The sequence below is a fragment of the Spea bombifrons genome, chromosome 1 (genome assembly GCF_027358695.1).
Source record: "Spea bombifrons isolate aSpeBom1 chromosome 1, aSpeBom1.2.pri, whole genome shotgun sequence".
NCBI lineage: Eukaryota > Metazoa > Chordata > Amphibia > Anura > Pelobatidae > Spea > Spea bombifrons.
The window spans coordinates 7,233,124-7,353,139 of record NC_071087.1 but is presented as its reverse complement, the minus strand read 5'-3'; the positions used below and the strand labels follow the sequence as shown (position 1 = coordinate 7,353,139).

General features: G+C 41.0%; 1 protein-coding gene across 1 annotated transcript; it reads left to right on the top strand.

Annotated features, from left to right (window-relative positions):
* The first annotated feature begins 6,285 nt into the window (after window positions 1-6,285).
* On the top strand, window positions 6,286-78,163 carry ADRA1D (adrenoceptor alpha 1D). The gene is made up of 2 exons (XM_053458128.1): window positions 6,286-7,660; window positions 77,355-78,163. Exons 1-2 carry the CDS (start codon window positions 6,709-6,711, stop codon window positions 77,912-77,914), a joined length of 1,512 nt encoding a protein of 503 aa, XP_053314103.1. The 5' UTR covers window positions 6,286-6,708; the 3' UTR covers window positions 77,915-78,163.
* The last annotated feature ends 41,853 nt before the right edge of the window (window positions 78,164-120,016 follow it).

Below are 120,016 nucleotides of genomic sequence, written 5' to 3'. Positions count from 1 at the left end.
ATGTAGAAAATGTTATTTTTTATTATTTTTATGCACTATTGCACTTCTCGGCCGTAGCCTTCTTCTGATATTTATGAGCCACGGTTGAGAAGTTTTACGTCCGACCTTCCCATGGTCCAAGACACGGACTGTAAAATGGACCATTTCATGTTAAGCCGCACGATACAATTCATTAATATCACATGAAGGTTCTTGTTTGTTTAATAATTAGGTCGTGATTGATAAGGATGAGATGCATTCTTCCATTCACACATCCGTTACAATTAATCTGTATTTGCAGGGTCATTAGCATATTAAACTGTGTGTGACACCACTTTATGGCGCACATATTTTACCCAAACATGTCGAAAGGGTTGTTTAACCTGAAACCTAACAGTCCTAGTCTGTACGTACTGATGGGATGATAAAAGACTTTAAATATAATGTGAGAATAGTTTATTGGATTCCCCTCTTCTTTACAGCTCCTGCTTTAAATTTGTGGGAGCCAGAAGGGCAATTGTTTCAATACATTGGACAATGGGCCGGCTACAAGAGAGATCTCTGACCTGGAAGATGCCCCTCCGCCAGTAAATAACATACCCACTGGCACACATATTTATAAAAACACTCTCACACTTACATACTCACGCTAACACACATACTTACACTAACACATACTCACTCTCACATTAACACACGCTCTAACACACACACGCATACGTACAGACCTATGCTAACACACACTCACATATACACATTCACGCTAACACACACACACTCATGCTAACATGCACACAATTACATATACACACTTATGCTAACACATACATATTGATTTTATTTTGTGGGAGCAAGAGGGGCAAATATTTCCATACGTTACTTGCACCCTGGCACAAACAGATGCGCCCATGTTCGGCAATGTATTGGGAGGGGGCAGTTCTAGCAGGGAGGATGATAGTCCTTTTGGGCAATTAGCCCCGCCCCCCCCCCCCCCCACTGTCGTTGCCCAATGGTCTGGTTAAAAGGGAGATCTCTGATGTTGAAGATGCAACACTAGAACTCATCAACTATGTGCTGATATTGGCCAAACCCCACTCCTGCAAGAAGGTCTGAGGCTGTGCCCTGTCTAATGCATAGTTAAATCAGGATATATTCAGTATGCACAATCACAATGCAAGGTCAATTCGGCCCTCCTTGCAGGAAAGATATGGTAAAGCTGGTCCTTCATAATCTAAGTGCATGAGCTGGTGATCTCACCCAAATCATCAACAAAATTTAATCGCACGTGCATGAAACAATATTGTCCTTTGGCCTCCTGGCCTTGGGACATTATGGAGCAAGGAGCGGTGGGATTGTTCTTCTGCCGCTGATCTGAGGTCTGTGACCGGGGAAATTAGATCCTGTCGTGGACCTGTTATATCACAGCCCTGCAAATGTTCAGTTAAAGCAGCTGCCGCATTGTTCAGCATTCAACTTGAATGGAGTTCCAGATGCCCCCGTTAACTTGCACCTTTATAAGAGATGCATCACGCAGGGCAGGGACAGTTTTTAATTTATAATTCTGGCGTGTTCCGTAAATGTTCCAATTTGAAAGGAAAATCAGATAATACCAAGGCAAAGCTCTCTTAAAGCTGCTTGTAATGAAAAACTCTGCTAGGAAAATAAATTCACGCCCAGACTGGCCATCTGGCACACAGGACAGGTGCCCGGTGCGCCTTCTGACCAAGAGTGCTCCATAATCATCCGATCTGTGTGCTGGAACCACAGCCGCAAGCTACGCGACTATAAAGACATCACATACGCCTGGCATGTCCAGCCGGCGGCCACACTGTCATTTGGCAGCTGCTGGCCTTAAATCGCCAGGATCCCCCTCATCACCCCCAGTCCAGCCCTAAATGCGTTAAAAGATAAAATGGTATTTTATGGTTTGATCCTTTTATGATATTGTGTTATTTTCGGTTGTAAAATAATTCAAATGACTACCTTGTCTTAAACATTAGAATGGCTCAGTCTTAACCACCTCGAGGGACCTTATGACTCATGAATGAATACATGGGAAAGGTTTTCCTCAGATAAACAGTACTTCATTAGTACTGCCATAAAGAATCAGCTCAGTGTGGTGTTGCCACGTTACTGTCTACAATGGTGACCTTCAGGTCTTCGGATAATGGACGTTTGTTATAACAAAATGTAAAAGATCGCTTTTCTTCAAAGCTAAGCTACATTACACAGCACTGTAGCCGATGCACAAAGAAAAATATTTAATCTTACATTTGTCGCCCCTTTGAAACTAAGTTTGGATCTAGGCATTAAAGCCCCTTGGTGCCGCCATTGTTCTAAAAAAAAAAAATAACAATAAAAAAGGCTTTGATGGCCAGACTCAGGCAGACAACTCAACAAAAGAAATAGTGAATGAATGAAAAAAATCAGGAAGCCGAGATGAGGTGCACCAGCAAGCTCCTCTTTATCTTATATTACACACCCATCACCAAACAAATGGCACGTGCTGCCGTATGGCACTTCCAGCCCTAGCTAAGGTGAGAGCGCTTTTTATTGATAATTAAATATGTGACATTATCGATCTGGCTCGCCACTTCTTGTGTCGCCTCGCCATCAGGCAGGGTATGGCATTAGAACAGCCATGTAATTCTCACAGTGACCACAAGAGGCAGTAAGTAGCTGCAAAAAAAACATTTAGATGGCACAGGATCATTACCAGACCCTCAGGACACATAAGAGTTAAAATCCGCTTTTTAAATGCATGGTTTATTTGCTGATTTAAAAGTCAGATTTATTTTTCTGTAGTTGCTAATACTGGCCATCTCACCCTATTGTAACATCGCTACGGAATCTGCTGGCGCTATATCAATAAATGTAATGTAATTCCGGAGTTGAGAGGGACAGAGGAATATGGTAGTTATTTTTCCTCCATGATTTGCACCATTTGTCCATGGAGGGATGTCACCTTCAGGCCTGGGGGGGGGGGGCAGATAAAGCCAAGTGGCCCCATCAGTCCCTCCACCTCAGTAACATAGGTACTGGCACACATATACAGTCTCATGCTTATACACACACACGCTAACACACATACACTAACACACACTTATACACTCAGGCTAACACAAACATTTTCAGACCCATGGTGATACACACTCATACATACACATTCATGCTAACACACACTAATGCTAATATGCAAACACACACACTTACATATACACATTTGTACTAACACATACACAATCTGTCCAATCTACACAAACATATATGTCCCCCTTCAACCGGCCCACTCACAGAGGCCCTATTTGAAAAACTTGGCCCAAGGTCAATTGGCCAAGGTTAACCTGCCCCATCCTTTGATAACATTTCCCCTACATTTTGCTAGCTATAATTTTTATAATTTATTTTATATCATATTCTGCAGCGCTGTACAATGGGGCTAGTGACAACAACTGATTTCCAGATGATTACTCAAACGGACAACTTCATACTCTTTACACGTACTTTTGTTTTTAAAGATCCTATCAGCTTAATGTAGCATTAATAGCTGTTATAACAACCAATTACGGTACAAGAAACACAGAATCAATAATAATTATGCATTATGACAAATGCGTTTCATTTGGCGGCTCAGTTTTTCATATGAATGCCACTGTATTTGGCAACCACTATAAAATTAATAAATATTGAAAGATTGGCGCTTGCAGAACGCTGCCATTATAGATGTTTTGGTCGTTTTCTATCTTTTCTCTTAGTTTAATGTTGCAGAAAACCCTACTAGCGTTTATACTTTTCTTTTATCGCATTGGGGTCTTACGGGCCGATTTAAGGGCGATGTTTGCCGGAATCAAAATCAATTTCCCCCAAAATCATAAGTACGTGCCGACCAAATATTTTCATATATGCATATAGGAATTATAGAATGTGACGGCAGATAAGAACCATTTATCCCATCTAGTCTATGTTCCTGGACTTGGTCATTAATCTGTTTTTGGTCTCTAGATTCAGGAGCTATATGCCTATCCCATGCATGTTTCAACTCCCTCCCTGTATTAACCTCTACCACTTCTGCTGGGAGCATGTCCCCTTTATCTACCACCCTCTCAGTAAATTAAAAACTCCCTTACTTTACATCTAATGCTCTGACTCTCTGGCCTTAGGAGTCTTTTTGGCATGAATTCCAATATTTTTGTTGCATTCTGAGTTTGTAATTCTTTTTGAATGCTAATGAAACCTGTAACCTGCATACATCATCCAGCCCTGGGTAAAACTCTTCTTGTGGCTCCTCAACAGCTTCTGGCATCTGGTATAATAAAAACAATGCATTCCACTTTAGGATAAAAAGCTGGACGTTATCAGCTATAAACCCTTAATTGCTGTTCATTCTACTCTCTATTGTTCTGAATCACCCTAAACCAGGACATTAAGAGTTACTGGAGAGATAAGAATTGTAAACAGGAGCACATGGTAAGGTAAACAATGGGTTAACCCCGGAATTTATAGAAATAACCACTTATAAGAGACAGAAGGGTTAAATTGCACATCAAATTATGAATTTACATATTTCATGTTCTTTTTATTCTATGAAAAAATCTATTTAAAGACTGTAATGTTATAATGTGCGTGCTGTACCCCAAATCGCCTCTAGATTGTAAGCTCCTTTGAGCAAGGGCCCTCCATACCTTCTGTAAGTCCAACTCAATATATGACGCACTACTTGTTATGCCCTGCACAGCGCCATGGAACATGATTATGCTATATAAATCAATACATTTTAATAATTGTATCTACTGGGGTCACGCTCAATAATATGAATTATTACACGAGTTTAGTTATTAGGATTCTCCCAGCTGGGGTTAATTGGCGGCTTTGTGGTGCAGTGAATGTGTTAATGCTATCATGTCACATTTTTGGGAGATTTAGGTCTGTTTAAAAGGATTAACATTGGAAGGTGAACTCCGATGGCCGCAGCAAATGCTATAAGCAGACCTCAAGGTTTTAAGGGTCAAAGGTGAAAACTGGGATTCTGTTTGCTGTGATCAGGCTGAAGCTCCAGCTTCTTCTCTCCATCTGTCATTCCTCCTCTCTGCTCATGTCAGCTCAAAGCCTAAGCAAACACAGGATCCGGCTAATTTACTGCCTCTGGATTGCATGGGAATTTCACACCTAATGGGGAAAACAAGGGGGTCCAAGATGTAAAAAAAAATACTTAAAAAAGAGAGATTTGGGGTCAGGCTTGGCTGTGGTCTGTGTCCCCAGACTGATGTGGTTTCAATCAAAATAGCACATATGGAAGATGGCTTGCACTGCTTGTATTAAAGGGGGGCAATAGATTTATACCCCACCATGCTAATATTTGCATATGTTTTTTGGGGGCTAAGCTGCTGCATAACCTCTTTATAAGTGTAGATTATTGTTATGCCCAAGGAGCTAGTTTTTAACCTATACATTTTTGTACAGTTTGTTATTGTGTGTCACTTTCAATTATCCCACTCATTGTAACAGCGCTATGGAATCTGTTGGCGCTATATAAAAACATGTAAATAATAATAATAAATGTTAATAAATAATAATAAATACATGTAAATAAATAATAATAATAAATACCCTAAATGTAATGCACTTTGCTTGTCTTCTGAGACACACCTGTCAATCATTACACTACTCCATGCAGATTTGCAGCACAAGGGATTCCCCAACATCTGGTACCCGAACTCATCAGCTTCTTTCTGATAATTGGTCATCAGCATCCAAAGAGGTTCTGCAGCAGTTGATCTTTCTCATTCAGTTCCTAGCCCAATGCCGACATAGAACACTGATTATTTTATACTAAACCCCTAGTCAATTCATGTCAGGAAACTGGAGATAAGATACCATCTTAGCATTCTGGTTGCACAGTATATCTGGAGAGAACTAGAAAATCTAGGTCTAATTAACCCCTGGAAAACATATGTTTAAAGGTTAATATTAATTTGAACATTTGTTGTCACAATGAGAAAATGAACAAGTAGAATGGGATCAGATTGTTAACTCCCTTTCCCTTAAAAAGTAAGATCTGAAAACAGGGGGAAAAAGCTTTAAAAATAAATATATTTTTTTCTCAAATGCATAGCACTAGAAAAGTTCAGCCTCCTGCTGCCCCCTAGTGGTAGCAGTGATAAATGCAATAGTTATTCAAGGCACATAGCAGAGAGGAGCAATGAACAGAGAGGGGAGGGATCCTGCCAAAGTGAATGAATTACTGTGAGATAAAGCTCCTCTGTCCATTCATGTACAGATTCACCGAATCAACCCGGGCTGATTGAAACATAAAGATAAACTTGGGGGTTGAGACAAAAGGACACCAGCTGGACCTACATACCAGGTTTTGTTTTACCTTGAAGGCTATGGATGTCCTTAGCAGCAGTCAAGTCTGGTTAAAGCATCATTAGGAAGACTCTGGGGAGGAGCTGCTTCTGTATGGAAGCGAGTAGCACCAGTTTACAGCGTCACTCATGGTGAGTGCAATCATCTGAAAAGTTCCTCCTGAGTTCTTCTGGTTCTCCTGGGAGTCCTCCTCATAATCTGAAGCTGGTGACCTGTAGAATGTTGCACCCAGGATTGCTCGCAGCCCTGGAACTTTGAGGAGCCGACGAAGCGAAGGAGATAGGAAGGAGAGGATGTCTGAACCTTCTGATGGAATGTGTCTGAGATCTGGATCCACGTACATGGGGAGAACACTGTGCTAACATGACTTTTTCAGACCTGGCAAATGTCAGCTTCGGGAACCACACGGAGAAACAGGGTGACCCCACCGCACTGGGTTACAATGACACCGAGGACTCTGTCAATGGCACCTCTTTGGCTCTGCCCCTGGACCTGCAAGCTCTGACCGTCGGGGTCATCCTGGCAGTCTTCATCCTCTTTGCCATTGTTGGGAACATTATGGTCATTCTCTCGGTGGCATGCAACAGGCAGCTCCAGACAGTCACGAATTACTTTATCATTAATCTCGCTATAGCCGACCTCTTGCTCAGCACCACTGTACTCCCTTTTTCTGCTACCCTGGAGGTCCTAGGGTTTTGGGCTTTTGGAAGGATCTTCTGTGACATATGGGCTGCTGTAGATGTCCTCTGCTGCACTGCTTCTATCCTGAGCTTATGTATCATATCCATTGACAGGTATGTCGGTGTGAAATATTCCCTCAAGTACCCAACTATCATGACCGAGAAGAAAGCTGTGCTTATCCTCATACTGCTTTGGTTATCCTCCATGGTCATCTCCATTGGACCCCTGTTGGGATGGAAGGAGCCTCCACCTCCAGACGACAGCAAGTGCAGCATCACAGAGGAACCTGGATATGCCCTCTTTTCTTCCCTGTTCTCTTTCTACTTGCCCTTGTTGGTCATCCTGGTCATGTATTTTAGAGTCTACATTGTGGCCAGGAGGACAACAAAAAGCCTGGAAGCTGGCGTGAAGAAGGAAAGAAACAAGTCCATGGAAGTTGTGCTCAGGATTCACTGCAGAAGTGTCTTGGAGGAATCTACCTCTAGTTCCAGGAATAAAGGACATACCTTCAGGAGCTCCCTTTCTGTGAGGCTTCTCAAGTTCTCCAGGGAGAAGAAAGCTGCAAAGACACTTGCCATCGTGGTTGGGGTATTTATACTCTGCTGGCTACCCTTCTTTGTCGTGTTGCCTATAGGTAAGTGGACATTGTTGTTGTAATGTTGTGTTGAGGGCCTCCTAAGCTCATGGTGAACCTCAATATCTTGTGAAGAAAGAGTGTCTTGGCTTATAAAAGCCACCGTATCTGCAGTGTAGTCTTCTAATCATAGTTATTACCAATAAATAAACTTAAATCCCATCATATCCCACTCTATTGTCCAGCTAGAACAAAGTGTAAGAGATGTTAAAGGGGGCTACAACATATGAGAAGCTACCATCATCCTGGAACCAAGTTCTTATGTATTCATTCACCTGACCCACATCACAATAACCAAGTGTTTAGTTCTCTCCAAAAACTGAAATCATGTTACTATCCAATTTTTACTTTTTTTTATCCCTAAAAATAAATTTAGAACAATTAGAATGTCACGTGTCCAACCAAAAATACATACTCTTGGCTCCAAGGCTATTTTTTGTGGTAGTAGGACAAGCAAATCCTGTAGATTTTATTGTTTCCCAAATATTTCTTCATCTGCAACAAATTCCTTAACAAAAAAAACAGACAAACGAGTAAATATTTGCACTTTGGGAAAAGTACTCTAAACGACAACACTTTGCTAACAACCAGTGTTACAAATCCAGAGTTTAAAAGGCCACAAGGTTGCAGATAGAGAAGAAATTCCTTGACTCTATCTCCTGAGCCTCTTGGGAGAGATATCAAAGTCTTTGACCTAAAGAGTTTCTTCTGCTTAAGTGAAGTATTTGCGCTGTTTAGATTGGAGGAGGTTCATGGAAACTCACAGCCTCACTTGAGTTAAAAAAATAACAATCATTCCTATTTAATTTAAAGTTTTTTGGTTTTTTTTTTGGTACACAAGATGTCAAAGAACCTTGAAGTCGGCTGTAACAATTGGAACAGTGTATAGAACAAATGGAGTACAGAAGGAGAAATGTTAGAACTGGAGGTCCTAGTCTAAAACTGGAGGGTCGGAGGTTTAGATGCATTGTTTTTTTTTTACCAAAAGGGCGATAAATAGAACAGACTCCCAGCTGAGGTGGTAGAGGTTAATACAGTAGGAGAATTAAGGTCTGGGTCCGAACGGGTCTTAGCTGCCGTAGAATACTATGTGTCTATGCTACTGTTACAATAGAACTATTAATCCCAGAATAAAATGCCACCCGTGTAGGCTATTGTTACCCTCAGCATATCAGATGTATTTGGCCGTTACCATTGTTTTTAGTTAACCCCTTGGGTTCCAGAACGTCTGGGTGTGATACAAAGAACAATAAGTACAAACAGCGGGTGCTGGGATCCGAATCAGAGGTGGATTTTTGCCATCTATAGAGGCTGGGCGCGTTGTATTGGCGATGAGCGGTTCTTTCGTCACATGTCTGACAGCGTCCTATTTAGTATACCCGCGCCAAATCATTTCGTACCCATAACATAAGCACAGTGTGCAGGGCACTGCCCTCGGGAATCAGCTTTGCTGCATAACTGCTAGTGTTGCTCAGTGTATGGAAACACTGGCAAATGGGTGGTAGATAAATGGAACAGCCTCCCAGCAGAAGTGGTAGAGGTAAATATAGTGGGAAAAATTTAATATGTATGGAATAATAGAGATATGGCTCTTGAATCTAAGACGAGACCAACGACTGATTAAGGATTGAGTCTGGAAAAACTGGGCTAAGTAGACGGGGGCCAAATGGGGCCGATCTGCCGGCAGATTCTTTGTTTCAAATAACTGGCACAATTATGCAAAATGTCTAAAAGGCCGGGTATTTTACTATTCACACTGGAATATTACTGCATCGAATGCACACACTGGGGTGGTTCTGGTACTTTGTTGCCCCGGGCACACACTGGGGTAGTTCTGGTACTTTGTTGCCCCGGGCACACACACTGGGGTGGTTCTGGTACTTTGTTGCCCTGGGCACACACACTGGGGTAGTTCTGCATGTGCCCCCGCTGTTCTTGTATGTAGTTGTATAGTTTTATTTCGCATTAGTGCTGCCGAGTGTCCTGACAGTCCCTGCCTCTGATTTATTCCTGAAATAACCTTTTGCTATAAAGGTGAGCAGAGAAACCGAAACAGATAAATCCCATCGTTCTTTTTTAATTTCTGATTCAAAATACACAAAAATATTGTCCCGTTTTCTGTTTTGAACCAGTTCTAGTTTTTGCCCCGAAATATAATGTTTTTGTGAAGCTGCATATTAAACATTTGTATGAATTCTCCCTCATCTGACCCCAATCTACTGGACAACCCCCCCCCCCCGACTCCTTATCATACTGCCTGTGGAAACAATAGAATTACATAATTTGGGTTATATTACTGTATACAGCGCTGGGGGGTATATTACTGTATACAGCACTGGGGGTTATATTACTGTATACAGCGCTGGGGTTTATATTACTGTATTCAGCGCTAGGGGTTATATTACTGTATACAGTGCTGGGGGTTATATTACTGTATACAGTGCTGGGGGTTATATTACTGTATACAGCGCTGGGGGGTTATATTACTGTATACAGCGCTGTGGGTTATATTACTGTATACAGCGCTGGGGGGTTATATTACTGTATACAGCGCTGGGGGTTATATTACTGTATACAGCGCTGGGGGGTTATATTACTGTATACAGCGCTGGGGGTTATATTACTGTATACAGCGCTGGGGGTTATATTACTGTATACAGCGCTGGGGGTTATTACTGTATACAGCGCTGGGGGGTTATATTACTGTATACAGCGCTGGGGGTTATATTACTGTATACAGTGCGGGGGGTTATATTACTGTATACAGCGCTGGGGGTTATATTACTGTATACAGCGCTGGGGGGTTATATTACTGTATACAGCGCTGGGGGATTATTACTGTATACAGTGCTGGGGGATTATTACTGTATACAGCGCTGGGGGTTATATTACTGTATACAGCGCTGGGGGTTATATTACTGTATACAGCGCTGGGGGTTATTACTGTATACAGCGCGGGGGGTTATATTACTGTATACAGCGCTGGGGGTTATATTACTGTATACAGCGCTGGGGGGTTATATTACTGTATACAGCGCTGGGGGATTATTACTGTATACAGTGCTGGGGGATTATTACTGTATACAGCGCTGGGGGTTATATTACTGTATACAGCGCTGGGGGTTATATTACTGTATACAGCGCTGGGGGATTATTACTGTATACAGCGCTGGGGGTTATATTACTGTATACAGTGCTGGGGGGTTATATTACTGTATACAGCGCTGGGGGTTATATTACTGTATACAGCGCTGGGGGTTATATTACTGTATACAGCGCGGGGGATTATATTACTGTATACAGCGCTGGGGGTTATATTACTGTATACAGCGCTGGGGGGTATTACTGTATACAGCGCTGGGGGTTATATTACTGTATACAGCGCTGGGGGTTATATTACTGTATACAGCGCTGGGGGTTATATTACTGTATACAGCGCTGGGGGTTATATTACTGTATACAGCGCTGGGGGGTTATATTACTGTATACAGTGCTGGGGGTTATATTACTGTATACAGCGCTGGGGTTTATATTACTGTATACAGCGCTGGGGGTTATATTACTGTATACAGCGCTGGGGGGTTATATTACTGTATACAGCGCTGGGGGTTATATTATTTATACAGCGCTGGGGGTTATATTACTGTATACAGCGCTGGGGGGTTATATTACTGTATACAGCGCTGGGGGTTATATTACTGTATACAGCGCTGGAGGTTATATTACTGTATACAGCGCTGGGGGTTATATTACTGTATACAGCGCTGGGGTTATATTACTGTATACAGCACTGGGGGGTTATATTACTGTATACAGTGCTGGGGGTTATATTACTGTATATAGCACTGGGGGTTATATTACTGTATACAGCGCTGGGGGTTATATTACTGTATACAGCGCTGGGGGGTTATATTACTGTATACAGCGCTTGGGGGTTATATTTCTGTATACAGCGCGGGGGATTATATTACTGTATACAGGGCTGGGGGGTTATATTACTGTATACAGCGCTGAGGGTTATTATTGTATACAGTGCTGGGGGGGTTATTGTAAGTTCTGTACAGCGGGGGTAACGTCTTTATACAGGGTGATTAAGTTCTGTATCTGGCGCAGAGACGGTTTTAGTGCAGACATCGCAGGCAGCTGTTTCGGGAGTCTGAATGAGGAGGGGGGCGCTAGGCAGTGGTGTGTTTTTGATGGAGGGCACAGCCCCCGGGTCACTGTACTCGGTACAGATTGCCCCTCTACCCTCCCCTGCATAGACAATTAAAGCGTCCTTTTTGCTGTTATTATGATTTATTGGTTTATAGAGCGCCATCATATACTGCAGCTCAAAAGAGCTTACAATCTAGAAGATTTCTGCTTGTGCAACGCCACGGAATAGGAAGGCACTATAGAAATCAATCAATAATTATAGCAATTGCAGATGGTGCAGAGCGTGTAATAGAGAAGCTCTGTATACAGCACCAACTTTCCCGCAGTGCTTCTTACAGTCCCTACAATCAAAGGGTCTGACAGACTTCATGGATTGGAAGCGGAAACGGACAAATCTGGTTGTTTGAATTGCAAGTAAAATACATAAAAAAAAATACATACTGACCCCAAATCCTTCAAGTAGGGCAAATAAGGGGACAAATACCCCCTTCCCCACCCCCATACCAGCCTCCCTGGTTAACTTTGACCCAGGCTTATATTAACCCCTTAATGACAAAGCCCGTACATATACTCAAAGTGCATTGTTTTCAATGGGTTTAGGGACCGCCCATTGTCCTTAAGGGGTTAAATGCCGGGTGTTAATAATCTGTATGAATAAAGGTAAGTGTAAAAGGAACATAATAAGAGGAATAATTCTTCTGATGCAGGGCAGTAACCTATTGGACACAGAAGACACGTTAGCCGCGCATGACTTCTCTATTTAGCAGATGCAGCCCTGCTAATATTTGTTTAGTTTACTCCTCATTAGACACTCTCCACCCCCCCCACTCATTACCACTCGCCCAATAATGTGGAAGATAATTGGTAATCCGACGCTGTGAGAATTAACCCTTACAGTGCCTGGGAGGTGTGCGCTAATGTGATTGATTGATTTATATAGCGCCATCATAGTCCGCAGCGCTGTACATTTGGACTTACTGGAAGGAGCTTACGATTAAATTGTCTTCTGCCACAGACACGTGATGACTAGACGTGGTTAAAAAGTAGGGGGTTTTAACCGTTTGACCACCGAGGTAAATGCAAGGCATTGCACAGCGTCAGGCTGCTGTTGAGGACGGCGAAAGGGTTAATGTAAGTAGAAAGATGATTTTGTCATTTTTTAGCATTAAAGATTATTCATCTTTATCCAGAAAAAAAAAAACAAAAAACACCATGACTCACAGCCGGCAGCGTTGCTTATTTTGTCAGGGCTGTAAGAATTCTGTAAATTGAGGATGATTTGTACTTTTTGTACAAATCATCAGATTATTGCGCATGGATAACACATTCTGTATCTCTCAAGTTAGGAGAAAAAAGAAGTCTGATCCATTCCCGCCGTAAAGACCTTAACCAGTCGTTGGTCTCGTCTTAGGAGCCGTAGGTCTGTCCCATGCGTGTTTAACCCCTCTAATGTTACAAGGTGCCAAAAAAACAATTATTATTGGATCCAGGAGAAGTTTGTGGATAAATATAAGTAGCAACCACCCGATACGTGCCGCACCTACACCCCGGGGCGGGAAAGGCTGTACGTCTCATAAAGTCATTTTCATTAACACGTTAACATGAGCGTTCTTGCCACGTATGATATCAGAATTGGCAGAACTTGGGATTGCTTGCCAGACAAGCGCTTGTGTTTCTGTTGTCAGTTTTGCTGAGCAGCAGCTGGTGAGGTCTTAATAGGGAAGTAAATTTAATATAGAAGAGACCTCAAGAAGCCCCAATAACGCTACTAAATAGAGAAGGGCGTTCTCCACAGTGAGGGCTGCAAAACTCTGGAGTGCACTGCCTATGGGTTTCTTATGTTAAATTTTGTCATCGCACACTATTAAGTAGACATGGTCCAAAAACTATTCAGACAAATTTTTAGTTTAGGTTTTTGGCCCATTTGGTTTCGGGCAACGAATTACGTTCCCTGCTCATTCGGTTTGGCCTATAATTGGGGGGGGGCAATTTTAATTCGGGAACCAAATTCATTGCCCACATTTACTCTCTCACACGCTCATTCGTGTTAACCCTCTCTGCCGGCCAATTTCACTTCCGCCGACCACTTCCGCTTCCACATCTTTTATCTTCTCCTCTCTTCTCTCTTCTATCTTCGTCCGCATCTCCGCCGACATAACCCGGCAGGAACTTCTGCCACAATGGCGGTGCTTGTGGTGACGTCCCCCCCCTACTGAACGACCGGGGAGAGGACGTCACCGAAAGCGCCATCATATTGCCTTGAGTCCAAGGGAGAAATCTGAATGGGAAACATTTAGAGAGAGTGAACGAGAACAAGAGTGAGTGCGAGTGAATGTGGACCCACATGTTGCACGAGTCGCCGAATTTACCAAAATTTGGTAAATTCGCAATTCAACAAATTCAAAGGCGCCAGTCTACTATTTATTGTCTCTGTTTAACAAAATGAAAACAGACATTTGAGACGCCACAATCACACATGTCTCCATCACTAAACACAAACCGCTGTCCAACCCTCCTCCACGCTTTCTCTCAAGTAAGTCTTTAACCTTTAAAACACAGATGGTATCAGGACATCAATTCAGTGACTTGGGAATTTTTGTACTACATGATTTAAAGATAACGGCATTCCACCAACACAAAGCAGCCGAAGGGAACAGATGAAAATTAAGGCTATTAAATAGTTCTTATTTTTTCGCATTGGCGTCACATGCTTTTTTTTATTTTAATATTTAAGGCAGAGTGGTAGATAAATGGAACAGCCTCCCAGCAGAAGTCTTGACGTTATTACAGTCAGCGAATCTAAGGCGAGACCAAGGACTCAATAAGGTCTGAGACTTTACATTAGGAAAATGGGCAGACTAGACGGGGGCCAAATCGGGGCCGATCTGCCGTCAAATTCTCTTTCTATATTGTCTTGTTTTGACCTAAAATGGCAAATTAGTTTTACTTATGATTTTAAGACATACAATTTACCGTTTTAAGCATATTGCCCTTTTAAAGGCGCTGTTCCACTTAGACAAAACATGAAATGTTTAAGAAGAGTTATTGGTTTCCATGGCAACCATTGAGTGCCTGCTTTTGTGTCACACGACAATTAAGCGTTCCAAGCAAAAAAAAAAAAAATACGGGTAGGGGAAAATTTGTGCTGTGTTTAGTTACATAGGCGTTAAATTCAGCATAGTAATGGGAACTGCACCTTTAAACACACGCAGAATTGCAGGTATAAATTACATTATCTGGTCAAAATTAAAAAAAATGCATTTGCCCTTTTATAAGGAACATCTGGTCTCAATGATGTGACTATCCCATGAAAAAGCCGGACAAAAATAAACTGAACGGATTTTTTAAAGCAAATTATATAAATTAACTAAATATAGTTATTTTGTGAGGCTGTGCGCGGAATATATATATATATAAATATATAACCCAATCAGATAATTATTCACTATGCTTAAATATGTAATTTTTTCTCAAAATTCCACATGGCTGAAAACTCCAGATGAGGATTTATATCCCGACCTTAACCATGGTAGATAATTGTATGGCTTTTAAAAGTGGGGAGACGTGGTTGCCGACAGCGAAATATGTTACTTTCTCACAAAGAACTTAAAGAGAGGTGTCTGATATTAAGGGAAATTCCCCCAAACGTATTTATTTATTCCCACGCCGTTGATTATGTAGCCGTATTAAAAGCCTTCACCCCATAGGGTATTTAGATGACAGCTCCGACACTACGAGACACTCTAACACCATTCAGACCTATTTCCCTTGCAGACATCAAGTGCTTTGGTCATAAAAGATGTCCTTTCCTCATGACAAGCGCATAGTTGAGTTTGTGCCCCAGGAAGACCGTACCCCATACCCAAATAATGACTCAGACACTTTATTTGGGTGCAAAATATTTTGTCCACAGCTTTATTAACATATATACAATATTTAGAGGTCATTGTCAACCCAGCCACCCCGGTTAACATTATTAACAGTTTACATCTTATTAACACTGACAATGACCTCACATAACCAATAAATTAACCATATAACAATGGCACCAACACATACCAGGTGCCTCCACATTAACATATTAACATATTGACCACAATAGGGATGTACCGAGACACCCCTACCAGACCGTTTAACCAAATTATAACTATGTAGGGGCATACCGAGACACCCCTACACCACCGATTTAACCAAACTACCACTGCAGGGGCATACCGAGACACCCCCACACCACCAATTTAACCACACACCAATGCAGGGGCATACCGAGACACCCCTACACCACCCCAGGTTCTGAGCCACAGGCCAGCTCGAAACCTACACCAATAACTTGAACCAAGTCAAATTATTAACCAAAAAGCATAACAAAACACTGTATTAGGCAATAATCCCCAACTATCCCCGCCGCTGTGACAAAACGGGGTAGTCACCCCCCACAACCCACCTTAAAGGAAGGGAGGGTGGGACAACCAGGATTTGGATAAGCAGTTAAGTGACAGTTTACAAAATGGTTGCCACTTATATACCTTATTAATAACCCCACTCATAACAACTCTGAACCAATTAAATTAAATCCTTCCTTTTTGCACACCACCTAGCTCTGTCAAGGCCCACTCCGCCTAAGCTGCGCTGCTCCATGGGCTTCATCTTGGCTGATCAGGGGCGTCGGGGGCAGCTAACGATCGCTCTAAGTGCAGTTTACATAACATCTGGATGCAATCATGTTCTAAAATTCCCATTACAGCAATTAAAACGCACCTTCTAAGAGGATCGTAGACAGTAAGAAGTAACTTGTCGTGAGGCCAGTAAATTTACAACCTGACTATATCGTTTTGGAGTCTTTGTTAGTCTGCTCTCCCCTTTCAAGGTAAAATAATTGAAGAATGGCATTACTTAGCATTGGGGCTTATTCACTAAAAGGAGAGTTATTAGGGCAGGTTTGTGGTTTCAACAGAGAGCTTTTTCTCCATGAAGACCATGGGTGGCCCTGTATAATGTATAGCTTAATCAGGGAGATTTCCTCAAAGTCTGCATACATGCAGACTTATACATCATACAGGGTCAGCCTTGTTGGCCCTTAATGAACAGAGAAGTGACCACCAGCTCTCCTTTCTTCACTGAATAGACCTCATTGTCGCTTGCGGCACACAGACACACAGTTCAGGGTCACAATTAGAGAACTGTTTTCCCGTAAGACGTGGCTGTCTGGGAAATGCCATCCCTGGGTGCAGTCGGAAGACGATTCTCTTCGAATTTTTAAAGAGCAAGGGCAGAGAAGTCACTACAGTCTCCCATGGAGTGGCCTCCTGGGCTTGGTTGTGGTTCTGGCTCCTGCTGCTCCCAAAACATATAGCCAAGGCCACAGCTGGCATGTCTACAACTTAATTCTGCACCAACCTTCCCAGTCCTACTTGGTAGTGCAATTAAACGATGCGTAACTCATTAGCATACAATGCAGCTACCTGGAGCCCTCCCTTTTCAGGATGTGGGTGGGCGGGCCTACTGACATCAGTGGGCGGTCCGCTGACAGTGGGCGGACTGCTGATGTTGCGTGCTGGGCTTGCCTCACATGTTGAAAACCATAAAGTAATAGTAGTGGGCGGGATTGGGGCGTGTCTCAACGCCGCTACCGCCACCCGGAGATTGTCAGCGATGACCCGGAGACCCGGAGAAGCAGAGGTCCACCCGGAGTCTCCAGAGACTTCCCAGGTATGCTCATTAGGTATTAAAACCTGATGTTCCTCCCGACGATACGATTAACAGCACGTGAAATATTAGGCTCATTCTCTGACCGTTTGTTGGATGTTTTCAGTTTTCTAGATGCTAAACAGATGTAACGATCATCAGCATCTTTATTCCATTTCTTTCCATATGCTGTATTTCAAAACAATCCACCATATATATATCAATAACTACCCCATATCTCCCCTCAACATCGTCTCCCCCCCTTATAATCACTAGTTCACACGCTTGGTTAGGGTACCATTGATCTTTTCCATGTGGACTGGCCGGGAAAAACGGGCAGCCGTAGAAAATTAAACAGAAGCCGCTACCCAGCCGTGAAAATATGGATTACGGGAGGGCAGTCCATATGCTACCCGGGGTAGTTACTGTGGAGAAGAGTATTCAGGCCTAAGGGCCGGAAGGGGTTCAGATCCCCCCTTGGGCGATGAAGCCGCAGAAGTCCCCCTGCACAATGGGCCGGTAACAGGAGAGATCAGGATGCCGTCTGTAGAGTGGTCGGCTGGGGGTGCTGCCCTAGGTCGGGCTTAGGGCAACACCAAAGTTAACTACTCCACTGCACAGTAGGCCTATAGTCAAGGGTGAGGCTAGCCCCAGTTAGGCTTTGTAGATCCAGGTAGTTGGCAAAACCAAACCCTTCTTTCCTGCCCAGAGATTAAATATATCTAGGCCGGAGCCTCTGGGAAGCCACGTGTCACCCGGAGACTCCAGGTTCAACCAGGCAAGGTCCCAGGTATGCTGATAAAACCAGATCCTCTTTAGTAGCCTAAATTACCAGATGGCCGATCCATTTCCATGAAAAAACTTAAAATCTCCTTATTTAAGGAACACAAAAGAAGCTAAAAACATAGCATTCTTATTAGAAATGCTGGTTCCAGCTTCAACAGAAGATACTTACATGGAACCCGACCTTATATCTACATAATTGTCTCATTTTTTTCAGACCATTCATTTTTTTCCCCCTGAAATTATTTTTTTCTTAGGCGACCGTGCTGCTGGTAACTCGCTCGGCGATATCCGTCTTGTTTTTATGACTCCTTTTTATGAAGGCCTTTAACAGCATTCAGCCCAATAAAACACAGCCTCGGCTTTCTGTGCTACTTTCAGACTTCCATAACTCAGCATTTTGTTTGGAGTGTAGCCCGGTCTGCAGTATGGAAAAAACTTTATATGATTTGTGATCTGGTTGTGTCGCAGGGTCAGGTATATTGTTCATTTATTCTAACCTTAAAAAATTACTTATTTTATGGTGTTTTTTTTTGCGAAAACAAATATTTTTATCATTAAATCAATCAATGACAAGGGAGCTTGGTGGCACGGACGTCATCTGAGTCAATAAAAAAACTGAGCCTATAATACACTCCCTGCCTATCACTATGCCCTTCGGCCAATGACTACCTGCCCGCGTTTACATTCCTCTTTCTGATTGGTCGGTTATTTTATTTTTAAATTTATCCTATGTGTTTTATAATAAGTCTACAAAAGATGAGATTTTTCAAGACGGATATCATAAATATTTGGCTACTGTGCTAACCGGTCACTGGATTTAAGGATTTTCAATAATTTTTTTTTTTATTAGTATATTAAAAATAATAAAAAAATATAAAATTTAAAATAAAAATATAAAAATAAATAAAAATAAAAAAAAATAAAAAAATAAAGAAATAAAAAATATTAAAGACAGAAAAATGACTGTTTCACTATAGAGTGAGATTTGCCCCCTCTCCAGAGGAAGCCCCTTGTAATTGGAATGCATCTTGGACCTGAAGAAGTTAGGAGTGGACCTGAAGGTTTGTAGGCTCGTTGTGGACAACGACACACAGAAAAATAATTTGGACGCACCTTGTTTACAGGGATTATAAATACTTTTAATCTAAAAACAGCGCACGCAAATTAACCCCTCGCGCCAGAATCGGTCCGGGGCGAGGCTGTTTTTAAGGGAGGTATTCATTATGCGTGTTGTGGCTACAGATCATCGAGTTCATCCAGGGGCATTAATTAATTTAAGCAATTATACAACAATGTGGAGACATAGATATTTTTGTGCCGCACTCTGTCCCAATTACTTAAAATTACAGCCCGGCCCTAAGGGGCCATGGTTGTGATTAAGAGAGGAGCGGCCCCTTTCTTTTGGCAGGCCCTATCCTGGCTTATCCAACTCCCTGTTTGCATTTAGTCCTTTATTTTCCCCCTTAAAACCAATTTCTTATGGAAAGCCTATCAACTGACAGGCTAACTCCTATCACCCCCACAACACCCTCTCACTCTTCAGTCAGTCCATACATATATCTAGTGAAAACATCCAGAGCCTTATTCAGTTTCAACCGCGGTGCTTGTTTTTTTTGTGTCACATGACAATTAAGTGTTCCCGGCAAAAATGAAAAACTATGCAAAAATTTATAGGATTAAAGACTTATTTCGGGGTAAGATTTGGGTATTCAGCAGTATTAGGGAAGACGTTTCTAATTCTGCATTCACTGACTGCATTCAGTTTTTTTTTGTGTTTGTTAACCTTAATCCAAGAAATCTAGCAGTTGTATTTACGTAGGAAAAAAATGCCAAAAATTCCGGGGTAATATGCTAACTTCTGACCAGGCGCTATAAAAACAAAAAAGTTGTTTCTTTTAAGATGAAGCTTTTTTCCATTTTTTATATTATTTTTTGTATTTTTTATTGATAAGTATGGTACATTTGTATCCATATTTCAAGTAATGTATTATTTATATTATTTATATTAATTATTAATAATAATAATAATTATTATTATATATATTTCTTTTGGGCTAATGCACAAGCTGTTTCTTATATACATGAAAGGTATAGAGTTTTTCAGGCATGGCCCCCTGCAGCTTTTCTAATGACCAAATCCAGACGTTGGTGGCGAGAAAGCTGATCTATTTTACCGATACTCCTTCGTGTTAAAGGACGCCTATCGTTCGCAGCCACATTCCCGATTAGAAAAGGTTGCGAGGTGTTTTTGTTTCACGTGTTATCGTTGAGTTGGTTATTTCTATGACAGCAAATTACAGGGATTAAGCCGACCTGCTTATGTAAGTGGTCACATACTAGTTTCTCTTGGTCAATGAACACTATAACTATTATTGAATCCCAGAGGGCTTTCCCGTGGAAAAGAAAACAGCATTAACCCGTTGGATGTATGGCGCATGTACGTATTTTCTTCGATGAGGACAGGGAGGGAGCCATTGCTGTGTTGTTGTGGTTTTAAGTGATCAGTCGTCTCTCCTTAACATGAACCAGATGGTAGTCCAAAGCCGTGTTTGTTTACCGCGAAGGACCAAAGCGAAGTGAATGGTACACGGGTCACTAAAGCATGGTTCCCATGTAGCGTTGGCTTTGTGATAGGACAGCCGGCTTCATGGCACTAGGGTTTGATTGGTAAATGGTAAGGGTGAACGTGCGCGGGACGTGTTATCTTCTTCTCGAAACAACGAGAAATAAGGTTCCTGGTGTTCGGGAAAGCTAGGAATTAAGAGGAAACCTATGTTTTGGCGATGTGGTTGGGGGTGTTAAAGGTGCTGTTCCAAGTAGACCCAAACCTGGGACCGTCCACCTCCAGCTACCCGGAGCCCTTTCTCTCCGGGATGCGGGTAGGAGGTATCACTGATGTTGGTCGGCGATCCAGATGGCCGCGGTAAGAAAGGAAATCGTCGGGAAGTGGGCCGTGCCGCAACGCCGCTGCGGTGACTTAGAGCTTCTCCATGGTGACCCAGAGAAGAAGAGCTTCACCTGTAGTCCTGCTGAAACCTGGAGACTTCCCAGGTATGAGGAGATTTAAGCAGGAGGAGGTCTTCTTAGGCAGCAGCGCCACTTGGATAATATGGATAATGACTCCCTGACACCTTCAAATAGCTTGTTCAGCTGATCACAGATGGCCAACCGGTAGATGGTGAGGGATGATGTTTTCTTTTTTATTATCCCTGATGACATTACTAGATAACAAAGAACATGACCAAATGTTCTAGTCTTTCCTTAGCAAAAAGACCTATATATATAGGCCTCAATAATCATAATTTGCTTTGTGCTGAGGCCTAGAGGTTGATAGGATAGAGCGCCACAATGGTGTCCCTGGGGCAAATGGCTCCCATTCTGACTCCTGTTGTACATGGTGTTCTTCTGGTGGTTCACAATAATTGATATTTAACTGGGTGAACTGGTCATTCACAGAAACACATGGCGTTGACCCGTGTCTTATCTTCAGGCGAAGGATAGTTGTTTGTTTCTACTACCTGCCATGTCTTTCCCTTTCCCCACCTAGATCAAGCCCCTGGCGTGCCATTTTTATACATCTATCTATGGCTAGCCATTTACCCTTAATTTGGCCACACCTCCATCCTGCCTCCTACAAGGAGCAAGATGGGAAAAGCTCCGCGGGGGCCGGCCCCAGGAATGTCCAAGGTATGGAAAAAACACATGAACCAACGTACCAGACACCTCACCTCACCTCGCATTTTCAACTTAGGAAATCACCCATCTTCCATTGCAGTAAATGGTTAATTTTGAGTTGGTAAGCAGTGCTAACCAATTTCATGCTTTAGCAGTCCTAATATATTCCGCTTAAATTTTTTGTATATGCTAACTTGCATGGAATTTGGTAAAACTTCACATTTTCGCCGTCTCATTGATTTTTATTGTCATGGTAATGCGTCAGCTGTTTATTGAAGCATATTTTTAACACTTTGGAATAAGTAGCGAAATTGATTTGGGTTTAACTGTCCCCAAAGTCTGTGATGACTGAGAATACTGATTGTTAATTGAAATATAATAATTCTGACCAAGTTAAGTTAGTAAGCCCTGGTTACTGCTGTGTGCCATAGGCCGACTAGGTCTAGTCCCTATGCCACAAAACAAGGGGGCAGATGGCCCCCTTGGACGATTAGGCCCCCAGTGCACTGACGCTTTATGGGCCGGTGGGATCCCTGATCTCCCCAGTTGTCCCATTAACACGCTTGGCCCATGTTTTACAACCTTCTTCAGTATAAAAGGCTTATGGTTCAATATTTAGACCCGTTTATGTTTCCTGTACATTCAAATGACAAGAAGTAACAGATGAACTTAGAGAGCGCCTCTCACTATTTTTTATTACTATACTAATAATAAATTAAAAATTTCCAAAATATTGAGCTATTTTCCTTTTAAATATCTTCATCACCCAGCTGGACTCTCTGACTGATGAAACTCTATGGAGGAACGGACTTCATTAGCATTGCCATAAAGCATCAGCTCAGTGCGCTGTTTGAGCCGGGGAAGTCACCCAAAATATCACATGACCGACAGCAAAAAAGAGAGTTTATTGAAACAAAATGAGATAAAACCAGGTTTTTGTTAATGCCAACCTATATTACTGTATACTGCACTGGGGGTATATTACTGTATACAGCGCTGGGGTTATATTACTGTATACAGCACTGGGGGTTATATTACTGTATACAGCGCTGGGGGTTATATTACTGTATACAGCGCTGGGGGTTATTACTGTATACGGCGCTGGGGGTTATATTACTGTATACAGCGCTGGGGGTTATATTACTGTATACAGCACTGGGGTTATATTACTGTATACAGCGCTGGGGGGTTATATTACTGTATACAGCGCTGGGGGTTATATTACTGTATACTGCACTGGGGGTATATTACTGTATACAGCGCTGGGGGTTATATTACTGTATACAGTGCTGGGGGGTAATATTACTGTATACAGTGCTGGGGGTTATATTACTGTATACAGCGCTGGGGGGTTATATTACTGTATACAGTGCTGGGGGTTATATTACTGTATACAGCGCTGGGGGTATATTACTGTATACAGCGCTGGGGGTTATATTACTGTATACAGCACTGGGGGATTATTACTGTATACAGCGCTGGGGGTTATATTACTGTATACAGTGCTGGGGGTTATATTACTGTATACAGCGCTGGGGGTTATATTACTGTATACAGCGCTGGGGGTTATATTACTGTATACAGCGCTGGGGGATAATTACTGTATGCAGTGCTGGGGGTTATTACAGTTTACAGCACTGGGGGGTTATTACTGTATACAGCACTGGGGGGTTATTGCTGTATACAGTGCTGGGGGGTTATATTACTGTATACAGCACTGGGGGTTATTACTGTATACAGCACTGGGGGGTTATTACTGTATACAGTGCTAGGGGGTTATATTACTGTATACAGCGCTGGGGGAAACTTCTCTTTTATAGGAAATTTCTTTGCTCAGACAAAGCTTTTTTAATTCTTAGTCAACACGGATGAAATAGTTTCAGTCTTCTGAACTAGGTATCTGACTTACAGTGGCATTATACACAAGCAGGCTATACATTTCTTTAGCACTTAAGGGGTTAATTATGGAAAGGGGTTGATTACAAGAAACGTGTTAATGTGCGTGTGAGTCATTGTTTTAGCTGGCTAATGCGATTGTCAATTCACTTTGCGAGCGCAGGGCCTTGGGGTATTGATCCTGTGTATTGGCGGTCCGCTGCGCCAATTGAGGGGGCGTCTCATTACCCGAATCTGCATTGCAGCGAGAAAAACACCTTAAACAAATTCTCCATCAAACAAAAGTGCGTGCACGAAGGCGTGGGAATAAAATCTCGCCCGAGCCGTATCATTTCACCACGCTGCTGTAGAGAAAAAACAAAAATTAAATATTATTTCATTAATATCATTCTTTGTTTATCAGACTCCACCCAAAAATGAGTGAAACCCAGACAGTGGAGACTTAAATTGCTTATAAGACTTAACCTCCATTCCTTATGGGCTAATAAAACCTCCTATAGGTGGCTCTACCACCTCTAGATTGTAAGCTCATTGGACCAGGGCCATCCTCACCTGTTGTTTCTATAAGTCAAATTGTTATGTTATATACTTGTTTTGTCCGTCTACCCATTGTACAGCGCTACGGAGTATAATGGCGCTATATAAAACAATAAATAATATTAATAATAATAATTTAGGGCTTCCACAGAAAGAAACACGCAAACGATTAGTAATTTAGCAAATGCCAGAAGTTAGGCCAGGACTGGACAACAAACATTTCTTCACCTGCTGCTGAACTACAGCTCCCATGATGCTCTGCAATTCATATTCGCAGGAACTTCCCAGGGTAGGCTATCCAGAGCTCTCCCTTTTCTGTGGGTGGGGCTAGCAAGTGGGTGAGGCTAGCCCCAGGTAGCCCTATGTGGCCAGGTAGTACGAGGGGAAGTGGGCGGGGAGTGGATGCTCGGAGAAAGGGGAAACTGTCAGCAGAGCATCATGGGAGGTCTGGTTATGCTACAGCTGGAAGGAGGCATGTCCAGAGGGCCGCTAGCCGACAGCGCCACACACTCTAGTGGCAGATCGGGGCTGCAGCGTGCCGCCAGTGTCTGGATACGCCCGGGCGCATGTTATCTGAGCATAAAAACCAGTGGTCAGGTGTACTTATGTCATCAGGTGGCCGCTGGCCTTAAAGTGCCAAGTTGTCCCATCAACGCCAGCCCGGACCTGGTGGGCATGAGCAATATTAGTTACGCTCCATCCATAAATACAGCAAGAAAAGGTGAATAAGCCATAATTCAGTGAACAGAGCGAGATACGGGGAGAAGAATGGAAAATAACTCTAACCTGATCAAGGTGGATGCTGAGCGAAAATATTAAGTGATAAATATCAACAAGGTGACCGATACACGTCGAGGTATCTGGCCCCTTACAATCTTTTCCATGGCTTTACATACTTACTGCATATCACAGGGTTTGCTTTTATTTTGTATACATTAGTTTCGGTGTTTAATATCAACACGCAAGGATTCTTGTTCAAGTGCCTACTAACGTATAGACACGGTTACCTGCCAAGGTTATAAACAGATCGTTTCATAAAAATAGAAACAGGACAGAGTGTCTATGTGTTCGAAAAACAAGCCAATCAGCAACTTAACGCGTCAGCAGTTGGAATCATTTGGTAAAGTCAGAGCTCAAAAAGTATCATCAGAGCTCCAGAAAAAGCCCTCCTAGTACCCCTTTCCTGTTCTTCCAAGGTAGTGCTCCAAAATACGGCACCATGTCCTGACACGCGGCAAAGACAATGTGCAGCTTGAAAAGACCCTAGGCCATTTAGGTCATTGAGGGGTGGCTGGGGGTGATGTCTGGGCTCTAAGCTGATAAAGACCTCATTGTGAGGTTGAAACGTTGTTGCTATCTTCCTTTAATAAATCTGCCTGAGCTGGAACCCTTGAGTGCCTGGAGCCTTTATTTATTTTGATCTACTGGGGAGCTGGCCCTTCCTGGCACAGTTAAGCGCCTGAGTTCCTTTGGTGTGTGTGCAGATTCCTCATTCTGGTGACTGGGCTCTAAGCTGGGGCAGCAAACGCCATAAAACCACCGCTGGTAACAAATGGGTGGGCAAAAAAAAGGGGCAGGAGAGTCTTCCCTCCTCTGGGTGAACACATTAGGCGCTGGACTTCTTCAACATAACATGTGTCCTGATGATCACTCTGGGTCACACCTTAGAGAGTTGACTCCTGTTCGGAGCGGGCCATGTGTTTAATTGTCTTCAAAACAAAATATCACATGTTATTCGATAAAATTAGGCCACACTTAAGTCTTAAGACAGAAACCGAAAAAAAGTATGACACAATAGAACCTCAATACGAGTAAAGTGGAGGATTATGGTTACACGCCCAACAACACTTTGGCCAGATCAGTAGCTTTGATCGCATCGTACTATTTGTCTTACTAATGATAGTGTTTCATGCCATGTGATTACATAATGAAATAATAATACTCTATATATATAAACATCACATATTTAATTAAGTGACAGTGACAAATATCAACACTCTTGGACCGGCCTGCCTCGATTTACTAATCTTCATTTAAATTCTGGATTTAGATGGTCACAATGTCTTTAATATTGTGTTCAGAGATATGAACATTCTGGAAGTCCAGCTGCTTTGGCCTGAGAGTAATGTTTGGGTAATTAGTAATTACCGCAAAGCATTATGGGAGACACATCAGCTGGAATGACGCAGAAGCTCCATAACAGAAGCATACCTCCCAAATATCCTCGTTTAGAAGGAACAGTCCCGGTTTGAGACCCCCAGTCTCTTATCCCTGCCCTATGTCTGTCTTTTCTAGAAGCTCAGAATGTCTCTTGGCCAGAAGTGACTTGACCATGAGTACTGGAACTTGTAGGCCATCTGCCTGGTTGAGTGGCACAAGCCAAGCCTGGGCAAGCCGGTCATATAAGTCACATTCCAAAATAAGTAGTTTCCAAGTTAAGTAGTTTAAACCTCCACGGCTCCGGCTTGGGCTCATTTACTCTTGATAAGACGGGCCAAGCCTGACATTGATGTCCAAAGGAGAACCAAAACCCCTTAGGTTTTCGCTCTTCCGCGTGCAACTTGTTTCTTCTCGTAATGTGCAGTATTTGGAAATTCACGGCTTGTCTGTGGCTTTTTAAAGCGGCACGTAGCTTATCTCAGCTACCAGACATTCAGCAATCGCTCACGGGCTGAATACCTGTTTGTCACCAGATCGGTGTCTAAGCCTGGGTGGAGGCTCCTGCTTGCCTGGAGGCACTACAGCGCTTGCCCTTATCTATAGCAATGTTTAATAAGCATAAATAGGATTGTGTACAGCTTCAATAGGAATGCTAATAAAGCACCGTGTTTTAAGGGGTACAACCGGAGGTATTATGGTAACCAACTGAAAAAAATTCTTCTTGTACTGTAAATAGTAATAACCCCCCCAGCACTGTATACAGTAATAACCCCCCAGCGCTGTATACAGTAATAACCCCCCAGGCACTGTATACAGTAATAACCGTCAGCGCTGTATACAGTAATAACCCCCAGTGCTGTACACGGTAACCCCCCCCAGCGCGGTATACAGCAATGACCCCCCAGGTAATGTAGGTTGGCATTGAGAAAAACCCTGGTTTTATCTCATTTTATTCCAATAAAATCTCTTTATCTGCAGACATGGAGGCCATTATTGTTGTCAGTCATGTGATATTTTGGGTGACACCACACTGAGCTGATGCTTTATGGCAATGCTGACGAAGTCCGTTCTTCATTAGACTTTCATGAGTCATACTGTAAGGGTCTGGGTGATTAAGACGGAGATATTCTATTATTTACCACAAGGCAGTATGATAAGGAGTCGGGTGTTTGTCTAGTAGATTGGGGTTCAGATAACAGAGCGAGAACTCTTTTTAATGGTACTAGTACTAAAATAATTTGGTGCTAATGCCCCTGTAACATAATCTGCAATTCGCTACAGCAAAGTTATTATTTTCTTTAATGACTACTAACCACACATTAATCCTAACATTCTTTCTGAACTGAAACAATAAATTTGTCTTCTATTGTCTTTAAACAGACATCATGCCAAATAAATGCAAGCCCCCGGGGCAGTTATGCAGTCTCCGTATTGTATGTTCCCCTCAAACCTTTCAATCCTTCTGTTCTAATTCCATGTTTCTCTCCCCCTTCTGAAATGCAATCTTTCAATTATTCTGCCGCTATACCTTCTAAACTCATACTAGGAAATAACTGAGAAATTATTTTATATGTCGGCCAAAAAAAAAAGACTTCCAAATTATTTCAACGGAATCTATTGCGAAGGGCCAAGACGGACTGGCCATCTGGCCCACCAGGCTAATGGCCATTGGGCTGCTGGCTGACAGAGCCCCATACTCACCCGATCTGCCGCATGTGAGCATAAAAACATAATGTTTGGGCGCACTTGTATCATCAGGAGGCCGCCAGGGTGGCCCTGGGCAGCTTTCCTTCATAATGTTTGTATTCTCCCTCATAAAAAAGAACATAACCCAAAACCCCAGCGCCCATCCTTCTGTTAGTAGTCTAACGTCAGTCCAATGTGTCCAAAAGCCGAGTAGCATAGGCGTAGGCGTCTGTGCAACAACATACCCATGTCATAGGAATGAGTCAATAGGTCAATGAAGAGTACTTCTAAATAATTGCAAGGTTTTGTAGAATTTTCCCCGTAGCTTCTGGTGGGGACCTCTTGACCAAATCATACGGAATAGAAAAAACAAAACAGTTTCTCCTTAAAGAGGGCCAGTGGGGGGTATCTTTCCTTTTACTTGGACTTGATTTCTATCCATCTGGAGGAATGCATAGGTGACACATTTCTGGGACTTGGACAAGGTGCGTTTATTGACATAGAGTATGGTGGATGTGTTCCATGAAACTTGGAGGTCTTTGCTGTCATCCACTAGACCATGGTGTATACAAAACCTCAAATTCCAGTGGCCTTCCACTCATGTCTAGTGTCTTACACAACTGGCCTCTGCGTATGGGTTTATCTCCTAGAGATCATACAATACATTCTTGTTCCCAATGATGGGTTTTACCATAGGCAATGGTGGTTCAGTATCTTAAACAAGGACAATTTGCTTATATCTCTAAAAGGACAAGGGTTAACAGATGTGGAATACAGCGTTTCTGTTTGCAAATCACGTAGAATGACCTGCTCTAAAGCAGGAACCCATCTGTTGCAGAAGACTATTACGTGCCAACTGGATTGCGCCATCTTAGTGAAAGACAACTGCTGGAGAAACACGGGATGATCTGTTTCAAGATCGGAACGCTCTGAACGACATTATTGAAATATCTGTATAATATCTTCTCAGAATGTACCGTCATAGCAAATAACGTGCTCCAGGCCTCTCCAAAGGGACAATCGTTTCTTTTCATTACGTTATACGTTTGTAATAAAGATAAAGCAGTGAGAACTAAACAAGAAAACAGATAAACAGAGGGGGAAATCGAACAAATATAACAAAAATCATTTCCATAACATAACATAGGTCCTTGGTCAATTATTATTATTATTATTTTTATTACTGCATTTTATTTATAGGAGGCAAAAAGATTCCCTAAGCTATTCATCTATTCTTTAATCAATTAATTCTTAATTAATTATTAAATAATTAATAATTATTTAATAATTAATTAATTAATAATTCTTTAAATTAATTTTATATAGCTGATAATAAGCACTATATTATAAATGTGTGTCCAACAGAAATATGCTCATACACCCACAATATTTATGCTTGAAAATTCCTCAACATTAACTAATTACTGTCAATTATTTCTTCTTTTTTTGCAACATTTCTGGACTAAGTAAAAAAAAACAACAATGGAATTTGTTATATTTTTGTGAAAAATGAGTAAGCCCTACATACATAAGTATGTATATGTTAGCATGAGTGTGTATGTGCGAGTGTGTGTTAGGGTGAGTGAGTGCTTATGTATAAGTGTGTGTTAGCATGATTGTGTGTGTAAATATGTGTGCCAGCGCATATGTTAATTGCCGGGGAGGCAAGAGGCACTTGGCTTTATCTACCCTCCCTGGCCAGAAGTTACAAATTCACAAAATCAAATAATAATTCCACTTTTGATTATTTACAGGACCTTAAACGGCTCAGATTATTAGACCGCCGGGTTTAAGTGATACACAAGTTCCCCGTCACCCACGTTTTCACACTTGTGGTAATTTTTAGAAATATTTTGTTTAACGTTTTGATTTCAGCCTATTTGGCCAAATTTGTAAAAAAAATGTTGCTCAGAACGTTCCAGAAAACGACAACGTCCATTTTTCATAAAATCTTCAGCCTGCCTGTTTGTTTTAAACTCGATGTTTATTTGTATTCTTGGCTTTGTGGGATAATTTAACATAATACGGTCTCCCTCGTAAAGCAAAGATAAGAATTTGCATAAACATTGGTATAATCGTGCCTTGCTCTCCATCCTCTTACTACCGGCCAATTAAATACTAACATTAACCGTTAACCCTTTTTTCTGCTGAGGGGAAACGATGTTACAGGCAATCTGGCCGCAGGAATACAACCATAATATTTTGCCTTTGGAAGGAGGTTTCATGGTTTATATCAGGATTGTGTTTGTTTGATTCTGTTTGTTTTCAATTTTTATGGGGTTTTTTTTTTTTTTTTTTTATTATTTGACAAAAAGCAGTTGTTAAGTATTTTGAAATCTGGTGTTTTCCGCTGTCAAGCAGCGTGGGGGAGGGAGAGGCAGAAGAAATGGAAGGAGCAACATAGGCTTATTGCCAGTTTATGGCAAGATTATTCATGGAGCATAGAAATAATCCAGTGAGGAAACAAATTTTGGAACATCTCCCCCAGTGGTCACACGCGGTATTACAAGCAATAAAAAAAGATTCTTAGATTCAAAGGCTTAATTGACCGCGTCTAGACCAGCTAACAGGTAGCTCTACTGCTCCCATGAAGCTTAGCCAATATTCTGCTGCAAAATAATTGTGCCTATAACTGCCTAAGCGCCATGGGAACTGCTCTTAAACAACAGCCGCCAACTGGCTACCCCAAGTACAGCTGCACCCTGGCATCCCTGCATATAATTATCTATTTATATTTGAATATCAAATATAAAATTAATAGCTATGAGTACATGGCAGGGTATGCAGTGTCTAGGGAGGGGCGGACAGCGTAGCCTAATAAAACATGTAGAAATAATTTGTAGGTGATGTGGAGTTTGATGCCAGGTTTAAGGAGGAAATGAGCAATTCTTAAAAAAAAAAAAGAACTAATCTGACATGTAGAATTCTCGGCGCAATAGATCTTCTGTTTCATGTGTTAATAACACAATCACAGATAAACGGCACATGCCGGGAGTGCGATGAAAGGGAAATAACAAATCCGAGCCTGTGCCCTGATATAAGAGTTCGAAAATCATTTAAAGGGGCGCCATCACCTAAACAGCGCTTAAAGTCAGGGTAGTGCATATTGAAGGTGATCCGTACGCACTAGACCGCCCCTTTAAGGGGGAAAGTGACAATTAAACACACACTTGTCGAATTTAACCAAAGCTCTTTAAAGTAAACAGTAATTTACTTTTTTTATGAGACACGAGGCTGTTTCTTCAAAAAACCCAACCCTATTTTTTTTTTGTCCATCCCTGTTTAATATACAAATAAACGATTAAAATACTTAAATGCTTAAGTAGAGCCGTAAGAAAGAAGAATGCTGTTTTTCCCCTAAAAATCAGAACCCCCCCCCACTGTACGCTGCCAGTGATTGAAACGGCACGCTGGATTCAATGTATTGTTACACGAAGCTCCTGTTAAATACTAATGAACGTCTCCGCCGCGTCTCCGTACCACATTGTGTGCTCTGCATTCACGGGCTGTCTCCGCGTTATGTGGGTCAATAACTAATTGCAATTTCTAATGATTCCAAAAAAGCACAAAACAGCGTGTACTTTAGTCTGCGTGACCCGCCGCCCGTAGGCAACGGAGCGGTATCCCAAAAACGATTACAGCGGGCTTTAACGCGATGCAAGAATAAATCTGTCGTGAAAAATATACAGAAAAAAAAGTAAGTTTGTAGCAGCAACTGCCATGAAAGGAGAATGGAGTCATCGCCCATTGGTTCAAGGGCAGAGCGATGAGTAATGTGTCTGGCACTCGAAAGGTTAATGAATTCTAGGCAGGCTGATGGCGCGCGGGGTATCGGTGGGCAAATTATTAAGAAACAAGCTTTTATTCAAAGATTCCGTCTTGTGCCAGCAAGGGGCTTCCAGGGGGCGCAGGACACTTCTTAAAATTCCACGGACATCCTCGTTAATCCGTGACATGAGGCCACCGTAAAGGGGACTCCGGACCTTCACACCATGGATGCTGGGAACGCCGATTGGGTTTTTAAAGCCTGGAGAGAAGACAGGGAAGTCCTATAGCTTGTGCTGTTCATCAGTTAGAGCAATTGTGTTAGAGGTATTTCGTTGAATTGCCATTGTAGACTTCCTGCAAAAGTTGTAGACAGTCCCGAATTTACTGGGGCGGTCCCGACGACCATGTCTATGTCCTGGCAGATGTCCTTGCCAGCAGCTTAGCGTGTACAGCGGCTAAAAGAGAAGGGGCTCTCGTTAGATCCCCTGAAATTCTCATAGAACCAGCACCGGAGCTGCCCGGGGGTAAATCCCGAGGACGAACGCCGATGAGCAGGAGATGCATTGGGCGAAACCCATCTCCTGTAAGCCAACCGGCAAGGGAATGGAGAAAAGTGTCAGATGTGTGAAGAGGATTTTGCGTTTGGATGCATTCAACTATAGAGGCAAAAGGTGATCATTGTTGAGCTTATTTGCATGAGCCTACCCAGAATCCCTTGTGGTTGTGGCAGCGCCATAAGATTTCTGAGGTAAAAACAAGCCACACCCGAGTATAGGCCGCTCTGCCCCCAAGATGTGCGCCTCCCAACTAGACTTACCAAAGCAGACTCCCAGGTGTCTTGCGGGGCCGGCGGGGGACATCTGCGCAATACGCGTAGACAAAGAAGATTGTTAACGTACATCGCACAGACGCGCTGGCAGCGTAGGTTGTTTACGTGCATCACCGCAGCCGGTGAACCTGCTGCCTGCCCGGCGCCCAGAACTGCATGTCCCAGGTGTCGGGCGATACGAATTGCGCATTCCTGCGCTACACCTGGAATATAGGCCGCACCCCCACTTTAAAGACTTAAAGTGTGGGGGGGGAGTGCGGGCCAATACGGTACTTGAATAAGACATTATATTAAACTCCGTGACTGAATACAAATTTGATTTAGGAGATTCAGTTATCCTGAATAAATGGAAGATAATCTGCGTCTCAGTTACAGAGAGCAGCGTTTTAATGTAAGGAACGGCAGATAAATATCTCTTCTGTGTTTCCATTCATAGTTTTAAAATATGATCAAAATAGAGTTTTCTACGGAGCTCATCGGTGACATAAAGATGTATTCTTGGGGGAAATCTTCCTTTTCACTCAATAGAGGAAAATTACGGTATTGCTGACTAACTTTTGCCAATGTAAATAGACCCTCGTGTGTCTGTTTCATGTCTTTTTTTTTTTTATACAGTAATATAACCCCCAGCGCTGTATACAGTAATATAACCCCCCAGCGCTGTATACAGTAATATAACCCCCCAGCGCTATATATAGTAATATAACCCCCTGCGCTGTATACAGTGATATAACCCCCCAGAGCTATATATAGTAATATAACCCCCCGGCGCTGTATACAGTAATATAACCCCAGCGCTGTATACAGTAATATAACCCCCAGCGCTGTATACAGTAATATAACCCCCAGTGCTGTATACAGTAATATAACCCCCAGCGCTGTATACAGTAATATAACCCCCAGCGCTGTATACAGTAATATAACCCCCAGCGCTGTATACAGTAATATAACCCCCCTCAGCACTGTATACAGTAATATAACCCCCCAGCGCTGTATACAGTAATATAACCCCCAGCGCTGTATACAGTAATATAACCCCCAGCGCTGTATACAGTAATATAACCCCCAGCGCTGTATACAGTAATATAACCCCCAGCACTGTATACAGTAATATAACCCCCAGCGCTGTATACAGTAATATATCCCCCAGCGCTATATACAGTAATATAACCCCCAGTGCTGTATACAGTAATATAACCCCCCAGCGCTGTATACAGTAATATAACCCCCAGCACTGTATACAGTAATATAACCCCCACTGCTGTATACAGTAATATAACCCCAGCGCTGTATACAGTAATGTCAGTCGGTGACAAAAACCTGGTTTTATCTAATTTTGTTCCAATAAACGCCCTCTATCTGCAGATCTGGAGCCGCCATTGTTGTCAGCCATGTGATATTTTGCTTTATGGCAATGCTAATGAAGTCCATTCCCCTCCATTTGATTAATAACAGTGTCCAGCTGGTCGTTTAAGACTGAGTAATTCTATTGTTCCCCGCAGGCAGTATAACACAGAGAGAATTCAGTACAAATGGCTGATATGCAGCTGCCTGGAATCATTAGATTAAGAACAATATGTTTGAAAATCCATTTCTGCCATAAAAACTCAAACCTCAATCATGTCTATCCCATGCATGTCTAAATACCATCACTGAATTAGCCTTTACCACTTCTGCTGGGAGGCTTCTCTACATATCTACCATCCTCTTAGTAAATTAAAACTTCCTTACACGTTTCTGCGACTCTAGTTTTAGATTCTGATCTCCTGTTCAACATTTTGCCTCATTTGAAACACACCATCCAATAAGTGACAAAAAGCAAGACATCGGAGATGTTTATTGGAACTACTAGATACGCGGACACATTTTGCGACTTTGCGGCGTTCCGTTGTCGCAGTCGGCACGTGTGATGGGGTGACTTCCTCGTTAGCGTAATACATTTATCTATTTCTATTCACAACTGTGGACATGAACCGACACGCGTCTCTGGTACGATGGCGCTTCGGCTCCTCCGCTGATTTCCTGGCGGCTAAATTGCCGCTTGGGAAGCTGATCGTAATTCACACTCCGAATAAGATTTCACACTTATGAAAAACAGCGAAGCTGGCGAGAGGACCGTGAATATCCACGGAATTTCCTTCCCTTTAACAGAGAGCCAGGGAGGGAACTAAAAAAGGGTATTACCAGCTTTGTCCGGAATTGTAAATATCTGTATTTTTCTAATTGTCCACCGTTTCAGGACTTGCTCTCCCCCATTAGCATATTTTGCACAATGAATCTCTCCTTATTCGCCTTTATTCTACATTATGTGACAATTGTATCAAAGATTTGAAACTAAAAGTAAAATAATGGGTATAGAAACAGCTGAAAATGAGTTTATAAATTAAATTATTTAAATGTAAATGCTTTACTAGGCTAGATAAATAGCTATTTTATTCATTCATTCATTCGCTCATTCATTTATTCATTCAAAATACATTATTGCTGACACAGGTCTTGATTTTTGATGTGCTGAAAAGGCCACAATCTCTCCTTTCTCCTTATCTCTCCTCCTATTTTTTTCCTGGATCTCTCCCCTTTTTCATCTCTCACTTTTCCACCTTTGCTTTTTTTCTTCTTCTTAACACGGTGGTTCCATGGTGGGAGCGCAAGGTCTATTTCAGTGCTGCGGCTTCATTGCAGAGCGTGGGATATGACATCCATTCCTGACGCTCGGCATTGATCGCCAGAATGCAGTGCAGGGGAGCACAGAAGCAAAGGTCTGTAAGAGCAGAACTCGCGCTCCCTTTATTTTGAGCTGGCTAGAAGGAGATCCATGATTTCCTCAACCGGCCCTGCTCCTACAGTAATGGGCACTCCACCTGCTACTAAGACTGGCCCTGGGCTCCTGCCACCCCGTCCAATGGAGGACCAAGAAGATTCAGCACTCCTGCAGGTCTTTTGGTCAAGGAGTGCAGCTCAGAAGATCTGAGATCAAGTAATTCATTGTGGTATCTACTGGAGTTTTGTTCTTTGTTTCACCTGCATGTCAGAGGTCAATAAAAAAAAAAATCTGAAGCAACTAAATATACGAATCACAGAAAATGTAAAATCATAGAAAATAGATATAATCAGCAAGTGAAAATGTATTTTGTAAAAAAAAAAGTAACTATTTTTGATAACTGTACGTAAATAATATTGAGAATAAAATAAGAAATGATTGCCTTTGCGTTGTATTACTATCTAAAAACCTCGCGTAACCTTAAGGTTAGGGATAGTAAGAATGTCTGTATGTTATGTAATGACACTTTACCCCCCCTTCAGGAATAATTTACACAAAAAGCCAGACTAGCTTTAAACCCAAACCAGATGCAAAAAGATCATCCGGCAGATGGGACCATCCTGTAAAAATACAAAAAAAACATTCGCCCAATTAATCTTAATGAAGTATGAATTCTGCAAAGTGTCAACAGTGCCCAGGTATAGATCAAAAGAGACTTCCCGTAGATCCACGATTCACAAAAAGTAGTTTAAATTCTAGATTTCCTAAAGTCAAATAGTCCCATGGCCATTTTACGGTTGGCAAAGTGGACCAGAAGAGCCAACCATGGATCTCCTACGTGTTGGCACTGAAGGATGCCCCTCTGTGATCGCTAAAAGCGAAGAACGGCTCCATCTTAACTCCGCCATATAAAAGTCTTGCCCGTTTAACACACAAGGCTTATGTGAAAAAGGAAAGCGGCTCGTTTACTTCTAAAAATACTGAAATGATCTACATTTAGAGTAGAAATGTGAATTTGATAAACTCCCGAGCACTTTATGAAAGTATAAAAATGAACACTTATTAGGAACAAGTTGAACAACTTGAAAGTAACGATTATGATAATAATTACAGAGTTTTAGATGTTCTTTTACTCCCTGTGACATTCAAAGCACTTTACAAAATGGTTGATTTGGTTAAATCAAGAAAAAGATCAAAGGCAGCGGTAAGTAAAAGTCAAGCAGTAAGTCCTCGTCAGCCAGATGTGCCAGAGCTATAAAAAAACAATAAAATAGATGACCCTCTTTTAGGTCTTTGACCAGGAATTCTTGACTCCCTGTGGGGGGAGGCATTGATTTATGGACAGAAGCCTGCCGTCCTGTGCACTTTGGGAACTCTGCTATAGGTTGGGTAGACAGAAAATCCCGGGGTCCCATGAAAGCCGTGTTTAGGGCCCCTCCACATGTATGTATCCTGTTTTAGAGCTAAATATTATGTAGAAAATAAATGCAATTTAGCTCAAAATACGAACCAGTGGAATGTTAACAAAAACAACTTAAGAATGCTCAGTAATAAAAAAATAATAAAAAAGCAGACAGTAGGGCAACTTTTAAAGGGCCCAGTTCTGCACCAAGAAGTATTGAAGGCCCCCTAAGACCTGAGGGCCACCTGCACCACAAGGGCTACATGGCCCTGTGTTATACCCCCTGGAGCCGGGGCACAACGCAGACTGTCAGGAGCTCGTTCATAACGCTTGCCTTTGTTATTCTGTATCTGTATGAAATGTTTTTCCCGGGAAGGCCAGATATTTTAAATGACATTAAAGACTAAGGATAAAACAAATCTGTCAGTAAAAGTAAAACAAATCTGTACGGTGATACACAACATGTATGGGTATTTTATCGAGGAAACAAAAAAATACAAAAAAACATGAAATTAAGTTTTCGTTAAAATCCAGTACCAGAAATCCTGAGCCAAAGCTGCTTGCCATTGGTTTCCATGACCACCGGAAAATGTAAGTGCTGTTTATGTATCTATAGCTAGGAATATTTGGCCAACAGCAAATGCTGTTATTAAAATTTGACACAATAACATTTTATAAAATCAATTGCCATTTTTTTTTCATTGTTTTTGGCTCTCTTGTCTTAAAATGCTATTGAAGGTCTTTTAATGGTTAATGCCAAAATGGAAACAGATAATGGTAAAAATAGCGCGCTTTTTAAAATTATCTTTCTTCTATGCATGGTTTCTATATAATTATGGGGAAAATGTTCATATATTTTATCGTCTAGTCTTGTTCCCTAGATTTAAGTTGTTTTTTTTCTCCTGGCCAAGAAATTGGGACAATGAGTCACAATCCGTTGGCTTTTTCTGTTCTTGGATGGCTTTTTGTAAAAAAAATCTATTCTTAGAATTCTCTTGATAGCAATAAGAGTATTTCTGGTAGCTGGAGACGGTGTTTTTTTTCTCCCAGAAAAAGACTCTTTTGAGGATGTTGCTGTGGAGTCTCTATGTCCTTCCTGCTGCGTCTATTCAGACACGGAGTGCAGTCATCCTGTGAAACCGACTATATGCTTGAGGTTTGAGAACTTGCTGAGTTGACTCCATGGCTCAAGTAGCATTTGCGTTGTGGACGAAGTCCTATGAGAAATATATATTTTACTTCAAGCATGAAATGCAGTGGAAGTGACCATTGTAGGCAGTCATGTGATTATCCAGAGGTCCTTCCCTCCTCATGGAAGACGTTCTTCATCCCAGTGCTTACATTGTCCTTTTTAGTCATTTCTGCTTCCTCGATAGGCTTTCGTTGTTTAGATGGTCCCTCTGAGTGATTAAGACTGAGTCATTCTATTTGTTACCATATTAGGCTAGGACAGGGGTAGGCAATTTTCGGCTCTCCTGATGTTGTGGACTACATCTCCCATAATGCTCTTACAGTCATAATGCTGGCAAAGCATCAAGGGAAATGTAGTTCACAACATCTGGAGAGCCGAAGCTTGCCTACCCCTGGGCTAGGATAACAGAACACATACAAATAGCTGAAAGGCAACTGTCTAAAAAACATTTTATTACCTAAACGTAATGTTTTGTTTTTTTAAAAAAAGTATTTTTGAAAAAGCATTATTAACTTCAAACTAATATTAAAAAATGGTGGTATTTCTTCGCCACACAGATTTGTTTTAGAGGAGAATGAGGACACCATTCCAATATCCAAAAAAGACTCTTGTTCTTGGAAGTATGGATGGTATGGTGGGTAAGGAATGGGGCTGTATGGGACATTTTACCCCATTTTACAGTAAATTAAGCGATTTGGAGCAGGGTGAAAGTATTTTATTTACATACACATTACTAATGTACAGACTGAAGCTATCGGTGGGGGATAATATACATTTGTAAACACAATGATAGCCCATGTCTAAAGCTAATCATTAGCCATGTGTCAGAAGTCACGTTTTCACAGACATGGATGGAAATCATCAGAGCGTTGAGTAAAAAGGTGCATGCTGGCGAGTATTCCGTTACTATGAGTTCTAACGCCATCGGCGACAGGCCGTCTTAACAAACAACGTCCCATCGACCGTTGATCCGGGACCAGGACAGCATCGCAGCTGCTTGCCGTGTTTGTAACAACGTAACGCAAACAACAAAACCAGAAGAAGAAGAATAACGTCTGACAATGAGCTTCGTTTGCGGTTTGTACGGCCGGGTCCTCGCCGAACGCGCCATCCGTTCCGGTTTCCCCAGAGTAGTAGCCGCAGGAACATGCGCGTTATTGACATCTGCTGTAATTGATGAATAAAGGGCAAACCACCGTGAGATCCGATTGCATCTTTCACCAGCTGCAGGACGCTTTGATCTCGGGACTCGGCTTCTCCGTGGCCATGTGCCTGCTCTTACGGCCTCTTAAGTACCAGATAGTAAATCCCGTCCTGTCTGCATGCCACAAATCCTCAACGTTTAGAGGCATATCCGTGGCCAGAAAAGTATGGGTCGGCCGGCGTGTTGACTGGAGGCATGCGGCTTCAAATCAAAGATGCGTAAAAGTGCCAGAGAACTGTTTTACCCCGGCTGTGCTAACAACAGGAGCAATTATAACATTATACCTTATAAAAACAACGCATGCTTCATTCTGTCTAGGTTAGTCGTACTGGCATTAAAGCTGCTGTTCCACTTAGACAAAATGATAAAGGGACAGTTTAGTGCCCCTGATGCCTCCACGAAAGAATTGATAGTACTCTCCCTCTGTGTGCTCATTAATATGCATTCGTCAAAAAATGGGGGGAAAAACATGTAAGGTAGAAGCTGCAGCCCTGCAGCTGCACTCCTCCTGCTTGAATCAGCCAATCAGCTGCGGGAAAGTGCCCCCATTGAAATCAATGGGAGTGTTTTCCGCTCATGGGCATGGGGGTTTGCTGGGCAAGTGCTGGTGGCGACTGACGGTAAATAGGGATGGGGTGGGAAAAGGGGCAAGAGCCTATCAGGGCATTCTGCAAACCCCCTCTTGCATCTGCATAGGATGGGTGGAGTGTCCCTTTTTTGTACTCGTTACACAGATAACCCCTGATAGGTCTATTGTTTTATTGTTTCCTCTGATGGGTTAATCATATCAAAACAACACGGAAACTTTTAGTTTCTTCAGCAACAACCTATCAGTTCCTGATTTTATGTCACATGACATTTAAGCATTCCCTGGAAATTATTACCCCAGTTCAGAGGAGGCAGTGGTGGCAGAGCTCAGGGCAGTGTGAAAGATAAATATGGCTCTGGCATATGAGAGGGGGGGCTCTTAGTACTCTCCTAAAAGAACATTAATGTCATTTAAAAAATGGCAAAGCTGTTCCTTTGAAATTATTTTGTTTGTGGTTAGTTTTGGTATAAATGAAAAATTATATTTTCTTTTTTTTTTGCCTCCACCTCAAACCACCTGAAAAAATATCCTTTTATTTATATACTAGGAAAATCAACATGCTGGCTATTATTCAATTATTCATTAACACAGATTAATAGACAGCATGAACACAAACATGCCCTTTAAAGAATTGAAATATATATTTTGGAGTGAAACGGATTAAAATAAATCAATATGCTTTCTTTATATTACAAAAATTAGCAAGCGGGCTGATGTTACTCATCTAAGAAAAGTATTTGTCATTGACTGAATTGTAGTTTATAGAAGACTTCAGATAGACCAAAAACGATTTGGATACATTTTTCATTTCGTTTTTGGCCCATTTGTTTTTGGACAACAAATTTATTTTCCTCCCCTTTAAGTTCAGATGAAATTCAGAGGTTTTTTCAATTCAGAAACAAAATTTGGTCACTGACCCTCATTCGCTCTCTCACTCCCTCACACTCTTACACACACTCTCATTCTCGTACACACTCTCTCACACACCCTTTCACACTTTCTCTTAATGTCTCCGCCAACCAACCACTTCCATGCCTCCGTCCTTTTCCGCAGCTCTACTTTTTGTCTTGTCTCTTCTTGTTCTTCCCATCTTCTGTCTTCTTTCATCTTTCTTGATCCGCTTCTCCCCGCCAAGCGCTGTATTATCAAGGCCCTTGAGAGCCCTTCTTGCAATATGGACAGAGCCTCCCCCGTTTGGAGGAATAAGGGAGAGGCTGCCCCCTTTTGCGGAAGTTCTCCAAGTGGCCTGAGTAATACAGATGGATTCGTGGAGAAAGAGAAAAGCTCCCCACACAAATAAGTGTTCAGATTTTGTTTCAAATCAAAAACACCCTTTGAATTTTGTCCGAACCAAAGGAGCAGGAAATTAAATTAATTGTCTAAAAAAAAATGAATGGCCCAAAACAAAACAAAAAAAAAGTCCAAATCTGGTCCATTTCTGGTCCATTTGTACGAGTCTAATGAGCACCGTTCAGTCCTGTGCAAAATACATTTACAGAACACATAGGAAAAGCACATAGGAGCACACAAAGGATCCAGTACTGTAAATGCTGCCTAACCTCCTGGCTGCTTTAAATCCCCTGGTGGCTGTATGTGGGATTGCAAGTAAGACACCACAAAAGCTATTGGCAATGGCACAAAGAGGCATGTTTTAAAAGATCTTAGCAAATAATACATCGATAGAGGGACAGAGCTGGACCAGGACTAAGTGACCTTGTCACTTTAAGGCCAACGGCCACCAAATGACCTACAAGCGGCACACCTCGGGACTCAACCAGCAGCTGGAGGCAGTATCGGTAACCGCCACGGTGGCGTTTAGTTAATATTAAAGGGACTTCAGCGGCCTGAGCTGCACCACCAACCATGAATCCCTTGAAAGTATTTTGTAAGTACTTCATTATGCATTCTTTAGCCGAAAGATGTTTTTCATGTTAAACTATACTGATAATTATAAATATTTATATCTTCCCCTTGCCGATGGCGGAGCAATAGATCTACGTTAATAGTAATAATGTCAAAAGATTCTTACATTCATAATTCCTCCTGTAATTGTGTGCTTATTCTGGCGTTATCCAATACTTTACTTCTTTAGGCAGATCTGTCACTTTTCCCCCATTTTTTTCAACACTAAAGAATGAAATGTGATGTTTACACCGTGGGAGTAAAACCCCTTTGTTTTCCAGGTCTGCACGACTATTCCTCCCCATTAAATTTTCATTCTTCTATAAGCTGCGGATTGTTGTTGGTTGGTTCAGGCAGCCTTTGTAAGGGTGCTGGTGTAAGAAATTCATATTTTCGGCGAAACAAGAGTCCTATGAACATATGGGACGTGGAACGTTCTGGAATGCTTCCACGGACAAGGAATGGTCCAAAGAGAATGTGGATACATTTAGGTGACAGCAACCTGATTATAAAGACTATTTTGAAGATGACTGCACAACGAGAGTGTAAAGGATCATACTACAAACATCCGGGTTATCCCTATAAAGACAAAATCTCAGGGTCTCGGGCGAAGGGGCAAAATCTCAGGGTGAAGGGGCAAAATCTCAGGGTCTCAGGAGAAGGGGCAAAATCTCAAGGTGAAGGGGCAAAATCTCAGGGTCTCGGGTGAAGGGGCAAAATCTCAGGCTCTCTGGGTGTAGGAGCAAAATCTCAGGGTTTCAGGAGAAGGGGCGAAATCTCAAAGTGAAGGGGCAAAATCTCAGGGTCTGGGGTGAAGGGGCAAAATCTCAGGGTCATGCAGTCTGGAGCCGACTCCTTCATACTCTACACTAATCTGATAATACTTAAGACACCTAATGTCATGGTTGATATCCCTGCTTGAATACTCAATGTTAAAATGTTACTCAATTAAGTGTATCTTTAAATAATCCCAAATCAAGGTATTAGGGGCTAAAACATTTTGACGAGACGCTACACAGAAGATTCTCGATCGGCTATTAAAGTGTTAACATTTAAAGAGTCTCAGGGATAGTTCATTTAGAAAGTTCCCAGGTACGGTGATGGAAGTCCCGGAGAAGAAGGTATCGGACGTCCCTTTATCAGAGTAGAATGTTTCTGTGGTAGGGATAACCCCGATGTCCGTAGTACCATCCTTCACACTCTCATTCTTTCACCCCCATTGTGCAGTCATCTTCAAAATAGTCTTTATAATCCGAGTCTGGTTGCCATTCTTTGATTTTTAAACAGAGGAAATTGTATTTGACACCCGAAGTATTATTTATTTGAACAACTAAGTATGGTAACAGCAGGCCATAAAAAAGATGTCAAAATCACGGGAAATTCTACTTAGAGATTTAATTTGGCAAAAAAAATATAGTAAGTTTAAGAATCACAGTTAACAGGGAAACAGAAGATGTCCTTGACTTTTATTAAGATGGTGGAAGCCAAGTAAAGTGAACAATCCTTCCAAAATGTTTTGCAATGTTACATTCTTTCATAGTTGTATATTTCAGATACATATTTTAATTAAGCTCTTCTATAAACGGACAAATCGTCGTTCCAGCCTGAAAAATGGCGTGCTATGTTTTGGCCAATATTGTCTTTCCCTTACTCAAGATGTTCCTTCTGATGAAGACCCCACGATGGTCAAAAACGTTGATCTTCTGTTGGGGAAGCGGGAAATCATGTTGGAGGATATGTATGGAGCTGCTTTTTTAATATATTTTTGGTCATTATAAACCAAACCAACATCTACCACCCTCCACCAACCCAAAACTCACCCAACAGTGGCTAGAAGGCACCACAGGACACCATACTTTTGCCCAGGAACCCTGGATGGTTCTAGGACCCGGATAGGTTTCCCTAAAAACATAGTGGTCCCAGGAACGTTACTGATCTACTTAATGGAGAATCAGGGTGTGACTTCTATCATACTACATTAGACGTCCAATGTTTAGTACAAAACAAGGTCTACCGGCCATTTGGAATCGCACGTAGGGTTGGTCAACGTTCTTAGGTGGCCACGAGAGACATTGAAGGACGTTTCTCTAGACAATTCTATTTCTTTATGCACCGTGTGTGACTTTCCTCGCCGCTGTCCAGCCCTTACAGCTACTGAGCAGTCAGCCGGCTCTTGACTTTAATAAGAACGCCACTGAAGCTTGTTATATGTTCCGTTCACATATTTATCTCGTAATAATTGGAACAGCATGGTTCCTTAATCTCCCCAGCCCCGTCTTGAAGTAAGAGAACATTAATCTCATCATACACTCGTGTGTCACTCCCGTGGCGCCAAATACTGTAATAAGGTTACATAAGCGTATAAAAATAATGTATTATTTAATAACTACATTACATTACATGTAACAACTAACACGCAACACGCAACTAACACGCAATATGGGATAGGGGTGCAAGGGTTAAGGATTATACGGCATGAAGGTTTTTGTTATACTGTAGGGATGTGCGATGGGCGTAATGGAGAATAACTTTGGGTAAAGGGAATTTTTCAATTTTATTTTTATGTTATATTGTATTGGAGATTCTAGAAGTTTATTTTGAGAACCCAAAGGGGGGGAAGACTCTTTATAACCAAGTTGTGCCAGCATATAGGGAGTGAGCGGTTTTATTTCCCAAATCTTACTTTTTCAGATTAATTTACTTCAAATTTTACAATATAGAGCGGGTTCAGTTCATCACACGCCCCCCCCCTCGTGAAACAGTTTTGTCTTTTCACGTACGATTCATTTTTTTGTCACAAAGATTGCAAGATTTATACGAAGCACATTCTGCGACCATAGTAAGCCTTTTTTTATTTTATAAAAATTGCTATTTTTTAAATTTTTTTAACCAAGAGTCCCTATGGTAGAGAGAGTAGAGTACGTACGCTAAAAAAAGAATACTCCACAACAATGAATGTTAGGTGCAGCGTCCTGAAAGAATAAGCAAAATATATGAGACACAGTCCTTAACATCCTAAAAATACAATTATAATAATAATATAATTAATAATATAATATAATATTAATATATATTATTTATTAATCATACATTGCTAACCTTTCAACCCATCTGAGCTCTTCATGAGGAAGGAAAGATCATATCTGCCACTTGGACATGTTTTCCAAAATTTAGCTTCAGTAGAACAATGTCTTCATTAGTGCAAATTTTTAATATTATCAACTTTGTAATTATTTTGTCTGTTTTTTTTATTTTGTTTGGAAATAGCTTTTCAAATTTCAAATCCCATTAAGTCAGAATTTTTGCAAACCTAATAGCGGAGGACATATTAATTTCCAGCTTCTGTGTATCGAATGCCGTGTGATTAAAAACCGCGCGGTTTAAATATTACATTTCACATCAATAGAAGACATGTGGATGAGGTCTAGGATTTTTAGTGTCGCGGGGACGCCTCCCGGGAATTCTTTTCTTTTATTTTTTTCTTTAATACGAGCCGCTATTATCGCATTCTGCAAAACAATAATCTTGTTACGGCTTTCTTTTATTTATTTTAAAACAAAAGCATGTTCAGTGATAACATTCCACCCCGGCGGGTATAATGCCGCCATGACCATACCTGGGAACTCTCCGGGTTTGACCCAGAGATCTCCGGGTGATGCACCGCTTCTCCGGTTCAAGACCCAAATCCTGGAGCGATGGTCTTGACACGCCCAGTTCCTCACCCATTTTCCCTTAAAATGGGGGTGTTTCCTGCTGACATCACCAGGAACGCCCACCGACATCACCAGGAACACGCATCAGCGGGCAGTCCTGGCCACGCCCCACAAGGAGAGGCTCCGGGTAGCCGGAGTGAAGAAGTTCCTAGGTACGGCCATTACTTGTGCCAGACTTTGGGGTATGAAATAAAACTCCAACCTCAATCTTGCGAGTGTTTTGTAGCCGTGATTCCTGGTGTTTTTTTTTTTTTAAAACTTCGTGTTTTTTCCCATTTTAGAAATTTCGGTGCTTGAATTTGTAACATTCCAGGCCGGACCTCTTGTCCCCTGTCTGGGAAACAGATTGATATGTTTTAGGCGGTACGAAAAAGACAAAACTGAAATACGGCCGGTACTCCGGCTGCCAATGAACACAAAGTAATTAAAGACGCAGCTGTAAAGAGAGACTCGAGCTTCGACATGCCAAACATGCCAATCCCGTGCATTTCTGGCCAACGCCACACACGGCATCGCAGCAAGATCCAAGTCGATCTCTCTTTTATGGATGCTCAGCGACCAATATTAAACCAGCATATAATGTAAGAAAGTTTAACTTTACTGAGGGGGTGGTAGATAAGGGGAACAGCCTCCCAGCAGAAGTAGAAGAAGCGAATACAGTGAGGGTATTTAAACACGCATGGGATGGGCATATGGCTCCTGAATCTAAGACAAGACAGATTAAGGTTTGAATGGTTAAGGAATGAGTAGAATTATATGAATGATTATATAGTCACCATTGAGACACTAGTATGTACTAGACGGAGTATGGGTAATAAACCCACTAAATGATGAGTAATGCTGGCATATGAATAATTGGGTAATCGGCATTGGGAAATTATTATATACTAGACCGAGCAGTGGTAGTAAACCCACTAAGCGATGAATAATACGGGCGCATGAATAATCGGATAATCGTCATATGATGTACTAGACCGAGCATGAATTCTAGTAGCAGGAAAGTGGTAGGAAGCCGATGAACAATGCTGGCCGTGCATCGTCACCTAGAAACGGACTGTGTTGTAATAAAGGTATTTATCCCGCTGTAAGGTTACAAGGAACCGGTCTACGGAATCCCCTTTTAAGCCATTGAACGTCTGAAACTCTCTTATAGGAAAACAATAGACAAAGCAGAGGAGACACGAACACAAACAACGTATCAAATGAACTATTCAGTAAGTTGTCTGCCAACTCCGTAACGTCAGGGCTCAGATACCAGGATCCGCATAGGACAATAGATATTGGGGTCACCAGAAAAAAATATATTGTATTCATTTCTGTTGTAGAACAGTTCTAGTTTTCAGCTAAGATGATGTTTTTAGGCAGCTATTAGTATGTGTCATATTAGCTTTATGTACTAGATCAGACCTGGGCAAAGCACGGCCCGCGGGCCACATCCGGCCCGCTGAATAGCTCGGACCGGCCCGCAAAGAGTGTCCTGGTGACTCACCAATGAGTCCGGTGTCAGCAACGGGAAGCAGCGAAACTATGCACTCCGAAGCCTTGTTCATTTTGTTCACTTCTGTGCTGTGCTAATAGTTATTCAGGCCTTACTTATTCAAGCACCTCTACCAATGACGTAGGCTTGAATAACTTTATTAAACAGCACATAAGTTAACAAAATGGACAAGGCTTCGGAGTTTGTAGTTTCACTGCTTCCCGATGCTGAGTAAGTGATGCCACTGTAACTTCTGAGTGCCAGGATGCTCGTTGCGGACCTTGGGGAGTGCCAGGACAATCGTTCCACGCTCGTCATTGGTAAGTGTCAGGACTTTTCCCTTTGCATTGTAATTACAATAATAATAATGCTAATAATATTCACTTTTTAAGCTCTCTTCTTGGGGCAGCTCTCTGTGCCCTCTCCTAGGAGCATACTACTGTGTATTAAAAAAATCTATTTTCCGAGGTTAGCTGTTAACCCTTAAATATGGCGGCTAACATTAAAAAAAGAAAAATTGATGCAGAATGCCCCATTACGGCAATGTGCATGGAGCCTTCGTATGTTGGTCTGGCCCTCTAAAACCATTCCAATTTCTCATGTGGCCCCATGGGAAAATTAATTGCCCACCCCTGTACTAGATAAATACCTTGACTGCAATTATACTGTGGCAAACAGTAGAATGGCTCAGTCTTAATCGCCCAAAGGGACCTTCAGATTAATGGAAGTAAATGGTGGGAAGGACTTCATTAGTTAAAGAGGACTTCATCAGCATTGCTAACAGCTCAGTGTGGTGTGTATGCAGAGAAAGTCTCCTGAAATATCACGTCTGGCTTCACTGCTGACCTACAAAGTAAACATAGTATCCCGTCTGGGTGAAAAAACCCTTTGGGGTCCTTGGTGTAAACTACAAAGCTCATACAGTTGCCTTTGTATCAATTGGATCGTCCAACGCATAGGGTATTGCAATTGAACAGCACAAGCAGCATGCGTCCGGTTTTTGTGCCAGGCAGTGGGTATTGGGACTCAGCTTGAGTAAGAGGGCATTTATTAACAGAGTGTTATATACATCATGGTCTGGACGCTGCATTCTGGGTTTTAATGTGAGATTTAAATGTAAATTCCCCCTAGTAATGCCTATGGGTGTGACATCGCAGTGTTAAGGTGTGACATCGCAGTGGTAAGGTGTGACATCGCAATGGCAAGGTGTGACATCGCAGTGGCAAGGTGTGACATCGCAGTGGCAAGGTGTGCCTGGATTGTCTCCGGTCAATGTTGTTTCTAAGCTGATCAGCCCTGGACTGAAAAAAAAACTAAGAAAAAAAATCACAATTCCTATTTTTTTAAAGAGAAAAAAAATCTCCAGACTGTAAAGGAACACGATGTATTCCGCGCAGCCCAGCTGCACGCAGCGTCTTCATAACCTGGTTTACCCGTGTAACCGTTTCCGAGCTACCAGAAACCACACGGCCGTCCAGCCCCGTGTATCAAACGGAAGCTTTGACGTCCCGGAGCCCAGGGGGTTAAAAGTGAGGCATTTTCTTACAATAACGCAGAATGAAAAGCTTCACATTTTTAGCGAACTTCCATTTCTCACGGTTTAGTGGAAATATGATTTATTGAAGAAAGGAAACGCCAAACAAAGTTCAGCCCCTGAGCCTCAGAGTGACCTCAATGAAATACCCAAGTGCTCAGTTTGCATTGAAACCCCATGAAAGAAGCACAGAAAGGATCAAAGTTAGAAGTGCTGCTAATATACTTTGTACCCTGGTGGCTATATGTGGAATTGCAGTTTACATTATTATTATTATTATTATTATTATTGATTTATATAGCGCCATCACATCACATAGTGCTGGATTTAAAGTTGAGAAAGCACCTGAGGTTCAATCCTTATCATATGGGGTAAATAAGGTTTTAAGAGCTTCTTCTGAAAATTATAATACTATAAGATACATAAGATACATAAGGATATACATAAGACTGTACACATATATATATATATATATATATATATATATATATAAAAATAAATATAAATATATATAAATATATACATGACTGTATATATATATATATATATATATATATATAAAAAAATAAAAATAAAACTATAAATATAAATATATATAAATATATATAAAAATAAATATAAATATATATAAATATATACATGACTGTATATATATATATATATATATAAAAATAAATAAAACTATATATAAAAATATATATAAATATAAATATATATAAAAATAAATATAAATATATATGAATATATATAAATATATACAAATATATACATAAGACTGTTATATAAAACTTCTTCCGATAGCTTGAAACAGTTATATTATTATTATCATTATTATTTATTGAGTTAAGAAGCGCCGTCATATTCCATAGCGCTGTACAATGGGGTACAATTCAAATAATCAGCTCTGAACGTTACATTTTGTTTACTTTTTAAGCAACTACCCTGATTGTTATGGCCGTTTTTTCATAGCCGCAGTGACTGTTTGAAATCATTTTTGGAAAAACAAAATACTTCAGTATGAGTAATGTGCGTTGTTTGGTCTAGCTGTACGAATGCGCTCCTTTGCCCGATGAATTTTTGTTAAATCACTGTTTTTGCAAGAGATAGATTGGAAGCGGATTTGATGATTTGTAAGTAGAAAGCCAACGAACACAATGAGATTCCAGAGAAAACAAACACAAAATCTAATTTAAGGGATTGCTGTTGTGTCATTAGAACTCGCCGGATCGCCGGGGTTCTGTGCATCTTGTTTCCATTCATTACGTTTCATAGCCGCTTACAAAATATTCCCTTCTAAATGAGTATAAAATGGATAAAACTGTGAAAATCCTAATCTGTTTTACGGCTAAAACAATCCCAGATTTTTACATGAAATGGTTAACCGGATCACCCATTAAATGGGCGGCTGAGATCGACTGGTATATGGGAATGTTCTGGAGGCTTATTATAAAAAGTACAATGTATAGAGGATGTGTTAATGGTAACTTCACACGTAAAAGGGCCGTATAGACTATTAAAGCTGGAGCGGAGGAGAGCCAAACGGAATGCTGACTTCCAATGATGAGAAAACAGATAATAAACTATTAAAGTTGAAAAGGCAGCAAAAAGAGTAATAATGTATTCGGGTTCCCAAGCGGGAATCAAGCAGACGGTGTTGTAACGTAGATCAGGGCTGCGCGGCTCGTCGAGGACCACGAGAGTCCTCATGTTTTGGCCGTTCCAGCTTGAGTGCCGGCATCCCAGTCAAACTGCTTGTCGTCAGGCCGGGCCGAGTAGTTGGAGGCATTAGACGCAGGTAGGGTGGAGGTGCTTCTGCCATCTTTCTGTATTGGGTACAGTGTTGGAGATCTCCAAAGAGAGTATTAAGGTTTTTGGAGAGAGTTCAGAGAAGGGGCGGCTGAAATGACGAATGGTTTGCAGGATAAACATTGAGGTAAGGACTAAAGGATTTCTATACGTATGGCATGGAGGAGAGAAGAGCGAGCGGAGATGGGATAGAAACATTTAAATACTTACAGGGGTTTGGCAAAGTACAGGAGGGTTTTTTTTTAAGAAGAAATGTTTATTTTAAAGAGGTAATGTTAGGAAGTTGTACTTTACTGAGAGGGTAGTGGATAAGTGGAACAGCCTCACAGCCAGGGGCGGGCTGCCCAGCAATCGCCCTCAGGGCCGGTCCAAAATTCTTCAAATAGGGCAGCTCTGACTTTGATCTTCTCACTGGTGGAGCGTAGTGGGGTCATTTACGTCACCAACAGTAAGAAATCCCTGGGCGATGTAAGGATGCCAGGTGGGAAGCGTGCTAGGAGTGAAGTGCAATAGGTGTGATGTGAGTCATGTGTGATTGATAGGTGTGATAGATGTGATGGGGGTTAGTTGTGATGTGCGGTGGGAGTGAGCTGTTATAGGGGTGATGAGAGTGATATGTGGTAGGTAGGACTGATTGAAGGTTTGAGTCTTTACGGCAGGAGAAATGGCAGACTAGAAGACCACATGCTTTGTATCTGCTGTCAAATTGGGGCCCTTGATGACTGGAGTTGTGTAGCTATTTATCATAGTCCAAGTCTTACAAAAAATAATCATCGCCAAATCACCAAACCTGTATGGCAGTAGCCTTTCATTTTAAAAAAACGATGAAAATCCTGGTCGTCTCTCATCGTGGGATGCACCGTGGCTTCTCCACGTGAATCAGCTGGATAATTATCATGGGAACACATAAAAATGGAGATAAAAGCCATACGAGCTCTCCACTCTACCTGTTCTCCTTATTGTAACCAGTGAACAGAATTACAGATTTTTTATCTAGACCTCTAAAATGCAAAAAAACACGTCTTCTGTAAAGTGTATTAGTGCCGCAGGTCACATGACCCTGAACGTCTCCTTGTTCCTCACCGTACGTTAAAAGAGGCACTTTCTGTACACTTGACCTTTCTTGTTTATACTACAAGCAGCCTTCCGCTCTGCAGAACCCGAGGCCAGCGTAAATGACCTAATCTGGAGATCTCTAACAAGGTATATTTATACTTTCCTTTGCGCTTAACTCAACGGGAATTCCAAGAATGGATAGCTTTATAACATTTTCTGCAAAAAAAAAGAACCTTAAAACAACTTTTACTTAAGAAAATAATGTCCTTCGGAGCTCCGGATTTCTTGTTGTTCTTCTTCACTCGATTTTACTTTCTTTGATAAAATGAAGTCGCTGTTTAATGAATTCCGATAGCTATTTTTGCAACGCTAGACTTGTTTATTCAGTAAACTGAGGGATCCGTTTTTGTTTACCTAGAGGAACGTTGAAGACCCTACGCCCAAGCACGTCAAAGGACCCTTAGATGACTCAAGTACATTCTATAAATTCAATTATGACATGAGGGGCTCTCGTGTTGGAAGGAGGCTTCGATATTTATTTTTAACCCCTTAATGACAAAGCCCGTAAATGTACGGGTTCAAAATGCATTGTTTTCAATGGGTTTAGGGACCGCCCATTGTCCTTAAGGGGTTAAATAAAGGGGGCTTTTGTCACAACATCACCGAATTGAACTTATTAAAACCACCTGTAGCTTGTGGCTTTTTTTTCTTCTTGTCAATCAATTTAATTTAATGAAATTTTGGAGATATTTGATTTAAAATTAAAGGACTTTTAACGACACGAAGGCTGTGATCTGAAGAAAATAGGTGGAAATTCTACAAACAAATGTTTCTATCCTGATTCCCTTCTCTGCACTCCATCCTTACAAAGGCTGCCTGAACCAATCAACAACAATCAGCGACATAACATAAAGGGAGAGAGAACTAGAATCATCCCGAGAAAAGGAATTAAACGGCGTTTCTCCTTGAGTTGGTGTTTGAAGCTCTAAAGAAAAATATAAGTAAATCAATGATTCGTAATGTAAGCCGGAAAAAACACCGATATTAGATTAGTTCAAGGTTCATACCGGGATCTGAAATAATGGGCCAAACATCGTGTAACGCTTCCGCTCCTTGGCTTCTACACGGGCGGCTGGGAAAGAATGTTTAACGGCGGAAGCAGAAATCAGAAACAGGTGAAATAGGTTTATGATCCAGATGCGGGCGATCGCTCGACCGGCAGCCACTGGAAACCTTCGGAGAAACGGCAGGCGAGATCGTTTCGGGGAGGTTTCACCGATTCAAGGCGCTTGGAATAATATTTGTCTGAGTCTTGAAAGGTAAGCATCGTCGCGGTGATTGCTAGATAAACACCGCTCAATTTTCTCAAGGAAAATCAAGAAAGTGACTGGATGTTACCGAGACATCGAAATAACAGCAAGCCGTTCGTTTAAATCGGAGCACATTGGACGTTGGGTGAGGATGAATGTTCCACCGAAATGTAGGATTAATAGAGGAGTCATATGGTACAGAGAGATGATAGATAGATAGATGGATGGATGGATGGATAGATGGATAGATAGATAGATAGATAGATAGATAGATAGATAGATAGATAGATAGATAGATGGATAGATAGATAGAGATAGATAGATGGATGGATGGATGGATGGATAGATAGATAGATAGATAGATAGATAGATAGATAGATAGATAGATAGATAGATAATACAGTATGCTGGCCCAAGCGCGGTTCATGGGCTCCATGTCAGTGTAGCGGACAGCAGACCAATACTGCCCATTGTACACCATGCCTCGAGGGCACTATGTTACACTTATGTCCGTCTTACGCATTTCGCCACGCACCATCAGGACAGGGTATATATGTCAGTGCAGATAGCAGGCATCAGAGAATGTTATACTTACCAACATCCTGGCTTCTGATGCCATGTGCCCTATGTACATGCGCTATATTGTGTGGGTCTGTCCATAGGCTGCCGGTGGCTTACCATCGTGGAATATTGATGTCTGGATCTCTTCTGGATGCTCATTGCACCATTATGTGTCCTGATGTTTGTGAATGGCTGAGAGAACCCGACAACCAGGGTTTCAGGACTGCTCTATCAGGTTTGGGACTGGTGGCTGCTATTGCAATTGTGCAGTAGGATACAACTCAAAAGAATCACTATGAAGCTATCGGAAAGGGGATCTGGAATGAAATCGCGTGTTCTGCTAAAAAGAAAGAGAGAGAAGTTTTGCTTTGTTGCACGCCTGAGATAGGCAGCCCTCCGAATCTCCGAAAACTGCAGGAAATCTGGGGAAAGTCTGCAAGATAATAATCTCCCGATATGAAGAAAACAATCAAAATCCATCCCAATGCTATTGTTTTTTTAAAAAAAAAACAAAGAAAAAACATGCTATTAGATCTTAAAATTGTTATTCTTAACACTTCTACCTTGAAACCCTACAGATATTAACCCTTTCCTTTAAACATAGCATGGGTCTTAAGGGTTAAGCAAGTCTCACACTTTAGGACTAAGTAATTTTAACCCATTGGGTTATGAAAAGGACGGTGGAGAAGGGGGTGCAGAGATATGGCGGAGAGAGAAGAATGAAGGATCAAATGACCCCCCGCCGGCTCGGAGCGGCATCCGCACGCAAACAGGGGCACGGAGAATGTGTGATGAACCACCCAGAAACGGTGAAAAAAACAGTGAAATATGTCTGGTATTGGAAAATATTTCGTATTTCACACCTTCTCGTGTTTTGACAATAATTACCAATAATAGCGGTGCTTAGCAGGCACTTTACCTGCTGACTGATGTTCCTGATAGATTACACAGAAGAGAAAATAACAGAAATGCCACGAAATCGACCAAAACAGGATCCGTGTTTATCTTATAACAAACATTTGTCAGTGGAAAATGACTGTGATAAGTGATTTCCACGTCATTATTCAGACAGAGTTGTATACACGGTTTGCCCCCTAAATCTCTCTGTTCCTTTTTTTTCCTCCCCTGATGCCCCTCTTTTCTAGGAGGTCAGAATGTTTGCGGGGTATGAGGCTATCACAGGGTTCTACGGCCCTAAAAGCCCCGATAATGTGCGAAATGGGTTTATAAATTCCATCGCGTCAATAAAATATTTCAAAATTGCATGCAGAGCCTCTGTAAAGCCCCATCCCTAGCCACTCCTCTAACCACACCCCTAAGGTAAAAAGGTCTCTGATTGGGAATTTCAAATGATGGGCGGTATCGCCTAACTCTTTTGGTGACAAGTACTCAAGAGACCTGAGACGATCCTGAGATATCGTTTACATTCACACTGGATCCTTTCTGTGCTCCGTTTAAGGCTTTTTCTACCACCCCTTTCTGTGGATGTGTTTTGGAAAGGGTAGATCATGGGATCTGAGCCAGTTCTTGGCCAGGGCCTGGAGCCAAGTGGCCCCCGGTGTTACAGAATATTCACAACGTGTTGAAATGCTAATTATTACCAAAAAAGGATATAATTAGCCGTCTATTCTCGATGCTTTCTTTGCACGACTAATGATTTTCTGTCAAATAAGACCAAAAAAAGCAAAAAATAAAAAATAAAATAACATAAATTGTTCATCACCTAATTAGCAAGAGATAAGGTTTTTACATCATTTTTCCCAAAGTCTGGGCAACAAAGCGTCGAGGCAGCGCATCATTAACCCTTTGAGTCCCAGCGAGGGCATAACTGGTATTGGAATATATTTTATTTTGTTATTAAGGGCTCGTATTTTTTGTACATTTTTCTTTCGGGAGACATTACATTCCGTACTTGGCGTATATTTTTTTCTGCAATTCTCTGGAATAGGATATGCTCTTCTAATTTTTTCTGGGGGGACTGAATCTGAAAAATCTATATTTTAAAGAATTTAAAGGATTTCTAAAAAAAAAATTGGCTTTCTTTTTTTAACAAATCGATTGGACTTTCTTTTTTAAAGTTCCGTGGAACTCTCCAGAAGTACGTTGGGGGAATCGTTTATGTGTGACGCAGTTGTGGCACTTTTATCGAGCTTGAATGAGCTCCTGCAATACATAAGGGCCTCGATTCATTGACCCATCTGTACCTTAATTGGTTTTAACGGGGGTGAATAATGCATCAATTGACTTGTCTACAACCAAAGTACCGAAACTAGAAAACAACCGCTGAAAATGCTTCAATTAAAGCTAATGGGAATATCTGCAATTACGTGATTCGGCGGGAGACTGTAGAAAAATACTGCATGTCAAAACTGATACATTTTAGGCGGAAATGTTCTAAATGAGAACGTCTAGAAATATATAGACAGGTCGTAAAGCAGAACTCCGTCGTAGTACTAGTATCACATTAAATATGAGCTTTCAAAAATATTGCACTGTTTCTTTTTTTATACACAGTTCTAGTTTTTTGCCCCAAATGTTAAGATAACAATCATGTGACAAGGTTCTTCCGAGACCTGAATACAAGTATTTTAGCTCCTCTCTACACTATACAGAGAGTTTTAATCTAAGAGTACAGAAGGCGATATGTTGACAAAATCTACAACCGGCTTTTCTTCTTTTGAGAAGTTAAGCCATGAACATGGGGTATATTCTGGCCCACGTAGACAACCCTTGAGGCGGGAGGTCCAGTGGCGTGAGGTCTAGCGGCGGGAGGTCCAGTGGTGGCAGCTCCTGTGTCTTGTTACCTGAGGATGATCGTCATGTTGGGCAATAATCATGCCTGGTGCTCCGCTGCTCAATCGACTGGTTGGGGCCGACCAAGATCTGTTTTTTTAAGCATCCCATTTACTCTATGGGAGGTTGGCTCGTACCCAACACAACTACCCTATGATATCATGTTCTGCTACTTCCATTGGGGATGTGGCAAGAAACCCTACTCTAGGTAGGAGAATAGAAGTAGGTTCTGGTTAAGCCCAAGGTCATCAACACCCAAAAATACAATGGAAGACTTATCTCAAGGACGGCCAAGTGTCCATACAAGATTACCAAGGCATGTAGAATTTATTGATACATATAGTAGAATCAAAAACTGCTTGATATAAAAGATGCGTGGCTCCTGTTGTAGTGTTTCCTTCACCAGTCCTTGGGGAAAAAAGACCACCTCAAGCTTGTATGACCCCACAACCTTACTGCTGTAATAGAACATTCTCATCCCAAAATTCTACCCTCATTTCTCAATGCATGAGCATTACTGGACCAGCATGGCGGTATTCTTGAGTACTCTACCGCGGCCAGCAGGTACGAGTTTTCTTAGCTTTAATATATATTCTTAAGACAGACATTTTTGTTTCAATGTGTGCTTTCGGAAAGCAGTGATTATCTAGCAAAATATGCCATTTCTGCCAACCTGACGTTCACATTTTCACTAATGGACCAATTTTCTTGTTCCATCTAAAGCACTTTTTATTTTAATCTTGAATATTTTACATGCGTTTAAAATTTTTGGCTTTAATATTCTGTATTTTTTTATTTTTTTTAGCTTTAATATTGGGAAATGGACAATGTCCTCCAATTATGTTATTACGAAATGAGAAATGATTCGGAAATCATGCTTATCTTCATTTTATGGCTTTCAAAATGTCCAGAAAATAAGGCAAGGGGGAGCGATATGGGTGGGCTCAGGGTTAATGCAGATGAAGACCAACGTGGTATTCGTTGCATAGAACACAAAACTTTTGCTTTAATTGTTTGAATTAATCTAAAATGATGGGGTGATGTGACCTCGTTATTCTGTGTTCTATAACATTAAGGAAAGGCTGTCCCAAACAACTATGCAGCAAAAGAGAAGAAGACATAAGATGATGTTTAATAATAATAAAAATAATAATAATTGACTTTTATTTTCTGTAATTTTTGACAAATATATTTTGATATATATCAGTGAAAAAGTGATTTTTTGGCACCTGCTATTTTTAATATCGGGAAGCCATCGTATTGTGCACAGCAATGTCGGGCTTTATTCAGCATCCCGTGCAATATCCGTGGAACAGGTGCTCAATTGCAACAAGGTATTCGGTGATTCAGCTACCAGGGCGCATGGTCAAGCGTGTTCGTATACAACAAACAATTCGAATTCAAATAATTTTAAGGTGAAATCACTGCGTTTCTAGACTCATTAAAGCAAATGTCCGGGAACCCAACTGAGGTCAAAGATAATTAGACATTTAGCTAAGTAAACCACCATAAGTGTCGAGATTCCCTTGATATAATGAATGGGTTAATTTGTGTATGTATTTCTGTGCATGTGCTAGTTTAACCTTGGAGGTAAAGGTGAATTAAAACTATTCAAGCGCTTTTATTTGAATAATAAATACAGTACAGCATTACGTAGCATTGACAAAAAAAAAACAGTTTTTTTATCTCATTTTGTTCCAATAAACCCCCTTTATCTGCAGACCTGGAGCGGCCGTTGCTGTCAGTCATGTGATATTTTGGGTGACTTTCCCGGCTCAAACACCACACTGAGCTGACACTTTACGGCAATGCTAATGAAGTCCGTTCCTCCATAGACTTTCCTTAGTCAGTGTCTGACTGGGTGATTAAGACTGAGCCACTCTACAGGCAGTATGATAAGAAGTTGGGATGCTTGTCTAGTAGACTGGGGCTGGTGAGAACTCCGTTGTAGGTAAAATATTTTCATCCTGGCTGGAAAGAACCTTCGTGTATCAATTTTCGGAACATGTGTCTTTGATAATTCAGATGGTGGAGATAATGGTTGCTTTTTGATTTGAAACACCTGCTGAGTTGCGTTTGGTCCGAGACCCCAGCATGACCCGCAGAAGTCACAGAAGCTAATATCAGTTTCTTTGAGGTCTCCTTCTCGGCACGGGGTCGTAGTCCATCAGTACGCCTGCCCCATGAACACTCTTTTTCATGGTAGACCTGTTACGATTAACAGACCGTCCTGTTTAATCCGTAGCATGTGGCTCTGCTAAGAAAGTAACCACGTTTGTTTTTCTCCGCATTCTCATTATTTTGTGCTGAAACGTTCACTTCCAGTCAATTTATAAAATCATTGTTATTCTGCATAACGCCGGACCTGTTTATGTAGTCCGTGCGTAAAAAATATCCATCCCTGCGGACAATAATAACTAGAAGAAAAGAAGAAAAAAAAAAGATTTTTTACCATGCTGGTTAAATAATAAAAGCATACGGAATTCAGCTCTCCAGAGAAAATCGCAGCCGAGCTTCATGTACAAAAAAATTACAATGCAATGAGAAAAAAAAAGTAAAATAGATGCTTTGGGGGGGATTACATTTTAATGGAGGATTTTATTATTATTTTTTATTGGAGGATTTTATTATTTTTTATTGGTACAAGAACGTAGGAATGTAAATTATATTTATTTTAAATTCTAACACTTATAAATTGAAAGAAAAACTGTTTTTATCTCATTTTCTCCCAATAAAGCCCCTTTATCTGCAGACCTGGAGCCGCCGTTGCTGTCAGTCATGTGATATATCGGGTGACTTTCCCGGCTCTAACACCACACTGAGCTGATGCTTTATGGCAATGCTAATGAAGTCCATTCCTCCATAGGCTTTCATTGGTAAGAAAGTCTGGATGGGTGATTAAGACTGAGCCATTCTAATGCTTACCACAAGCTGGTATGATAAGGAGTCAGGATGTTTGTTTAGTAGATTGGGCTCAGATAACACATAGAGAAAGAACACATATCGCCGTTGCTGTCAGCCATGTAATATTTTCAGTGACACTCACTATTTAAAGACTCAGTTCAATTCCTTATGACAATGCTCATGAAGTCCTTTCCTCCATAGAGTCAGGTGGTCTGGGTCATTAAGACTGGGTCATTCTATTGTTTACCACCGGGGTAAAGGTGTCAAGGTGCTTGTCTAGAAGATTAGGCTAAAATAACAGCAGAACTAGAACACATACGAATGACTAATATATAGCTGTCTGAAAACATTATGTTATATGGGAGCTGGAAAAGAATAAATCATCACACAGGAGCGTGGCCTGTAGGCGATGTCCGCCATATGACATCCAGGTATACTGCAGGTGACAGAGTCTTACAGAAGGTGCTGCTGTTTTACGGCAAATAAAATCCCTTTAAGCGGTAAAAAAAAAAGAATACAGAATGATTACGCACAATGGGTGACGTTACTTCACACACTGGGGATACGAAGTCTCTGCAGATGAGAATCAAGTTTGATTTTGGAATCCAAACCCCAAGGACTCTGCAGACACGGTCAGGAAAAGATTCTGTTTTTCCAAGAACGTAACTTTTTTCTCCAATATATGAACAAAATGTAGCTATGTTTTTGGGCTCTTGCGATTGAATAATCGTGTATCGGATTCTTAAAAAAAGAAAGAAAAAACGTCAGTGTCATAGCGGCTAATAGCGGCCCAGAAAACGTAAAAAGACATAAAAAATGATATTGTTTTCATTTTTGAAAGGAAACGAGGCAGGCGATATAATCCATCAGTGGAAGGGAAAGGTTCCCATTGCGATGTGTTACCGCGGATACAGAAACGGATCCGATCGAGACGTTTCTGTACAAGCGACACATGAACCGTCATTTTCATCAGTTTGCTTGTTTTGGGTTGAATGCGAGGCTGCTTCTAAAAGTAGAGACACGACTATAAACGACAATACTCAGAACATTAAACAGTTGCGATTTCTTTTTATTCACCCGATAGATTTGAAGAATCCCAAAGTTTACTTGTAAAACAAAATATAATATAATAATAATAATTATAATAATAAAAGTAAATATCACATATGGTCAGACATGTATATATCTTTGGCTCTGCCCTAGAGCAGTGCCCCCCGCCGCCCCCTCCGAGGCTGCCATGTGCACTGCTTTAAAAGGCTCTGCGCTCCTTAAAGAAACGGAGCACCGGTATATGATGTCATATCCTGTGTCTTAAAGGCACGCAGAGCCTTTCAATGCAATCTACGGAGCCTGTGCTGAGTGGGCACAACCATCATAGCGTAAATGGGAAGGTTGGGGAGGTCAGACATCTCCGGTGTACCCAGCCCATTGAGCATCGGCACACCGGGGTCCTCGATCACCCAAGACGGCGATCTGTCCCCCCAATCTTGCAGCTGGGGTACTGCTAACCCCCCCACCCCCCGGACCTGCCGCCCTAGGCTTAGGCTAGGATTTATCTAAAGTGATATTAAAGGAATGCAAACAGTGGTTAATTTCACAGATTTTATTATGCTAAATATGTAAAGGCGGCAAATAACCTTTTAATGCCTCCTTTTTGACGCTTCTTCTGCTATGGATAGTTTTTTTCCGTCCTAATCTTAGTTTAAATGATTTTGATTTATGAGCAAACTGATTATTAGTCTTAATTTGAAATCAACAGGCATTAAAATAAAGAAGATGAAGATATATATATATTCACACATTATTTGGAAACTTTTCTTTCACTGAATTCTAATTTTTTTTGGTTAATTTTCCTAAAGCAGAACGAAGAACTCACCTTACGTGACCCAAATTCTATTTGATTTGATCACGGCTATTCCCTTAGGATAATTTGTACATTTTATGAGCTTTGCTTAATCAGAATTTAAGCTGGGAGCCATCTGATGGAAGATTCAAAGAGCGTTATTTCCAATGTCGTCGGAGGGATTAAGGAGATGAAACTGTGTTGCCCGTCAGATTGTCGTCGGCGGGGGTTCTTAACGTTATGCAATAAAACGATCGCCGTCCGCAGTAATATAGTTACTTCTAACGGGATTAACAATGCCTCCCCTCCATCATTACTCCCCACTTAGTACTTGCGTTAAATGTTTCTATCTGTACTGGCGTTGGAGCTGTCACTCCTACATAAATCTTCTGCTGTTTATTTACAGAGAGATCGCGTTAATCTTTAAACCTCGGCTTATCTGGTATTAACTTAATTTCTTCGGGAATCCACAAATCTATTTCAGAATAGCATTTACCGTCCGGCTCGTTCCAAGAGTAGTTTCGTCGTGGTGGGGCCGCCTTTACTGCCCATTATTAATTTCGTTCGTATTCATTTGGTTTCATGGCTGCGTGTACTCGAGAATTTGGTGGAATATTAAATGTTTTGTAAATTTTGTCCAAGTTGGCCAAACAGCCCCCCCCAAATGGCAGTAAAAAATGAAGTAGACTGAAACCCCCCCAAATAAATCTATATTATGGTAGCGCTGCATCCCTTTCCAGTTCCTTTTCCTTAGTTTTTCAGAGTTCACTTGTACCCAGTAAGACTTGTGGCATCCAGAATATGATTGAAGGTTGGTATTACTTGATAAGGATACGGTCTGATGGGAAGACCCCATATGGGGTTCCTCGTATGTTTCTTTGGTAATTGTCCAGGTTTGGCCATGACATGACACGTTCCGGAAGCCACTAGGAAACAAATTAAACAGAAGAAAATGTAAGTTAACCCAGAAAAAATTGGATATATTTTAAGTATCCATTCTAGAACTGATCGGAAAATCTAAACTAGGACTGGAAAAAAAAACGTTGGATGAAGAGAACCAAGTCCTCTGAGGTTGAAGTCAATTCCAGGAGACCTTCTTCCTTATTACCATTCGTTGTACAGTCAATACAGGTTTGGGGAAACGGCATAGCCCGTTCAGTTTTTGTCCATGTTTTTCTGGTTTAGGACACCGTGAGAACTAAGCCATCGGCCGCTACTACGGTAATCCCAGCCGGTTTATTTCATTTATTACCCCTGGGTCTGCCATCTTTCTAATCCGGCTTCTGGTGGTGCTCCTGGTTTGGCCATGGCATGCATAGTGAAGAAGTTACTAATTAACTTAATGATATGAAGGTTGAGAGGTTACCGAAATATGTGTGGAACACCTTAAGGAGGCCTTCGTATGTTGACAAGGTCATGGAATGAAAGGAAGGAACAGAAGAGGAAGCCTGACAGGGGTCTGACGAAGGTGTAATATGAGACCGTCGGGGAAAGCTTTGTAGTGGAAGAAGTTAAATTGGAAGCAGCAGACAAACTAAGAGCCTTCAAATTAAAACCTCACCGCCCGACTCGGTCACACGCACTTTATTGTCTGAACCCAGGGGAATATTTTTTTTTTTTATAATCTTGCTTCATGTCTGGCTGTATTTATATTGTTTCTAAAACAGAACTGGCAGACTTAAAATATGCATTTTTCTTTTTTTTCTTTGACATTTTACAGCCTTGCTTCGTGTTTTCCAAAAGCATGTAGGACAAAAGTACAAACCGGTGGAACTAACGGCAATTCCAGGCAGCGAAGAAAGCAGCATGTGCCCTGTTGTCGTTATTAATAAGTGTTAGTTTATCGCACATTGTATATTATACATGCGTAGAAGAAAGTTAGAGGGGGCGAGGCTTCTAGAACCCAAGGCAAGCGATGTCTAAGAAGCCCATCTCCTTCGTACACTTGCTTGCTAATCTAGAATATGTTGGTTGCGCGCCCCCCACCAGCCCAAGAAGAAGACACCTCTGTGGTCCCATTGATAAGCTTTCTTTCTTAGAGTGATAGTGATCCTCCTACGATCCCAGGGGATAACACAATAACGAAGAAAAACCACGCATAGAGAAAATGAAAACAAGATACGTATTAATGCCAGGTGCCGACGTTTCAGCCACAAATGGCCTTCGTCAGGCCTGGATCGGTATGTCCCAGGTTCTTGTTACATTGAGGAAAGTAATAAGATAACATTTAGAGCTTTTCATTGTGTTTCTTTCTCGTATGTCTTACGGCTGACGCTCGCGTGACTAATGACAGTGACTCCACAAAAATGAGAACGAAGAACCGGACGTTTTACTTCAACAAAATAATTGCCTTCAATCAGGGCTGACCCCGCCGTTTATCACAGCATTATTCTTGTCGTTGGCCCCGTACCGAGCCGGTTCTATTCCAGTGGCTGTCATATAGTGGCTGTGACGATGACGAGGACTCTGAGGAATGATTTGCAGCGAGTGCTCGGGGAGTCCTACTTTCTATGTAACGATATGTCATAACGCGCTGTCTGGAGCCGGCGGATATCTACGAGCAGACGCCGGGGACCCGCGAACCTTATGTTCTTGTTGACAGTGGGACCGAAGGTCACGATTAGCAACAACTAGACGCGTCCTGCTATCAAATCTGTCAGTTTTCTAGAAAAAACGCTGTGTTGCTCGGTCTGGTCTTTAAACTTATAAGTAAAATAATAGCCCATGAGGTTTGGGTGTGGAGTTGAAAGGGTTGGAAACATACCCGGATACACAAGGGAGAAGATTCTATTACCAGACAAAGCGTAATTCCAATCATAGAGTTCCAATAATCCCCGTAGACTGCACTAGAAAGAAAATTGGGTTAAAAAATCTGTGACGGGCATGAATTTGGGTGATAGAATCTACCTTCGTTATTTAATTACCGTTATCTACCGTTAATGGTGGGCAGCATGGAGCTCTGGTGCCGAAAAAGAATGCCTATGATAAACCAGGCTGATGAATTCCTTCTCCTCCAACAATTAATGGGGAGAATTATGACGAGGGCAAGAAGTAAGAATGATTTTGGAAATAGACATGTTCATAGTTTATTTTTTTATCATTTAACAAAACGCAAAGTGAGTGAAGAGAGGAAAAATCTAAATTAATTAACGCCCTTTTGCCCTTTAAATCGCGTCTATTCTACTAGGTACACTCGCAAAAAGTCAGGGGTTTTGTCGGCATATGGTTAGGCGAATGAATGAACAATTATACCGAACCGGCGCTAATGGTCATTAATTTAATATGTAGGTTGGTGAATATGTATGAACCCCTATATGGAAGGGATTTATATATAAAGGGGGTATATAAAAAGCGGTTGTATTGATTTATTTCCTATATAAGGGTTTTCAGATGTATTTACAGATGTACCCGGCATGATGGGGGTAACTTTTATGTTCAGTAGTGATAAGTGAAGCGATAAACCCCTTAGGGTTATGTTGGAGTTTCTCATAGTTGCATTAGGAAAGTTTAATGGCATTACGAAGCATCGCTGCTGGATTATCTTATAATAGCCCTGGCTACAAAGTTTGTGTAATGTGAGCTTATTGCACGTGATGCTCTACCACCACTTAATCTTGAGTTTGAGTCGAACGTTCTTGTTTATCGTTTGGTTAGCAACATCCAAGTGTCAGAGGTCTCACAACGTTGGGAAACAAGACAATGTCCCCTAGAAAGCTTACTTTAACCCCCTATTAATTCACCGTTATTTATGACAGTAGAACTTCATCCGAGGACCCAAGATGCTAATTAGAGGTTTTTGTTATCCATCAAAAAGAACATCCTGAAAAGTCTCATGTAAATTGACCCATAAATGAGGACGCCGAGTTCCTCGGATTTTAAGCTCATTTGAGCATGACCCCCCCCCTCACCTTTTGTTTCTAGTAAACATAAAAATTAAGGGGAAGATAAGAACCATTCAGTCCATCTAGTTTGCCCCTTTTACCTGATGTCAGGACTCTATCAGTATCCTCAATACTATATCCTGCCTTGGGATTTATACATCCCAAGTGCGTTATTTGACATTTATCAACATTAAACTGCAGCTGTCACACTCTCGACCATTCTTCTAATTGAATGAAATAATTTCCTATTTGACGTCTTCCCCCAGTAATGTCTACCCTGTTGCAGCCTTTTGGATCATCTGCATAAATAGATACCTTACCATTAAGACTTTTTGTAATATCGCTAATAATATTAAAAAGTATGGATCCCAATACCGATCTCTGATGTACCCCACTAGCAACAAGGCCGTTTATGGCACTGCTGGACAAGATGACGCCATATAAATCACTAATAATAATAATAATAGTCTCCTTCTGCTTGATGTTTCAACGGCAAATGGGTTGGATTCAATCACCAGCGGTAATCTATCACAAGTCATTAAATAGCAATCTAACAATATTAAGTGTGAGATAAAAATAAATAAAGGATAATTGAGATAAAATGTATCAATGTATTTTTTCCATTGCCGTGTATGGAAGGACTGCTGTTCAATTACTTGTGATAATAGATTGTAAGCTCCTTTGAGCCGGGCTCTCTTTTAACCTTTGTTTCTATAAATCCAGATTGCTATGAGATACACTCTTTGTGCAGCTCTACAGAATATGATAGTGCCATATAAATATATAATGATAATTTATCTCTGATAACTGAATCCGACCCAATGCCAGCCCAATACATTAAAGACCCTTGGGGGCAAACATTAAAAAAGACAATAAAATACATCATATTACATACATTATAAAAGCCTATAGGCAAATAATAATAATAATAATAAATAATTCTGGATGGAGATTAATAAGAAAACGACGTCCTGCCGAATTTGTTAATCTCAGACCATAAATAAATTATTTTCACGAATTAAACCATTTCACATACCCTGGTTAAATATGCAGCTCAATTTACAAAAAAAAAAAAGGCTTTTTGTGCGGCTGAATTTAATGGGTTTTGCGAGTTCATATTGTGTGGGTTATGCATACATAAACTGATTAAACCTCACTAATTTCTGCTGCGGAAAACTATCATCATTTCAAGGAGAAAAAAGCAAGAAAAGAGAAAATGTGTTATTTTTTTCTAAAAGTAGGGATAGGAGGCTATTATTTCAGCTTTAATCAACAACTCCCATCACGCTCAGCTACTGTTGAAGGTTGATCATTATGGGAAATATAGTTCAAAAACAGGGGTTTTTGGGGGGCTGAACATAATCGGCGTAATTATCCAGGAGGGGTAATAGTGAGGACCGAAAAATGTATTCCTGTTCATGAAGGATACTTCCCATGTGTCCCTGATTAGACAGGGTCAGTCCCTGTTTGGGCTTCTAACCCCTCCATCCCTCTTTCCTCCCCTGATGTCCCTGTTTTTTAGGAACGCAGAATGCTATGTAGGTATGAAGCCAAATAACGTTGCTGATGCAAAAATAATGAAAAAAAGGGGAGACTCACAAATGTCTAAGTGCAAAAATGGTTTTAAGACCAAGTTTTCAGAACACAAAAGTAACGCCAAAAATTTGTGCTTTGAACGACCAGCCCCACCAAAAAAAAGGATGTATCGCATTTATAAATAATTTCCTCAAAAAATGTAAAAAAAATAAATTAGTATAACGGTTGGGAATTCTGACTGGCCGTCTGGCGCATAGGGTAAATGCCCAGCTCCAGCGTCAGGCGGCCCTATATATATTTATTAAATTAGATATTGTGACTTATCATGTGGCTAATTCAAAAAAAAACATTTGTTTTATGTCTTTTTTTCCTCTTTCGCAGAAAAAAATGTCCTGAAATCAATATAAAAATTATGATATAGAAATGGGAAAAAGAAGCCTCATTTTGTATGTGGGCTTAATGGGCTTCTTTTCTTCTTGTAAAGTGTGTTTCCCTTTGATGAGATCTTGTTTACATTTTGCTGAAAAGTTATATAAATGTTAAGAGTTTTTCCTTTTTGTAAAGTTTGACTGCTGCTGCCCCCAAGTGGCCGTTCTGAATTCTGCAATTACTAAACTTTTATCAGAATTATTAATATTATTATTATTATTATTATTATTATTAGAACCTTATGTCAAAAGTCTCCAGGATTGGAAAATTTTCTTGATAAAAAATAAAAAATATTTTTTATTGACTTATTTAAATACTTTTTTAAGGGTTCAGCGTTTATTGGTCTTTTCATTTGGGGTAATTCCTGGAACTGTTAGTTATATAGTTATAAAGCAGTGATATATAAAGCAATATATGAGGACTCACAAAAAAACATTATATTATAGAAATATATTTTTGTATTTTCCTAAGGCAGATTGCTTCTTCTCAACTCCTACTAGCAGGAGAATGGAGGCCAATTCTCTTGTCATTAGATTTTCATCATTCTCAGCATATACCGTACATTTCGATTCGTATTAACCCTAAGTGGCCAAAGAGGGATTTAAAAATTTTCTCCCAACGCTCTGGCAATTAAATAGTTAAACATTTGCGTCACACACACACGAGCGAGTTAATATGCACAATAAGAACACAAAGTGCTCCAGTGTCTGCGAATTTCACGTCTACCCACCGGTACGGGCGTCACCAAAGAAAATAAAACATACAATAAGTAATCAGAATGTAAATCCAATTATAAAGAGTTATTTGTACTTAACAGTAGATTTCTACACTTTGTGAAGCCTCACTAATCCCTTCCCACTTGTACTCTTTCTCAGTTGTTTATTCAGTCGGTAATAATGGAATTAGCATATAATCTCTTTAACCCTTTCCGTGGCGGCGGAATGCACGGTAGGCGATGCGTTCTACAAAACTCTCGATTTTATACTTTTAGAAAATGAATACATCCTACATGATTATTATTATTATGTTTTTTTTTTGCCATTGATATTAATTACTTAGCCGAGAACTTGATTGATCAACATAAAATAGTTTTAGACAGCTTTTTGACTTAATCTTAATTCCTTCCTTGGAATATTACGGACGTTTGTCATTAGTAAAATTCTTTTTTTATGGACCCAGGTATAAGAAGGTTCAAAATATGGCAGTTTTCATAGGACGTGGTTAGGATTGCATTGGATCTAGACACGGCGGTATCTATAGATCCTTAGACAGGCTCGCAGGCTGGTTGGTTAATATTTTCCCAGCCACCGTTATATGTATGCTGATAGACAGATAGCAAATTCCCACAGAGCTAGGAAAATACAATTCGTATCCGAAGGGATTTATTAATGGTAATACAGAAGAGTGAGCAGCCGCTAACATAAATAGAACAATAGAGTTTGCGGTGTCCTCAACCCAACGTTATTATTCTTACAAAAAAACCCCAGGAACCGTCTGGTACTTACACTGGTACGGGTTAAAATTCCCATCGAGAAGATGAATTATATGAGTGGATAGATACAGGGCTGGAACAGGAATTCTTGGATGTCTGGCTAACTTAGTATTAAGTTTCAATCGTCCGCCATGAGCGCCTTAGAATGATTAACTGTCATGCAACTTGGTTAATTTCTAGGGAAAGCCACCCCGTGTACAGCGCTATGGAATATGATGGCGCTATATATATATAAAATAATTAATAATAATCTATGATTTATTGCAATTCATTTAGGGCGCATTTTGATGTCCATAGCTGGGAATGGTCTGGGTTTGACCCAACATCAAGTCCTGCTTCTCCGGGTCAGTTTCTTCTTCCCCAGAAAGGGGAGTGGTGTTTGGCCACTCCCACTCCCCGCCCAATTCTCCCCCTACTCCCTGCCCACTTAAGGCTTTCTGAGACTCCATGCATGGTTAATCTGGCCCCCCTTAATAAAGCCACTTCCAATGAAAAAAAGCATAAGCTCCGGGTAGCCTACCCTGATAAATTTCCAGGCATGATGATGTCATGAGCAGTCATGACATCAACATCATGACAATAAAGAGGGTAGAAATATTGTTTCTGTCGGGGCTTCATTTTCAGAGGTGGGTGAATGTTTACGGATAGAACCCGTTAGAATTGTAAACTGTTCTCTTGTAGAAGACTGTCTTGAAATTTCTAAGTGCAGCTGAACACTGTTCCTGGCTTTGTTGCACTTTTTGGTACTAAAACCAGCTATATTGTGAACGATCTGTTGGTGATATCTTTAGCGGATATTCCTTGGTCTTCTATCGGTGGCTTTCAGGTATTTCCAGATACTTTTGGTTTCCTTGATGAACACAACTTTTCTTAAACTTCTTCTCCTTGTCCAGTCACATCCCTACAATTTTCTTATTAAAAATGGATGGCACTTAGCATGGCTGGCCCAGCGGACTGTCTTCTGCCCAGAATCCATATCATCTGTCTGTAGATCCTGTCATTTTCCAGCCCGCACCGTAGATACCGTAACACAATTGAAATAATATGGCGTGATCAAAATGGCCATTCATAAGACTTTTGTAGACATTAACAGACTTGGACGGCGTAGACATGTTATAGCTGATACAATGTATCTCCAGAAGGAAATTCGGCCGATAATGTCTTCTTTCATAGAAATGGATATACTTAGAGTCTATTACTGGAGTAGACCGCGTATTAAATTGAAAGATAATCTGACTTTCTTAGAGATAACGTTCTTTTTCTCTGGCTATCCATCATTTCAAACAGAAAATGGATTAATTTTCCATATAATTGGATAACGTAGTGTTTCTCGGCTATCAGCTGTCGCTGTTACGTCAGGTGAATCGTTACACGTGCCAGCTGGGTTTATTCTTCATTTTATTGTTCAGTATTACAGAAGAAACATCGCTTGAAACCAAAAGTGGTACGGAGCGTATTTCCGTTTGGGGACATTACAAATACAATGTGATTGTTGACCTCATCATTTCTCGGCTTCCCAGATCATAGAGTCATGGACGTTTGTCATAGGGCCATCAAAACTCTAAATGGCTAGGGGCTGGTGGGACAGGTTTTTATTTAACTTTCTTTATATAGGAAATATTCCCCCGGCACTAAATTCAAACTCATGCCCCACTATAACGTCTTGGTCATAGTCTACATCCACATAGACTCTTCTGAGGACCACCTTTACCCAAATGAGTCAGACAAGAGTTCGCTCAACGAGGGTAGCCTGGAGCAAGGTAACTGCAGCTTTTCTTATCGAGAAGGCTTTGTAGAGGAAGGGCCAAACCTGAACTACTGGTTTATTGTGTAAGAAATTTACAAATTAATTCACAAATAAGTATTTTATTCCCCACTGTAGAACCTCTTATGCTCACCAATAACGACCTGTCCGCATGGAAGCCATCTTTTTCACGTCACATGGTCATCTGGCCCCCAGAACGCTCCTTTGGCTCAGTCGCGATGTCAGATTATAGGCATTGCTTGTTCAAAGCTCCCTTTAAGCAAAATAACCAGCCAGGGCATCTATGGAATTTAGGCATGTTGGCAGCTATTCTCCACCACGATCTCCTGAATTCAAATCAAATAAAAAGATTGACCTGGGAGTAACCGGTGGGGAATTATATGACCCGACCGGACCTGTATGTTTGGATAGAAAGCCGGTTGGCAAGAAAAAGTATCATTTTTGTGTAAACATTCATATATTGCTGTTATGATAAACGTTAACAGAAAAGTCTAATAGACCAGAAAAGTATTAAGGGATTGACCTTGTTTGATTACAATCCGCCTCCAGAATATATTGTATTTTTTCGATCCTAAAAACTAATAAAAATGTAAATGAATCCCAGAGGAAATAAACGATTTAGTAACTCAAAGGCAACAAAAAAAAGGAATTATTTTAGATTTTCCAGTAAAAGTGTATCTCCTTCTTTAACGGGAGTCCAATTAAACCCTAATAAAGCCCCTGCTTAATGACTCTTAGAAGAGATCAGAAGCCCACCCTTGACAAGGTCTTACAAGATACTTTGTAACTCGCTATCCGATCTCCACGTTCCCACTTATCTACCGTCAATAAATCTTTCAGCAGCTGCTCTCTCCGTACGTGGAATCGAGGAACGTTGTATTTCTTTCCTAATTCATCAAACCCTTTAAATTGCGGAGATTCCCCGATTCCTTTTAAGTCACCGCGGGACGCTTCCCAGAGAACGGGAAAATCCATCGACGGAACACGGAACGATCGGACATTTAATTACCGATTTAACGGGCGGTTTGCGATCGAGAAACGGACGGCATGACATCCTGACGCCCCACATACAGAATCTGAATCTAATTTAAAATAAATCCCCCCCCCAATAAGAAGCCATCTCTCCTGATCGGGCAATTAAATTGGTTCTTAACCCCTTAATGACAAAGACTTACATGTACGGGCTCAAAATGCATTGTTTTTAATGGGTTTAGGGATCGTCCTTAAGGGGTTAATCGTGTATGATGAGTGTGTAGGCAGCGGTTTCAAGCCGAACTGGAACGTTATTGGTCAACGTAGTCAAAGATCATAAGTAAAGTTATACTATTTGGGGAAACTATATACAAATGCCCTCATTAACGCAGATAAGTTTCAGAGTCTGCTTGACAATACGTTACTGGGTATAGAATAATAACTATTATTGTTGTCATGGAAACCCCTTTACATTAGTACAGAAAAATGAAAAGAATTCCAATATTATTGGGTTCTTCCAAGCTGGAATAATTCTTATAAAGCTGACTATACTATATGCTTTGCTTCAGGTTAACATCTCATTAAGGGGTTAAGGCCCAAACTATTTAAGCTAACAGCGCTTGCTTTTTATTTTATTATTATTTTATTTTTTTTCCCATTTTATTTTTTTGGCCAGAGTTAGCATTCTGCATAACCCGTAAGCCGCGGCTTTGTGTATTCAGGCAGCGCTTTTAAATGAGGTGCGTGTTTTCGTGTGATTGAACCCTGAGATAGTCTGCGAGGGTAATCCTGAGCCCCAAGGCTTGAATGCTAAAAAAAAATATATATATATATATATATTTTTCAGGATCAAAAACAGAAGTTTACAAAGTGTTTTTTCTACGTTTCGTGATTCGTGATCGGACCGGCCTCCCCCTCCCCCGCATGGAATAGCGATGTAGATTAATGGCATTACCAGATATCTCCTGGGCTAAAGAAATAAAACTCTATGTCTAGAAGTCATGTTATCCGGGAAATATGAACATATTTGAACAGGCAAAATATTTTTCTTGAAAGAAAAAAAAAATGAAAAAAAACTTTTGGGTCGTAAAGACTCTCCAGGTTCCAAAATGACTTTTTTTGGGGGGGAGTGTGGGAATTGGCCCTAAAACCTAAAAGCACTAAGCTGGACATAACGGAAGAGCTAAAATATTTCAAAATTAGGCCAAAAACACATTTTTGTGGAATGCCATTGGAAATTTAGTTTACAAACGGAGTTTATACTGACTTAGAAAACAGCAGTCATCATATGGTTGATTTTTGTGATCCCCTTAGTCATATATTGAATGGTTATTGTTTACAAATTCAAGAGAATTTATCTTTTTGGGGGAATTTTTGCCAAAAACCCTTCTTTTGACAAAAATCTACAAAGGGGCCCACAGTTTTGGATTTCAAATATGTGAGATGAGGGCCACCATGGAGATACCAGAGAACTTCCCAGGGTAGGGAGCTTCCTTCTCTTTTGGGTAGTGGCTTCGTGGGGGTGGGGCCAGCCAGTCCTATGGGTGGGACCAGCTCTGCATGGGGCAGAGATAGCCCCTCCTCCTTCTTTAGAAGGAAAAGTGGGCAGGGATTAGGGGGGCTAAAAACTCCTCCCCTTGCCTGGGGAAAGTGAGAAGTGATCAGGGGACCCAGGGAAGCAGCCCTTCACCCCGAGACGCCAGGCCAACCCAGGTATGACCATGGGACGCGGTGTTACCGTGGCAATAAGAATGGTAGAAAAATATACTGCCTTCTGACCATATTGCGGTTCAGTTCATGCAATTGATTTTTGTACGCTCTAATAATTTATTTTTTGCTCGCTTATGACAGCATTTATTGTAGTTCAAAGTTTGTGTGAAGGACCCTAAAGAGTTTTACTTGTGTTTTTAAATAAAATTGCTTAGGCATCAAGAACGTGAAATGTCTATAAACTGAAACCGAATAAAGCTGTGAGAGAATATTGAACAATAATAATAATAATAAATATAAAAGCTTTCTTTTAATAAATTCATTTAGAGGTGACAATTAAGCATTCCCTAAAAATATAAAAAGAGGGCATTGAACACTATGAGACATGTTTCTAATACTGCATTTACTTCCAAAAGTGTTAAATGTGACAGAACAAAATAGCACCATTAATATAAAAAAAAAATCCTACATTTTTAGTGTTTCCATGTGCTGAATGAGCTAAATATATGCGTATCCTCCAACATTTCATGTGCCCAAAGCAGGGCACCTTCTCTGGGGTGTGTGGAGGGACTGAGGCCAGGACCATCCGCGTCCAGCTATATGTATGATGTATTAAAGCAGAACACTGGGATATGACATCATATGGCGGCGCTCTGCTTCGTGACATCACAGGTCACCTCGGTGCCATCTGTAAGATGTCCGCATCGCTACACACTAAGGCTTTTACTTGCCAAGGACACCTTTTTTCTTGCAAAGCCACGATAAGATGAATTACGGTTTCTATAGCGACATTTCTAACATCCCACGATTTAACTCGAGACTCTGGGTTTACTAGTTGGGTCGGGGAAGAGGTTGAGCTACGGTTACAAAGGATCAAACTATGTGTTTTTTTGATCATGTTTACAAAAGTATAAGAATAATAATGACAATCCAAATATCTATAATAGAATGGTCCATATAACGACACATTTGTCACCTTCAGAATAGGTGATAGATAAGTGGAACAGCCTTTCAGCAGAAGTGGTAGAGGTTAATACAGTGAAGGAATGTAAACTTGCGTGGGGTAGGAATATGGCTTCTGAATCTAAGACGAGACCAGGCGGTTAATCTGTTAAAGGGACTGGGCCTCAATTTTTTTAAAATATTTTTTTAATAGTTTTTAATCATTTTAATGAAACTGAGCTCCCAATAAACTCAATGGGAGAAGCAGCAACCAATTGCATGTATTCTAGCTGAACAACACACAACACAATTGGCTGCCACTACGCCCATCGACTTCGGCGGGCTTCACCTATCATGGACTCCAGCTTGACGAAAGGGGGTCCGTGATTAATGGATTCACTTATTTCACTTAAATATACGAGCGGCGCGCCCCGTTAACTCCGTGAAGCACTTATAAAAAAAAAATATTAAAGGTAAAAATTGAAATAGGACTAAAATACATTCTCCTTGCATTTCTACGCCTCGGCCAAGCCTTTCCAATAAGGGTACAGCCAACGTCAACACACATGGGTTTGTTTAATTCAGATAAGAACAAACATGGATTTTTATCGCTGGCATGTTATGAAAAAGAATCGGAGCAACACTTCAAGCGTCTATTTATCTTGTAAAGGAGCGCGGCGCAGCCCGAAAAGGCAACGTGACGGGACAGGGCTCTGAGATCCCCCTACCGTGCATGCGCTAAAACCTGGGGAGGGAAAGCTGCTTCCTATCAACACATTTCCATCATGTCATCATCTAGAAAAAGCAAAAAAAAAAAAAAAAAAGGTTTTTAAGCTGCGCTTTTGCCCATTTCTTAAGACAACCACAAAAGGTATCCACGTGGCAGACACTTACCATGAGCGAAGAACGAAGTTCTGAACCTAGAACGCGGTCAATGCAGGAGGTTAGAACGATGAGCTAGCGTTAACCACAACTGCTCCCGCTAAAGCTCTCCCCGCTCCCGCCAAAGCTCTCCCCGTTCCGACAGATTCCTGCTCACTCCCACCTATTTACTTTATCTGGTGTGCTGCCCATTTATACCTACGCTCCAAGGACGCCATTTTAATTTCGGATACAACATACGGTTATTGTTAGGGTCCTAGGGAAGCGAACGTCTGACCAAAAATATAGGAACAGTGGCGCATGCGGTTTGTGGCTCCCAAGATGTTACGCTTCCAAACCTTCCCAGTGTCAACATATTGGCCGACAGGAAGCCATAAGAGTCGGGATCCTTTCTCTATTTCTCACGCTCGGTGTTCCATGGCTAAGGATATAATATCCACCAACCCTGCAGCCTATTTACACGTCGCTGGCCCATAACCCCGAGCAGAGTTAAAAACGAAACATCGCTCAACGTTTCCAAAATGTGGACTCAACCTGGAAAATCGTAAGACTGGAAAAAACAGAGTTTCCGAAATAATTTATATGGTATTTTAACGTATATCTTGTTTTTGTACAATTATACCAACATAGCCCATGTTACTGGTCTCAGGCCTAGGAGAAGCCTGAGTCCAGTACAAGAAACCCCTAAAATAACAGGAGGCAGCGCACTCAGGATTTTATATATATATATCTATATCTATATATATATACTGTATATATTATTTATTGTTTTATATTCCGTAGGGCTGTATATAATATATACAATTTCTGTTGCCATATCTAAGCCGTAAGCCTCTGTATACACTTACTTTTACCATGTACACTTACTTTTACCATTCTCCTATATATGGACACAAAATGTATTAATTCTATTAATTACATTTGAATAAAAAACATGAAAATCGTTTACACACAAATAACGTGTTTATTCTTTTCAGTTATTAGTCCAAAAACTACAACGATTGAGCGGTCGCATTCTTTTGAAATGTGAATCATAAACACATCTCTACATAAACAGCCTAGTGCATAAAAGCTTATGAACTATTCAAAAACAACATAATACATAATAAAACGTAATTAAACATTGTTTATAATAACAGCACGCTGGTAGAATTTCATTTTTATTGGCCGCTTCTTGCACTAAATCCTGGCCAAACCCATACAAGTACCTGCGCCACCTACTGTACCGGAGGTAGAATAGCATCCAAGCGTAATAATATTATTATTTATATAGCGCTATCATATTCCATAGCGCTGTACAATGGGATATATGGGTAGTCAACATTAAAAAACAAATTTGATACTTAAAAATACTCTTTTTTGATAACAAAGCCCCAGCCCTCTATACCCACAGCTGCAACTCTATTCAGTAACACTTATCTATCTAATATATATCCAACTGGAACCGTAGATAAGAAATAAGAGGGTATTAACCCCTTATTGACAAAGCCTGTACGTGTATTGTTTTCGATGGGTTTGGGGACCGCCCATTGTCCTTAAGGGGTTAACAAGGAGTTTTGTGTACTGTACGGAAAGATGACAAGCAGTAAGTGTACAATAATTTCATGATCTTTATATCAACAAATGGTACCATTTTAAGGATACGCGCCCTAATAAAATGTCTATTTTAGGAGGCACGAAAATTCCATTATGTATTTTATCCTAATCTTAGCCAAACTTATTTTTAACGCGGGTGCCCTCTTTCCCATACTCTTCGAATGAGGTTATCCCGGTCTCCCCGTTCTTTGTGTTCAGGAGAGGGCTGGTAAGGGGTCTGTTTGGGGGCCATCGCTTTGAGTGTTTCTCTGGTTGTGTCTCTAATAAACCTTAAAGGGACAGTTTACTGTGTCTGACGATATATATTAGTTGGTTAATGTTTTGTCATCAAACGTACTTTTACATCATAGGAATGGCCCGTGTGATTCGGTATATACTAATTCTTTTCATTACATTTATTTATTTTTTATGTTTAGTCAGTAATATTGCAGATAATATTAAGACCAAAAATATAGGGAACCAAATCTTAATTTATTATAAAGCATTTTTATGGTGTCTAAACCAGTTTCCACCCATGGGCATAAAAGTATAAAACCAGCTTCAAAATAGAATGTTGGCACCATATGTATTTATCACAAAACATGGATTTAAAAAATGTTTTTCTAGGAATGATCTCTCTATTGCTCTCGAATATGTGTATCTAGAGTCCCTTCCGTGGTTGAAAATAAAATAATCCAGCATTCAAAACTTAGAATGGATCGGTCGATTTTACTAAATTCTATATTATAGTTTGATACGCTAATTAACCCCGTGTAATAAGTACATAAGGATCTGTATATAACATGGGAGCCGCGTGATAATTTTTTATTATTATTATTTATTTTATTTTAATTAACTTATTGCATCTCTGCCCTATTTTGAAGTTCCCGATTATAGACGATTATAGGTTCTGGTAGACATTGTGATAATTGGAGATATTCAGGCAAAGATCTCAGCCTCCATTAGATGGGCTTTTCAGCTGAATATCTCTAAACCTATTTATCTGATCGGCAAGCAAAAACTTTAATAAAGTTGAAATTAATTTCAAGAAATAAATTTATCCAGGAGAAATGATGTGACGGTGACACCCCCCCTTCTAATCTGGAGGGTATTTATTTTTTATAGAGGAGGAATGGGTTTGACCAAGTAGGACTTCTGTATTGATCGTTTTATATTTTTCATTTAAAAATAGTTTCCTAAAAAAAAATACTTTTAGTTGTTTTTAGTTTTTGAAATTTAGTTAAGTTTTCAAAAATTAATTATTATTATTTTTTTTCTTTATTCAGGGTCCTTCTTTCCATCCCTGAAACCATCAGAGTCGGTCTTCAAGGTGATCTTCTGGCTGGGATACTTTAACAGCTGCGTCAATCCTATTATATACCCATGTTCCAGCAAGGAATTCAAAAGAGCGTTCATCAGGCTGTTGAGATGTCAGTGCCGGAGAAGACGAAGACCGCTCTGGAGGGTTTACGACCACCAGTGGAGAACATCTATGACTAGTTCCGGAAAGGGAACCGACGGAGAACGCCATACGAATTTCTCCTCCATGAACTCCTCGTTCATATTTAACCCTGGGAACCGAGGAGTCAACGTCAAGAGGAAGGCCATGGATTTCAAAGGGTGGAAAATCATTTCTCCTTTTCAAAGATCGTCTACTCAACTAAAAGAAAAAATGAACAATCTTTCAAATAAAATCAGGAATGGCTCGAGTAAGAGCAACGTTACAGCTGCCTACAAGAGCGAAGTCGAATCCATTTCCATGGCTGTTTCCAATGACTTGACAGAACTTGAATATCAAATGTACGACCTTACAGACTGCTGTGGGCTCAGAGAAACCGATATATAGGTGTAATTATTTAGAAGAGTTATGATTTTACTTGCGTTTTTTTTTGGGGGGGGGGGTTGTTTTCATCGTGGTATACCGTGCAGAAGAGAAAATGTGATATATATGTGAAATATTTGGTATTCGTGTTATAAGTGAAGAATCAGAAGGTTAAAAGAGTTACGATGACGTTGAATTTACGGTGGTAAATGTCCAAAATTTTTATGTGATTAAAAAAAAAAAAAAATATCTGAAAATAAAAAAGAAAACGTATGTTTGTGATCAGAAGAATTCATTTGGGCCTAATACTTGGGGAATCTGACCACAGCAGCTGCATAGCCATATGGTGGGCTAACAACATTTATACCGGTGGGGGGCACATCAAACCAAGTGGCCCCATAATAAAGGAGCCCAAACGACACCTTGCACAGGACATGAGACACACACAATGTATAGAAAACCCCAAAAATGATTTAACCACCAAGGAATCGCCACCTACAGCTCTTGTTAGTCTAGACATCCTGGTGTCTACTCCAAAATTGCTATGAAACACTCAGAAAAAGCTTCAGGTAGTAGCCTAAAATCTTTAAATCATACCAGCCCAGGGGGCAACTGCCTGGACACTAGAGAGAAGAGAGTTCCTAATAGTCCACCTCTTCCCAAAAGTTTTTTTTTGACAATAATTTATTAGGAATTCTGAGCCATACTTTGGAACATAAGGTAACATTTTTCGCCTTAAATATCTACCCAAAATATTTGTAGAGAAAAGTTTGGTGGACATTTAGTGGGAAAGTGGAGCGTGAAAGCTGTAGAGCGTAGAAACTCCTTCAATCTTTTAACTCCCTTACTTGGTATATCTTCATAAATTTAAACTTTATGTTTTCTGTAATAACTTATCAATCTCTGGAAGTATGTTTACAGATCACAAAGCCAAGAGTCATTATTCTTGTCGGCGGAGTGTTTCCAGGAACAGATAATGTTTGTTCGGAACAAGTAGGTCTTAGCTGGCTCTGGTGGATTACGAGGACCTTGAGGCGTTTGGCTTTTTTGTTCAAGGTATCTGCTTTTTTTTTGGACAAGCAAAATTCAGCAGACTTTGATGAGTCTGGCCTTGATGTATCTGACAGGTTAACCTAGTGACCTAAATACCGAGAATCAGCACCTCTGTTCTTCGCTAAATATACTTGGGTTCATCGATAAATCTACCACCAGAATAAGGAGGAACTCAGGTTGACCAAGTTGGTTCTCATGATGTCCTCTTATTTTCCACCTGAAGACCAAGAAGACCAATATATCTTTAATGAACAACCATTTGCCAATATTCCATAGGCGTATATGTGATGCAGAGGGTCACATGGGCAAGTGCCTGGTGGGCCGATGGCCATTGGCACCCTATACTCACCCAATCTGCTGACGCGTGTCCAGCCGGCACTCTGCGGGAGCATAAACACCAACCATGCGGCTGTCTACATCAGGTGGCCGCTGGTCCTAAAGTGCCAGGGGGCCATGTGATCACCAGCCCACCCATGCAGAGGGTTAACACAATTATCTGAAATGTACCAGCATTTAAAATGAATAGGATATTATCATAATTTAGACCCTCTGTCGCTTGCGTACAAAAGGAGTTATATTCCAGCAGCTAGAGATGCAATATTTATCCATTCTTTAAAAAAAATATATACTTTTTAATACTATTTAAATTCTGGATTTTCCACTAAAAAGGTTTATTGAGATAGTTACGCAACCTGAGGTTTATTGTTCCTTATATAAATCAATACAGAATTCTTTAAGCTATCTGCCCAGCCTTTTACGCCGTATAGATCTGATCTCTTATGTCTGTATCATTAGAAAATCAGAACAATCTCCATCAAACAAAAGCCCCTTCCAAAAATACATATTTCATTGATTTCCCCCATCTGGCAGTTTTCTATTATTTTGCACAAAGCACACACGGGAAAAATTGACTAAACGCTCTTTCTTTTAATATTTGTTTTTTATTTTGTGGATTTTCTAATCTAAAGGGAGACAATTAATATTATTATTTAATATATTTATGAAAAAAATAAAATAAATAGAATTATAGTTTGAGATATAGAAATACCAGAGCCATTTATATAAAATATCGATTTATTTTGAGCAATGCAGCCTAGATCAAGATGCTCTTTTTAAAATCTGTTTTCTAAACGAATGTTAAAAAATATTAAAAAATAAGTAAATTTTCTAGCAAAATCCCCATAAATCCACAGGCATTGTCAGATTTATTAAGTTTTTTTTATTAAATTCATTAAATTCCAGTACGCGATTCATGAAATATGTGGTGCAAGAAGCTTTTGGACGGTTTTATAATAAAATGGCTTAAACCTGCAAAAAAAGTGTAATTATTGATTTCCCCAACTGGCAAAGTTTTAAAAGTGGACTTATTACCATAGCAACTAAAGGAATGTCCCTGCTGATTTTATTAATACCCTACAAATTACTAAAAAGTTTCAGTCTAAAGTTAGCTGGAATATTGCACTTTTTTTTGCAAATGCATTTTTAATTACATCGGATATAAAAGCATTCAGCATTTTTTCCGTATCGTTAATTAGTATAGCTGATGGTTGCAAAGACGAAATAATAATAATATTCATGTATTAATTAATTAATACTTTTTCTCAGCAAATCCCTCGTATGAGGAGATAAAAAAAAAGTTTTAAAAGTAATAAAAATAACCCAGTAATAATTTTACAACAGGGTAAAAAAAACAATTTGATGGATTTTATCACGATGGCTTATTCACTTAGCATTGTGAGCTTAGGTTTCACAGGGAATGGCTGTCATCGTCTGTCCGGGGGAGGGGGGGCAGCCATGTGGCCCCCTAGCATGGCACAGAGGAATATATTTGGGGTACAGCATAAACTGTACCCCGAATATCAAAGGGGGGCTACCTACAATTGGGATTCCTTAATAGGAGCATGTAAAGGATCCAGACATGGTGTAAAGTCTACATAAAATACTTTTTTTAATGTCATTTTTTTTGGTGCTAAACTCCAAGTGAAATAGCTTCTGGTCGTGGCCCAGAATGTATAAATATCTGCAGCCCAGGTGTTTAGCGCGGTCGGATCTTGAGCCTGCTCTCAGGAGAGGCGCTGCCAGGATTTGGTTAAAGTGAACTGTGCATTGGCAGTATTTTTACGCCGGAAACAGAACCAAATTTCACGAGACAGGACCTAAAGCGGGACTGTCCCGAGAATTTCGGGACTGCTGTCAGGTATGCTTTTCTAGCCATCTTCTCATCTGCCTCGGATCTCTTACCTATTCCCTATAAACGAACCCAATGACATAATAGCATCATCATATCACATAGACAATGTGTTTGAAAGATGAGACATTTCCTGATCACAGCACAATTAGTGACTGCTGGTATTTGATGTAATAAAAGCTTTCGGTGGATATTCTCATCAGAAACAATTAGATTCCGCTATCTGAAAGCTTGTTTCTTATATATTCTTTTTTCTTAGCAAATCCCATCCGGAATTCTCTCTCCAGTATTCAGTGCTTTTGACTTTAAATACCAAATTTGTTATCTGTTTTCAGTTTTTTATTTCTAATACAGACAGATGTACCTATTGTACAGCGCCGCGGAATATGCTGGCGCTATATAAAACAATAAATAATAATGCCGTAATACTCCTCTCCTCCAAGCTCATTTCCATCATGCATTTAAATATCGGAAGATAAATATGTGGGTCACATGCTTCATAAACATTGACATTAGCATAAGAAGGCAAGCCGGGGATGGAATTTAAAGAAACAGTAAAGCTAAATAAAACATGTCCTTATATGGAAGGGGGCGTCGTCTCGGAAGCTCACTTTAGAATTCTCTAAACATCTCCACCCTAATTCTGCACTCTGATTGGAAGATGAAATGGAGCCCAATGTGCATTTTGCCGCTAATTTGATAACACTGTGTAATATGTAATAATACATATACACACACATATACACATATACACACTACCATTCAAAAGTTTGGGGTCACTTTTCAATTCCCTTGTTTTTAAAGGTAAAGCACAGTTTGTCCATTACAAAATAACATGAAACGGATCAGAAATACAGAACAGACGGGGTTAATGTTGTAAATGGCTATTGTAGCTTGGTTCATCTGTACAGCTTCTTTTCCCCGCATATCGTATCCGAGTAGGAAAGCCTTAAAATGATTGTACTGATGCACTAAAAGCACGGTATATATTTGCAAGTGAAATTCCTGGCGCTTCATGTCCTCGGGTCTGGGATCGTTATCATCTCGGCAATCATGGCGCCCGATGCACATGCTGTGAGAATCACCTGTGGCATGCATGGAATAGATAAAGGATATACGGGACGGCATCCCCCTCAATCTATAGGCTTGGTGAAGAAGCTGATCAGACAATCAGTACGGTCTTGAATAGATCATCAGTCTCGTGCCTCTTTTATCACGGCGTCTTGTTCAGAAGGACCCTTTATGGAACGTCCCCGTGGGGCAAACCTGTGGCCCCGCCGTCTCTGTAATTTTGCTGGGTATCGGCTGCAATCACCATATTCTTTTAATGTAATGAGAATCATTTTCTGACCGGTTCATGCGTTACGCCTGTGAGTCCAGAGAACTTCAGGGGAATACAGAGAAGGTCTTATAACTTCACTACGATAGAACATCTTATTTTACAACTATTTTTATATATTATTACTCTTCTTTGTAATCAGCCTCCTGCTTTAACTCGACATTTTATCCAGTCCCGAGTGTCCACACCTCATATATGTCCCCTGCTTTAAGAATTCTCCCACTGGTCATAAGCCAATAATGTATGATGGACTCGTGCATGGCAGGTAAAATCGATTCGAATTACATTTTCATTTGCCACATTCATTTTTGTGGGGTTCTGCACTGCAGGACCACCAGCACAGCACAGCAGGACCACCAGCACAGCACAGCAGGACCACCAGCACAGCAGGACCACCAGCTCAGCACAGCAGGACCACCAGCGCAGCACAGCAGGACCACCAGCGCAGCACAGCAGGACCACCAGCACAGCACAGCAGCCCCGCACCAGTAGATACACATATCCAGCAGCATGCTATGGGACTGAATTGATCCCTCAGAGTAAGGAAGTACATTGAGGAGCAGGGCAGGCTGTAACTGCTGCTACTGACAAGTTAAAATGGCGTCAGCACACTTCTATATCTAATCCTTTTCCTTGTAAATGCTGATTGGCTGGAGTGAAAAAAGTAAGGAAAAACTCCCACAGGTTGTCGGACCCATCAATCACAGCCATAACAATCAACGAGACCACCTCTTGTTTTTTTTTTTTACTCCTTTCTACCTATCAGTGACCTCGATGTGACTTTATCAAAGTGTAATGGCAGCGGCTAAACATACAAACTAATGGTTGAATCTCACAGAAATGTTGACGTTTTCTGTTGTTTCTTTGAGGAAAATCCTCGTTATCAGAGATTCACACACAAAACAGGCAAACCTCATTAAAAATAAATACGAATCGGAATACACAAGTCTAATATATCATTATCTTCGTTCCCGAGTTATCCATGCCACATTGTAACAAGCTCGGATGGCATTGGGATCCTCTGAGAGGACATCATTTATACGAACTATATATTATATGGAGATATAAACAACGTCCAACGTGGATTAACCAAATGTGCAGCATTAATAAATGTTAATATAATTTTTGTAGGAATTAGCGTACGGTGGACAAACAAATAGAACAAGACCTTCCAGCTGTCGCCTTTTTACTGTTCAAAATAGAATTAAATTTTAGCATTTGTAGGAACCACATGCTAATATTTATCTGTTGGATTTTGACCTTCTTTTCTCTTTTTGTCTGAACTAATAATAATAATAATAATAATAATAATATTATTATTATTATTATTATAAATATAAGCATATATGTCAAATATTTTTAAAGACTCATATACCATGTTCAATTAGTTTTACTTTTTGACAATAAACATTTCGAATTTTAGTCTTATTGATACTAAAAAGAGAAATTCCTTACTGAAAATGTAGATATTCTTAGCCAAGCAGAGATTTTGTCGATCGGTGACTCACGTGGCCACCACTTTGGGACTCGCATCTGAAAGGCCATAAGATTTAATTGGGAATGGAAGGCTAAAAACGGCAATCACTTTGTCATAAGGGTTATTTTTTGTAACAAGCGCGCCCGGATCACGGGCATTTACAGATCTGGATTCTCGGACAGCGCGATCTAAGTCATCCTAAACAGGGCAGGTACGTCCAAAGTCACTAGAAGGGTAATCGATACATGTTTAATGGATGATTATGTGATGGGAGCGCTAGAAGGGATACATTATAACAAGGAAATACTTTTAACCCCTTTAGAACAATGGGCGGTCCCTAAACCCATTGAAAACAACGCATTTTGAGCCCGTGCATGTACAAGCTTTGTCATTAAGGGGTAATAGATTCAGGCGGGGGAAGGCTAATGCTTTTCAGGTTTTGTTTTGTCTTTTTATATTTCCATTCATTTCATTCTTTAAACCGTTTAGCATGACAGGCGAGATCTTCAGAGAAACCTCTTCAATCTATATATTGAACGCTATAATAAGTGTTATATAATATATATAAGTAATATATATATAAATAAGTAATATCTTGCTAAGGTGGGCCATGTGTTGTGAGACACAAATTTTGCTTGCAAGTGGAAAAGTTTATGTTTCCTGAATGTTTTACACTAGAAATTATCCTTTGATCATAGAGAAATCTGTTCTAGAAGATGCGTGAGATATCACATTGTGAAGAATAACTTAACCAGAGAGACGCTTCCAATTCCAATGTGTCTACTATAGTAAAATATTATGCCCATAGACTCATTATTTTGAGCCTATGGGGTTTTGCTGATTTTCAGTGAAACTGATGTGTCCACTTGGTGCACTTTTATAGTTGTGTCCAGGAGGGCCAGCATGCCATTTAGTGATGTCATACGTCTGTCCACGAGTTGATTGATGCGTCCCTCCTTGCACACGGTGTCAATGAGTTATGGGATATCATATGTTGCACACTTTAAGGGTGTGGGTGATTGCATGGACTATCCTGGTTAAATGGGTTGGGGTATTATGTAATTGTCATGAGCGAGGCTGGGAGAGTAAGGCAGGGTGTAAGGCCACGAGGGCCGGGAAAACCAAAAGCAGTAACAGCCGGAGGGTAGAGCGCACACGTAGTCGGACCGTCAAGGCAGACAGCTCAGGTTCATTAAGGTCAAACAGGCCAAGGTTTTTGGGCCCAAAGTCAAGCCGAGGTCAGAAGCCGGGAGTTCAAACAGGGTCAACCGAGGTCAGCTTAGTAGCAGGCAAGCGTAAGGGTCATTAATGTCAGCACCAAGACGACATAATACATAATAACTAAAATGAGGGCATGAGCTCCACTCCGTCACAGCCAGTCTCTTCCTTCCTGTAGTAAGATCAGTAAGAGGACAGAAGAAACCCCCCCACCAGCAGAGGACAATACATGTCACTGGAGCGTGAGCTGCTAGCGAGTGCCGCTGCTTTATATTCACCATATAAGCTTCCTGGATCTTGGGGCAAATGGGGCGGGGCCTAAAGGGGGCAGGGCCAGGCACTCTGTGACCCTGCGGCATTGAGCTTTTGGAGCTCATTTACAAGCGTCTAGGCTGTTTGTTACAAATGCAATGTTGCCTGTACATGATGTGCATAGTCAGCATTTTAATGCTGGGACAGACCCAAATTTGACGGGATAGGACCCCCCCCCCCCCGAAATTTGGGACTGTTTGCTCCTACGGGCCTGACAGTAACGATGGTTTGGACCACACTTCGTTCTTCCAACAACAAAAACACAAAGGTTGCTATATTTGTAGCCTATTTTCTTAGAAGTATCCAACAATGTTCAGTTTCTCTTATTAAGAACAAACAGATGTCTGCGGGATCCAATCTTTATTATTACCCCATATTCTAATTCCAAGTAACATAATGACATTCCCGTGTTTATATCGTTACAGATCGATACCACCCTGTGGTCTAAACATTAATCAAAGAAATAATCTCCTCGTCTAATCCAACAAAAGTCAATACTTGTCCACAGGTGTAAATTGTAACGTTGTTCTTTGTGTTTGAGAAGATAGCTTATTAAACCAAGAAAAGTTGCATAAAACGGCAAATTCACATTTCAGACTCGGAATTACAAAGCGTGTATCGCAGGAATACACCAAAAACACGCAGGAATACACCAAACACGCAGGAATACACCAAACACGCAGGAATACACCAAAAACACGCAGGAATACACCAAAAACACGCAGGAATACACCAAAAACACGCAGGAATACACCAAACACGCAGGAATACACCAAAAACACGCAGGAATACACCAAAAACACGCAGAAATACACCAAACACGCAGGAATACACCAAACACGCAGGAATACACCAAAAACACGCAGGAATACACCAAACACGCAGGAATACACCAAAAACACGCAGGAATACACCAAAAACACGCAGGAATACACCAAACACGCAGGAATACACCAAACACGCAGGAATACACCAAAAACACGCAGGAATACACCAAACACGCAGGAATACACCAAAAACACGCAGGAATACACCAAAAACACGCAGGAATACACCAAACACGCAGGAATACACCAAACACGCAGGAATACACCAAAAACACGCAGGAATACACCAAACACGCAGGAATACACCAAAAACAAGCAGGAATACACCAAACACGCAGGAATACACCAAAAACACGCAGGAATACACCAAAAACACGCAGGAATACACCAAACACGCAGGAATACACCAAACACGCAGGAATACACCAAAAACACGCAGGAATACACCAAAAACACGCAGGAATACACCAAACACGCAGGAATACACCAAACACGCAGGAATACACCAAAAACACGCAGGAATACACCAAAAACAAGCAGGAATACACCAAACACGCAGGAATACACCAAACACGCAGGAATACACCAAAAACACGCAGGAATACACCAAAAACACGCAGGAATACACCAAAAACACGCAGGAATACACCAAAAACAAGCAGGAATACACCAAACACGCAGGAATACACCAAAAACACGCAGTGAAAAGCTGCTTTTTAGAAGGTTCGCCAAAGGTTTTAGTTAATTACGTTAGAACGCGGAGGGCCTTCGAGCGGAAACAATGTAACAGGAGTTTCTTATTAACGATCGTTACTGGCAACGAAGAAAACTCAACTTCAGTGCTGTCGAAAGAACACTTTATAGGAAAGATTATAAAAAGAAGCCAGTTCTTTACTTCTGAATGAGGAAAAAAAACATTTTTTGTAGTTTTTATTTTTTTATTTTTACATCTTGTGTAAAAATGCTTACGGTATTTTTCCACCGAGCTTGGGCTCATTGGCCAGTTGAGATCATGTGATCCCCCCCCAACTGGCCCCGGAAGCTGTAAAATCAATGGAGGTCTGTGTTTCGCAACTTCCACGTTGGCCAACTTGTGGCGTTTTGATGCAGGGCCAGACTTGTGTCATTTGGTGTCCTCCGGCCATTAAGTGTCACATAGCTGACGACAGTCTTGTTTTTTTTTCCCCTTTAAATTCGGAGTCTGGCCCAGCATAAAAATACTGCATAATAATGCGTTACGCTGTGCGCAGGGAGTATTGCGTTTAAGCTGTGTATGCATGAGAGACACAAACAGCCTAAATGCTGCTAAATGAGCTTCAGAACCTGGGACAGGAAAGGGTGGGGCCTAAATGGGTGGAGTCATGTAACATTGCATAACTCCGCCTACTCCAGGTTCTGTCCCTTTAAATACTGGGACACCTGGAGCAAAAGTTGGCAAGGAGGGTGTCGGGGCTTCCTTATCATCCCCCTGGATGGACATGAGCAGCTGGTGGCCGCTTCTGGTTCCAGGCCAGCCAGGCATGTGCCCAGTGTGCCAAATGGCCAGTCCGGGCCGGCTCTGGTGTGTATATATATATATATATATATATATACACTTTGTACAGCGCTGCAGAATCTGATGGCGCTATATAAAATAAAATAATAATATATGCTGTATAGATATATATCTATATATACATATATATATACACACACACATATACATACATGTTATGGTTTATATGGTTTATTTACAGGAGGTTCTGCTGCTACTCAGCTGATAAGAATAATTCTATTTAAAGCGTTCCCCGCACAAATGTCAAATGCATTTCAAGGATGATGGGAAAAAAAATCAATCATTTCATTTAATTTGTCATACAAAAAATATTAACCGGGAAATTGATTGACTCCCTGAGCTTGTAAAATTGATGGCACTCCTATAAATTACAATATTAGGCTCGCAATAGTGAGCAACGCGTTATATTTATTCGTTTATTTGATATAAAATAAGTAATCGCTTGTTCTATAAACTCAATATGATGCAGCGCTTTGAAGGTTAATGAGCCTAAAAGAATCTTCAAATTAAATCAGGCACGTTGTTTATTTCTTTAAAAGATCTATTTAGACCGTAAATGGAATTTGTCATTTTTCACACAGTTAATATCGCTAATATACTATTTAGTAAGTTAATTGGCTGCTGCAATCAATAAGTAGCTGTAATGATATTTAAACAAAATATTAAGATATTTCCAAAATATACTTTAAAACTGATTTAGAGGTCATCGCGTATCGGCTCGTCTTAGTCTGTCAGACCCTTTTGAATGTAGGGACTGTAAGAACCGCTGCAGGAATTGCTGGAGCTATATAAATTAAATATATTAATAATATATTAATATAATATTAATAATATAATAATAATAAGTAATTTCTGAGGACAAAATTCCAATGTTTTAATGCGCGTTAAAATATAAGGCAACAAGGCCAAGGTGCTCTGAAATCGGGGTGCGTTTGCAGCACTCATGGGGTTAAACTAGTTCTTCCGCCAGTTCCTGCTAATCCCCGTCTTGTTTACTTGCCGCTGAAATGTTTATTTTCTGTCTGTGGGAAGTAAACAAAGTATTTTACCCGGCAGGGAAGGAACACAAAAACTTTCGCTTTCATTTTATGAGCTTTTCCGAGATTTCGCTTTGATATTAATGTCCGGATTTGGTTTAGAACAGAAGGCAGGATCTCTGTTTGTTTGTCTTGGTATCTGATTTACGGACTGGAATCTTTACCCCAAACCAGAGTATTCTGTAAAATAATAAATACCGTGGGCTTCCTCTTTCCCTCGCCGTGCGGGTGGTGATCCGGGCCGGGCTGGGGATCACGAGGTGGCCCTGGCGCTTTAAGGCCTGAGGCCCCCTAATGACCATACCTGGGTCATGTCAGGAGATGATGAGATCCGGCCCCTGTGTTTAGTTATTCTGTGTGTCAGTGACTGCTGTTCAAATCACTACGAAGGTTCCAAAGTATTTCCGGTGATCGGATCAGTTTCTATTAGATCAGACATTTACACCGTTTCTTGTCGTCCGGTGATTTTGTGAAACACACTGGTGAGCAGCGAACGGTCAGGGAGCTGATCACTGGCTGCGAGCCGGCGTTTAATGGGTTAGTATGCGGGATTAAAACAGTTCTAGACATCAGAATGAAGCACAGATACCGATCAGAATTACAATGTAACTTTCAGGAAACAATCAAAGAATTCGGGAAGCATCCAACAATCTGTAAAAAAAAAAAAAAAAAAAAGATGAATGCAGAGGTGTCCGGGGCATCGTCTATGGGTCTTAATCCCAGAAAAAAGGATTATTTTAAGCGACCCAACATCGCGGTCAGCAGACGGAGTCCTTGCCCTGCTGGAATTTTGTTTTTTTTCTGTGGATATCTCCTGTTAAATAAACTGTATAAATATCAAATGAAATATATAATAAATAATATAAATGTATTTTTCTCCCCAGATATCAAGTTTAAATAAAGGAACAATAAAGGCTGGGATCTCTACCAAAATTTTTTTTTTAAAAAAAATGCGCGAATCAATTCATTTCTTCTTCGTTTTTGAAAATTTGTCATGAAAACCTGCCTTAAGGGGACAATAAAGTCCCAAAAGCAATGATTCTGATTTAACTGCATTAAGTGACCATTATTATTTTCACAGCGATGGAGCTGTAAGATCTTACGGTGTTGAACGCCGGAGATAAAGATGGATGGGTTGTTGGACCCAAATCTTTATGTCCATTTTTCCTCCCCTGATGTCCCTCTTTTCTACGGGCACCCTCTAAAAGAAAGAACGTCTCCCTTTTTGGCCATTTTGGGAGGAACGATAAAAATAAAAGAACATTAAAAATCTTGGTTTCGATATTTCTCTATAATGCTCCCAAATTATACATAATTAGGTTGCATCTGAGTTCAGAACTTCCAGTTTTTTATTATTTTAAGATTGCAGCTGTTGCTCCCTTTCCTCTCTGCAGATTTTCTTATGAATGGACTGGAGAATTGAGTGTTTTTTTTTTACCATATGCTTGTTCAGCCATGATTCCCTTTTTTATTTTTGGTTATTTATATGATAAATATATATATATATATATATATATATATGTATAGACCAACCCCCAAAAACCCCATATGTTTCCCATTATTTATATATATATATATATATATATGTGTGTGTGTGTATATATATATATAATGTGCCAACTAAATAATAATAAACATAGCATTATGAAAATATTTTTGCAAAATCAGTCTGACTGAGGATGATGGGAGTTGTAGTCCACAAAGGCTCATCTTCCAATGTGTGATAGAAATATATATTTGTGCTTTGCCTTTATTATTTGGGGAGGGGGAATTAGACAGGTGGAGGGTACTCGGTATGGCCCTGCACATTACCAGGGGTCATTTTTCTCTTTGCCACATTAGGCTGCCTGCTCCATGCACCATCCGTGATCAGACTATTGCTAAATCATTTTATCATGCCACACCACGCCATCATGAAGAGTCTAAATCTCACTATACTCATGCCGACGTGGCATGGCGGATAGAAGGATTTCGGCCAAAAAAAAACCCAGCCAAAAATAGAACTGTAATAAATATGTAGATCGCTTGTGGATCCTCGGCGTTTAAGGATTACTAAAGAGACAACAGATTCTCTTGAGGACATGTATCCCAAATAACGTTCATTTAATCCTTTGTTATATATAATAGATTTAAATAGAAAAGAACATTGCGAACTATCCAGAGGACACGATATCTTTCAGATAGGAAACTCTATATGTGCAGGAAGGGCAGTTCAGATAGAGAATTCGCAGCCAATGAAGCTAGAACATGAAATGATGATATATTTATTATATATATACAGTATATATGCAGTAAATATTAGTATTTTATATGGATTGATGCAGCTATACCTGAAATGCTATTTTTTTTTACAGTAATAAAACACAAAGTGTGAAAATAAAGTGATGTTTCAACAACTGGCGGCTCTGAAAAGGTTTTCAAGCGATATATAATCTTCGGGTGGCTGCGATATTAAATAAATGAATGGTCTGGATTCCGTAACATATAATCAGGTTACTTTGTGGAGCGCGTCGGCCGCTGCTTGCTAATTGCTGATCTGAGCGCGTTTCTTAAGTGCTTCTACGTGCGCCCCCCCCCCGCCCCCCGAGTACAAGCTGTTATTCCACCCCGTGTAATGCTAACGTCACACAGAGGGATCGTTTCCACGCGGCATTTACAAAGGTCATTTGTAACGTGCTACCTGGGTATTATGTGGTTTGATTTATACAGTCTGGTGTGGCCCCTGGAAGCCGGCACGGCCCCCCCAATGCCCATTGTCTCATAGGATTTTGTATTCCTTTCAATAGTCGTACTGCATCACGTTTCGCCTTTAATGTAACCAACGAGAAAATGACATTTTATGTAGTCAGCTTCTGCCCCAATTGTTCATGATTTCCCCCCAAAATTAGACTGACTTTCATTCTTCATCTTTTGGAACTTTTATAATCTATCACCCGTGCTCCTTCCACTGGGTACCACCAATGCAGACCCCGGCACCATTTTAAAACCTATAAATATACATCTGTTGCCATGCCATCGCTTGTGGGCAGCACTTTTATTGAGTTTTATCAATATTTTATATAAGAAATAAAAAAATACCTTATTTTTTTCATTTTTTTTCTACGTAAACATTCCGAGAACAGTGTCTTCTGGTGGGGGCATAGTTTTGAAAGCCACTGCCAGATGTGTTAAAGGGACACTCCTTTAGTAGAAGCTGCAGCTGCAGAGCTGCAGTACATGATTTACTACATGGTCCATGAAGCAGCCAATCAGTAGCAGGAAAGCAGTCCCATTGAGATAAATAGGGACACTTTTCACACAATGGGGAGGTCGCTAGATTTTACTGGCAGTAAGTATACTCTGAGTATATCATTCTGTACATATAGCTGGGGGGGGCAAATGCAAATGAGGGGATTCTATAGAATGACAGAACATATAGCGCAGGGGTGTCCAACCTGCGGCCCTCCAGCTGCTGCAGGACTACATCTCCCACCCTCCTCAGCCAGCCCCTTCGCCGAAAGAGCATTATGGGAGATGTAGTCCTGCAGCAGCTGGAGGGCCGCAGGTTGGGCACCCCTGATATAGCGTGTTTGGACACTGATTGGCAATGCTAGCTACACAAGTAGCAACTATTCTTAAACGTTATTAAAAATCACCATCGTTTATGTATTATTGTAAGTTTAATTTAATTAGAGTAGACTACTTAACCCCTTAATGACAAAGCCCGTACGGGCTCAAAATGCATTGTTTTCAATGGGTTTAGGGACCGCCCATTGTCATTAAGGGGTTAAAAATAATCTCACCTCCGGGAAATGTATATTTGCAGGGAGGGCAGTTCAGATCTGGAATCCGCTGCTAATGGAGCGACGATGACATATAAAGTACATTATATATAAAGATAAAAATCTCCTTTTTTAAATGCATTTATTCTGATGCATAACCTCATTTTATATTTCAAAAAGGTTCAGAAAACACTACGTTTGTAGAATTTTCTACGGATCGGTACAACGAACGCCTGATTTACGCCCGTGGATAGTTTCCGAGGCACAGGTCCTTACTTATCTCTCCGGGAATCTCGACTTATTCCTGTGAATGCTTCAGTTCACAATATCGGAGCTTTTGTCCTGACATGCGCCGGCAGACAGGCCGGGAAACAGGTTTTTTTTATTAATTCTCAGCAGGATTTGGACTATTTTGGCAATTCGTAAACAGTCACAGCAGGAAACATTATTAACGTAATATATTTAAAGTAATACTTAAAAAAAAATCCTTGGCAGATGATTTCAAAGACACGGAGTGAGTCACTGGTTTCCAATAATACTCTGTTATATATCAATTTGTTCCTCTGAAACGGCAATTACAGTTATTTTTATTTTTCAGGGGCACAAAACACTCAAAAATACGCAAATAAAAAATATATAGTATGACATCAGAACAGTAATGTCCTCGGCTTAAAAAAAAATGCCGATATTTTAGCTGTTTAATAAAATCTATGAGTGGTTTGTATGTTTACTGCTGTTTTCAATCAGATGATGTCAGAAGTTTTCAAATTATAATAAGAAAAAAAAAAAAAAAAGAGTACAAGTTGACCCGGTAGCTTTGAGACTTTTTTGGGTTAAAAAATATGAAAGTAATTATAAAATGTTAAATTTTTTTATTTTTTTTTTTATTTTCAAGCATTAAAAGGGTTTTGGAGATACTCGGAGTACTAGGGACACTTTAAAATTCAGCTCAGATTCAATACAGCGCTCCGGAATATGATGGCGATATATAAAACAATAAATAATAATAATAATAATAACAGAAGTGTACCCAAAGCCTCTGGATTTAGCATTAAGAATAAAGAGCAATGTCAGCCCTAAAAGGTGTATGCATTGGTGTAGTTGGGGCCCTAGGGGCCCCTCACTGACGTCACATCCTCTTCTGCCACCAGGATGCTCAACAGCGCCCTCCTTACTATATTACATAATTATATAGCGCCCACAGATTCCATAGCGTTGTCACGATAGGAGAAGATATTTAATGTCAATTTAAAATGACAATAACCACAAAATGCATTAAAACCTACTGGTAGAGAAGGAGAAGAGGGTCCTGGTCTTGTGAGCTTGCACTCTATTGTAATGGGATGAGCATCAACAGGCACCTAAGGTGTGAGTGACCTTATATTAGAGATACTAGCGATCCACTGCGGACGGTAAAAGTCAGAAATACGGCATAAAAAAAGCTTTTCGTACTTTGTTTTTGTAATTTCTATGGAAAATAATGTGTTATCTAAAAAAATATATATATAATAAACATAATTAGCTATACTTTCCTTTACAGTTCTTTTAAAACACCTTCTGATGTTCCCACATTTATCAAGTGTAATTACCAGAGAAAAAAAAACCTGTTAGGTGCAGCTGAACGTTATTATTATTAAAGAAAGAAAAAAATACAAAAGAAACTGTATAAACTTTCTGGTACAAATGTTGACGTTGAGATGTCAGCCGTTGATGGGCTGTTTAGACAAAATCCTTAAGTTGTATTAAAAGTACTGAACGTTCAGTACTTCGCTTATTGTGATGTTTTAAACATTAAACTAATTTGGTAATAAGAAGAAAGTATACGGGGTTTTTTTGTTTTTTTTACTTTCTCTTCAACCCACAATTTGGGAGAATTAAAGAAAAAATGATTCGTTTTTCAGACAGAGTTCTTGGTTTGTGATGAGCCATATTTGTATACTAGCGATAAATTGGATAATTCCCTCATTTATTGTAACATACAAATCGACGATAAAGTAACAGTAATAGGATGCATCCAGGGGTCTAATTTTGGCCCCTATAGGGCCGGAGATGTAGGGTCCTAGGGTGGCAGGTCCAGTGGGCGCATTACATTACATTCAGTGCTATGACATCACCACCATTCTAAGTTTGGCCCCATATACTTTTTCGTGACCCTGCTGAAATTCATGACATCACTTTTAACCCCTTAATGACAAAGCCCGTACATGTACGGGCTCAAAATGCATTGTTTTCAATGGGTTTTGGGACTGCCCATTGTCCTTAAGGGGTTAAGATCGGTGATTATTTTTAGGGAAAGGGATTAATTCCCCCTGGGTGGGTGACTCAAGCGGTGGCAAGACTTCAAATCAGAAATAAACAGGCGTCAAAACTGATATTATTCATTCGGCTGCATGACACGAACCAAAAACGCGTTTATCAAGGGAACGGAATGCACTTAACGCAAAAAAAGAGTGATCTTTTCTCTGCTTTTCTACAATAAGATATTCTGGATTGGGAATCTGATGTATTACATTTCATTGATGTCCCTCAACAATCTATCTTTGATAAAATGTCATATTAGCATATCTTGTGGCTTTAATAACGTGAATATTTAAATAATTTCTCGTTAAACAATAAAAACTCCCAATCTGGGCAGTAAGAATTCGACTTGTTCGTTCCGATTCGTAAGAACGTTACATTTAAACCAAATTTGCCGATTTCGTCCATTTCTAGAAGCACGGCAGCTCATTCACAATGCCAGCAAAACCTCTAGGACAACGCAAAACAATAAATCATTTATCGTCTGAATCAATTTTTGCTAAAAAAAAAAAAATTAATTCGCTTGTTTTAATTCTTTTTTGCCTTATTAAAACCATATTTGATTTGGTTAACTATTTGCTGACCGCCTATAATATTTTTCTCTTTATTTTGGTCTCCGATAGGTTAAGAAATACAGTAAAAAAAAATATGAAAATAGGTAGCTTTGTTATTCTATATCTACGGCGAGTAAACAAAAAACAAAACAAAACATGGATTTAATTATCGGTGCGAATTGGGTTCTTTTTGTTGTTTTTTTCACCCATCTTGATAAGCGTTTTTGTTTCAGAGCCTTTAGGGAGCAGTAAATAAATTCATTCCTTGTGATATCATCTCAAGTATGTTTATTTTCAATGTCGCTCTACAGTTTATATGAAGGATGGCTTTGCTTTGATGAGGGAACAGATTTATGGCCTTCCCGTCACGTACTCTGCTGGCTTCCATTCTCTCCGATGACTAACACCCTTACCTAATAAACATCCCGTTTTTGGTAAAATGTTCTTTTTTTTTTTGTTTTTCTTTCCCGTAAACAAAACTAAATAACATTTCAGGCCACGGAAAACAAATTCTTAGCAATAGCTTGATTGGAGTTGGCTCGTTACGTTTCTCGTTCTCCATTAAGTTCCCCCCAAAACGAATTTTGATTTCAAAATGTTTGGGAATTTTTTTAACCGAATATTATAGTATTTTGTAAGATTTACATTTCAGATATATGAGACTAAATGGTAATTGAAGTATTTAATTGTATTTTTCGGGTGTATTTACTGAATTTACCGATTTGACGTGACCTGCTGTTTGCCCGGTGGAAAGTAATGGACCCATTAAGTAACTCAGGTTCTCTTCCGAGTTGATAATTGTTAGCCATTTGGTGAACTTGGGTGCCATTCCCCAAACAAACAAATTTCTCAGAATGTCCAACAAGAAGTCTACCAAGAGCTGCTAGGGTTACGATGAAATTAGACCAAGGAGCTCCAACGGGGTTCACCCAACATCTGATTGCACACGTAATGAAATCGCAAGCAGTCATATAACTTTGGAGGACCAACTTTGTAGGAGAACCTTACATGATTTGGCACCCCTGTAATCAGTGGCGTCGCTACAGGGGGGCAAGGGGGGGCAATTGCCCCCCCTAGGATATTCCTTGCCCCCCCTGTTGCCCCCCCGCCGAAATTGGAGCCACCCAGGACAGTCCCCTTGACTGCTAACAACGGCATGTTGCCGTCGCTAGCAGTCACAGTCGGGTGCTAACGACGGCACCATGCCGCGATGACGCGATGACGTCACCGCGCAACTTTATTAATAACTGACAATTGTCAGTTAAAGCGGTATGGGGGCATGCTGCTTAGAACCATTATGCTGCTTAGGTAATTATTTCACCTTTCCAACGGTATATAGCTTGTAAAAGAATTTAAAAAAATTACGTTACAAAAATGTAAAAAAAATGATTTAAACATAAAGTAGTTAAACCAGGGCTTGACAAATTTGTTGTGAATCTAGGCGCCAGGTAAAAAAGTTAGGAGCCAGGATTTTTTTTTAACTAACAGTTGGTCAGGAGTGATCCGATCATCATCAGCCCACTTACTAAACTCACAGCGTTTGACCTGGAAGCACCCTGGACTTTCAGGTCAGTGCTGTTTGTTTGTTTTTTTTAAATACATTTTTTTCATTTTTTTTAACTCTTTCGATGCTGATGTTCCATTGGAGCACAGCATTGACAGATATTTAGTCCCCAAAAGCTTGTGGGGACAAATGTTAACCCCTGCAATGCCACGAATGTGTCATACACAATTGTGGCATTGAAGGGGTTAACGCTGCACTGTCGCTCTCATGGAGTGATCAGGCAGCAGGGGGGTGTTGGGGCTGGTCTCCACACTCATGGCAGACCAAAGAACCCTCTCACCCTGTCCCTGAAGCTGCCTCTGGCAGCTGGGAAGCAATTGCTGGTCTATAGACCAGCCACTGCAGGGGGGAGTCTATGATGACTGCTGTAGGCTTCTATGCCTACAGGAATCATCAAAGGGCTTGTGGGGGCTCGTTTTTTTGCTGTTGCTGGTCTGCCTGGGCTTCCAGGCAGACCACCGGCAGCAGAGCCCCTTACAAAACGGGAGTTAACCCCTAAAACGCCACGATCGTGGCATTGAAGGGGTTAACGCTGCACTGTCGCTCTCAGGGAGTGATCAGGGAGCGATCAGGCAGCGGGGGGTGTTGGGGCTGGTCTCCACACTCATGTGGAGACCGAAGAACCCTCTCCCCTGTCCCTGAAGCTGCCTCTGGCAGCTGGGACTCAATTGCTGGTCTATGGACCAGCCATTGCAGAGGGAGTCTCTTTGATGACTGCTGTAGGCTTCCATACCTACAGGAGTCATCAAAGGGCTTGTGGGGGCTCGTTTTTGCTGTTGCTGGTCTGTCTGAGCTTCCAGGCAGACCACCAGCAGCAAAGCCCCCAAAACGGGAATTAACCCCTAAATGCCGCGATCGCGGCATTGAAGGGGTTAACGCTGCGCTGTCGCTCCCATGGAGCGATCAGGCAGCTGGGGGGTGTTGGGTGAGGTCCCCATTCTTGTGTGGGGACCCAATAAACACACAAACCCCTTCCCTGAGGCTGCCTGTGGCAGCTGAAAACACGATTGCTGGCTTTGCAGCAACCGCGTTTTCAGCCTACAGGATCACTCCGTGGGAGTGATCTCAGGCTCGGGGGCGGGCTCGGAGTGGCTGTGCTGTTTGCCCAGACTTCTGGGCAGACAGTAGCAGCAGCGCCCCCGTGTGGTGACTCAGCCTCTTACATCCACAATTTTTTCTGGATGTAAGAGGCTGACAAAACCTAGGCGCCAGGACAAAATTCTCTGTCGCCATGGCGACCTGGCGCCTGGGATTTGTCAAGCCCTGAGTTAAACTTTAAAAAAAATAAAAAAGTTTAAGTATTCTAGCTAAATGATCATTGTGATAGGCAATGTTACCACAGCGATCATATAGCTATAAAAAGTCACATTCCCTTTTTAAAAATGGCCGATACTAATTTTTAATCCCATGATCCCTTTGATCATGGGGTTAAATTTAGCCAACGGTAGAGGGAGGCAATTTTTGAAATCCTGATGAACTGCAAATATTATTAAAATCAGCCATTTAGCCTGTGCGATACGTGAGTAACCATCTCATCCCTGGAGCGCCTTGCATTTTTACTGCAAAACTTGTTTTTGCTGTAAAAGTGATTTTTTTTTTCTCCCTTTACCATCATTTCTTTGGGATTGTAAGGGGAAAGTATGGTGTGTATGCTTCTGAGAGTGAATGTATGGAAAGTATGGTGTGTGCTTCTGCGAGTGAATGGAGATATGAAAGGCGTGTGAATGGTCAGTAATTAGGGTTGAAGCCTTGACGTGGCATTACTGCTCACGTAGGAAGTTAAATTATGGCACAAAAAGTACACATTTGCAAGAACTACACACTTTGGCGCATCAAATGAGGGGCTGCATGTGTTTCTAGTACAAACATGGAGTGCGCTAGACACAAATGAACATGTCGCTATTGATAGAAAAAACATATTTTCTAGCCAAAGCGACATATTCCATCATTATTTGTGCACTCAACTTTTGTCCTAGAAATACATGTAGCCCCTCATTTGAAGCTCCAAGGGGCGTAGTTTCTTAAAATGGATGAATTGTCTGAATGAGGGAGAGCATGAGTTAATGTGATTGTGTGTATCATAGATGTATAATTGTGGAAGGGCAAAGATGGCACTAGCAGGATGTTTGAGCCTTGGGGACCGAGATGGCACAGGCAGGGTGTATATGGGACAAAGATGGCAAATCTTATGTGTGTTATCTGGGTGCTGGTCAGGTTCTATGTGGACAGCGTGGACGCCAGGGCTTGCTTTGGGGTGTGCAACCTGTGATCTATGCCTGTAATTTAGGGGGTTTTAAATATACCTTTAATGCCGTGTTTTTATGTGAATCCCAATTGATCTGTACCTGCAAAGCTGGGTTTCTGTGTTATTCTGTAGATCCATATCTGCTATGCTATGTTTCCATACATTATTTATGTATACCTGCAAATACAGGGTTTGTATGTCTTGTTCAGTTGATTAATACCTGCAATGCTGTTTCCATGTATTTATTTGATCTATACCTGCGATGCTACGTTTCATCTATTATTATTGTATACCTGCAAATACAGGATTTGTATGTCTGATTCTGTTTATTTGATATATACCTTCAGTGCTGAGATCACAAGTGAATTTAAATTGATCTATACATGCAAAGCTGGGTTTGTGTGTTAATGTGTTGATCTATACCTGCTATCGGCAGCAGGGTCTAATATTTATATATATATATATATATATATCGTCAGCAGGGACTAATATTGATATATATCGGCAACTGGGGCTAATATTAATATACCGTATTGGCTCGAATATAGGCCGCACTTTTTCCCCCCACTTTAAGTTTTTAAAGTGGGGGTGCGGCCTATATTCGGGGTCTAGCGCCCGACGCCCGGGACATGCAGTCCCGGGCGCCGGGCAGGCAGCGGGGTTAAGATACAGATCCCCCGCAGCGGTGCAGGGGACCTGCATCCTTCTCCCTGATACGCTCAGACAGCCTCCCCTGCCAGCACTTCCCACGGGGGGGGGGGTGCCGGCACGGGAGGTTATCTAAGCGTTTTACCTCTGCCCACCCCCGACTTACCGGAGCAGACTCCCGGGTGTCTTGCGGGGCCGGCGGGAGACATCTACGCAATACGCGCATGCAACTTCCGGTACCGGTACCGGAAGTTGCATACGCGTATTGCGTAGATGTCCCTCGCCGGCACCGCAAGAACCCGGGAGTCTGCTCCGGTAAGTCGAGGAGGGGGGGGCAGAGGAGGACAGCGGCAGCGTATCGCGGGGAGGGAGGACAGCGGCAGCGTATCGCGGGGAGGGAGGACAGCGGCAGCGTATCGCGGGGAGGGAGGACAGCGGCAGCGTATCGCGGGGAGGGAGGACAGCGGCAGCGGATCTCGGGGAGGGAGGACAGCGGCAGCGGATCTCGGGGAGGGAGGGCAGCGGATCTCGGGGAGGGAGGACAGCGGCAGCATATCTCGGGGAGGGAGGACAGTGGCAGCATATCTCGGGGGGGGGACAGAGTGGCAGCATATCTCGGGGGGGGGGACAGAGTGGCAGCGTATCTCGGGGGGGGGGGACAGAGTGGCAGCATGTTTTTTTTGGTGCTTTTTTAAAGAAAAAAAACTTTTTCTTTAAAAAAGCACCAAACTTTTAGGGTGCGGCCTATATACGGGGGCGGCCTATATCCGAGCCAATACGGTATATGGGCAGCAGGGGCTAATATATATGTATATCAGCAGCAGGATCTAATATTAGGCCCTGAAATCATTTAGTGGAAAAGTTAAGGTATTGTGTTGTTTAAAGGATTTCAAGGATTAGTCGTACTAAATTGTGGCTTCAGGCTTCCAATGTTGAATGATCGAGTATTGTATTGTCCAATAACAAAAGTATCATTCCATAGCACATTACTTTTGGCAATATATATATATATATATATATATATGTGTGTGTGTGTTTTTTCAGTGGTATCATTTAATGGTGGAAATTATTAATGCCCCCCCAGTTTGACTGTGGTATCTTGTGTGCCCCCCCTATATATTGTTTCTAGTGTCGCCACTGCCTGTAATGCTAAGAGGACACCAGAACCAAACGTTGCTTGACGAATACACCTCTAAGACTTGAGTAGAACTTGTGGAATGAAGGGATGTCAGGGCAGGTAGGACCGGGGGTCAGGAACAAGCCAGGCCAAACCAGATATCAGTCCAGAAGAACCGAGGCTGAGGGACAAATCAGGAGAATAGAGAGGAGATGCGATACCTAAAGTGATTTAACAAAGTACGGGAGGGAAGTTTATTTACAGAGAAATGTTACAATAAGAGCCTTCTGTATGGTTTCTGTATAAATCATTTTATCGGTGGCCATAAGCTCTTGGATCGTCTGTAAGCATGACAATAAGATCGGTTTGTACCTAGATACGTGCGGTCCGTTTACTGTGACCGCAGCCATTAAAGCAGTAACACTTCATCAGCGAACGGGTATCTCTGTCCATGTCAAGTCTCATCATATCGCTGTGATCGATATTACCGTATTTGCTCGATTATAAGACGAGGTTTTTTCCAGAGCAAATGCTCTGAAAAATACCCCTCGTCTTATAATCGGGGTCGTCTTCTAATCAGACCCCAAAAAAATGCTGGCGCCATGCTGCTTACCGGTCGCGAGCAGCGTCTCTTCTGTTAGAAGCAGGGCAGGAAGCTTGCAGCGTCCTCACAGAACTCTATCTCCCCCCTCCCTCCTCTGAGGGCGGGGCCAGAGAAGTTGCTACAGCCGGTCCCCTGCAGAAGTCTGCGAGTGGGAGATCTGCAGTTCAGGTGAGGGGGTGTGGGAGGGTTTTTGAGTATGTGTGAAGTGTGTGTGATTAAGGGAATGAATGAGTATTTAAATGTTTGTGAATGAGTGTGAGTGTGTGTGTGATAGCATGGATGTGTAAGGGGGGTGGGGGTTGTAGCATGGCATATGGAGGCTGTAATCCCACTGCTATCATCCCCAGGTTCCAGCATGTACTGGCTGCCTTGGCTTGATAGGAGTGTGATTGCTGTTAGCAGTTTGATATATATATATATATATATATATCAAACTGCTAACAGCAATCACACTCCTATCAAGCCAAGGCAGCCAGTACATGCTGGGTTAAAAGGCATATCATGGGGCTGAGTGGCATATAGGGGGTTAAAATGCATTTCTGGACCTCCAGAAATGCATTTTAACCCCCTATATGCCACTCAGCCCCATGATATGCCTATATACCTCCAGAAATGCTTTATACCCCCCTATATGCCACTCAGCCCCATGATATTCCTTTTAACCCCCTATATGCCAGAGTGGCATACAGGGGTATAAGGCATATCATGGGGCAGAGTGGCAAATAGGGGGGTATAAAGCATTTCTGGGGGCAGAGTGGCATAACTGGGGGGGGCAGGTTGGCAAATAAAAGGAAATTTAAAAAATATATTTTTCTCAATCATAGCTTTTATTAAACATGAAAATAATTTACATTAATTAATATTTACTGGTAAAACTTTTTCCCTATAGGGTAGTCTTATATTCAGGCTTTTTGTTTTTTTCCTAAATTAATATTTTGATTTTGGGGGGTCGTCTTATAATCGGGGTCGTCTTATAATCGAGCAAATACGGTATTTAATCCAGAGGAGCCCTTCACCCCGTGGCACGATGACAACATGGCAACAACAACAAAAAAAACACAAGTCAACAGAATCTCGGGAGAATGGTCTGAAAGCAATTAGTCCACGTTAGCTTTTTTGTTTCATTTGCAGTGAGATCATGACTCGAAAATAAGTTAAGGAACTCAACGGGGTCGGCGTTGGACGAGAGGTTCCTTCAAGACAAACGTCAAGTCTTTTCGCTCTTTAATTTTCTAGAATGGATGTTTTTTTAATCTATGGCTTCTAGAACTCGGGGTCTGTAAGGAGCGGCTGTGATTTAGGTTTGATGTTATGTATAGAATATTTCTTCTCTCTGTGGCTGGATAAGCACCGCCTGGAGGAACTTGTTTATGGGGAAACAAAAGGGTCGATTGAAAGGACGTGACTGGCCTATTGTTTGTCTACAATGTCTGCTTTTTCATCCAACTCGGTGACGATGCCAGAGAGGGAATTGCCAGAAGGGTCTCTAACTGTTCTAGAAATTATTCTACTTCTAGCTTATGAAGGTTTATCGTTAGCCTCGGTCGGATCTTTACGGTTCTGCTAGTAGAATACTGGCTCGTTGTCAGAGATACAGACTGTAATGACCAGGACATCAGTGGAGATTGTAAGCAAATGCCAGCCGCAGGGGGAAGAGTAACTCAGACAAGGTGGGCCGGTAATATAGTGCCCCAAATGTTACTTGGGTTCACGTAACTTACTTTCACCAATATGCAGACCAATTATAACCTGGAACAGGGAGTTCTATGGGAAAAAAATATTTTTGTCCTTGAGCATAAACCCCAACAATGTATACAGTAATAACCCCCCAGCACTGTATATAGTAATATAACCCCCAGCGCTGTATACAGTAATAACCCCCCAGCGCTGTATACAGTAATATAACCCCCCAGCGCTGCATACAGTAATATAACCCCCAGCGCTGTATACAGTAATATAACCCCCCAGCGCTGTATACAGTAATAACCCCCAGCGCTGTATACAGTAATATAACCCCCCCAGCACTGTATACAGTAATATAACCCCCAGCGCTGTATACAGTAATATAACCCCCCCAGCGCTGTATACAGTAATATAACCCCCAGCGCTGCATACAGTAATATAACCCCCAGTGCTGTATACAGTAATATAACCCCCCCAGCGCTGTATACAGTAATATAACCCCCCAGCGCTGCATACAGTAATATAACCCCCCAGCGCTGTATACAGTAATAACCCCCAGCGCTGTATACAGTAATATAACCCCCCAGCGCTGCATACAGTAATATAACCCCCCAGCGCTGTATACAGTAATATAACCCCCAGCGCTGTATACAGTAATAACCCCCAGCACTGTATACAGTAATATAACCCCCAGCGCTGTATACAGTAATATAACCCCCCCAGCGCTGTATACAGTAATATAACCCCCAGCGCTGTATACAGTAATATAACCCCCCAGCGCTGTATACAGTAATAACCCCCAGCGCTGTATACAGTAATATAACCTCCCAGCACTGTATACAGTAATATAATCCCCAGCGCTGTATTCAGTAATATAACCCCCCAGCGCTGTATTCAGTAATATAACCCCCAGCGCTGTATACAGTAATATAACCTCCCAGCACTGTATACAGTAATATAATCCCCAGCGCTGTATTCAGTAATATAACCCCCCAGCGCTGTATTCAGTAATATAACCCCCAGCGCTGTATACAGTAATATAACCCCCAGCGCTGTATACAGTAATATAACCCCCCCAGCGCTGTATACAGTAATATAACCCCCCAGCGCTGTATACAGTAATATAACCCCCCAGTGCTGTATACAGTAATATAATCCCCAGCGCTGTATACAGTAATATAACCCCCCCAGCGCTGTATTCAGTAATATAACCCCCAGCGCTGTATACAGTAATATAACCCCCCCAGCGCTGTATACAGTAATATAACCCACAGCGCTGTATTCAGTAATATAACCCCCAGTGCTGTATACAGTAATATAACCTCCCAGCGCTGTATTCAGTAATATAACCCCCAGCGCTGTATACAGTAATATACCCCCAGCGCTGTATACAGTAATATAACCCCCAGCGCTGTATACAGTAATATAACCCCCCAGCGCTGTATACAGTAATATAACCCCCAGCACTGTATACAGTAATATAACCCCCAGCGCTGTATACAGTAATATAACCCCCAGCGCTGTATACAGTAATATAACCCCCAGCGCTGTATACAGTAATATAACCCCCAGCGCTGTATACCGTAATATAACCCCCCAGCGCTGTATACAGTAATATAACCCCCCCAGCGCTGTATACAGTAATATACCACCCCAGCACTGTATACAGTAATATAACCCCCAGCGCTGTATACAATAATAACTCCCCAGCGCTGTATACAGTAATATAACCCCCCAGCGCTGTATACAGTAATATAACCCCCAGCACTGTATACAGTAATATAACCCCAGCGCTGTATACAGTAATATAACCCCCAGCGCTGTATACAGTAATATATCCCCCAGCACTGTATACAGTAATATAACCCCCAGCGCTGTATACAGTAATATAACCCCCAGCGCTGTATACAGTAATATAACCCCCAGCGCTGTATACAGTAACGTCGATCGGTGACAAAAACCTGGTTTTATCTCATTTTGTTCCAATAAACTCCCTTTATCTGCAGACCTGGAGCCGCCGTTGCTGTCAGTCATGTGATATTTTGGGTGACTTTCCCAGCTCAAACACCACACTGAGCTGATGCTTTATGGCGATGCTAATGAAGTCAGTTGGAAGAGGATTTGGCTATTTTCCCTCTGTTTTCTGAATATGATCAGGATTTAATGTTCTTGTTTGACTGTTTACTGATTTACTGAAACTCAACCTAGAAAATTAGGCATGTCTGTCCCTTTAAGAACCTAACTCTCGATGGCGTTTTAGAACTTCTGTTCGGCTTCTTTCCCTCCGATTGTATTTGCCTTCCAGCCTTTTCTTTATAAGAGTATTATTTATGCTTTAGACTTTTATTGCTTTTTGATTGTCTCTGTATCTTTTGCTCCAGATATCCGCTCTTGCCGCCATCATTATGACAGTTCGCTGTTTTACAAATATTTGTTTTGTCAATGGATAATCCGTTCCTTAGTGATTTATTATTTATCGTTCATATTAAAATGTTTTTTTTATTTCTTTATTTTTCGGCAATACTGTTTTGTCATTAGATTGCCTACCTTTGTTTTATCTTTTCTGACGAAGCCTCTGAATTAGAAACATAGCATTTGATGACAAAACGGAACCATTCTGTCCATCTCGTCTTTCTTTCCTTTGTAAAAACCCCAAACCCGGTATAAGATTCAGCAGCCTATTCATGTTTAAGCCCCTGCGCTGTATTAGCCCCTACCGCCTCTGCAAGGAGGCTGTTCCACTTATCCACCACCCTCTAAGCCAAGTCGAAACTTTAGATTATGACTCTTATTCTAACATTTCAAATAAACTATTCTCCTCTTCTTTAACCCCTTAAGGACAATGGGCGCTCCCAAAACCCATTGAAAACAATGCACTTTGAACCCGTGCATGTACGGGCTTTGTCATTAAGGGGTTAACAAAATCAATTCTGAAAGAATAGCAGGACTCATTGATACCAAGGAGCCATCTTATATTTGTAATGTGTCTCCTTTAAGATCGGTATAGGAGGTGAGCAGATCCCCTACGGTCAACTGGAAACGATTGTTCATGATCTGCCATTAACTCTCATTCATATTATTCATTCGCTTCTTCAATGCACCATAATGGGATGACAACCCTCGAAAGATTGTCTCCTCGCTACTTGAAGAAAGCCCGTGGCTCCTTGCAACTGAAATAGAAAATCAGAGACGTCGCCTCCCCGCCGGTGTCCATCGATCGTCTATATATTTAGAATCCAAGAAGCCATCTTCAAAGGCTTTTGAAATAAGGTGGAAAAGATTACCAGCCTTGCAGGAGACGACTTTCAAGATAGGGATTGCGTTCAACTGGGGACTGGACCGTTTTCTTTTTCTGCTATTTTAGACATAATTAATAAAGTAAAAGGCGTAATCGATAGTCTGATCTACACTCAGCTTAAATGAGGCTATGGTTCAGTGAGAGTGGTAAAGATGGGGAATTCACTTTCAAACAAAATATTTTAGGCTGATAATGCCAATTAATAATAATCTAATAATTAAGAAAAATATTATATTGAACTACAGAAAAAATATTTTGCTGCTCTCCCCCCCCAAAAAAAAAATTACAAAAAACAATCCGTAAGGCCTTGAAAAAAGCATCGTCTCTTCTCCTATAAAACGGGCCGATTGGGTATTTTCAAAAGGTAGAAAAAATAAAACAGACAAAGGAACTAATCAACAGATTCCCTGGAGGGCTGAAGAAAAGGTGTAAGATTTTGGTGATCAGGATTCACGTTACCTTCCTCTTCCCAGTCCTCGTTCAGCATAAATTGATATCAGATCATAGAATAGCTGCCTTTATCCTATTTTGATTGATCCAACCATTAAAAAAAGAAAAGTTCTATTATCTGTTTCAATTTTACCGACTAGGTAAATGTTTCTCTGCTGTTGGTTCCCACTTGCACATTAATACAATTTTATATTTTTATTAGTTTTATTATATTATTACTATTATTATTTTATCATTATTATTTACTATTTTTATGTTAATAGCACACACACTCACATCAACACACACTAAGGCATACTTACTCCATCACTCACACCTCACCCTTACCTTTCTTGTTCCCCAGAGCTGCAAGTGGCTGCGATATTAAGACTCAGTATTACGGCAATGTTTCCGTCCGCTCCCGGCCCTGCGAGTGGAGTGTTTTAACAATATTGGACCAGCCCTGGAAGCAATTAACCCCCTGCCTCCCAGGCCAGCCCGCCGTTGCCATGTCCTGTTTACCAATTGTACAGCTCTGTGCAACATGATGGTGCCATGTAATAAATACTGATCATTCTGTTAAATTAATATTTTACCTTGCTTCAAATAGCTAAATTGTCGCGTTTTTAAAGGATTTTTATGCTCATGTAGAATCTGGTGAGGGATATCCAGCCTCTGGCTACATGGTACTCTGGCGGCAGATTGGGTGAGTATGGGGGGCCGATGGCCAGTGGCCCTCCACCTATTTTCCCAGTGCCCAGGCTTTTCATAAAGCACTTGAGGTGCGAAACGCGTCAAGCGGTCTCTTTTTCTGCATCTGGTATGACATTAATTGTCCTAATTTTTGTTTGTTCATTTCTTTTTTTTTTATAATTTCGGATATATATTTTTTCTACATCATATTTTATATATATGAGATCAAGCATCCGAATAAAAGATATATATATTTTTATATTATACATTTATTTGATTACTTCGGTCTTCATTTAGTGCCGGTCCTCCTTTTTCTGATTGATTATAGTAAAATTCAGCCTGTTTTTTTTAATTTCAGTCCTTTTTTTGTAAACCATTTATATTTGTGTCATTTATGTTATTTTTGTCAGGTCTGTCTCTTGATTATAATACATAGTGGGGGCAGCAAGAAATAAAATCAAAAAGCTGGGGAAAATAAATAGAGGACAATAATGTGCGTCTGCGTCAGCAGGGACATTGATAACAATCTCATTAGAATATCGGTGCAGCAGGGAATATGAATGCAAGGAACAAGATGTAATTGTGATAGTTCTATGCATCGAACATGTATAACACGGCTTTGTTCTCTGCGGTAAAGGCATGGTTATATTTCATTTTTATTTATTTATTACATCATTAGCACTGGGGCTATAGAAACAGTCTATAAAGCTACAAAAATAAAATAAATGAGGCACACAGTGGCTTTTAACACCGTCTATGGAGGCTGTGCTTCGCCGACACGGCATCCATACTGTAAGCGACCGGCAGATTGTGCAGCGGGACATCGGGGAGTTTTATCACCCAAAAAGGGCAATTTGCCACCCCTGGTTTTGTACCAGGTCCCCATTGTCTGCGTAGGCACGGATACGTCATGGATCATGGGCTGAAGCACACACGTTCATGCTAACACCATACACTAACATGCATACACACACTCACACATACTAACACCATATGCTTACACACCCATGTTAACATCATACACTAACAAATGCACGCTATACTGTCATACCGTAACACACACTGACACTAATACCATTTACTAACACACGCTCACTCTAACACCATATATTTACATCTACATACATACACACACACTCTCGCTGTCTCCCTCTCCAATCATCAGGTGAGGCATCTCCGAGGCAGTGGATGTGGTAGCCTGCAGGAGGTGTACAAAGAGGGGCCCTTTTTGTCTAATTTCTCTAGGGCCCCAAATGTCTTAATCTGCTCTTGTATTTATGACAGTAACAAAGAAATTACACCAAAATCATTACCGCGCCGCTGTAGGAGACCATGCAATAACCACTTATACTTTTTACGCGTTATAGCTCTAAATATTTTTAATATAGGTCAGACTTCTTACAGGAGACCGGCGTGATGGATGAGACAGAAATAAATGCTAGCACAATATATCTTGTGTTTATCGCCCTGGTGTATACGTATGTCTGCTCCTCCGTAGGGGCTCAATTCAATGAGCTGTATGAGCATTAATTGGATTTAACGGAGGTGACAAATGGCCGATTCAATGACCTGTCTACACCGGGGTTAGAACTTGCTAAATTGAGACTGAGCGTTAAAAAAAAGACCTACATAGAAATCAGTTTGATACAATCTCACCCAAAAACCTTTAGGACGTCTTAAATTGGTCGGACACAATTTGTAATAGATCTAAACTAATTCAACGCTCTATTAGAAGGAGCAAGCACATGCGCAGATGAGTCTAAAGACAGTTTAACCCTTTGTTGTCAGCATTGCAAGGGCTATTGCAAACCCATTTCCCCCCTTTCTTTCCTTAAAGGACAGTCCAGTGTCCCATACAGCCTTATAAGTGAAGAATGCATTAAAATACTATGCATTGATTAGCTGTAGGGAAAACTGCCTTTAGGAGAAGCTGCAGCGCGCTGCCCCTTCCACTGCAGACTTTTCCCATGAATGTTACATTCCGTTACTGTATTAGCTTCTACCACTTCTGATGGGAAGCTGTTCCATTTATCTACTACCCTCTCGGTAAAGTAAATGTCCTTGCGTTATATCTAAAATGACACGTGCACCTCTGGAAAAGAGGGGGGTATGTTCAAACAAAGACATGCAAACCAAAGAAGTGGGGGGGCAAGGAAATAACGGAAATGCAAAGCTGGGGGGCGATTTGCTGAATTTAAATGATAAATTAAAAGGGACATTTAGCTATGATATGCATTAGAGTGCGTATGATGGTAGGAGTATCCCTTTATTATTGTTAGCTCAGAGTGTCTTAATTGATTTCTGGAACTTAATTGATTTCTGTATTAATGAGAGGCTTTTTATTGCACTACTTGCTACAATGTATCAATGTTATGTAGAAAATTGTTTCAACAATGATGAATCCTGGCAGAACACGCCGACAAGTGGATCTACAATAAAGGTGAAACAATCTTTTGGTGAAAAATTGAAGCATTGTAGCAAGTAAAACCATAAAGCATTAGCTCGTTGATACATGAGTCTGAGAAATCATTTAGGATCCTCTGAGCTAAGGTTCGGAAGGGGAAAAAAAACATAAAAATAAAATGTAATAAATACAATTGTTTATGAATAAAACATATGGCATTTTTTCTTGCACGACGTGAAAGAAAACCTGACGCGTTTCGCCGCGAGGCTTCTTCAGCGGTGAAAAGAAAGAAGAAACAAAGAAAAGAGCTACGGATGCCCTATATAAAGATACAAGCGCTGGCATACGCGTTAAAAGGATTGACAAAACATCTTATACAGTTGAAAATGTACTACATAGTATGATCATGGATATTAGCAAAATATGGACACTGAACAAAATTCATGCAAATAATAAAAAAGGTAAATAAGTTCATGTAAACAAACAAACTTAGATGTGGAATTGTAGTGAAGAACATATATAAATAACCAAGGGTATACTGAAAGGCATACATCATGACGTCGCCCGGAACCTAGTATACATGGAAATGTTGTAAAAGTAATTTATTTGATACAATAAAAGCTATTTATATATAACACGGCTGTAGAGTCACTGAAGTAGCCAACTTTTATTTTAAAATAGAAATTCTGTACCGCGGTGACTCTGCAGCGTCTTAATCACTCGTCTCAGAGACAGGGTCAGAGATTGGGTCCAAGAGTCCAATAAATGCAGGACACAATAAATAATAATTATTATTATTTTTATTATGATGTTTTATTTATTAAGTGCTAACAAGTTACGCAGCTCTGTACAATTTGAATGGGGCGGTTATATACATAAGAAACATACATTAATACATACAGACACTTAGGGTGTTGAGAAGCCTGCATGTGAGCTGCCATCTAGCCTTATGGTGGGCTATGAAGGCCCTACTCTAACGGGGTATTATGGGTAATTGAAACAAGAGGAGGGGTGAAAAGACTGCGTAGCAGCTCTCTTGTAGCAGTGATTAGGGGTGAGTGGTTTCAGGATGCCGGAGAGGATGTATAAATAAAATGAACAGAGAGGCGGGGGAGTTAGTGCATGCGTCAAGATGGCGTCTAGCAGAGGGCTTGTGAAGTCCAAGTCATCTACATAAAGGTCTTGGACACAGAGGGATTGCGGTATTTTTTTGTGCACTGAGATTGTTTGACAGGGACGGTTGTGCCACGTGACATCTTGTGATGTTTAATGAAATGTCAGGGTGACGCGATCAGGGCTGTAACCATGACATAAGGACAAAAGGGGCAGCTGCTTGACCCACCGAATAGAAATGCCCCCGTGCCTCCTCCGTGTGCTTCCCTCTGCATCAACCTGGGGTGCGACCTCTGACCTTGCCCTAGGCACCAAGATCGCTAGTGATGGCTCTGGCCGTGATGTGTATGAGTGTAAACCTGCAGTTTATCCCACATTTTGCATTTATTAATGCTTCCATCAGGAGTTTCTATGGAAACAGATGAAAAAGGATTGCATTTTTTTCAACTATTGCCCATGCCTGCTCCCAATCGTGGGAGAGTTTTGTAATGTTATCTATTAAGGTGATGGTAACCCACTAATTATCCAGTGTGACCAACTAGCTTCATGAGTGAAAGATGCCCTTAAAACCATAACCTCTAACGGGTCCCATATTCTGGAGTCAAGAAGGATTTTTCCTGAGGAAGTCACTACAATGTGGAGTTTCCTTACCTTCTTCTGGATCAACAGCGAGGTTGAACAAGACGGACTTGGGTCTTACCTCAACCTAAATGACTTTGTTACTATGTAGATGGCTTGGACTTCACTCACAGGTCATGTCATGGAGCGGAATTGCATTAATCAACTTGCAGATGGACATAAGCCCCACAATCGGCTATAAGTCTCCTTCCCGGCTGTAACTCTTGGAAGTCTTCTGTTTTCTGGAAGACCCAACTTAGCAAAGTGACGTTTCTGTTGTACTTTTTATGGGAAAATTTGGGTAGAAACCAGGATTTCGCCAGACATTTATATTTGTATGAAAAGCCAAAAAAACTTTCCACTTCTTTTTGTTTGGAACAAACCAGAAAGATAAAACAAATACGCGTCCTGTTCATCTCACATGTAGGTCCTTCTGATATTAGTACATGCGGTAGCCGGGATAATCAGGCATCGCGCCCTCTGGCAATTCAATCATTTGGGATTGTGTAGAGCCCCGCATTCAAGAACGTCATGATATAATCATGGATTTCACTGGAAATATGACTGAGTTCATGAATGAGTACAAATATAATTTAACCCATTATTCACGGAATGTGAAGGACTAGTAAAAAAGCACCTAAGTGTCTAGTAATCATATCCAAAGTGGGTGGTTGAGCATCATGAGATATTGAGAGCTTCATCAGCTGTAGGTTGCCCATCTTCAGAGGCCTTCAATGATGTTTTAGTGTGCAACATTTCCATAATATTTATACTGTTTTTAACTGTTTATACTATTTCCATACATGATGAGAGAAGTGAGAAAAGGAAGATATAATAAGAGAAAGGAGAAAGGGAGAGAGATAAGGAGAGAGGAGAAGAATAGAGATGATGGTTGAGGGGCATCATTTTATGTCATCGCTATGGGTTGACCAGATGGACCAAATGGATCCAGACTCTAGTCCAGAAAAGCGATTGCCAGCTCAGAAAATACTAATTTGAGGGTTAGTGTTTAGCACAGGCTCAGTAACGGCTATTATTATTATTATTTATTATTGGAATTATTAGCTTTACTCATATAGCACTAACAGATTCTGCAGCAGCGTACAACGGGTCATACAGACACATATAAGCCAACAGAGACAGAATGTATGGAATGCATCCGATCTAAAGGAAGGGACAACCCGATACACAAGGAGTTAATCTCCATTAATATATGTGACCGTACAAAAAAAAAGCATATTTTCACAGAACCAAGAAATCCAATTGTCAGAGAAGTGGCCCAAATGCCCTGCAGCCAAGGAACAAAATACAATACATCAGACGCCATAAAAGCAAATATTAAATTGAGCGGGTCGCAGCGTATTATTATTTCACAATAGCGGCGTAGGACGCGATTAAACGCATTCGCATTAAATCCATTGACCCAGAACAGTAGCAAAATTAACTAAAAAGTAATAATAATAGTAAAAAAGGACAATTTGTACCATGCCAGTAACTGAAAGAGCTTTTTTGGCCGATTAATGGAAATTACCATTAAAAGATTTCTTTCGAGAGCTTAATGAATCCAGACCGTAATCAGATAAAACTCAGTCATTTCTACAAGTGGAAGTTTATAGTCAAGACTCCTAAAAAAAAGATACACATAAAGCATGTCCTTTTATTTAGTAAGCAAAAGCCATTTAAAGAGGCAGTCATGTAAAAAAAAATTCCCCCAGTGCTGTATACAATAATAACCCCCCCAGCACTGTATACAGTAATATAACCCCCCGCGCTGTATACAGTAATATAACCCCCCCGCGCTGTATACAGTAATATAACCCCCCGCGCTGTATACAGTAATATAACCCCCAGCGCTGTATACAGTAATATAACCCCCCCGCGCTGTATACAGTAATATAACCCCCCCGCGCTGTATACAGTAATATACCCCCCAGCGCTGTATACAGTAACATAACCCCCAGCGCTGTATACAGTAATATAACCCCCCTGCGCTGTATACAGTAATATAACCCCCCCGCGCTGTATACAGTAATATAACCCCCAGTGCTGTATACAGTAATATAACCCCCCAGCGCTGTATACAGTAATATAACCTCCCAGCGCTGTATACAGTAATATAACCCCCCAGCGCTGTATACAGTAATATAACCCCCCTGCGCTGTATACAGTAATATAACCCCCCAGCACTGCATACAGTAATATAACCCCCCAGCGCTGTATACAGTAATATAACCCCCCCGCGCTGTATACAGTAATATACCCCCCAGCGCTGTACACAGTAACATAACCCCCCAGCACTGTATACAGTAATATAACCCCCCGTGCTGTATACAGTAATATAACCCCCAGCGCTGTATACAGTAATAACCCCCCAGCGCTGTATACAGTAATATAACACCCCCCCGCGCTGTATACAGTAATATAACACCCCCCTGCGCTGTATACAGTAACAGGGGAGGGCTGGCAGCCTAAGGCCTGGGGGCAAGTGAAGTCAAGTGGCCCATCGTGCCACCGAATCAGCCCACCATACATGCCCATGTTTTCCTGATTTTCTAACGCATATTGATGTAATAAAGCAAGACAAATGTGATTCAAATGTGGTTTAACATAATTAAATGTATTAGCAACAAAGGATGGTAAAAAAAAGCAAGACCTATTGTCCCCTTGATGCTCAACCAGTTAAATGTCCCCCATGATACTGGCTGAGGATTATGGGAAGTATAGTACACAGCAGCAGGGAAATTGTAAAGGCTAATATGAGTACCCTACCAGGATCATACCTTAAAGTGGGCCCCCCATACCCCCATCAAATATGAATTCACTGGAAGGGCTGATTGGGGACAGAGCTTATACTGGGGAGCTGAATGGGGACAGCAATGACACGGGGGGGGGGGGCTGAAAGGGGACAGAGGTGGCACTGGGGAGCTGAACTTGTGAACACATACAGACACAGAGATTTATTTTTTTGTTTAATAATTTAAAAAAGCATTATGTTGTTTGTCCCCCACAGACACACTTACACACACACACATACACACACACACTGTTTTTTTTTGTTTTTAACAAATACAAAAACATATCATACAGTTTTTATAAAAATAAATGCTTACTGTTTCCTGACCTTCTACTTTTTCCACTTTGGGGCTTTTTCATCTTGACCTCCGTCCTCTGGTAGCTGCAGGCGGCCATTTTCTATGCTGACAGGAAGTCACTGACACGACATCCGGTGCTCCAGCACTCTGAGTGCGAGGGGGCGGAGCTTTCACCCCTCACGCTGCTGCCATCACTGTGTGGCCATCAGACTTCAGGAAATCTAATCTAAACGGCCGCTGGGTGCTGATGCCGCCGGACGGAGCTACTTTAATACTTTTTTTTTTCAAATTTAATATGCCGGATCGGCTTGCCATATTAAAAATAAATAAATAAGTAGCTCCGGCCGGCAGCATCAGCACCCAGCGGCCGTTTAGATTCGATTTCCAGCAATCTGGTGGCCGCATAGAGATGGGAGCAGCGTGAGGGGTGAAAGGTGAGTGCGAGGGGGCGGAGCTTTTACCCCTCACGCTGCTCCCATCACTAGGCGGCCATCGCACACGGACGCTGGATCCTGATGCTGATGCCCTGATTGTTTTTGCTTCTAAGTAAATAAAAATACTTGTTTCCTGGACTTAAAAATCTCGTCCTGAGACCCGTGATCTCTGTCTAAGGTCCACATCCATGAATGAAAAAGACTCATATCCAGTAAAAGTTACATTAGAAAAAAACTAATTCTATCGCTAAGTGGTGTTGTCACCATAGCAACAAATAAAAGATCCAATCAGCACAAACATTGGCATTGGGGACTATTAAAGCGTGGCTCCAGAATCATTTTTATATCATCAGGATTTGCTTCTGATTGGAACTAGGTGTCCCAGCCCGTGAAAGAGTATAGCCGATAAGGTTCTGTTGGCATAAATGTAACCCCGGTGACCAGTAAAGAAATCGACATCATTCCATTAAAAAAAAACTATTAGGGCTATTTACTGTGCCGGGATCTGGAATTTAGATAGAATAGGATAATAAAATAAGTTTAACGGTGGTTTCCGTTTAAAGAAGAGAAGTTAGTCTGAGAACATCGTGTTGCCAGGGACTCTCCGGATCTCAGCCTCGTGTGACGTGCCGCTCAATATCTCATCGATCTGTGTCATCGGAGGTCAGACAAGCCGAGCTTGAAGAAAATACTTCCAAACTCCGATATCCACGGAGAACACTTCTGTGCCGTTCTGACGGAGCGCGTGGCGTCTGGCTAAATATTTATCCAAGTCGTCTGATTCCATCTGAGCTGCGATTACTTCTGAACGTGGATCTCAATCACATCTCATTTCTCCAATTTCCAATTAAATGTTAGGAAGCTGTTGATGCCGAGTAACTTCTTTGACTTGGGAAACTTTTTGAGCTTGGTTACTGAATTCGTTCGCACCGATTGAAAATGTATCGCGCATGGAGTCGTTTTGTAGCAGAGATTATTATAAATGGGTCCGATAAAGTTGCGGGATTATTCAATAAACGGGGAGTTGGCAGGACTCTGCTAATTGCAGAATAAAGCAATAATAAACCCAAATTAACAGGTATTAGAGCTCTACTGCATAGTGTATTTAATAAAACTGGACTAGAGTGCGGGAAAGTGATGCAAGAGGGGCTTTGCTGGCCCTGCATAATGCATTGGTTAAATGGAGAGAATTCTCGGAAGTCACGGTACATTGTACTATACATCTCGCGGGGTCGTCTCAGCCATCAGTTTTTCATATCGTGCAGTGAAGTCAGTAAAATGAAATGTTCTGCTCTACCTACATGTGGTCGCCTCCTACGATACAAGCAAAGCTGGTGATTTATGTTACAGCAGCTGAGCAGAACCTTAAAACATCCGTAGCCATGAAATTATTCTGAAGACAGACCCTTTATGTGACTTTTACATCGCAAACTAAAGTTAAAGACCAATGACTTCCTAATGACACATAAACCAGATAAAAGGAGCAGGTCAGACTCCGGCAGACCTGGACTGGCCAACTAGCACACCAGATGCTAACATCAGACCCAGACTGGCCATCGGGCCGCCCGCTGCAAACCCCTGGTGGTCCACTAGCCGATAGTCACCCGATTTGCCCCTCCAGAGCAACACTGGCTGGATATGGCTGTCCGAACCCTACGGGAGCATAAAAACGTAACGTGCGGCCATACATATCCAGCTGCCGGCCGCATTTATACCATTAGGCGGCTGTCGGCTTTAAAGTGCCAGGACTGCTGTGTTATACCTGGCCGTAAATAACATTGTTTCAGATAAATTTCAGATATCCAAGCACAGGTAAACGGACTTAAACAAACAATTAAATGGTGCCATATAGTACAGTTTCTCAATATGTACCCTATGGGGTACATCTATATGTGTTCGGAGAATTTCATACTTTTGGCTTCCAATACGGCCGATTTACTAACGGCTTATAACATTCTCATAATATTTTCTTTTTCTGGCAACAGAAAGCAACAAATGTGTTAACTTAGCCATTTACCATTTCTCCTGGAAACTGTCGCGTTATATCTATAGATATCCCCTGGTGAAATAACAATATTTATTCGGCCAGAGAGGCTTTCCACGGCGCGGATCAAAGTCTTGGCGAAGAACTTAGAATACGGCTAATAAGAATATCCCACTGTCTGATCCTAAAAACACATATTGCTATTACTGGCAATAAACATATTTTTCTATAGAGAGATCTGAGGACTCAGCCGGTCAGCTTCATTGCTGATATTCAGTGATATAAGTTATAATGTATTTATCCCTCATGTTCTTTTTCCATGCGCATTATTGAGACTTTTAGGGCTGTAGAAGACTGGGATACCCAACAAACATTCTGAGCTCCTAGTAAAGGGGGGACACAGGGATTTGGGTAACAAAGAGGAGCCCTTGGGAGGTATGCAAAAAAAATAGATTTTTTTTTTTATAGGTTCCCCTGATGAAGACAATTTTACAGTTTCTTTGTGATTCATAGCCAGTGTAGCAATTTTATCACAATGCTTATAATGTTTAGAGGGCAACTCTTAGCTAAAAAGTAAAGTAGTATGTGTTTATTTAGGAGAAAAAACCTATCATAATAATTTATAAAATCTTGTTTTAAGAGTTCAATTTTCTCCAAAAAGACATTATTTTAGGGGCACTGTGGAAGCTAAAGAGTTAAATTCCCTCCATGCCTCACCCCGTCATGTAAATCCCAATGTGTATATTTATGATTCTTCTCTGCCACCTGGTGGACAAAAGGTAGAATGACATTAGAAAGTACCAGGCCTTCAAATATTTATTAGAGCTTAAAAAGTTATAAACTTATTAACATAAATGTTAAGAATAAAATTATTTCATGATGTCGCTTCATTTATCCCAAGCCCCCAATGCTACTTTTTAACAACTGGAGACCTTAGTATCTTTCCATCAGTGCCCTGTTTGTGAAGTTGCACCATCTACCCACCACTGTCCCTACTCAAAGCCTGGTCGCAACAGCCCCAAGGACCTACTGGAGGATCTCCTGTTTCTTAGGCTGCACATTGTCCGCGCTGCCCGCTGAGACATCATATCCCGGCGATCCACCTCTGGAAGGGCATGCGGTGGGAGAAAAAGCCATATGGAGTCTGTGTTGTCTAGGCCGGTGACAAACCCTAACCTGCCCATTGAGTAGAGGACCACTGTTGAGCCGGACCATCAAACAGGTCAATCTGCCCCTGTAATGTGGCCTGGGGCTGCCATAAGCGAGGTGACCCTAAAACAAAGTACATGGATTGGAATACCTGCTCAGCTCGAGTTACAATTAAAAAAATGGTAATTAAAACCTTTACCTGAAAATTAAATAATTATTAAATAAAAAAAATAGCAACTTTGTATGAGATGGTAAGATTTTTGGTCTAATTAAATGCAATTAATAATAATAATAAATAATATTAATAAAATAATAATCTGCATTCGGAAGAGTCCATAGCAGTCTTGTAAGCTACTAGACGTATCATCTTTACTAAATGCCAGAACTCTATACCTTTATTAAAGAATAAATAACATTGGGGTTGACTGATCCTTTAATTTGACGTGAAAATCAATAAGAACTAGCACAGATAGGGCGTAATTGCGTCTCGTATTGCACACGCCAAACCACAGATGGCCTCATAGCGATAAGTTGAGTACGAGCAATCGCTTTAATATGCCTATTATAACAGAAAATATAGCTTGTGAAATTGTAAATGCAAGTCATAAAGCGAGCAACGTATTTGCGGCTCGATGAAAGCTTCTGGCGGGGTGTAAAATTAAAAGGCATCTGTTTATTTACCGAAGACACTCGTTAATATAATTATCACACCCAGTGAACATGTTCATGAAAGAAAACACTGTTTCAGCCTAGTTAACAACTTCTTCGGCTCAGCCTTGGGTTTGAAGCTCTCGGAACTGAACCGAGTAATTAATTAACCCCCCCCAATCATTTTCTTCAACTGGGAGTTAGTGAATCTCTTTGCCTTGCGGCTGAAATAAGTAGCCATGATGGATAGGTAGGCTTGTGGCTTGCTTTGGGCTTGAAGTCTCGGCCACTGAGCTGTGGTAGGGTTCAGTCTTAAGGCTGAGGATTTGTAGGGTAAGACGAGGGCTTAGACGGCCTGTGGCATTTTAAGCCAACCTAAGGTCCTTTCCGCAATCAGAAGCTGATGTGGATCCAGGCTTCTTCATTTTGTTTTACCTTTTTTTGCGAAACAGAAGTTGATTCATCCGAGACTGAGCTCAGAAAAGATAATAGGCAACCTTTGCATCAAGCTAAATATGATTAAATATTATTATAAATAATCTATTATTAATAATCAAATATTATTTATCCTCTATGGTTTTCATACCTGGTTACTGCCTCTCACCTTTGACTTATCTGTCATCCGCTGTACCCAGTCCAAGACGGGACACCATGAAAACGTAAAGGGACGCCTCTACTATTATAAGCATTAATGTGGCAGGAGTGTCCCTTTAAATATTTTTGGGTTTAACAGAATCGGTGGTTTTAGTTAAGTTCTAATCGTGTTTTATCTAAATGGAAAGTG

What these genes read in the sequence shown, in the direction of transcription:
- ADRA1D (XM_053458128.1), top strand. Translation starts at nt 6,709, where the DNA reads ATGACTTTTTCAGACCTGGCAAATGTCAGCTTCGGGAACCACACGGAG. An exon ending in CTTTGTCGTGTTGCCTATAG is followed by an intron (nt 7,661 to 77,354) that starts GTAAGTGGACAT and finishes TTCTTTATTCAG; the next exon opens with GGTCCTTCTTTCCATCCCTG.